This window comes from Mesoplodon mirus, assembly GCF_964341445.2.
Source record: "Mesoplodon mirus genome assembly, chromosome: 4".
In the NCBI taxonomy this organism is placed as follows: Eukaryota; Metazoa; Chordata; class Mammalia; order Artiodactyla; family Ziphiidae; genus Mesoplodon; species Mesoplodon mirus.
In genome coordinates, this window is record NC_138979.1 from 59988884 (window position 1) to 60131515 (window position 142632).

At 51.3% G+C, this 142632-nt stretch overlaps 1 protein-coding gene across 8 annotated transcripts; it reads right to left on the reverse strand.

Moving 5' to 3' along the window:
• Positions 1-64435: 64435 nt before the first annotated feature.
• TLE3 (TLE family member 3, transcriptional corepressor) lies at positions 64436-111732 on the reverse strand. 8 transcript variants are annotated; one of them, XM_082616695.1, is made up of 20 exons: positions 110666-111732; positions 110027-110127; positions 109460-109523; positions 108436-108480; positions 90080-90142; positions 88419-88493; positions 80624-80828; positions 79018-79034; positions 75282-75401; positions 74321-74371; positions 73519-73671; positions 72972-73104; positions 72220-72404; positions 71280-71356; positions 70235-70484; positions 69608-69855; positions 68600-68747; positions 67643-67793; positions 66190-66266; positions 64436-65102 (listed from the first exon to the last, which is right to left on the reverse strand). In XM_082616695.1, the coding sequence occupies exons 1-20, from the start codon at positions 110687-110689 to the stop codon at positions 64995-64997; spliced, it is 2295 nt and encodes a 764-aa protein (XP_082472821.1). In that variant the 5' UTR covers positions 110690-111732; the 3' UTR covers positions 64436-64994. The 8 variants fall into 8 exon arrangements, with proteins under 8 accessions (XP_082472821.1, XP_082472819.1, XP_082472820.1 ...); XM_082616693.1 differs by having other exon boundaries at positions 72205-72404; XM_082616694.1 differs by having other exon boundaries at positions 72963-73104.
• Between the last annotated feature and the right edge of the window lie 30900 nt (positions 111733-142632).

Consider the following 142632-nt stretch of genomic DNA (forward strand, 5'->3'; position numbering starts at 1 on the left):
ATTAAAATTTCACTGGGCATCCTGTATTTTATCTGGCAGCCCTACCCCCAAACCATGTCTGGTGAACGTCTACTCATCCTTCCAGACACAAATCAAGCATCGCTTCCTCTAGGAAGCCCTCCCTGATCCCCGATTAATGCAGCTGCCCCCATTAGTGCTCTCATAGCTCCCTGGGCTGGATGACCTCTACCCGGCTCTGATCACACTTTTCACAATGTTTTGTAATTAGTAACACACATGCCCACCCCTCCCACTATCTTTCGAGTCCCCTGGGGTGGTAGGGAGGGGATTTCATCTAGTACACCCGTCTCCAAACCTGCCCTTCACTATCTCCTCCATCCTCAGTGAGGACTGTACTCAGATGAGGAACTCCTTCCTGTCCCCAACAGACAAGGGATGGCAGGCAGGAGGTGGGGCCTGGGACAGAGAGGCTACTTGCCACCCAACACATCCATTCTCCCTCTTCCTTAGTAACAAATCCCTGCCTGGGGCAGCACTGCACCCAGCTTTAAGACATTTCCCAGCCTCCCTTGCAGCTAGGTAAAGCCCTGGATTAAGTGATGACCAATATGTGTTGTGAATTCCAGGAGAGCTGGGAGGTGCTGACTTTTCCTTTCCTCTTTTTTTTCCTGAACTTTTGAATTTTATTTTATTTATTTTTTATACAGCAGGTTCTTATTAATGATCTATTTTATACATATTAGTGTATGTATGTCAATCCCAATCTCCTTTCCTCTCTTCTGCTGCCTGGAATGAAGATGTGCTGACTGGAGCTCCAACAGCCATCTTGGAGCACACAGTGACCTTGAAGAATGCTGGAGCAGAAGGATAGGAGGAACCTTGCCTCGATGACTTTGTGGAGTCACCGTTCCAGCCCTTTACTATATACTGTCAAGAACTGTGAAGGGTCTGAAATTTTACCCTACTTGCAAGCTAACCAGTTAGACTGTCACGGTTTCATGGGTGCTGGCAGAAGACACTAGACTCCCAGGTCAGAGAAAAAGTACAGCAGGCAGCATAAGCTTCCCATCCCTGTCAGTTTGCTTTGGTTCCCATGGGGCAGTGTTGAGCAGGCCAGATAGATACTATAAACGCAGTGGGTTTGGGTCACAGCTGAGGAACCCCAAGCTTGGGAACGCCAATCCTTTACAACGGGGCCACTGGCAATCCTGCCCCACCTTTGCCCTGTGCGAGACAGTATCTTTACTATCCTGGACAGCAAAGAAATCTACCCTTTGACGCAGAGAATGGCACTGTATCTATCTTCCAAACCCAAGCACTATAAAACATCCTTGAAAACATACTCTGAGAAGAAAAGCTGCCCATGGCTCTGTTTATAAGATACCTGAATACACAGGAGGCCTATGAAACACTGTCTCCCAGCTTATATCTCCAAGTTTCTTTTAGGTAAGAGAGAACCCCTGTGTGTTTAAGCACCATTATTCAGCTGTTACATGCAGCTGAACCAGATTCTAAGTGATACCGTAAGAAATCTTATCCTGTGTTCCTTTTACCTCCTAAATGTGTGTTCTCTGTGCAAGGGGGCACTTAGAAGAAAAGACCCCGCCCCAAGCTTCGTCCTCAGAACTAGAATATTTAACAAGTCTGATTTAAAAACCAACTGCACTGGGGCTTCCCTGGTGGCGCAGTGGTTGAGAATCTGCCTGCCAATGCAGGGGACACGGGTTCGAGCCCTGGTCTGGGAAGATCCCACATGCCGCGGAGCAGCTGGGCCCGTGAGCCACAACTACTGAGCCTGCGCATCTGGAGCCTGTGCTCCGCAACAGGAGAGGCCGCAACAGTGAGAGGCCCGCGCACCGCGATGAAGAGTGGCCCCTGCTCACCGCAACCAGAGAAAGCCCTCGCATAGAAACAAAGACCCAACGCAGCCAAATAAATAAATAAAATGAATTTATAAAAAAAAAAGATTAAAAAAAAAACTGCACTCATTATGCAATGATTATGTTTTTTTCCTCCAAGTTCAATCATCAAAGACCTAGAATGACCAAGATGGTCTTGGGGCAGAAATAGGACACCAGGCTATGACCGTGGTCCAGAGTGGTTGGCAACACTTCCATGGGTGTGGATAACCTACTCATGAGTGAATATATGGTTCCTGGTGGGCTTTAAGGAAACAATAGGAATAATTCAAGAAAGTCCCATTGCCACTCTGTTGACCACCCCCTCCATAGTATCACTACTGTGTGACCTGCCTGGCACTCCCCTCTTTTTGGCAATAGCACCCTCACTTCTTTGGGGAGGTCTCCCTCCTCCTCACCCACCCACCAGTGAGGTTGTGGAAGAGACCACCTACCAGAGCACCCACCTGGCCACAGTGCAGGAGCAGACATGGGACTCAAGCTGGGCCAAGAGAGCCCTTCCTGGGGCTCTTTCAACTGGAACAAGGCTGGAAAGCTATGGATGGGGGTTATGGGCAGTCAGGGTGCTCAGTGTTGCAGAGAAAACCAACAGAGAGACTAACACTGACATGAGATATAAGGAGGGTCCTATTAGTGATGGTGGTCTGGTGCCTGGGATCCCACTGTCCTGCTCCTTCCTTAGGTCAATCCTCCAAGTCAGTGAAGCCCCTCTTTTGCCTGGATAGTGTGAAATGGATTGCCATGAACTGTAACTTGGAATCCAAACAACCACCTTTCCAGTTGGGTCTGGGGACCTTAGACAGAGACCAATGGGCCTCCTATGTGTCCACTCTGTGTCAGCCTTTGAGGAAAGGCAAAGAAACACCCAACCAGCCCGCCCACCTGGACCATCCGCGTACAACGCCATGGAGACCCCACCAGTGGAGGGTGCGCCCCGGACCGCAGGGTTAAAAGAAGATCAAAGAGCACCCGGCCCGTCTCCATCCCACGGTATGGATTGAACCAGCAGAGGGAAGCAGGAAGCGAGGCCTCAGCTGACCTTTGGTACCTGCTGGTGTGTGAACAATCTCCACCCGAGCCCCACCAAAGCCGCCCCGGGAAGGCAGGTACCGCCTGCCCTCTGCTCGTTATTAGAATTCATTTCCATATGTTCCTTTCGTCTTCTCTCCAGGATAATTGTTCTTCTGGGGCTCAGGGCCTGGGAGGGCAGGAGGTGTGCACTCCTGTTTATCAACTCACTAAATGCTTGCTTTAAATTAAAACCCATACCACATGCTGGCTCACACAGGAATAATATGAAGACCGGCTGTTTGCCTGCCTTCTGCTCTCAATGCCAGTGTGATTTACACCTGCTCTTCCTTCTCATCTGGGAACCCCCATTCTGGAAACACCCAGCAGTAGCCTAGGTCCTACAGCTCCCAGTCCTTTTTTTCCCTCCTCAGCTGAAGAGAACACACAGACTGGATGCTGCCTTTGTACCCTCTACTCTGGCAGCCAACCCTGTTCAAACAGTGGGTCTGTTTTTATCAGTCAACAAGCTATTATTGTACCCTCTCTGTGCCAGACTCAGTGCTAAACCCTTCACATACATTGTCCCATTTAATCTGATCTAATCTTCCTAACAAGCCTGAGAGAGGTGTGATCACCCTTTTCCCAGAGGAGCAAGCAAGAGGTGTGGAGCAGAAAGCAGAATGACCCGCACAAGGTCGTGCAGCTGGCAGTCAGTGGAACCAGCATTCCTGCCCATGACTGTCCCATTTTAAAGCCACATCCACTTTACCATCAATCTGGGCTCCATTATCCAACTGCTCCCCACCTGACCTGTGGCTAGTAGGGCCAGATCACAGCTGTTCTGTATGCACATTGGACCCAGCCTTCTATGCGGACCACACTGGTAGCCATTCACCTATGATCAACAGGAAGAAGTATTCTGCTTCTGCCCTAGTCTGAGCTTCAGTTGCCTTCCATGGACTGAAATGTGCCCATTAATCCTTTGGGTTAAGGCATGTGGTCCCTAGACATCCCCCTTTAAAACATGCATCCTCCCAGTGTATCAGTTATCTATTGCTGCCAAACAAACAGGCCCAAAACTTAGTGGCTTCAAACAACCACCCTTCTGTTTGCTCACTATTCTGTGGGTCAGCAATTTGGGCTGGGCTTTTCTGGGCAGGTCTTCTGCTGGTTTCATCTGGCATCACTCACACAGCTGCACTCATCTGGCAGCTGTCTGGGGCTGGACAATTTAAGATGACCTTGAAGTGGTGGCTGGCCCTGACTGCTGCCTGGCGCTCTAACCAGGTGACAGTGGAAGCTGCAGGACCCCTTGAGGCCTAAGCTCAGAAATCCCATGAAATCACTTCCATTGTATTTGGTTGGTCAAAGCAAGTCACAGGGGTGAAGAAACAGATTCCCCCTCTTGATAGGGTAAAAGGACACACATATAGAGATGGGAGAAATCTGTGGCCATTTGTTTGCAGTCGGCCACACTTGGTAAGGTTAGTGAATTAAGGTGCCTCTAAGCCAGGTTTTCTCCACCTTGGTACTACTGATGGATTGGGACGGATAATTCAGATGATTCTTTTCTATGGGGCTGTCTTGTGCATTGTAGGCTATTTAGCAGCATCTCTGGCCTCTGCCCACTAGATGCCAAGAGCACCACCTCCACCCCCCACCCAGCTGTGACAACTAAAATGTCTGCAGATGTTGCCTAATGTCTCCTTGGGGACACTGTCCCTGTTTGAGGACTGCTGCTCTAAACCGAGAGCCCCAGAGGAGCTATTCCTTAAGTGCCTCTCAGTGGGTCCCCTTGGGTCCTGTGATGAGCTCTCCTCAGTGTGACCAGCCGAGAGAGAGGGGACTTTGAGAGTGGGAAGCAGAAGGTACGATTTGGGAACCCAGCCCCACCTTTGCCAGCTCTGCTCAGAGTAGGCACTCCCGGTCAGGCCACGGTCAGTCAGTCCTGCCAGCCCACGGCAGGGGGAGGAGCCCTGCCACAGTGGGTCTGACTCCAGGCTGTGTTCTTGGCCCCTGTGTGCTCACGGAGCTGTGGCCTTTCCTCAGGCCACCCCCCTGGCTCACGGAGCAAAGCCAGAGCGAGTCCGGCCAGATGGACTGGTCCTCCCAATGGCCTGGCTCCTGCCAGCTCTCTCCCCAAGGGGAGACCCGTGTGAAGAGGACGGACCACTGGAACCACAGACCAGCAGCCAACCCGGCCCGAGCAGCATCACCGCCTGAGATCCCACAGCTGATCTTCCAGCAAATGCAGCCAACTGTGTGTAGCTTCAAACTGTACCCAGAATCTGACCACCTCGCACTCCTCCCGCTGCTACCACCCTGGTACTTCTTACCTACGTGGTCCTCCCCCTGATCTCCTATTCTACCCTTGCCCCGAGAGCCTAGGCTCCACCCAGCAGCTGTGTGATCCTATTAAAACCCAAGTGCAGGGGGCTTCCCTGGTGGCGCAGTGGTTAAGAGTCCGCCTGCCGATGCAGGGGACACAGGTTCGTGCCCCGGTCCGGGAAGATCCCACATGCCGTGGAGTGGCTGGGCCCGTGAGCCATGGCCACTGAGCCTGCGCGTCCGGAGCCTGTGCTCCGCAACGGGAGAGGCCACAACAGTGAGAGGCCCGTGTACCGCAAAAAAAAAAAAAAAAAAAAAAAACCCCAAAAAAACGACACAAGTGCAATCATGGCACAGCTGTGCTCGTATCTCCCATGGTTCTCGTGTTCTCAGAGTCAAGGCCCAAGTCTTCACTGGGTAGAGCCTACAAGACCCTATGGGATCTGGCCCCTGATGCTCCTCAACCTCGCCTCCCACTGCTCTCTGTCTTGCTCATTCTGCTCTAGCCACATTGTTCCTTACTGTTCCTGGGACGTGCTCCTGCCTCAGGGCCTTTGCACTTGCCCCTCTGTCTAGTGTGCTCTTCCTCCACACATTCACAGGCTTCCTCTTCATATCTTTCAGGTCTTTTCTCTAAGTGATCATTTCGAGGGGGCTTCCTCTGGTCATTCTTTCAAAACTGTCAACCCCATCACTCCTATTCCCTTTCTCTGCTTTATTCTCCCAATAGCACTCATCACATTCTAGCCTTTGACCCATTTTACTTTATCTTGTTTACTGTCTGTTTCCCACACTGGGACAGACCTCTGCCAGAGCAGGGATTTTGGTGTTTCACTCACTGCTGTATCCCCAGTGCCCAGAACAGTGCTGGGCACATAGAAGAGGTTCAATACAATTTTGTTGAATAAGTAATTGACTGAATGATTCAATGGATAAATAAATATGCATGACAGGGAGCCTATAGGATCTGGAAACAGGCTGAGTTCTTCAAGCCCCCCCATGCAGGGTGACTTGGACGACCCCTTTCCAGCCTCAGGTATCTTGCCCCAGCCCCAGCCAGGCCTTCCAGAATCCAGCTTCCTTCTCCACCTCCTCTCACCCTCCCTCAGCCTTTTTCATGCCCTCAGCTAAGGGCCCAGCAGGCCTGGCTGTGATGCCGGTTCAATTCTGCCTGCCTTGAAGCAGAGGGCCAAAGTGGGGTTCTATGTGGGGCTCTGAGCCACCTGATACTGGCAAGGGAGGAGACAGGAGCAACCAGGCCGGGGTGAGGGGGTGGGATTGCAAAGGTAAGGGCAGAAGGACACACACCCCCTTGGCCCCAGCCGCATTTTTACACGCGCAACTTCACGCATCTACACCCCAGCCAGCATCAGCCCTCCTTCCCCCTGCAGTGTCTCCTACTCCTTAAGTAAAATGAGAAGCCGCTCAGGGTGCCAACCAGGTGACCCTGAACAGGGCGTAAAGAGCCACCGCAGGGCCGCCTCATCCTCTCAGCTCTTTCTGGAATGGGATTCATTTTATAGGCAAGGAAACTGACACTCAGAAGGACTCCTTTGCTTTTTGACCTTATGCTCACCTGCCCTGTTTGAGAATGTTCACAAAAGCATGTATTCACTTTTATAATTAAAGAGAACACTCGTTAAATACTACAGATAAAATAAATGGTGGTGGGATAAAAGAATAACCCAGTTTTATAGGTGGAAGAAAAAGAGAGACAGAGAGAAGAGACAAAGGAAGGAAGGAAGGAAGGAAAGAAAGGAGGGAGGGATAAGGGGGGAGGGGGAAAGGGGGGAGGGAGAGACGGAAGGAGGGTAGGGCTTCCATTCCCCTATGAGAGAATGGACACCCTTAGCACCGATCACATGTGAACACCGCAAATATTTCTACTCTCTGATGTGACAGACCAAAAACAATGTGTTGAGGTGAGCATGCTCGCCAATCTCCCTCAACCCCATCCAGTCCGCCAAAGACAAACCCCTCATTCTCTACTCAGTTACTGGCTTCTCCTTCCTCCTGGACAGGGCAGCTTCTTTTGGGGAGGAAGAGGATTAACTTGACCTATAAGTAATACAACATGTTGAGGGAGAGGGACAGGGCAAGAGGAGAAAAGCAGGCCCCTGGAGTGGGGGTAGAGGGGGCTTAGGGACTTTAGGGGAATGAGGAGTTGGATTCCGGTAGAGCCAGGGAAGGGGGTTTATAAGTGAAAAGGAAGTAGGAAGGAAAAGGGAGCTTGATAAGCATTGCTGTGGACTGTGTATTTGAATCCCTTTTATGTCCTTGAAAACTTGAATAATGAATTTTTTGGAATCTATAATATGACACAAATGAACACATCTACAAAACAGAAACAGACTCACAGACATAGAGAAGAGACCTGTGGTTGCCAAGGCGGAAGGGGAGTGGGAGATACAAACTCTTATATATAGGATGGATAAACAACAAGGTCCTACTGTGTAGCACAGGAAACTATATTCAATATCCTGTGACAAACCATAACGTAAAAGAATATATATATATATATATAACTGAGTCACTTTGCTGTACAGCAGAAATTAAACACAACATTGTAAATCAACTACACTTCAATAAAATTTTAAAAAACAAATTAAAAAAAGAATAAATTTTTTAAAAAAATTATCAGGGATTGTTGAACTCTGCCTCCTAAATGTCATGCTCACCAAGGCTCCTAAGGGTCACACAGGTGTTTAAACAGTGCTTTCCAGTTGGCAGAGGCTTTGCATGTGTTATTTCACAGCCACAACCAACCCGGGAAACAAATGATATCATCACCCCCATTTTCGGGTTAGGAACTGGGCCTCAGAGCAGGACAACCAGAATCAGAAGATTGAACGAGAGTAAGAGGTAAAACTAGGCTGTGACACCAAGTCCCCTGTGCCTCCCACAATCTGCACTGCCTCCCTCTAACCAGTATGCTCAGAGCAGCGGTCCTCGGTCCTGGGTGCACCAGAGTCACCGGGAGAGTCTGCAGAAAATGCATGTGTTATGGTCTCACCCCCAAGAGATTCGTAGTCAATAGGTCTGGGGCAGGGCCTGGGAAACAGAATTTTTATCAAGTGAAAAATCTAATGTTGAGCTACAACAATCTTGAACAAGAAGAACAAAGCTGGAGACATCACACTTCCTGATTCCAAATTATATTACAAAGCTATAGTAATCAAAACAGTACGGTACTGGCATAAAAACAGACACGTAGACCAGTGGAACACCAGAGAGCCCAGAAATAAACCCACACACACAGTCAATAGATTTTTGACAAAGTTACCAAGAATACACATGGGGAAAGTATAGTCTCTTCAAAATGTAAAAGGTATAGGGAAAACTGGATATCCACATGCAAAAGAATGGAACTGGGTCCCTATCTTACACCATACACAAAAGTTAACTCAAAAATGGATTAAAGACTTAAATGTAAGGACCGAAACCATAAAACTCCTAGAATAAAATATAGGGGAAAACTCCTTGACATTGGTCTTGACAATGATTTTCTTGGATTTGACACCAAAATCATAGGCAATAAAAGCAAAGTAAACAAGTGTGACTACAGTCAAACTAAAAGGCTTCTGAACAGCACAGGAAACAACAAAAGGAAAAGGCAATCTGCTGAATGGGAAAAAATATTTGCAAACCATATGTCTGATAAGGTGTTAATATGCAAAATATATAAGGAACTCACACAGTTCAAAAACAAAAAATCCCAAATAATTAAATGTTTTAAATGGGCAAAGGACCTGAATAGATATTTTTCCAAACACATACAAATGGCCAACAAGTACATGAAAAGATGCTCAACATCACTAATCATCAGGGAAATGCAAATCAAAACCACAAAGAGATATCACCTCACACTTATTAGAATGGCTATTAGCAAAAAGACAAAAGGTAACAAGTGCCAGTGAGGATGTGAAGAAAAGGGAACCCTTGTGCATGTCAGTGGGAATGTACATTGGTATAGCCATTATGAAAAACAGTATGGAGATTTCTCAAAAAAATTGAAAATAGAACTGCCATATGATCCCACAATCCCACTTCCGGGTATTTATCAAAAAGAAATGAAAACAAGATCTTGAAGAGATATCTGCACTCCCATGTTCACTGAAGCATTATTTACAGTTGCCAAGACATGGAAACAACCTAAGTGTTCATCAAAAGATGGATGGATAAAGAAAATGTGGTGTATATACAGACAACAGAATACTATTCAGCCTTAAAAAAAGAAGGAAGGGACTTCCCTGGAAGTCCAGTGGTTAAGACTCCGCACTTCCACTGCAGGGGTGAAGGTTCAATCCCTGGTAGGGGAGCTAAGATCCTGCATGCCTCACGACGCAGCCAAAAAAAAGGGAAACCTTGCCATTTGAGACAACATGACTGGACCTAAAGGACATTATATTAAGTAAAATAAGCCACTTATATGTGGAATCTAAAAAAAAAAAAGTTGACCTCATGTTAACAGAGAGTAGAATGATGATTACCAGAGCAACCTCTCAGGATGGGGAAAAAGGGGAGATGGTAATCAAAAGGTACAAACTTCCAGTTATAAGATGAATACATTCTGAAGACCTAATGTACAGCATGTTGACTATAGTTAATAATAATATACTTTATATTTGAAATGTGCTAAGAGACTAGATCCCAAATGTTCTCCCCACACACACACAAATGGTCACTAAGTAAGGTGGTAGGTATGTTAATTAACTTGATTGTGGTAATCATTTCACAATGTATACATATATCAAAACACCACATTGTACACCTTAAAAATTAATAAAAGTTAAACATATACATTTTGTCAACCATACCTCAATAAAGCTGGGGGAAAAGAATCCAATGTTGTTTGGGGCCTAGACCAACCTTCAAGAAATACTGAGATAAGTTGTGTGGACAATGTGGCTCTACAGTGGGCTGAGTCATTCTCCTGACCATGGAGGGTGGCCTCACACCAGAAAGGGTCAGTATGGAGGCCTCCCAAGGCAGGCAGGGCTGGTGGCTGAGCCAAGGCGATGGGTCGTTCATTGTGCCCACCACACCTCCTGTCCAGGGAGCTTGGGACAAATGGGTGGGCCCTAGGATACCTGGACCATTTGAACAAGAGTGTTGGGCTTGTGGTTTGAGGAGGGATAGAGATAGCCAGGATCTTGCTGGGATGTATCAGGAACACAGTGATGACCAGCATGTGGGCCTGGGGACTAGGAAGGTGAGGGAGCACAGCTAAGTTCCAGGAGACATGAGGGCCATGCCTTTGGGACTGGAAGCTGCTACCACCAGAGAGTCCTTTATGGTCCCACCATCCACTTTTTTTTTTATTATTTATTATTTATTTATTTTTATTTTTAGTTGCATTGGGTCTTTGCTGCTGCGCGTGGACTTTCTCTACTTGCAGTGAGTGGGGGCTACTCTTTGTTGTGGTGCGCAGGGTTCTCATTGCGGTGGCTTCTCTTGTTGCAGAGCACAGGCTCCAAGCACACGGGCCTTAGCAGTTGTGGCGCGTGGGCTCAGTAGCTGTGGCTTGTGGGCTCCAGAGCACAGGCTCAGTAGTTGTGGCACACGGGCCCAGCTGCTCCACAGCATGTGGGATCCTCCCGGACCAGGGCTTGAACCCATGTCTCCTGCATTGGCAGGCGGGTTCCTAACCACTGCGCCACCAGGGAAGCCCGACCACCATCCACTTATACAGTCATGGTTTTCTTTTGATTCTTGCCAAGAATTTAGACAAGTTCCTTTTAACAATTGCCCCTGCTTTTTCTGCAAGGCACTAACCACAAAGTTATTAACAAACTGTGTAATCAGTTGCTGTGTTGAAAGTGCAGGTTTGCTCACCATCTATTCCTACCTCCTGCTCCAAGGGATCCTTCCTAGAGAACAAACACCTACATGCACAGACTCCCTTGCAGCTAGAGTTCCACACTGATTTGGGTTCTACCAATCGATGGATTCATCTGAAACTCAAATTCAGAACTGAGCCAAGAGGGGAGAGAGGCAAACATGAGGCTCCCATTTTGTTTCAGAGGCACTGGGGTTCTAGAACATGCGACTGCGGCAGCAACTGCCCCGATACGGCCTGAATGGGACATTCTCAGAGGCCTGGGTCTTAAGAGTCACTCCTGGGAGCTCAGCCTAATGCACATTTCTCCAGACCTTTCAGCAGTTCTAAAGGTCATTAAAAATTTTTTTAATAAAATAAATAATAAAAATACATAAATAAAAAATTTTAATTTATAAATAAATTTTTAATAAATTTAAAAAGGTTTTAATTAAAAAAGAATAAAGGCTATTTAATACTCTGCAATAAGTCCTTTTCTGCCTAAATAGTCAGAGAGGATTCATTTCTTGGCAGCTGACTCTTGATTGATTCTGTCATTCAATGCCATAGCTGTCTTATCCACCATTTAATCCTCAGTCTCTATCTGGAGCCTGGAACATAGTAGGTGCTCAGGAAATATTCATGCTGTACTGACTAGATGAATGCATTTCCAGGCTATCTTACGGCTGCTCAGAGAAGTCCAGAGAAAAGGGCTGTGTCTACTGGGGGTCCAACTTTCCAGCCAGAGACAGCCCTCAGGGGCTGGAGGGGACAGCTTGACAGCCAGCCCTTTCCACCTGCTGGATTTGCCCCTTACTCACCAAGCATCAGCCTCCTTGTGAGAGCTGAAGGGTAAGAAGAAAGGAGAGGAACCAGTTCCCTCTCCGTCCCTGGTCCCTGCCCCTCCTGCCACCCACGAGTGACGACTGGAAATCTCTGATTTCACCTCACCTGAAGTCTTCTTTTCACAGGGAGTCCTTCAAGGCCCCCAGTCACTTCACAACAAAACAAACCCAGTCAGGATGCAAATCAGTTCTATTGATTTGCAATTAGAAGAATCAATTAAGAAAAACATTACAACAGTTTCTAATCCCTGCCATTAAAAAAAAAAAATCACTCCACTTGAAAGGTTCTGAGTGGTCACATCCTTCCCTGGGCTTCAGAACTGGTCTGTCTCCCACTGTACTCAGAGACAGAGCCTGGGAAGCCACAGGTTTCCCTCTGGAGCACCCCAGGCCCGCTTCTACTGATCATTTAGAACAGGAGTCCCCAACCCCCTGTTAGGAACCGGGCCGCACAGCAGGAGGTGAGTGGAGGGCGAGCCCCAGTAAAGCTTCATCTGCTGCTTCCCATCGCTCCCCATCACCTGCATTATCACCTGAACCATCCCCATTCCCACCCCCGTCCGTGGAAAAACTGTCTTCCATGAAACGGGTCCCTGGTGCCAAAAAGGTTGGGGTCCGCTGATTTAGAAGGATAATAAAAGCCTGACTCACTAGCTCTTGCTCTCACCTGGTCCTCAGGCAGGTCCCTCCATGCTTGCAAGATGGCTGCTACAGCTCCAAGCGGCGAGAGGTGTCCTGTACAGTTCTTGGGGTCTCAGAACACTCTGGGCCGTGTCCAGACGCAGGAAGCAAGAAGTCCCTTCTCCGCACAGCTTTTTACGAGCAAGGGATCCATTCCCAGAAGCCCCCACAGAGCCTCTGCCTTCTGTCCAGAACTACATCACGGGGCCCCTTCTTGCCCACCACCGGCGGTGGACTTGAACAAAGCTCTCTTTACTCTTTGGGCCAGAGAGGGACCCACACCACCCCTTAGAGCAGATGCTCCCACTTGTCTCTGCCAGCAAGGAGGGAGCAGAAGGGATGGGTACCGGATAGGCCACTGGCGGGTGGGCCCCTGGCCTCCGTGCTGCGGTGTGGGAGAGCGTGTGACTGTGCTCATTTCCCCGGCGCCAAAAGTTGCTGAGGGACGCCCCAGATCACACCCACAGGCAGGCCAGAGTCGGCTCTTGGCCTGTGATTGGATCTCCTGCTCTTTCCCGACTGCGCATGGCACTTCCGGGGCTATAAAGGGCAGGGACGGGAAATATGGCTCCCACGCTGCCGCCCGCGGAGTGGTGGGAGGGGGCCAGGACTCCCTAAGCAGGGAGGGTTACCCCAGAAACGAACACTCTCCTCCCAGACGCCCCAAACCTGTGAGAAATCCTTTCTGAGAAGTACTAGAAATTATTACTGTCTTAATGAAACTCGGCCTACCATCCTTGCATCGATACCCCACCCACCATAGATCCATGCCCCGCCCACCTTGCGTCCAGGTCCCGGCTGCCCTCCCCGGGAATCCTTCCCTGCTTTGGCTGCAGCAAGCAGGACAGTGTATACTGTCCCCTGGTATATTAACACCCGCCAAGCAGTCATTAACAGAGTCACAATCAATTTCTCCAGAATAATTGCTATTGCACAGGGAACTTAATGGAATCTCAGGGTCATTTTTCATTTAAAAAAAAAAAAAAAGATGGGGGGTGGGTGTAAAGCAGAAGAAAGGAAAGCAGGCCCTCGGCCAGCACAGGGCTGCTCTAGTCACCCCGCCTCTGCCCGTGGCGATCTCCAAGAGCCTGTGATGGGAGCACATGGTATCCTAGCTGGTTAATCACCCAGCAGAATGGAGACTGAGGCTTATTAGGCAAATGAAGCATGATGGATGTTTTATTTCAACAGTGGAATTGGGAGAAGAAGGGAGGCTGGGAGGGTCTTGCCGCAACAGCTGGATAAAGCTAGTCAGGAGGGGCCAGGTTCTGGTGTCTGGGCAAGGGGAGGGGGCACTGTGGACCCCAGCACGTGGGAAGAGCAGAGTCAGGGAGGGGTAAGCAGCAGGAATTCTAAGCCCGACTCACAGCAGTAACGGGTTTCCTGTATTGAACAGGAAACCTTCAAATGATACTTTGTGCCCAGCATATACCTGTCCAGGGAGGTAAGACTTAAACCAGATCAGGGACAGCACACGCTGAACAACGCCCCTTGCTTCCCAAGGAAACCCCCGCGGGGCTATTTCCTCCTAGGAGGGAGCCCTGCCTTGCTGGGGTGCCTTTCTCTTCAGGAGGAGGGACAGCTGTGGGCTTGGGTGAGCTGGGGGAGTGGCCCAGCCAGACTCCCCCTGCTGCAGCCTGGAGGACCATGGTGACTGAAGGCTCTGGGAGGGGAGCCCTCAGCATCATCTTGCTGAGGCCTGTACTGGGCGCTGGGGGTTTGCTCACAGATGGCTGGAGGAGCCTGTTTCCCAAGGGCTCAGAGAGGCTGGCAGGAAGTCCCCTGGGAGGGAAGCTGGTCAGTTCCAGCTGTTCTTAAGCACCAATCAGGCCCTGTGTCACCTCACTGAATATGCCCCAATCCCCTGCCAAGTACCATGGCCGTCTGAGAATTGTCATTATCCTCACTGCACAGATGAGGAAACCAAGGCTCAGAAAGGTCAAGGGACTTGCTCAGAGTCCCTTGGCAAGTGAGTTTGGGCAGAGGCAAACATAGGCCCATGACTCTAACTTCGGCACAGACGGCAGGGCAGCTTAGCAGGCTCCTGGGGGATGGTTCTTGTTGAGTTCATCTTTTTCCTCCTTGTCTCCTTTGGGAGATGCTGGTCCGTCCAAGAGAAGAATCTCGTGTCTTCTGCTCTTGCATGCATTTGTTCATTCAATAGACTTGAACTGGCCAAGTCCTAAGTGCCTGGTGTGTGCACTTAAATTTGAACCAGACACAGGCCCTCTGGGGCCTCGGGGGTCTGACAGCCTAGGAGGGCTGCAGAGGGGACCAGTGTGGGATCTGCAATCAGAGATTTGAGTCTTGGCTCTGCCACTGATGAGCCCTGGCATCCAGGACAGATTCTTTAACGCCTCAAAGCCTCTCTATCTGTACAATGGAAATAAAGTTCATCTACTTTCCAAGGTTATTGGAAGAATTGAAAAAGAGCTCAGATCCACAATCCCTTCTCCGAATTCCTTAGGGCCAGATGTATTTCAGGATCCAGAACATTTTTTTTTTTTGGAATTTAGGAAGGGAAGATGGTGGAAATACCACCTATTTCATATCACTCCAATGATCTGGGACAGGGCCCTGTAATCAAATGCATTAACATTTCTGCAGGAAAACTAATGAATATTCACAGTCCATGGGTAAATAAAGACTAAAAATAGTCGCCAAATGAATTTTCAAAAAGCTTTTGGGGTTCAGAGTGTTTGGGAACTCAGGATTGTGCATAAAGGATCTGGATAGTAATGATAGCAATAGTTACTACTTACTGAGCATTTGCTGACTGGCGTGGATTAACTCACTGAAGCCTCACAGCAAGCCCATGAGATCAGGAGCCATGATTATCCCTGTTTTGTAGTCAAGGCTGAGAGACCAGAGAGGTTGATTCACTTGCTTATAAGCACACAGATGCTAAAGGGTAGAGCCAAATTGGACCCAGGCAGTCAGGCTTCTGCATCTGTGCCTTTGCTCAGGTTAGAAATTGAGAAAGGTGGTGGGGCTGCTGGAGGGCCTCAGACAGCACCTAAGCCATCTTCCTGATGTGACAGACAGGCACAGAGGGGAACAGTGAATTCCAAGGTCTCCTGCCCTCTTTCTATCAGGGCTGGGAATAGAGCCATGTTTCCAGACTACTTATCCAGTGTGCTACACACACACACACACACACACTCTCTCTCTCTCTCTCTCTCTCTCTCTCTCTCTCTCTCTCTTTGATCCCATCCTTCCAGCCTCCACTTCCCCAGCACCCACCCAAAACGTGCTTGCCCAGACTGAGGTGTCAGGTAAGAGAGCAGGACATCCATGGCACCCGGCCTCCTTTCTGCCTCTTCGCTCCTCCTGTGTGACGCCCCTCCCCCCACTATCCCCTGGGGCACCCACCTGCTTTTCCCCAGGGATCTAAAGCGGGTGGTAGCTGTGAGGGGATGTCCCCGGACAGCAGAGGCCTCCCTGGCTCCTGACCCACACAGCCTCACTTCCGCCTGACCGCACATACACAGAGTGACGTACGGGAGGCCCAGAGACCAGACCTGGACTCACACAGGCCTGAGTTTAAATTCTAGCTCCTTCTGTCACTAGGCTGGTGAATGATGTCAGTCTCCTGAGGCCTCGAAAGAGGAACTGGTACTCCGCGGGGGATGGGGCACATTCGTGAGTTAACAAGGTGAGCTGGAGCCTGAGTGACCAGCTTGCCTCCCCAGGAGACTCCCTGCCAGCCTCTCAGAGCCCTCAGAAACGGGCTCCTCCAGCCATCTGTAAGCAAACCCCCCACACCCAGCACAGGCCTCTGCAAGCTGCTGCTCAGGGCTCCCCTCTCAAAGCCTTCAGTCACCGCTGTCCCCCAGGCTGCAGGGGACGGGGGGAGAATGGCCGCAGCCCAAGTGCCCCCCAGCTCACTGCCGCCCACAGCTGTCCCTCCTCCCAAAGAGAATGGCACCCCAGCAAGGCAGGGCTCCCTCCTGGGGAGGAAACAGCCCCATGGGGTTTTCTGTGGGGAATGAAGGGGGTCGTTCAACGTGTGCTGTCCCCAGTCTGGTTTAAGTCCTACCACCTGGGACACGTATGCGGTGGGCTCAGGACTAGTTCCCCCAGTCCACGAGCTCTTATCCCAGGGCCTCTTGGGCAATGGCCCAATGGTGCTCTTCAGAAAGCTGTGAGGCTGGGCCTGGGGACCACCCATCACCCTCTCAAATGTGATGGGGAGGGCTCAGGGCTGCCAGCCCGGGAGCCGTGGTCCCAGCCTTCTGTCTGCCGAGAGGAAATCGTTCTCTCTGGCAGGATGGTTGATGGATCACGGTCCAGATTTGTGAGTCAGGAACATGAGTGTGAACTCCAGTTCCACCACTTCCTAGCTGCGTAACCTTGTTCATTTCTCTCAACCTCTGTTTCTTCATCTGTAAAATGGGGATGATATTTCTCTTACTTCAAAGGGCTGCTATGAGGATTAAACAAGATCGCTGATCCAACAGCAAAGATGTATTGAGCCCCTGTTATGTGTCAGACACGCTGATGAATGCTTTGGGTGGAGGGTTCAGCAAACAGACACGGCTCTGGCCTCCCCTGGAGCTTGTAGTCTGGTGGGTGAGCAGACAGGGTACAGTATAACAAAATATGATGAAAAGAACTTGGCTTCATAAGTAAGAGTTCTTATTATCTACCTTTGGGGGGTGTGGCTGTGCTTAGCTAACATTAATTAATTAATTTAATTAATTAATTAATTATTTTTGGCTTTGTTGGGTCTTCATTGCTGTGTGCAGGCTTTCTCTAGTTGCGGTGAGCGGTGGCTACTCTTCATTGCGGTACTAGGTCTTCTCATTGTGGTGGCTTCTCTTGTTGCAGAGCATGGGCTCTAGGCGCGCGGGCTTTAGTAGTTGTGGTGTGCAGGCTCAGTAGTTGTGGCGCACGGGCTTAGCTGCTCCGTGGCATGTGGGATCCTCCCAGACCAGGGCTTGAACCCGTGTCCCCTGCATCGACAGGCGGATTCTTAACCACTGCGCCACCAGGGAAGTCCCTTAATTTATTAAAGCATTGCTATGTATCAGTATTTATTATTTATTTGTGGGCTATTATGAGAGTTAAATGAGATTTTATATATAAATACGTAATATAACCATATATATTGTATATGCATAATCTCAATGAACCCTCATAAAAATCTTATGCAGTAGGTATTTTCTCCATTTCTCAGGTAAGGAAACTAAGGTTTACAGAGGTAGAGAGACTTGCCCAAGGTCACACAGCATGTAAAGGGTGGAACAGAGACTCCGGCCCAAGTCAGTGTGCCTCAAAACTCCTGTTCTTTTTTTTTTTTTTTTTTTTTTTTTTTTATTATTATTATTTTTTTATTTTATTTTTTATTTTTTTTTATAACAAATTTAATCAGTTATACATATACATATGTTTCCATAACCCCTCCCTTTTGCGTCTCCCTCCCACCCTCCCTATCCCACCCCTCCAGGCGGTCACAAAGTACCGAGCTGACCTCCCTGTGCTATGCGGCTGCTTCCCACTAGCTATCTACCTCACGTTTGGTAGTGTATATATGTCCATGCCGCTCTTTCACTTTGTCACAGCTTACCCTTCCCCCTCCCCATATCCTCAAGTCCATTCTCTAGTAGGTCTGTGTCTTTATTCCTGTCTTACCCCTATGTTCTTCATGACATTTTTTTTTCTTAAATTCCATATATATGTGTTAGCATACAGTATTTGTCTTTCTCTTTCTGACTTACTTCACTCTGTATGACAGACTCTAGGTCTATCCACCTCATTACAAATAGCTCAATTTCATTCCTTTTTATGGCTGAGTAATATTCCATTGTATATATGTGCCACATCTTCTTTATCCATTCATCCGATGATGGACACTTAGGTTGTTTCCATCTCCGGGCTATTGTAAATAGGGCTGCTATGAACATTTTGGTACATGTCTCTTTTTGAATTATGGTTTTCTCAGGGTATATGCCCAGTAGTGGGATTGCTGGGTCATATGGTAGTTCTATTTGTAGTTTTTTAAGGAACCTCCATACCGTTCTCCATAGCGGCTGTACCAATTCACATTCCCACCAGCAGTGCAAGAGTGTTCCCTTTTTTCCACACCCTCTCCAGCATTTATTGTTTCTAGATTTTTTGATGATGGCCATTCTGACTGGTGTGAGATGATATCTCATTGTAGTTTTGATTTGCATTTCTCTAATGAGTTAAGGATGTTGAGCATCCTTTCATGTGTTTGTTGGCAGTCTGTATATCTTCTGTGGAGAAATGTCTATTTAGGTCTTCTGCCCATTTTTGGATTGGGTTGTTTGTTTTTTTGTTATTGAGCTGCATGAGCTGCTTATAAATTTTGGAGATTAATCCTTTGTCAGTTGCTTCATTTGCAAATATTTTCTCCCATTCTGAGGGTTGTCTTTTGGTCTTGTTTATGGTTTCCTTTGCTGTGCAAAAGCTTTGAAGTTTCATTAGGTCCCATGTGTTTATTTTTGTCTTTATTTCCATTTCTCTAGGAGGTGGGTCTAAAAGGATCTTGCTGTGATTTATGTCATAGAGTGTTCTGCCTATGTGTTCCTCTAAGAGTTTGATAGTGTCTGGCCTTACATTTAGGTCTTTAATCCATTTTGAGCTTATTTTTGTGTATGGTGTTAGGGAGTGATCTAATCTCATACTTTTACATGTCCCTATCCAGTTTTCCCAGCACCACTTATTGAAGAGACTGTCCTTACTCCACTGTACATTCCTGCCTCCTTTATCAAAGATAAGGTGACCATATGTCCGTGGGTTTAACTCTGGGCTTTCTATCCTGTTCCATTGATCTATCTTTCTGTTTTTGTGCCAGTACCATACTGTCTTGATTACTGTAGCTTTGTAGTATAGTCTGAAGTCAGGGAGCCTGATTCCTCCAGCTCCATTTTTCGTTCTCAAGATTGCTTTGGCTATTCGGGGTCTTTTGTGTTTCCATACAAATTGTGAAATTTTTTGTTCTAGTTCTGTGAAAAATGCCAGTGGTAGTTTGATAGGGATTGCATTGAACCTGTAGATTGCTTTGGGTAGTAGAGTCATTTTCACAATGTTGATTCTTCCAATCCAAGAACATGGTACATCTCTCCATCTATTTGTATCATCTTTAATTTCTTTCATCAGTGTCTTATAATTTTCTGCATACAGGTCTTTTGTGTCCTTAGGTAGGTTTATTCCTAGATATTTTATTCTTTTTGTTGCAATGGTAAATGGGAGTGTTTCCTTGATTTCACTTTCAGATTTTTCATCATCAGTATATAGGAATGCCAGAGATTTCTGTGCATTAATTTTGTATCCTGCAACTTTACCAAATTCATTGATTAACTCTAGTAGTTTTCTGGTAGCATCTTTAGGATTCTCTATGTATAGTATCATGTCATCTGCAAACAGTGACAGCTTTACTTCTTCTTTTCCAATTTGGATTCCTTTTATTTCCTTTTCTTCTCTGATTGCTGTGGCTAAAACTTCCAAAACTAGGTTGAATAAGAGTGGTGAAAGTGGGCAACCTTGTCTTGTTCCTGATCTTAGTGGAAATGGTTTCAGTTTTTCACCATTGAGGACGATGCTGGCTGTGGGTTTGTCATATATGGCCTTTATTATGTTGAGGAAAGTTCCCTCTATGCCTACTTTCTGCAGGGTTTTTATCATAAATGGGTGTTGAATTTTGTCGAAAGCTTTCTCTGCATCTATTGAGATGATCATATGGTTTTTCTCCTTCAATTTGTTAATATGGTGTATCACGTTGATTGATTTGCGTATATTGAAGAATCCTTGCATTCCTGGAATAAACCCCACTTGATCATGGTGTATGATCCTTTTAATGTGCTGTTGGATTCTGTTTGCTAGTATTTTGTTGAGGATTTTTGCATCTATGTTCATCAGTGATATTGGCCTGTAGTTTTCTTTCTTTGTGACATCCTTGCCTGGTTTTGGTATCAAGGTGATGGTGGCCTCGTAGAATGAGTTTGGGAGTGTTCCTCCCTCTGCTATATTTTGGAAGAGTTTCAGAAGGATAGGTGTTAGCTCTTCTCTAAATGCTTGATAGAATTCGCCTGTGAAGCCATCTGGTCCTGGGCTTTTGTTTGTTGGAAGATTTTTTATCACAGTTTCAATTTCAGTGCTTGTGATTGGTCTGTTCATATTTTCTATTTCTTCCTGATTCAGTCTTGGCAGGTTGTGCATTTCTAAGAATTTGTCCATTTCTTCCAGGTTGTCCATTTTATTGGCATAGAGTTGCTTATAGTAATCTCTCATGATCTTTTGTATTTCTGTAGTGTCAGTTGTTACTTCTCCTTTTTCATTTCTAATTCTATTGATTTGAGTCTTCTCCCTTTTTTTCTTGATGAGTCTGGCTAATGGTTTATCAATTTTGTTTATCTTCTCAAAGAACCAGCTTTTAGTTTTATTGATCTTTGCTATCGTTTCCTTCATTTCTTTTTCATTTATTTCTGATCTGATTTTTATGATTTCTTTCCTTCTGCTAACTTTGGGATGTTTTTGTTCTTCTTTCTCTAATTGCTTTAGGTGCAAGGTTAGGTTGTTTATTCGAGATGTTTCCTGTTTCTTAAGGTGGGATTGTATTGCTATAAACTTCCCTCTTAGAACTGCTTTTGCTGCATCCCATAGGTTTTGGGTCGTCGTGTCTCCATTGTCATTTGTTTCTAGGTATTTTTTAATTTCCTCTTTGATTTCTTCAGTGATCACTTCGTTATTAAGTAGTGTATTGTTTAGCCTCCATGTGTTTGTATTTTTTACAGCTCTTTTCCTGTAATTGATATCTAGTCTCATAGCATTGTGGTCGGAAAAGATACTTGATACAATTTCAATTTTCTTAAATTTACCAAGGCTTGATTTGTGACCCAAGATATGATCTATCCTGGAGAATGTTCCATGAGCACTTGAGAAAAATGTGTATTCTGTTGTTTTTGGATGGAATGTCCTATAAATATCAATTAAGTCCATCTTGTTTAATGTATCATTTAAAGCTTGTGTTTCCTTATTTATTTTCATTTTGGATGATCTGTCCATTGGTGAAAGTGGGGTGTTAAAGTCCCCTACTATGATTGTGTTACTGTCGATTTCTCCTTTTATGGCTGTTAGTATTTGCCTTATGTATTGAGGTGCTCCTATGTTTGGTGCATAAATATTTATAATTGTTATATCTTCTTCTTGGATCGATCCCTTGATCATTATGTAGTGTCCTTCTTTGTCTCTTCTAGTAGTCCTTATTTTAAAGTCTATTTTGTCTGATATGAGAATTGCTACTCCAGCTTTCTTTTGGTTTCCATTTGCATGGAATATCTTTTTCCATCCCCTTACTTTCAGTCTGTATGTGTCTCTAGGTCTGAAGTGGGTCTCTTGTAGACAGCATATAGATGGGTCTTGTTTTTGTATCCATTCAGCCACTCTGTGTCTTTTGGTGGGAGCATTTAGTCCATTTACATTTAAGGTAATTATCGATATGTATGTTCCTATTCCCATTTTCTTAATTGTTTTGGGTTCATTATTGTAGGTACATTCCTTCTGTTGTGTTTCTTGCCTAGAGAAGTTCCTTTAGCATTTGTTGTAAAGCTGGTTTGGTGGTGCTGAACTCTCTCAGCTTTTGCTTGTCTGTAAACGTTTTAATTTCTCCATCAAATCTGAATGAGATCCTTGCTGGGTAGAGTAATCTTGGTTGCAGGTTTTTCTCCTTCATCACTTTAAGTATGTCCTGCCACTCCCTTCTGGCTTGTAGAGTTTCTGCTGAGAGATCAGCTGTTATCCTGATGGGGATTCCCTTGTGTGTTATTTGTTGTTTTTGCCTTGCTGCTTTTAATATGATTTCTTTGTGTTTAATTTTTGACAGTTTGATTAATATGTGTCTTGGCGTGTTTCTCCTTGGATTTATTCTGTATGGGACTCTCTGTGCCTCCTGGACTTGATTAACTATTTCCTTTCCCATATTAGGGAAGTTTTCAACTATAATCTCTTCAAATATTTTCTCAGTCCCTTTCTTTTTCTCTTCTTCTTCTGGAACCCCTATAATTCGAATGTTGGTGCGTTTAATGTTGTCCCAGAGGTCTCTGAGACTGTCCTCTGTTCTTTGCATTCTTTTTTCTTTATTTTGCTCTGCAGCAGTTATTTCCACTATTTTATCTTCCACCTCACTTATCCGTTCTTCTGCCTCAGTTATTCTGCTATTGATCCCATCTAGAGTATTTTTTATTTCATTTATTGTGTTTTTAATCGATGCTTGATTCATCTTTAGTTCTTCTAGGTCCTTGTTAACTGTTTCTTGCATTTTGTCTATTCTATTTCCAAGATTTTGGATCTGGGAAATAGAATCTTGGATCATCTTTACCATCATTATTCTGAATTCTTTTTCAGGTAGAGTGCCTATTACCTCTTCATTTGTTAGGTCTGGTGGGTTTTTATCTTGCTCCTTCTCCTGCTGTGTGTTTTTCTGTCTTCTCATTTTGCTTATGTTACTGTGTTTGGGGTCTCCTTTTTGCAGGCTGCAGGTTCGTAGTTCCTGTTGTTTTTGGTGTCTGTCCCCAGTGGCTAAGGTTGGTTTAGTGGGTTGTGTAGGCTTCCTGGTGGAGGGGACTAGTGCCTGTGTTCTGGTGGATGAGGCTGGATCTTGTCTTTCTGGTGGGCAGGTCCACGTCTGGTGGTGTGTTTTGGGGTGCCTGTGGACTTTTTATGATTTTAGGCCACCTCTCTGCTAATGGGTGGCGTTGTGTTCCTGTCTTGCTAGTTGTTTGGCTCAGGGTGTCCAGCACTGTAGCCTGCTGGTCGTTGAGTGAAGCTGGGTGCTGGTGTTGAGATGGAGATCTCTGGAAGATTTTCGCCGTTTGATATTATGTGGAGCTGGGAGGTCTCTTGTGGACCAGTGTCCTGAAGTTGGCTCTCCCACCTCAGAGGCACAGCACTGACTCCGGGCTCCTCAATTTGGGATGATTTGTTGTCTATTCATGTATTCCACAGATGCAGGATACATCAAGTTGATTGTGGAGCTTTAATCCGCTGCTTCTGAGGCTGCTGGGAGAGGTTTCCCTTTCTCTTCTTTGTTCTCACAGCTCCTGGGTCTCAGCTTTGGATTTGGCCCCGCCTCTGCGTGTAGGTAGCCGGAGGGCGTCTGCTCTTCGCTCAGATAGGACAGGGTTAAAGGAGCAGCCTCTTCGGGGACTCTGGCTCACTCAGGCCGGGAGGGAGGGAGGGGCACGGAGTGCGGGGCGAGCCTGCAGCGGCAGAGGTCGGCGTGACGTTGCACCAGCCCGAGGCGCGCCGTGCGTTCTCCCAGGGAAGCCGCCCCTGGATCCCGGGACCCCGGCAGTGGCGGGCTGCACAGGCTCCCGGAAGGGCGGTGTGGGCAGTGACCTGCGCTCGCACACAGGCTTCTTGGCGGCGGCAGCAGCAGCCCCAGCGTCCCACGCCCGTCACTGGGCTCCGCGCTTTCAGTCGCGACTCGCGCCCGTCTGTGGAGCCCCTTTAAGCAGCGCTCTTAATCCCCTCTCCTCGCGCACCAGGAAACCAAGAGGGAAGAAAAAGTCTCTTGCCTCTTCGGCAGCTCCAGAGTTTTCACGGACACCCTCCCGGCTAGCTGTGGCACATTAGCCCCCTTCAGGATGAGTTCTCGCCGCCAGCCCCAGTCCTCTCCCTGCGCTCTGACCGAAGCCCGAGCCTCAGCTTCCAGCGCTGCGCGCCCCGGCGGGCGAGCAGACAAGCCTCTCGGGCTGGTGAGTGCCGCTCGGCACCGATCCTCTGTGTGCGGATCTCTCCGCTTTGCCCTAACCAGGTATGTGGGGAGTTTCTTGCCTTTTGGGAGGTCTGGGGTCTTCTGCCAGCGTTCAGTAGGTGTTCTGTAGGAGTTGTTCCACGTGTAGCTGTATTTCTGGTGTGTCCGTGGGGAGGAAGGTGATCTCCGCGTCTTACTCTTCCGCCATCTTACCCGGAAGTCTCCAAAACTCCTGTTCTTATCTGTAGGGATACTACCTCCTCTTAGCTCAGAGGCCATGATGGATGACCATCATGATGATGGGTTCTCTGCAAATTACAGAGCCCTGGACAAATGTAAGGGGTTGTTATAGCTTCATTCCCTGCATCACATCTGATCTCTTGAACACCAGGCAGATGAACCCAGGGTGGGAGCCAGGGAGGTGAGCCACGTGGGGATTCCAGAAGAGGGATTAGCTTCCCTTGCCAGTGAGGGACACCTGACATGTAGAGATGGCATCCTCCCAGTTGGAGCTTCTTTAGGGTTCCTTGAAGCTGCTCAGCCCCAGAAGAGCCATCCCCAGAGAATTCATACTGTCCACAGAACAGCCTTTAGCTGGTCACTCTCTCCATCATTGCAAGGCCAGTTCCAATCCCAGAGAATTCCCTAAACCCTGGATCTGCCACCTGGGAGGAGGTATAAGCTTTAGTGAGAGACACACCTGGCTCTGAATCCCCGCTCAGCATTTCCCAGCTGTGTGACCTCAGGCAAGTCCCCTAACCTCTCTGAGCCTTGGGCTTCCTCGTCTGCCAGGTGGGGGAAAGGTCCTGCCAGCAGGGTTCTTGTCAGGATTGAAGGTGACATCCCCCAAGCACACAGGACAGTGCCTGCCACCGTCAACACTCGGTAGGTGGTAGGAGATAAAGTGCCTTGGTGGGTGGGTGCCACCAGATAGAAGCAGTACCCGTCCTGGCCTATCTGTTACGCACACTTTGGAGAAATGCAGATGCTACTGAATCTAGCCAATTAGGAGGGTTTCCCATAGAAATTTAATTCTTCAATAAAAAAGTGCAAAATGACATAGGTGAAGCATTTTTAAACTGTAAATTAATGATCTATGGTTATAGCCATAATAATAATAATAGCTACCAATTATGGAATATGGAAGGCCAAATCTGGGCCAGGAGCTAAATACACATGGTGCCCAGGTCCCCACCTTCTGACATAGGGACTCATGCATTTTGCAGACAGAGAGCAGGGTTCAGTGAGGTCAGTGGTTTGCCCACCATCCCACAGACACCATGTGGCAAAGCTTCAGCTTCTCACTCCTCACTCCTGTGTCCTTCTCTCTCCAATGACCAGGCATCTTCAAACACACTTACAGCAAAAAACCAAAGAGCAAACTGAGAACAAGAACTGTCTCTCATAGAGTTTAACTGTCTCCAGTCCCAGTTTAAATGGAATTGAGTCTTCCCTCTCCAGACCTGTATCCTCACACCAGTTCTACTTCAGTGCCATGAAAGCCTTATGCGACAAACGTAGCCTCAGGCCCCTCCCTGCAGCCCCTGGAGAATGTCAGTTAAAGACCCTCAGGTCGGGGGCCTCCTGGTGGTGCAGTGGTTAGGAGTCTCCCTGCCAATGCAGAGGACACGGGTTCGAGCCCTAGTCCAGGATGATCCCACATGCTGGGGAGCAACTAAGCCCATGCGCCACAACTACTGAGCCTGTGCTCTAGAGCCCACGAGCCACAGCTGCTGAAGCCCACGTACCTAGAGCCCATGCTCCTCAACAAGAGAAGCCACCGCAATGAGAAGCCCGTGCGCCACAATGAAGAGTAGCCCCCACTCGCTGCAACTAGAGAAAGCCCACACGCAGCAACGAAGACCCAACACAGCCAAAAATAAATAAATGAATGAATAAATTTATTTTTTTAAAAAAAAGACCCTCAGGTTTCTCTCCTGCATCTTTGTGTATTGGAAATCAACAACCCAACTTTGCATCTATTCCCCTCAAGACCTTCCTTGATCTCAGAGAGATCTGTTCTCAGGGAACCCTTTGGAGTCTTCTCCAGTCTCCTCTTGTCCTCATGACTCCTCTGAGGTCAAAAATAGACAAGATGCTGCAGCCTGGGGACCAGCTGCATTCACGAACGCTGGAGCCAGGCTAGAGATTCAGTCTCTGACTTGGTACTTACTGTGTGGCCACGGGAGAGTTACTCAATCTCTCTGTGCTTCTGCTTCCTCATCTATAATATGAGGTTGATAATAATAGCACCTACCTTCTAGGATTTTTGTGAGATTAAACAAATGCAAAGCACTTAGAACAGTGCCTGGCATCTGGGAAGTGCCCAGAAGCACTTAATTATTCCCCACCCCCTAAGTGTTCGTATGTCACCCGTGGCCATAATGATTTCATCCCAATACCAAAGATGAGAGGCAGAAGAGCTCCCTTTTACAAGGCCAGGCACAGTCCGAAACTCTTTAAATGCATCAGCTTCTAAATGTGCCAAGCACAGTGAATGGCCCCTCATAGGTTCTCAGTAAATGTCAGGATCTCTGAGACCCAAGTTACTTTCTCACTCAGTTAACTTAGAGCCCTTCCCATTTTTTTTAAACCATAATTATTAGAAACAAATTACATCCTAGAAGAGAACATAGGCAAAACATTCTCTGACATAAATCATACCTATGTTTTCTTAGGTCAGTCTCCCAAGGCAATAGAAATAAAAGCAAAAATAGACAAATTGGACCTAATCAAAGTTATAAGCTTTTGCACAGCAAAGGAAACCATAGACAAAATGAAAAGACAACTTACAGACTGGGAGAAAATATTTGCAAATGATGTGACTGACAAGGGATTAATTTCCAAAATGCATAAACAGCTCAATAACAAAAAAACAAACAACCCAATAAAAAATGGGCAGCAGACCTAAATAGACATTTCTCCAAAGAAGACATAGAGATGGCCAGTAGGCACATGAAAAGATACTCAACATCGCTAATTATTAGAGAAATGTAAATCAAAACTACAATGAGGTACCACCTCACACCCATCAGAATGGTCATCATTAAAAAGTCTACAGGGACTTCCCTGGTGGTACAGTGGTTAAGACTCCATGCTCCCAATGCAGGGGGCCTGGGTTTGATCCCTGGTCAGGGAACTAGATCCCACATACATGCCGCAACTAAGAGTTCGCATGCCAAAACTGGGGAGCCTGTGAGCTGCAACTAGGGAGCCCATGAGCCACAACTAGGGAGCCCGCCCTGCCATGACTATGGAGCCCACATGCCACAACTAAGACCCAGCGCAACCAAATAAATAAATATATATATATTTTTAAAAGTGTACAAATAACAAATGCTGGAGAGGGTGTGGAGAAAAAGGAACCCTCCTACACTGTTGGTGGGAATGTAAGTTGGTGCAGTCACTATGGAAAACAGTATGGAGATTCCTCAAAAAACTAAAAATCGAACTACCGTATGATCCAGCAATCCCACTCCTAGGTATATATCGAGACAAAACTATAATTCAAAAAGATACATGCACCCCTATGCTCATAGAAGCACTATGGAAACAACCCAAATATCCATTGACAGATGAATGGATAAAAAGATGTGGTGTATAAATACAATGGAATACTACTTAGCCATAAAAAAGAATGAAAGAATGCCATTTGTGGCAACTTGGATGCACCTAGAGGTTATCATACTAAATGAAGGAAATCAAAATGAGAAAGACAAATACCATATGATATCACTTACACGTGGAATCTAAAATATGACACAAATGAACTTATCTACAAAACAGAAACAGACTCAGAGACATAGAGAATGACTTGTGGTTGCTAAGGGGGAGGGTGGCAGAGGGATGGACTGGGAGTTTGGGATTAGCAGATGCAAACTATTATATATATATGTAGAGCTGAATCACTTTGCTGTACACCAGAAACTGACACAACATTGTAAATCAACCAAACTTCAATAAAATAAATTTTTGGTAAAAAAAAGCAAATTACATCTTGATTGCCTTCAACAATGTGTTTCTTAAAGAAAACAAAACATTTTTTCCTTCATATATTTTTAAGTGGACAGAATCATTTTACAAGTCACCCAATGATTGACTCAATGATCTCTCAGGGCTGCCTTTCTTTGGGGACTCCCATTCTCCTAAACCCTGCTGCTCTTAAGTCCAGTATCCAGCCAACTCCCAAATCCTGTTGATTTCCCTTTAAATGTCCCTCCTTCCCAGGTCTTGCTCTTGGCTCATGTCCAGGCTTCCCCTCATCTTGAACGGTGACAAGCCCCTCCAGGGCTCCCCCTTCCCGACTGAGCCCACATGATCAGTCTCTCCTTTCTGGGGATCAGTTCCCTCCACAGAAACCATGGGCGGCTCCTCAGCCTGCCCCACCCGAACCCCATCCTTAGCCCTCTAAGGCCTGCTTTCGGCCACAAACTCATTCTGGGCTGTTTTTCTTGCTTCTGCAACCCAGCTGAAAACTCCCGGAGGCGGCACTGTATTTTAGGTGCCATGTGGACCTTCCGGCTTCTGACACTAACACAGGGCGAGCACACTTCCGGGTGATCAATGGAGTCCAGGCTTGCAAATTCAGTTCAGCTGGCTCTGTTTTTAGTTTGAGAAATATTCTTGGACCTGATTTGCCAGTCTGAGTAACTAGGTGTGGTACCTTTTAAACATGATTAATAGGTCTGCGCTAATTATCCTTTGCACCTAGGCAAAATTTTACGGATGAGACTGACAGAGAAGGAGGCGTGAAGGGCTGTGCCTGAGGCCGCAGGGTGAGTGGGTTGTCAGGATGGGGCTGGAACCCGGGAAGCTGGGGTCCTAGGCAGGAGTCTTGCCCCCAGAAGAGGGCATAGGGCAGAGAGAGGTGGCATTCGGGCTGCAGGGCTGGGACACAGGGAAGCGGTTCCACCTGGGGAGATGGAGCCACTGTCTTGCCTGTCTCCTCCCCAACTCCCAGAATACACAATCTACCGAAACCTCTTATTAAAAGTACTCTGGAGGTGATAAAAGTGTCACCAAAGATTTGCTCATTTTCTAAACTGTCATTAAAACAAAATTTATTGTCAGGGGAAATACAGGCAGTGGAGGAGGGAGGGTGGGCAGGGAGAGAGGGAGGATGATTTAAAATCGGTCCCTTAATAAATTAAAGACGTTCGCTCACAAGAGGGGGGCTTGGAGAGGGAAACTGCTAGAAGGTCATTGCTTTCTCCATGCCAGCTGGCCGGGTCCTCACAGGCTGTCCCACACCCTGCAGTCGCATCATCCCGACCTATATTCCATCCCTCTTCTAACCCATCCGAATGGCCAAATCATCCCTCCATCAGGCCCGCCCCATCCCTCCCCCTCCCCCAGGACTTCCAGCCCCCCACCAGGGCTTCCTCAGCCCCATGTCTGAACAGTAACTGGAAGCCAAATCTACATGGAAGGTTACATGGCTGTTTCTCACCCCCACTGGACTGTAAGGTCTTTGAAGGCAGGAGACCTGCCTCTATAACTGTTGCTTGATTCTGAACCTTCATGATGTCCTCGTGGTGGGGGGGAGACAGGAGTGTGACCTAATTCCCTTAGAATTAGGACCTGTCAGCTGAGAAAGGGAACATAGAACCCAAAGAGTTCAAACCCTCATTATACAGACCAGGAGCCTGAGGCTCAGAGGGTAGATGGAACTCACCCAAGGTCAAACAGAGGAGCCACGAGAACTCATGTCTCTGGCTTCTAGCTCAGGGACCCAGCAGCCACCTCAAGAGCTCAGACTCTGGTTAGTAGGCTGCCTGAGTCCAACTGTGGCCCCTCTCCCCTCGCTAACTGTGTGACCTTGAACAAGTTACTGAACTCTGGTGTCCCAGGTACCTGTCTGGGTTGTTATCGGGATCAGCTGGGAGAATGTAAGTGTTTTACTCAGTGAGATTGGTATTTATCATCTTCCTTGTCACCGTCATCCTCATGATGGCCAGAGGGCAGTGCAGTTCAAAGCTGTCAGGCCTTCTGCCTTTTGCTTGGGCCCATATCACCTGCTCAACAAGTACCCCTGCATCCACTGTGCCAGGATTGGGGCGTACAGCCCCAGCCCTGAAGATGCTTCAGCCTGGTGGGGTGACCACAGCTCTGAACACGGAGGTCACTGGGGCTGCTCAGAGATGTCCCAGCCCTTGCTCCTTTGGGGCGGGTGGCAGACTTGCGTTGCCCCACCCGCTGAAGTTAAGTGATCATGTGTCTTGCTTTGGTCAAGCAGGACCAGCTCAGAAGAAGGCCTCTGGGGAAAGGAAGAGGGTGTGGCTGGCAAGTGTGGGAGCGAGGGTGTGGGGTGTGCAGCAGGTGCTGACCCACTGAGAAAGGGAAGTGAGAGCAGGTCAGGGCCAAGTTGCAGGCTAGGCCCTTCGGGATGGGTTTTCGGGTCTGAGCCAGGCCAGGAGGTGCCAGGCCCCGGTACCCCTTCCCCATCTCCCCCAGTGCAGGCACTCCGCCCTTGTCTAGAGTGAGGTTCAGTCTGAGTGTGCCGCAGACCAGCTCCGGGAGCCTGGCACGCTGCCAGCCTGAACGTCCACTCCCCTCTGCCCATGGTCACACTGTGTCCTCTGTGACGGGCTCTCCAAACTGAGGACCAGGTGCCAGCATTCACAGGAGCGAATTTGGAAAAAGTAGCAAGTACAGGATGAATCAAAGTAGCACATTTCAGAACACGGGGATGCCTCTCTGTGCACATGCCCTGAGGCCTGGGTGGGGAGAGGGGAGGAGATGACCGAGAAGAGGATTTTACATCCAGAAAGAGGGATGGGAATAGAGAATTTACTGCATGGCAGGCAAAAGACATCCAGAGGAATCCCTGGGGCTGGTGATCCCCGTGGGCTTCTTGTAGGAAGAGGAGCCTGGGCTGGGCTTTGAAGGCACGGCGCGCACAGGAGGAGGGGAGAAAGGAAAGCGGGGGGCGGGGTGCAGGAGGGGCCTGGGCACGTGGGGGTCATGGCCACTGAAGGCCTAACTGAGACTCTATGGGGCCTGAGGAACCAGGACCCTGCAGGCCTCCCAGCCTGGGGAGCCCCCTCCAGCCTCCGTGAGGGGGTTGCTTCCCAGCCTCTGCAGGAGGAGTCCTTTTCCTCCAAAGATCACATCTGAGGAGAAGGGAGGAGAAGGCCTGGCGGGCTGGGCCCTTCATCTAGAAAGCGGGCCAGCCTCCATGTGGAGGAAAAGAGGGCAGGCCAAGGGGCCAAGCCACTGGCCCAAGCTGTGCCAGCCCCACAGGGGAGTCCTGCCCCAGTCCAAGACACTTAGTGGTGGTCCCGCTACTCCCAGGCTCTCCCTCGCTCTCTGTTCCGGTCTCTGTTCGCCGCTGACACTCTCTGCATGCCTCACTGCCTCACTGCCTCACTTGGTGCTATGGCTCTGTCTTTGTTTTGCTTTCTATTGTTGTTTTCATCTCTATTTCTGACTGTTTCTCTCTGTCTCTCTCTCTGTTTCTCTCTCTTTATGTGTCTCTGTTTCTCTCTCCTTCCGCTCTATCTGTGCAGCTCTGTCCTGCCTGTCTCTCTGTGTCTTGCTCTCTCCCTTCTGTCTCTCTCTTCATTGCTACCCCTCCTCTCACCCTCTCTTTCAGGCCCCCCTGCCCTGCTCTGCATGTCTCTGTCCATCTCTCTGTCTCTGGTCCGCTCTCTGTCCCACAGCTCTACCTGAAAGACACTGGGATTCCAGGCTACAGAGGTTTTTTGAGGCTGGGCAGGCCTCCTGCAGACTTCAGCCTGTGGAGAGCTGGTTCCTCTTGCTTTAATCAAGGGGTGATCTGACTTTGGCTTCTTTTACCTCCTTTGCCTTTGATCTTTATCTTTCTTTGAAACCCTGTGCTGTTAGAAACCTATTCAGATGTCCTCATCCTTCCTGAGTAGCAGCCAAGACAACACTGGGCCAGGGGATCTGGCTGGGTTATTCCCCAGAAATCACAAGGCAAAGATCTTTCAAGAGCTTGGGTTGCAGCTGGATGCCTCCACCAGATTTAATGAGAGGTATCTCAGGAATCCTGCAATCCTGACATACTGGAAGGCCGTGTGGTAGAGGGGGACAGGATGATAGAGGGGGACAGGGTGGTACCGTAGGGACAAAGTAGCACAGGGAACAGAGTGGTACAGTGGGGACATAGGTAATATAGGGGGACAGCGTGGGACTGCATGATTCAGGGGAACAGGGTGGCACAGGAGTGACAGAGTGGTACAGGGGAACACTGTGGGATCAGAAGATAGACCTCCCTGAGCTCTGCCATTGCTGAGTGCCTTTGGACAGATCATAACTCTGAGTTTCTATTCTCTCTTCTAGAGTTTCCATAGCTCTCCTCTCTTGGGGATTACACTGGATATGAGAATTCTATGCAGCAATATGTGTAAAATGCCCAGTGGATTACCTGGTACATAGCAAGTGCTATATTCAGTTTCTTCTGCCTTCCTCTCCCTGCGCTGTGATTTCATTAATGGCCAGGCTCACGGGAGCCACAGGACATCCCCGCCACAAAGACAGGGCCTCACTCACTGCCCTGCCAAAGAGGTGAGCCAGCTGGGCACAAGGATATTTACACAGGCTCGTCCCTATGCCCCTGCCCTGTGCATGACGACCTCTGGACTCTTCTTGCAGCATCTCCAGGGCTCTCAAATCTCCAGGTTTATTCACCAGAGGCATCAGGGCCACGGCAGACCCAGCAGAAGTAAGTGACAAGCACAAAAGCAACAACCAGAATAATAAAGCAATCAACTCACGTAGTGTCCTAGAGCCTCTCCCCTGACATCCCTGTGCTCGATTCCCATGAGACCCTCGAGATGAGAAAGTCCCAGATGAGGGGCCAGACCCACTCAGGTGACCTAGCAGGTCAGGGCCAGAGCCGGGTCTGAACCCTGGTCTGCTGATGCGCAGACCAGCCATGGTGCATACACCAGGCAGCCCCACGCACAATCCTCAGAGACTGGGACTCAGCTGGTAGGGCTGGGGCCTGGGAATCTGCCTATCCGTAGGCTCTGGGGAACTGTGATACAGGTGGGCTCCTCCAGTCTGAGAAACACCCCTCCTCAACATTTGCATGGAAGGCAGTGAGTCTAGCTCAGGTATCTCCTCAAAGCGGCAGAAGCTTGGTTCATGGTTACTCACCCTGTCCCTTACTGGGGGCAGTTTAGGATCAAGGCCTTATTAGACAAGCTGGAGGGAGATGAGCTGGGCCTGGAAACGTGGATGCTGTATCTGATGCTGGGGTGCCCCCTGAATTCACTCTCTGGGGTTCCTTGCCGGGTGATGAAATAAATTGAGAGTCACTAGTTGTCAACCCTGGGTGCACACTGGAGTCACCTGGGGGCTCTTAAAAATACGATGCCTTGGAGCTGGCCCGTAGAGATGGCAAGGTGATTCTTCTAGGGTGTCGCCTGGGCGTATGGGATTTGTTAAAAGCTCCCCAGAGGATTCTAACATGCCGCCAAGTTTGAGAATCACTGAAGCAGGCCACGGGGGTCAGCTCTACGATGTCTGAGTGTAGAGCAGTTGTGACACAAGAAGTATTGTCTGCATGTGGGTGTGAGTCTGTTTGTGAATGTGAGGCTGTGTGTGTGCCGGTGTGTGTCTATGTTTGTGCTTACGTAAATCCACGTGTCTGGGTGTGTGTGTGTCTATGTATGTGTGTCTGTGTGCATGTCTGTGTCGATGTGTGCCTCGTGTGTGTGTTTACATCCATGTGTGTCCAGACAGAGAGACCAAGTGGGCAGCTCCTGGGGGGGACAGAAAGGGCTGTAGAAGTGAGGCAGGGCCCCCAGGGATACAAGTTTCCTCCCTTTACAGACAGGACCCAGGGTGGGTAAATGGCTACTCCAGGTCACAAGGCCCAGGCCTCCTCAATGCCACACCCGCACCCCAAGGCTGAAAAGAGAAGGAACCTCTGAGCTGGTTTGTGGCTCCAGGTCTTGTTGGCTGAAGCAGACTTCTGCTTTGCTTCTTTACCTGCTACAAAATGCTAGGCCCAACGCAACTTAGCCTGTTCTGCTGGCTTGAGAGGCTGGGCCAGCTTTTCTGACTCTAGGCTCCCTGAAGCTCCTCCCCAGCCAGTGACCCCTGCTCCCCACTGCCCACACTGGGCAGGACTCCCAGGCCAGCCAGGGCCTTCTGCCCTCTGGGAATTTCATCACGCGCAGGATTCGAGCATGTGGAGGAACAAGCATAGCCCTCTGAGACCCAGGTGACCTCTCAATATCTTGGGGCTGAGATCCAGAGCTCACCCCATGGTACCTGGAGAGAGACCCTGGTTGCTGAAAGTGCTCCAGGCCGGAGCCTGGGGGCACTGCCTCTTCCCAGCTGTGCCATTCGGGCACAGGTGAGTGCTGCTTTCCTCATCTGGCAAGCGGGCCTGCAGGACCCACCAAGCCTTGCGGTGCAGGGTGGCCGGAAGCATAGACGGGAATGCAGGTGAAAGTACTCAGCAAAAGATAGCATCGGCGCCCAGGCCAGATGATTCCCGTGCACAGCCTAAGGAGGGTTCAACCACTCCTGTTCCCAGATGTCTTCCCCACTCGCCACTGGTACCTGCTGTTGCCATCATGAGATCCCTAACTTCTGTGTTGAGGGTATTCAGAAGGTTTCTGCTGCGAGGCGAGGTTGGGGAAGTGACACACCCCACGGGCCGTCCTTCATACCGGTGTGACCAGCAGCTGGCTCTGTGGCAGGAGGTGGCACATAGAGGGAAGTGGTTCCTGCTAGGACAGGGACCTGGTGGCCTCTGGACCAATGGCCAAGGGAGGGGGCGGCTGGTCTCCCTGAGGCTTTCAGGGCAACAGGAGTGGGATGCGGGCTTGAGTGCCCTCAGGACCTGGGAGTGACCAGTGAGGAAGGAAATCTCCGGTCGGGGGTGGGGGGCAGCAGGGACTCAGTGAGTCCAGGGCTGGCTTGACCTACTGCAGCGCTCTCAGTGGAGAGGATCCGGGATCTGGAGCCTGACAGATTGGGGCACATTTCTTAACCTCTTTGAATATCATGTTGTCATTAGTAAAAGGGAAATAAGGAACAATTCTATTTTGGAGTCATTTAAGGATTAAAATAATATATGTAAAAGCAGACCCGTTATTTTTCATTACTTACAATTTTGTTGGGGCCTTCGCACAGGCAGACTGTATATTTCCCCCCATATCTGGGTAGTCACTCCCTCCTTGCTGCGTTTTCTCCTCCAGACTGGAAAGCAGTGCAGCAGACGGGACATGGGGTTGGTGGTCAGAAGACCTAGATTCTAATTCTGCCCTTGCACTTACTGGCTGAAGGACCTTGAACAAGTCCTCTGGCCACTCAGAGCCTCACCTGTAAAATGAGGGTAATGAATGGGATAATAATCACTAACTCATTTAAGTTGCTGTGAGAATGACATAAAACAATATATTCACAATAGTGCCTGTCTGTCCAGCACTTACCAATGTGCCAGGCCTTGTCAAGTACTTCACAAGCATTATTTTGATGGCCCCTCACTACAATCTTATAATTCTCTCTATTGCTATAGATGAGAAAACTGAGGCTCAGAGAGGTTAAGCAATATGGCCAAAGGTCACACAGCTTGCAAATGAGGGAGCTTGAATTTGAACCCAGGCAGCCGCTACTTCATTACTTTACAGGGCACGGGATCTAAGCACATCCAAGATGGAAGAAGCCTTAAAGCACACATGGCCCAACCACCTGTTTACTGCTAAGGAATCGCCCCTTCACCTTGACCTGTGTCATAACTTCCCTGTTGAGTCCCTGTATCTGACAGGTTTTCACCAGCCTTATGGCATCCACAAAGCAAGTTAATGTTCTCTTCAGAGAAGGGCACTGAAACCCAGAGAAACCAAGTGACCCGCCTAGGGTCACATGGCATGCCTGAGGCCAAGCTGGGGCTCCAGCCACTTCTGCAGGCTCTTGGCTGCAATGCCTTATGCCATGTGTTCTCGGTGGGGTTGGGGACTTTTGATGCTGGGTGAGGGGTGATTAGTGTTCCTGAGACTTCTCTGCCTTTCTAAAAGCATCCAGGTATGATCCTTGACACTTTGTGGTCTAAGTTCCGATGAGACGTCGGCAGTACTTCCCCCTCCTCTTTCAAGACCTGGTCCGATGTGGGGCTCTGCATAGAATGGCAGCATTCCTGCTGTGCCCATCCCAGTGCCAGGCACAGCCTGGATGGTACAGGGCATGGCACACACTGCTGATTGCCTGCTCAATATTCGCTCAGATTTGTGTTCAGATATTGGCATGCCCAGCCCCAAGTGACATATCAGTCATGGTAATCCTTTTCTTCTGCCAGTGATTGGCTGCTCAGTGGCCAAATGACCCAGTTCCAACCAACACAAGGGGAGGGAACCTCTGAGGAAAATTTCCCTCCCCGAATAAAGAGGAACATGAGAAAGGAGACCTTTTGCTCTCCCTCTCACACCTCCACCTTCCTTTCTGCTGACAATGTTCTTGGGTGAATATATGATGCCTGGAACCATGGCAACTCTTTTGTGACCATGAGGCGACATCCGCTGAAGATGGTGGAGCAGGAAGATAGAGAGAACCTGGACCCGCGCTGACTCTGTTGCGTTGCTACAATATCCTTGGAACCACCCATCTTGTTGAATAAGATTATACATGTACGTATTGATGATACCATTACCTGATATCTTGTTACTTGCAGCCAGGATCATCCTAACTGATAAAAGGGATAACAATAATAATAATGATGATGATGATGATAATAATAGGATCTTCTTTATGAAGTAGACACTCTGACTGAGATCTGTTTTATATGTAAGGAAGCTGAGGTTTAGAGAAAATACTGAATTTTCCCACTTTATATATCCACCACTAGCAAGTAGAAGAAACAGGATCCATCTGATTCCCACACCTGGGCACCAAAACACCTCACAGTCCTGCCTCAGTGAGAGTTGGGTTCCACTGAAAGGACATCAGAGAAAAAGGTGATTTCTACTCCTCTCCTAGAGCGATCTCTAAATTACCCCATTTCCAAGTATTCAGTGAGCACCCATGTTAGAATGTGTCCTATAGGACCAATGATGTGTTTTGGAGTTGAAAAGAATAGAGATAATGGGATTAGGCCTGTGAAGAATGAAACCAGTCCTGCCCTTCAAAGGCTTGTGTTGTCTTTAAAGATCTGGGATGGTCACCCCAGAAGCAGTGAATGACCCCAGAAAGAACACATCTTCTGCTTCTTCCAGTCTGGGTCCTTCAAGGCCAGTTCAAGTGTGCCTTCCTCCAGGCAGCCTGCTCTGACTGTTCCAAGCAGACCTGGCCCTCTCACAGGCTACGTTTGCCCAATTCTTATCATGAGCAAAGTTTTTAAAGCTAATTATGTGCACATGTACCCTTCCTGCCAACTGAGTGTGAGCAACTGGTGGGCAAGACTGTCTTACACACAGGCGCCCATCCCGTGCCCAGCACAGTCCTGAGTGCCCAGGAGGAGTTAAGGAAATGCTTCCTGGTTTGACATGACATCATTCAGTGCCAACCACACGCTCTGTAAGGACAGCTCCCCCAGGTCAGTTTCAACCCCATTGCCGCAAACCCACCCCATGCTCAGCATAAGTCTTTGTCCACCAAAGGGAGCTTCTTCCACCAAAATTTGGGGTATCCATTATGGGGCACGCCAAGAAGTGCAGTGGTCGTGTGACCCTCAGGGGGAACCCACAACATCAAATAGTTTGAAAAAGACTGCCTGGAAGAACTGGGACTTGACCTTGCCTGGGAGGGCGGGGAAGAGCGTTGAAGGGAGCCCAGCATGAACAAAGGCACAGAGGTGGCCCCATACCCGTGGGTAAAAGGGACAGTCGGGGTTGGCTCCAGAGAGCCACCAGGCACCACAGAAATGGCGGCTTTCTTCCGCACTCCTACCAGGTGACACCACCTTGACCCAGGCCTGAGGAATGTTCTGGAAGCTGGCGATGCCTTTTCCCCCTGGCCTTACTCGATCCTGGAACATAATGGCCTGTGTTTGAAGAGCTTGGGGGTTTCGGATTCCTTAGGGCAGCCAAGGAATCAACAGCTTCTGGGGGCTGCCCTGAACCAGCCCCTCTCCACGGGTATTTTTAGTCACTTTTAATTTGGTGCCTCTGAGCACTTTTGATTTCACAATGATTAGTTGGAGCTTGTGTGTGCCCGCTGCTTTTCTTTTTCCGGCCGCCTGTTTCCCACAAGGGGACTGGGTGTTGTTTTGACTTTTATGTGCTACAATAAAAACTTTCATTGTAGCAAAATGTTTGCTCGTCAAAATTAGCTTGGTTAATTCCAAAGAATTGTTTCATCTTGGCTCCACAGGCACCAGGGATCTTTTTTACAAGACGAATTGGCCACCAGCCAGCTATCTCCGGGACAATTCCTCTGTAGTGTTCTTCCCCCTGGAATTTACCTTTAAAGAGGAAAGACCTTTGCTTGCCTTTGCTTTCCAACGGCTCCAGCGAACGTGCTACCGAGTTCATGTGCTCAGCACCAGGGCAGGGAAAGCAGGCGAAGAGTGTGGGTTGGGTGATGTTGATTTTAACATGACAGACATGAAAGAAAGCCCGCCCACCCAGAGATAGACTCTCATGGGTGCAATCAAGGCATGAAGGCATACACAAACACACACACACATACACACACTCAGATATATGCCAGGCCCAAACCTACACCTGGAGATATTACACTGCCAGGCACACATCAACACACACTCACAAACGTACAGACACACCAGGCACGACACTGCACAGAAGCAAGCGGGCCCGGGGCACACGGGAAGATAGAGATGCAAAGGGACACACAGACCCCACTCAGTGGGTCCAGATGGGGAACTCCTGAGCCGCCCTCCCCTCCGGCCTGCAGGGGTTAGCAGGCAGGCTGCGCCCAGAGACCTACCTGTATCAGTGAGGGAGCTAGTAGGTGCCACCACTACAGAGCATCCTTACCCTGGGGCCAGGGCTCAAGGCCCTCCTTGCACTGGAGGAGACGAACCCCTAAGCCAGATAAAGCCAGCTCTCTTGAGCCGAGAACGCAGGCCAAGCCGACTCCCTCTGGCAGCTCTCCCACCTGCCTCTCCCCTTCTCCCACTGAGATCTGCTAGCCAAGGAGGTGGAGGTCTGTGAGGTCAGCTGCCCATCGTTAGGTGGGAGTCTGCTCAAATCGTCAGGAAAACAAACCTGTGAGAGGCAACGGGAGGGGCGAACGCGCACCCTGAGCTAGAGCGCGGGCCAGGAGTAGGGTGGACGGGAAGGGGGTTCTGGAGGACTCTCTGCAAATGGACCGTTTCGCCTTGGCTGGCCTTGGGATGGGTCCTCAGAGCTGGCCTCAAACCATGCGGGTTAGTAAATGACACTGAGCGCCTCCTACTGGCCTTCCAGCAGCCCCTTCCCCCCCTCTTCTCTCGACACTGAGTGGGTTTACCGTCAAACGGTTCTGGGAAAAAGGCAAAGTTACTATTATCTGGGCACCCCTATGTGGCAGGCCCGTGCGTGGCATTTCAAACACTTGAACTCATTTACTCTTTCAACAGTCCTGCGAGGTTGGCATCTTTATCCCCATTTTGCAGACAGTTGAGGTAATGATGGTGGCGCTCAGTGTGGGCCCAAGGACAGTTGCGCTCTCTCTCCTGCATCAGGTGGATAGACAATGAGGCTCAGAGAGGTTCAGGGGCTTTCCCAAGGCCACCCAGCTGGTACTGAGGGAGCAGGATTTGAGCTCAGGACTGACTCCAAAGCCAGTCTGGGGACAGGCATTTAGGACCCGCTGCCCTGGACACAGAATGGCATGATCAGGGCCCCAGATGGCAAGCTCTGGCTGCAGTGTGGGTGGCAGATTGGAGGGGAGATCCATTCGGCTGTGGCGTGACCTGGGCTAAGAGCCTGACCTAGGGACACTGCGGCAGCAGGGGGGAAAGGAGGGGTGGGGTGGGGCGGCACGTAGTTGGTAAGTTGGCTGAGCTGTGTCCCGCATGGCTGAGACACAAAGGGTGCCCAGACAGGAACAGCTGCCACTGCAAACAGAGTCCCTGAGAATGTAGCTCTGTCATTCTCCCCTGCCTGCCTGCGCCACCCCCACCACCCCTGCCTAATTCACTCCTTGGAGAAATGGCACAGCTGACATCTTAAGGGGAAATTGGCCTTCAGGCCATGTATTCTTTCTGTAAATTTTTATCAGCTGCCCATCCTGTTCCAGGCCCTGGTCCAGGCACTGGGGCTACAGCAGAGAACAAAACAGAGCTTCTGCCATCCAGAGCTTGCAGGGGAGACAGACAACCGTGAACAAAACAGCAACACCCAGCGATGAGGAAGATGATGAGGAAGCAGCATGAGCCGCTGGGGTGATGGGTGGTGAGGGGAGGGTGGGACCAAGGGAGCAGAGATTGGAGGGCTGAGCTGAGCAACTGTCTGGGAAGAGCAATTCCAGGACCTGCAATCAGAGCGGATGGAAGCCCCGAGGCCGGAGCAGGCTTGGCGGCATTAGGAAGTCAGCATGGCAGAGCTGAGCCAGCAAAGAGAAGAATGGGTAAAATGAGGCTGGAGAAGCAGCCAGAGGCCAGGTCTCGTAGGGCTTTGTGGGACATGGTCAGGGCTCTTGAGTTTAGCCTTCATCTGTAAGCACCAGGGGCCACTGGGCAAGCGGCTGACAGCATCCTGCGAGGGATCTGGCCTTCTCGGCAGCTGCTGGTGCTCTTCAATCTAGAGTTTCTCCAGCCAGAACTTTTGGTTCCCTGGCTTAGAGATTAAGTGCTCCTTCTCAGTTCCCATTAGGGAAGGGGCTTGCAGAAGCTGCTGGAAAACTCTTGCTACACTGTTGGGTGCCAGTCAGGGCTGAAGACCTGGACAGGGGCCTGGCCCCAGGACCTAGCTGGGTAGGGAGACAAGAGCAAGACCTACGATGGAGTCCTCTGGCTTCCCCTGGCCAGCTGTGTGGCCTTGAGTCAATCATTTGCTCTCTCTGAGCCCCAGGTTCCCCCACTGTCAAACAGAGAGATGTTCCACCACAAAGCCGTGCAGATCAAATAAGCAAAGGAAGTCAAAGGGCATCGTAAAATATAAGAATTCCGCACATCTGGAAGTTTTTACTTAAAATTGTTTCTCGCCTGTAGGGGGACGGGATGTTGAGAGCCAAGGAAGGGAAGGAGAAGGCTTCTCTAGGAGGGGCTTGGGCCCCCCTCCCTGCCCCCTCCTCCCCATTCTCCCCACTGTCTGGTTGGGCCTCCTCTGGAGTCTCTCATCCTGAAAAACTAAGAGGCTTCACCTAGACCCTGAGGCCCAGCCCACTGGCACTGATTTCTCACCCAGGATTTCTTTTTATTTTATTTAATTAATTATTTTTTTTTAAAGATGTTTTTGATGTGGACCTTTTTTTTTTAAAGTCTTTATTGAATTTGCTACAATATTGTCTTTGTTCTATGTTTTGGTTTTTTTGGGGGGCCGCGAGGCATGTGGGATCCCAGCCCCCCATCAGGGATCAAACCCGTGCCCCCTGCAGTGGAAGCACAGATCTTTAACCACTGGATCGCCAGGGAAGTCCCTCACCCAGGATTTCTGCTCAGGCATGTGCTGCTTGCTCTCTCCGGCACGGAAGCCACAGCCTGAACAACAAACCCACAGCGTTCTCCAAGTGGCACCTGGAAGAGACCCCAGGAGCAGGCCCCGCCCGTGGCTGGGATTCAGAGACCGGAGGATCTGCTGACAGGACTCACCAGGGTTCCCCCCAGAGCCCGCCTCTACCCCAATTTCAGCTTTGGTCCATCTCTCTCTCTGCATTCATTAATTACTTTTTTAAAAGTCAAATGATTTTTTAAATTGAAGTTGCTAATTCTTCTCACTTTTCCATCCTAAGGATGTGTATGTATGGGTAAATGAGAGAACATGAAGGAACTGGCTGATGGAACACCTAATTTGGATCATCAAGGAATTCTAAGGACCTGAAATTTATTAACCTCCCATAAGACAAAAAGACTATTGGTCAGTGAGGCAGGGTGTGGGGACCATCACAGCTGGGGACACAGGGCAGGGCCCACAGAGCAGGCCTCTGCTTCAGCGGCTGAGCTGGGTGGGGGGCAGGGGCCCACGAGGCTCTGGTGCCCCCTGAGGGCCCCCACCTGGTACCCTTCAACCTTCTGCCTCCACCAGCCCCTCCTGACCTTCAGCTGGTGCATTCTCGCTTCATCAGGGCTCCACCAGCCTGTCCCAGAAGCTGCTGGCCCCTAAGAGGCAGCAAGGTTCAGGTGAAGGCAGGGTAGCACAGTCAGCCAACCTTCGGCGCCTGTCGGGTGAGCAGAAACGCTGCCCTCGCAGGGCTGCTGAGAGAAGTCAGGAGGCTGATATGCAAAATTCCCATCCAGGGACGAGTCCTCACCTTCCCATCTCCACCCAGCCTGCATCCCTGGACCATGCACTGGGCACTAGGGATGCGAGATGAATGACACATGATCCCTACCTCCATGAAGGTCACTGTCCCCCTCTGAAAACTGACCATTTGGGTTCTGGTGGCTGGAGCAAGAACTGGACCACATCAGGGAGGGAACCGTGACAGAGAGAGGCTGGTGTCCCCGACCCCTGAAGGACTCAGGGCTCTTTACTCATAGCCAGGAGGTCCTCTAGGGCCCTGTGGAGGCCGCTTGGAGGCCTGGAGACCAGAAGAGCAGCTGCCTCCATATATTCTCCTCTTTGTCATCATTTATTGAGCATGTAATATGTGCAAGATGGTGTGCCAAATGCTGTATATGTATTAACTCATTTCATCCTCCCAATAGCTCTATGGGATGAGTGTTATTGTTTATTCTACAGGGGAGGCAGTTGAAGCACAGAGAGGTTAAGTAACCTGTCTGAGGTCACACCGCTGATCGGTGATGCAACCAGACTGGACACAGGCGTCAGGTCCAGAGGCTGCACTCAACCACCCACCGTAGTATAACGACTCCTCTAACAGGCATGATGTATATAGCACAGGTCATCATGAAGCAAATGTTAGTGTTAGGAATCCTCCTGAAAGCTTATTGCCCTACTTTACATTTGAGAAGTGAGGCCACTGAAGTGATGATAATTAATTTTCATTGATTAATTAGTAGGAGCCAGGAACTGTTCTAAGCACTTTGCATGTTTTCACTAACTTGGTCTCATACTGTCATGACCCCGATTTTACAAAAAGGAGGAAACTGAGGCGTGGAGAGGCTAAGCACCTTACCCAGGGTCCCCCAGCTGATCACTGGCAAAGCCACAGCCTGAACTCGGGCGGTCTGGCTGTAGAGTCCACATTCTTGACCACTCTACTACGCTGCCCAGGGTGTGCAAAGTTAGTAACTAGAAGAGCCCAGGCTCAGAGCCAGGTCTGTAGGCCATCTGTCCCAAGCGTCGGCCACTCCCACCTGCTTTGCCCTGGCTGTGATGCCCTTTCCAGGTTAAGATCCTAAGCAGGATCCCAGGCCTCTGGTTCACTGCCTGCCAAAGCAGGGGTCCTTTCTTTCTGGGCCCTCCTTCCTCCAAAAAGGCTAGAAGGAAGCTCTCTTGTCCTCCAGGGCTCTCCAGCTGCCTCGCTCACCTGGGCTTGGCCTGAGCCGGAGTTCACCTGCCCTCCAAGCCTTCCGGCCAGACTGAGCCCCTACTAGACCCCTGAGGAGCCATACCTCTGGCTAAGGAGCCATCTATGTTTCATTGTGGGGAGCCTCTGGCCCCTTTTCATGGGTGCTCATACTGTAGTCGGTGCTCTTCCTTGGGCTGGTTGTGCACTCCGCCTTCCTGAAATCAAGGGCCCTTGTCTTCTGGGCCTGATTTGCCTTCGCTTCTGGGCCACCTTTCCCCAGACTCACGTCTACTTCCCTTCACCCACCAGTTTCTCCTAAAGGGGCACCATCGTGGCGCCCTGGCCTCCCCACCCCCTGAGCGAGGCTGCTGGTGGCACCCAGCTGGCCAGGACAGGCTGTGTGGGATGGCAGCTGTCACAACTGCACAGCTGGGCCCAGGTCGGGTGGACCCAGAACAGCACAGCAGCCGATCGGAGCCCTGCTGGCCAAGGGCCAGGAGAGATGAGCTTCCCAGAATCCTCCAGAAGCAGCACAGAGGAGGGGCCAGACAAGCTGCACACTTGGAGTCTCACTCAGACCCTGCTCTATGACCTTGGCCACCTACCAATTAATCTGTGTCCCAACTCCACTGACTATAAAACAGGGGCACAGGTAACACCTTGAGGGTAGCCGTGAGGATGAAACCCTGCCACTTGGCAGAAGTGAAGGGATTCTCAGAGGTCCCTTTTAGCTCCAGCAGGTAACGATTCCATGAAAACCAGGCAGGTAGTCAGGCTGCATGTCAGGCAGGTCAGGCTGTATAATGCCAGCATCGCATCTCCTCAAAAACCAACAGACTTCTGCTGGTCACTCAGCATGTGTCATGTGAGACACTCAAAGAGGACTCTCTATCTCCATCCCCAAACCTCTTCCTTCATGCAGGAGCCAGGGTGCTGAAACGCCACCACTGCAGGCACCTCTGGGACTTACACACTGCTCTCTCCAGGCATCTCTTTTTAAAAGAAAAGGTTTCGAGCTGAGTGTCTTCTCTAACAAAAGGCAGCCCCACAGCATCATGGCCCCTGGATGGGCGGGAGGCACAGGCCTGAAAGCCAGGATGAGGCACAAAAGAGTGGCCAAGCTCAGGCCTGGAAGACGAACCTCACCAACTCCCATGGGTGGCTGGGGCCAGCTTGGCATGGCCATACACCTCGGCACCTAGTAAGGGTTTGTCATCCTCACAGGGGCAATGCTTGGCTGTTCACAAAGCACATTTTTACGTACTCTCTTCTGAAACTTCACAACCTGCAGAAGTAGGTCTATTTAGACCCATGTCACAGATGAGGAAACCAAGGACCGGAGATATGGACTCCTCCAATATCACCAGCAGCATATCAGGGGCAGATCCAGGGTAGACTCAGTTCTGGCTCCAAGCCCAGAGCTCTGCCAACTGCACTGCCACCTGAAGCACCAGCAAGAAGCCGTGGTCAACAGCCCAACCCTAGCGCCCTTGCATCCCCCATGTGGAAAGCTTAAGGGGGTTCAAAGACTCTAGGCCAGCAAGCATTTGGCTAAGTCACAGTACTTAGGATTCTGACAGGTCCCATAAAAGCCCTCATCCCTGGGGGAAGTCTTTGGTGCCAAAAGGGAAGGAGATAAGTCCCCGGGGGTGGGGACTAAGGGAGGACAGGCTGGGCCCTCACAGAGCAGAGCCCACCCACAGCACCGGAGCAAGCAGCAGAGCCTCCAGAGGGTAGGTCCCAGGCTGGGATGGCAGGTGGTCCGTCACGCACTTTGACTGCAGAGGGAGGTCTGTGCAGGCCCTGCTTAGAAGCATCTTCAGAGCAGCTGATGGCTGAGCAGCAGCAGCTCCTAAGAGTCGCCTGCATTATGGAGGTGTCTTAGTCTCCAGGAGCCCCATAGCTTAGGGATCTATATGGTCTTCCTAATGAGACAGGAGAATCCCTTCCCTTCATCTCGGAGGGATCACCAGCGAGGTCCAGGTGAGCAAGCCCAGCACCAGACAGTGGGCATGGAGAGGGGGCCGCCACGCTGCAGGGTCGGGGGTGTACTCACTCGTGTGTGCACGTGTGAGGGAGTGTGTCTGCAGGGGTGATGAGTGGAGAAAGTGCAGCTGTCAGTGGGGGCCCTGAGGTGTGTCAAGGGTCCGGGCCTGTGGCTGTTTCTGAAAGACAGAAACTGTGTGTGCGTCTTGCTCACCCCACCCACCACTCCCCCCATGCCTATCACAGTGCACCATCACCCAGCTGTGTGGCCCCAGGCAAGGTACTTAACCTCTCTGTGCTTCAGATTCCTCTTCTGTAAAATGGAGCTGGCACTGGGCTTGCGGGAAGGATTTGATGTGACGGCGAAAGGACCTGGTATGCTCTCTGTGCTTGGCGTCCCTTGTGCCCCCAGAGCATCCGAAAACATGAAGGCTGGCACCTGAGGTCCTCCTGGCTCACCGGCCATCGGGAGAAGGAACTTTTGATCCTAGAAACCGGAACCATCATCAAAAGACATGAAAGGAGCTGGAAAACGTGACCCCTGGGGAATGTTGTTTACGGAGCACACTTCAGGAAAGTAATCATTGTTTTCTCTGAGAAGCAGTTCTCTAAAGGGCCCTTGAAATACCTTACCAAGAAATACTCCAAGAAGAACAATCCCTGTGACTTGCTTTGAGGGATGCCTCCGACATGGAGACTCATAAACCTCGTTCATCCAGATCCAAAGGTGAAGGTGGATCCAAGGCCAAGGACTGGGCCGGCTCCTTTTGTAGAGCTCAGCTTTAAAGCACAGGGTTTAAGGCACCTAAGCAGCTCTTTGTGAATGAATTTTATTATCTTGGTGTAGAAATGTGCCATACTCAGTCACAAAAGAAGAAAAAATTGAGCACAGAAGCACAGTGCTGAGCACATACCAAGTCTCCACAAATGGCAGCTACAGTCACTTTTATTATTATTTATGTACTATAAATATTATTTGTGTGTAAATACATAGATATACATAATGTTTATTTTAATAGTATTATTAATATATATTATCATGCAGGCAAAAAATGAATGATGCTACCGGAAGAGTGGAAGAAGCAATCAGGTGACCCCCAAATTCATCACTTTGGACAAGAGAACAGGGGCTCAGAGGGGAAATTTGGCAAGGCCAGACCTGCCAAAGTTATGCAGAAAGTCAGGGATGGGGCTGGGATAAGCTCCCTACCTCCTGACTGCCAGGGGCCTGTCACACTCTAGCCCTGCCCCCGTCCCCACTTCGGGTCAGAGCCCTCTGTGGCCCAGCAGGGGGACCAGTACCCCCCTACCCTGACCTACTCGGTCTCTGGGCTGGTGACTCCTGGCAGTGTCGCCCTGGCTCAGGGAGGCCCACTCGTATCAGCTCAGCGCTGGGAGCCAGGAGACCCCAGGGCCACATCAGCTGCTCACCCACCCTGCTGCGAGGGACCCTGAGGCCACCCAGCAGAATCAGCAGAACACCCTGGGAAGTCTCCCTTCACCCTTCACTCTCACTTACACATGGGGGTCTCGACTCACCTACGGCCTCGGCCTCCAACTCAGAAGGGGCAGTAGCCCACAGGGCCATGTGAGCCTGGGAGGTCACAAGTCCCAACAGACCCCACCAGGGTCTTGGTGGCTGCTTTCCCGGATGAGGCCTGGTCCCAGCACTCCCTTTCCCTGGCTGAACACTACCATGTTGGGATGAGAAAAAACTTTGAAGTTCTGGAGCCAGTTTTGCTTTTCTCTTGGGCACCAGGGGCTAGGGAAAGTGTAGAGGGATGTTTAGAAGCTATCCATTTTATTTGCATACTTACAGGGGGGCCAACAGACTCAGACATAGCTGGGTTTGAAACAAGGCGACCCACTTACTAGCTGCTTGAGCTCGGGAGGTTCTTCAAGTTCTCGGAGCCTCAGTTGCCTCCTCTGTGCAATGGGGTAATAAGGCGCTATCTCCTGCAGTTGCTGGTAAAGGCGAGTGAGGCCAGGCGTGTAACAAAACACCACAGACGTCAACGCACTGTGATGGGGGAGCGGGTCCGAAGATGTAACTGTTTGTCCCTAAGAGTCTGAAAGAATCTTCTCCAAAATTTAAGCGGGGGTGGGAGTGGGGGTGGGTATCACTGAGGGGCAGGATCTCAGCTATTCCAATTCCTTTTCTTCTTTTCCTTTTCTTTTGACCTGAGTTTCCCAAATATTCCACAATGCTCCTGAATTGCGTCACTTGAAAACGATAACAGAGTGAAAAATCAACCCGGCCGCCCGCTGCGATGCGTGGCCGCTTCCGTACTGGGGGTGGGGGCGGGGATGGGGTGGGGAGGGAGCCCCGTGGGGGCAGGGCTAGGTACCCTCCCCCGGCGGGCGGGCCCAGCGCGCCTGCTCGCTGGGGTGGCGCCTGGCTCAGACAATGCGAACACACAGTCATTCATTATAACTCAATTACAGTGATTAAAGCTGGTGGCATGCAGAGGCGGGAGGGAGTGTTGCCAACAAAATTTACACTCCGTGTCATCAGCGAGAGATAACAGCAGCTGACGCGGCCGCTCGCCTCCCCTGCCATCTGCTCGGCGCGGGGGCCGCCCGAGGGGCGAGGTGCTGCCGGAGGACCACGCAGCGGCGGAGAGCTGCTGACTCGGGCTGCCCCCGGCCGGGCTGGGGCCGGGACAGGGCAAAGATCGCTGGGGAAGCTGCCCCTCCCTGCGGACAGGTTGGCCCAGAAACACGATGTCTGGAACGGGGGTTTGGGGAGGCAATGGCGCCGGCTCTTCTGGGTTTGTGCCCACCGTGGCGGAGGGTGGGACGGGAAGATCTGGGTTTTGCCCCCATGCTCCAGATGACGAAACTGAGGCACAGACCCATGAGAGACGGCACACAGTAAACCTAAACTCACACCTGCTCTAGCTCTCCTAGGGACGATGCAGAGAGGGAGGCTGGGAGGTCGGGGGCCACTCTAGACTGCGGGGAGTTGGAGGGGCCAGGCGGAGGCCTGAGACCCAGAATGAGTCAGAATGAGTCAACGGTGGTGACAGGAGGGCCTATGGGGGCAATGTGGGGGACACCAGCCACAGGGCAGGGCTGCTGGGGGAGTGTGGTGGGGCGTGAGGTGGCCATCAGTCAGCAGGCAGCGGGTCAGACCCCCGTGGGCTCTGGGCAGGGTGACTCAGAGGGACTAGGGGGATGAGACAGGCAGAAGACCATGGCCTGGGTCTGTGACACCACGAGGCAGAGGGATGGGGAGGACGCTGCCTTTCAAGGGGCAGCAATGTCACCCCAGAACACCAGGCCTCCAGCTTTGTCAGCCACAGGAAATAGGAACCTGTCTATTGGACCAGCAGATGAGTTGGTCCCCTATCTGGAAAAGTCTCCATTCTGAGACCCTGTTGACTTGGGGTGGGGTGGGGGAAAGGAGGTGCTTCGGGCTCTCTTCTGCTGGTTATTCTGTTACTTGTTTACCCAGAGCATTTTTCCAGCGGTGCCAGCCTCTAAGGCCACAGTCACCATGGTAGCATAATGCTACAGCTAGAGCTCGTTTCCTAGTGCCCAAATCCCACCACAAGTCTCATTTGCTAAACTGTCAGCGGCCCCTTGGTTCCCCCAGGATACATCTGACCGCCCAGGTGTTCTCCTTTGAGCCTCATCTTTCCCCTTTGCCCCAGGGCCTTTGTACATGCCGGTCCACAGACTGAAGCTCTGCCCCTCCTCCTTTGGCCCTCCTCATCCCACTTGTCCTTCAGAGCCCAGCTTAGGCATTTCCTTCTCTAGGAAGCCATCCCGACCTCAAGGTCAGCTGGGTGGCCCTCCTCTGGGCTCTCATACCTGCATGCTAGTCCCCTTGGAGCACCGACCAAAGAATATGGGGGTCATCTGGGGACAGGTCTGTTTCCCACCTCCAACCATGGTAGCAACTTGGGGGCAATGGCTAGGGCCTGTGCATCACAGAAGTCTCAGCGCTGACTGGACAGATGTGTGAATGTGGGTGGGTGGACCAGACAGAAGCCAACAAAATGGCTACCTCATGCAGACTGGCTCAGGAGAGCACGGAACCCAGCCCACAGGTCAGGGCAGAGATCAGTGTTAGAGTGAAGAACGAGGGCGGGAAAGTGAAGGGATAGGAACCACCCCCCTTCCCCAGCCTCTCCCACATCCACCAGGACCCCTCATTCCATGCCTGGCAAGCCCACTCTGTGCTCCACCTTTGGCTCCCAGGCAGGTCAGACCAGGCAGGGCTGATGGCCTAGAGTCAGGCTCGGAGCTGCGGACTGCTGAGGCCTTCTCTCTCCTGCACATCCCACGTCAGGCCACCTAGACACTGGACTGTCAGCAACTGGGGACACCTGGAGACATGGTACAAGAGTGAAGTCCAGGCAGGACCACACCACCTAGCCCGAGAAGCACAGTGCCTGGAATTCCCCAAGTAGCACCGAAAGAGGAAGCTGAGGAGAGGTGTTGAAGGCCAGGGACGAGATGGGAGAGTCTGCAATGCAAAAGGCACTCAGAGTCAGGAAACCTGGGTTTTTGTTTCAGTCTTGACTCAGGACTGCGTGAGGTTATTCATTTGTTCATTCTGCAAGCCGAGCTACAGACACAGTCCAATGCTAATGGTGGTCCTGCCTCCATGAAACTTCCATTCCAAGTCACTTGTGCTCTCTGGGCCTCAGTTTTCCCATCTGTCATGAGGGTAATGGCCTTGACCTGGTCTCCCAAAGTTGGTATGGGGGAGGATTTTTTTAAGTAAGACGAAGACTCATTGAAAATCATTGCCATCTATATCCAATCTCCTGGGATAAACCATAATGGAAAAGAATATTAAAAAGAATGCATCTATGTATATAACTGGCTCAATTTGCTGTGCAGCAGAAATTAGCACAACTTTGTAAATCAACTATACTTCAATTTAAAAAAAAAAAGAAGAAAGAAAAAGAAAATCACTGCCCACAGAGCAGGAAAGTTTTTCCCTTTCCAATTCCCAGTGATTCTGATTAGGTCAAGAAGCAAGCTCCATTTGGATGCTGATGGGTCCTCAATGCCTCTCAGTCAGGAGGACTTGAGGCCTAGTTAGATTTGTTGATATTGCATTTACTAGTGTGAAGACTTTTTTAAAAGATGAGTGATGGGCTTCCCTGGTGGCGCAGTGGTTGAGAGTCCGCCTGCCGATGCAGGGGACACGGGTTCGTGCCCCGGTCCGGGAAGATCCCACGTGCCGCAGAGCGGCTGGGCCTGTGAGCCGTGGCCGCTGAGCCTGCGCGTCCGGAGCCTGTGCTCCGCAACGGGAGAGGCCACAACAGTGAGAGGCCCGCATATCGCAAAAAAAGAAAAGAAAAAAGATGAGTGATAACCCACTGAGAATAAAGATATACAGTTTCCCTTTTAAATGCTTATATTTAAGCTTAAAAAGTGAAATAATTTAAAGAAAAACTATTAAGTAACTCAGAGGCTGGTGGGTTTTAGTAAACCAGGGCACATATCACCAGATGATAATTTACAAATGACCACAATTCCTTGATCCTTGGGTCCAGGGGCTGCTGCATCACCAGGGTAGCTCTGCTCATGTTGGGGGCAGGGCCCAGAGGCCTGACAGCTGTAGCTCCTAGAACTGGGCCAGCAGCGTCAGAGGAGGGTACCACACCCTGATAAAAAGGTGATGGTGAGCCAATTGGTAACATCGGTCCTTGGGGCTTCCCAGGGACTAGAGAGTATGTCCCTAAACAAGCTTGAACGCAAATTACTTTCATTGACAGACAAGCTGATCTACAGCGCACTTGGCATTAGTTTCCAAACAGTGCTCTGCAGAGAGGGGCAGCGTCTCTGTGCAGTGCTTTACAAAGTGACTCAGGCCTGGGGGCTCCCTCCCTTCTCCCTTCCTCACTCACTCTTTGTGCCTGCCCTCCTACAGCACCCCCCCCCAGGGGAGGGGTCCTCCTAGGAGTAGCCTCCAGCCACAGCACAAGGGATCTGTAAAACCTTTAGCCACCCAGGAGCAAAGTAGCTCAGCACTACAGAGGGGCAGGCAAATCAGGGACCAGTGTGTCTAAAATGTCTTTCCTTCTCTCAACCCACGACTCCTATTCATCCTTAAATACCTAGGACAAATGTGATCTCCTTTGAAAAGCCTTCATGTATTCCTCCCCTTCTGACCCTCCTAAGAGTTGCACGATCCTTCTGACCCCCATAATATGCTGTCCATACCACTATTTATTAGTAACACTGTTTTATAATTGTTCTAATTGTTCAAGTTTATTTTTCCCCCTAATGAATACACTGCTTGAAGCATGGACCATTCATTTCTATACCTCATGTCCCTAGCTTCTGACACTGGGTATGGGTAGCATAGATATAGAGCATCTGTGTATATCTATCGAATCAGTGGGTGGGTGGATGGGTGCATTGGCTTGGCTTAAAGTTCTGAGCTAGTTTTCCATTCACTCTACTTCTCTATTTAAGGAGAGGAAAATTTTTGTTGAAGGCATCATTCTTTCAGGCATTCAGTAACTATTTACTAAGCACCTATCATGTGACAGTTACTTTGTTAGGGGCCAGGAGTACAGAGTGAACCAAATTGGATCTGTGCTCTCAGGAAGTTCACAGGTTGGAGAGTGAGGCAAGCAGCAAATGGGTAACAAGGGAAGGATTTCAACGACATCATCACTTATATGTAAAACCACTCAGAATTTAATCAATTTTGAAAGGAAATTCAGATAGAAGATCAATGAGGTTAAGTAAAAACCTGCAACCCTGAATTTGAATTAAAAGTATCAGAAGATGTATAGCACAGGGAACTATACTCAATATCCTGTAATAACCTATAATGGAAAAGAATCTGAAAAAGAATATACGTATTATATATATATAGCTGAATCACTTTGCTGTACACTTGAAACTGGCACAGCTTCAATAAAAAAAGAGGTATCAGTAGACTTCATGATGTATTTTATCTTTAACAACTATATAAAAACACGTACCTCCTAGCTCTGCTGCTGAAAGGATCTAAAAGCAATGACCAATCCATTAGCATCAAGCAAGCACCCTTAGCCCCCAGATTATGGCCTCTTAAATACTACTTCCCACTAAAAGGAACTAGGGGTCCTTGGGGAAATGGCTGACTCCAGATTTAGGACAGAAAGTGTACAAGATGAGAACATTGTCTTGTACCAGAAAGCAATGAAGCTATCAAAGACTACCAGAGTCATATCAAAAAGACTCAGAAGGCATCTTCAAGAAGTTTCCTAAAATAGGATGATTTGAGAAGCAATAAGAATAACTCCACTTGACTGAAACATATCAAATATATATAAATCCACATGGTTAGAGTGATACTTTAAAAGAAGAAAATCTTTGAGGTTGCTAAGGAACTAACTTATTACTTTGAAAACTGAAAAATAAAGCAAATAAGTATTTATCCTGCATTTAAACTCTACCTCAAGATAACCAAATGGTTCATGAGGGGCAGTTTCTCTTTATAGAAGTACCCAAGCAAATAGATGAAAAAGGAGTGATAGAATTTAAGTATCACCATTTTGCAGCCTCCTAATGAATTCATGCATCTAGACAGTGATCAACCATGACTGCTAACATTCAAAAGGAGAAACATATACATAGTTATGTGCTTCTGAATGGATCAATGAAATAGTCTTGCCCACCCCCCACCCCGCCCCAAATCAAGCCGGGATCTCATCAAGCTCCAAGATCTAACTACAATTTAGCAATCAACAAAATTCAGACTGTGAGAAGCTGTGAGGACAAATAATTTTGTTTCTTCAATAAATAAATGTGTGTGTATGTGTGTGTGTGTCAGAGAGAGAGAGGGAGACTGAGATATGAAGAAGGAACCTAAAAGACGTTTATCAATTACAGTCGCTTTGTACTTTATTTGGGATCCTAATTCAAATATACACATTTTTTAAAAAAATCACGAGACAATTGAGGACATTCAAATACAAAGTGGGTATTTTATGACTTTTAACATTGCTGTTAATTTTTTGGGTGGGTTACTAGTATTATGCTTATATTTTTAAAATAGATTTCACTTTTTGGAGATATTGAAATATTTACTAATTAAATGATGAGATGTCTGGGGTTTGCTGCATAATACTCCAGTGGTGGTAGCCAGGTGGAAATAGGAGGGGTGTAGATAAAACAAGGTTAACCCTGAGCTGACAACTGTTGAAACTGGATGGTGAGTACACGGAGATTCATGATACTGTTCTCTCTACTTTTGTTTGTTTCCCATGTTTCCTAATAAAAAGCTAAACAAATTTAATCCATGATGTCTATGCATGAGATTGTTGCCCATGAAATCTACAGATCATTAGAATCACAAAATATCTAAGCTGGAGAGGACCCAGGGATTGCTCACCCAGCCTTCAAGCATGACTCCATAGATAAGAAGACCAAGACCTGGAGAGGTACGGTGACATAGATAAGATGACATGGTGAGCTTTGCTCCTCTGCCACTGGGTATGTGCACCTGTCCCCCACTTCCCCCCGCCATGCCCAAAGCTCCCCTCTTAGTCACCAGAAATTATGATGATTCCTTATCAAGTCCTGATTTTTCTAGCTCTTTTCTTTATTTAATCTTCAATTATGAAATATTTCAACCATACAGAAGATAATATGATACTACTAAAGCTACCACACAGATTTAAAAAATGTGAACATTTTAAGATTTTCTTCAGTTTTTTTAAAGGTAACAGAACGTGACAGGTAGAACCCCCACTTTCTTCTCCCTTCCCTCCTCACAGATACAATTATCCTGGTGGCATGCTGTGTTCTTTCCACTTGTGTTTTTATAGTTTGATGTGCATACTCAAATTTATAATTGTTTTGTGTGGATTTATATTTGACATAAATAGTATCATATCATATATTTCCTTTTGCAATTTGCTCTTTTCACACAACATTGTGTTTTTGAGGTTTATCCAAGTTGATACATGAAGATCTAGCTCATGCATTTTAAAGCCTCTATACAATTTCATTATACAAAAACATATAGATTTTTCTTTATGTGTTCCTCCAATAATACATTATTGCATTATTGGTTATTTACAGTTATTTTTTGCTGCTTCAAACAATGGGGCAATGAAAAATGTCTGTATGTATCTTTGTGTGTTTGTATAAGAGTTTCTCTAGTGTATATACTTGGAAGTAGAATTACCAGGTCATAGGGTTATGTTGCTTCTATTTTACTATTGCCAAATGCTCAACAAAGGGGGTGGGTGACCCAGTCATGCTCCTACAAGCAGGGTTTGATGATACTAGTCATTCCCCATCCTCCTGGAAGCTGCATGTTATTAAACTCAAAAGGTTGCCAATCCAACGGGAATGAGTTGTTCTGTTCTGCTTTTGTTTTTTGAATTTGCATTTTCCTGATGACTAGTGAGAATGGGGCATTTTCACCCGTTTCCTGGCCATTTGTGCTTCCTCTCCTGTGAATCACCTGTTTCTGCATTCTGCCCGTTTTTCTGTGTTGCTTACTTCCACGTACTGACTTGGAAGAATTCATTACATATTCCAGATACCACTTCTGTGTCCGTTATAGGTGATGCATTTATTTGTTTCATGCTTTTTTATGGCATCTCTCATCGTACAGGTGTTTTAAATTTTAATGTAGTCAAATTGACCTCTTTTATTTTTTTCATTATAGCTCTCCCTGTGTCTTGTTCAATGATCCTTTCCCTACTCAAAGTCCTAAGGTTGCTCCCTAATATTTTATCCTAAAAGTTTAAGGATTTTAATCCTGCTGGAATTTATTTTTGTATGTTGTGTGAGGTAGAGATCAATTTTCCCCTCCATAAAGATGGTCTATTGCTCCAGAACTATTGCTAATAATGCTTTTCTTCAATGATACATGATGGCACCTAGGTCATAGTCAGAGTTCATCTCTATGGAGATTTATTTATGCACTCTGTTCTGTTCCACTGGTCCACTTGTCTATACAGGCACCAAGAGCACACCTTCCTGCTGACTGTGGCTTTACAATAAGTCTTGATATCTGGAGGACAAGTTCTCCTTTCTTACTCCTCTTCAAAATTATATTTGCTATTATCGGTACTTTACTCTTCAGATAAATGTGAGTATTAGCTTTTAAAATTACATAGAAAGCATCCTTTTTGGGTTTTGTTTAACATTGCATTACTGTATAGATTGCTGAGAAAGACAGCTTTTAAAATGAAACTGAATTTTCTCATCAGTGAATATGGTATAGCTTAATGAGACAGGTTGGGACCTGGGCCCCTTTGCTGCAAGTGCTTGCACCTGGACACACCTCTCCTCAAGCAACAAAATACAAAGAAACTGTACGGAACTAAAAATAACTGTATGCATGATGCAGTTGGGGCAAATTCTGGACTCAAATGATACAAAGAGACCAAAAAAACCCAACTGCCAGTTTTTTGTTTTTGTTTTTGTTTTTTTTTTCGGTACACGGGCCTCTCACTGTTGTGGCCTCTCCCGTTGCGGAGCACAGGCTCCGGACGCGCAGGCTCAGCGGCCACGGCTCACAGGCCCAGCCGCTGCATGGCATGTGGGATCTTCCCGGACCGGGGCACGAACCAGTGTCCCCTGCATCAGCAGGCGGACTCTCAACCACTGCGCCACCAGGGAAGTCCCCAACTGCCACTTTTGAAGAGCCTGGAGCAAAAACAGGGCGTAGGGAGCAAAAGCAGGGTGCTGCACATGCCCCCTGCACACACCACCACCTAAGGGGTGGGCAAAACACCTAAGCCGCCCCTCTGACCCGACCCCTGGACACACCCCTACCCTCACCCCATATAAGAAGCAAGGTTGCCCACCCCCACTTGGGGAATGAGCAAGCAAGGGAAACTGTTGTTTGTTCTCCCTGCCCCCTGCTGCAGCAGGAGGGGCCCCAATAAAGCCTTGCCTGAATTTCTTGTCTGGCCTCTAGTCAATTTCTATTGATTGGGGAAGGCCGAGAATCCTGGTTGGTAACATTATGATCTGCATATACGTACATCTTTTTTTTTTTTTTGGCTGCATTGGGTCTTAGTTGCGGCATGCGGGATCTTCACTGAGGCATATGGGATCTTTCGTTGCTGCACACGGGCTTTCTCTAGTTGTGGCTCTCGGGCTCCAGAGCGCGTGGCCTCTGTAGTTTGCGGCACATGGGCTCAGTAGTTGTGGCGTGAGGGCTTAGCTGCCCCGCGTGGGATCTTAGTTCCCCGAACAGGGATCGAACCCGTGTCCCCTGCACTGGAAGGCGGATTTTTACCACTGGACCATCAGGGAAGTCCCCTGCATAAGCCTTTTTAAAAATTATTTCCTTCTATTAACATTTAATATTTTTCTTCATGAAAGTCTTATGTAGCTTTACTTAGATTCATTCATAGGTCATTTTTGTTGCTATTGTAAATGGGTTTTATTTCTTTAAATTACATTTTGTAATTGATTACTGCTTATGAATACGAATGCTATTGATGAATAAATATTGATTTCAGATCTAGCAACTTGATTAAACTCTCTTGTTTTAATTGTATATTTTCTAAGTATATAGTCATATTATTTGCAAATAATCATGATGTTCTTTCATTTCAGTCATCATATTTGTTATTTTTTATTCTTTTATTTTGTCCTATTGCATTGGCTAGAGCCTTCAGCACTATGTTGAACAGAAGCAGTAATAATGAGCATTCTTGTTTTGTTGCTGACTTTGAAATTATGCTTCTAAAACTTAACCTTTATCTATTATTGGGTTGCTGCTGGTCTGATTTAGCTATCCATTGCCAGATTAAAGATATTTTCTTTTATTCCTACTTTGGTACTTTAAGGAAAGTCATGAATGGGTGTTGAATTTTACAAAATGCCTTACCTGTTTCTTTTGATTGATAAAACTAAGACTTCCAGCTGTACTGAAAAATAAGCTGTGTTCTTCAATAATTGGTTGTAGGGTTCTATGTCTCAATTATGTTGTTCAAATCTTCTATATCCATATCAATTTCTCTCAGCTTGGATCTACCAATTTCTGTTAGTGGCTATGTTAAAATCTCCCATTCCTCCTTATAAAATTCTGTCCATTTTTCATTTATGTAGTTTTTATGTAGTTTTTTAGCTTGGGAGCTCCCACTCTACATTTAAAGTTTTTTATTTATGACATTAAAGGATTCCCCTTTCTTTCAAGGTAGGCTATCAAAATTGCTTTACTTTTTTTTTTTTTTTTTTTTTTGGCTGTGCTGTGTGGCATGCAGGATCTTACTTCCCCAACCAGGGACTGAACCCAGGCCCTGGCAGTGAAAGCACCGAGTGCTAACCACTGGACCACCAGGGAATTCCCTGTTTTACTTTAATTTTATCCAACATGTCTGTCCACATGGCTAAAGGGAACCCTAATTAGCCTGCTGTTAGATTTGCCAGAATTGGACATGCCAGACGTGCTTTTTTCAAGCCTTGTCACCTATTGTCAGCAAACACTTGCATCTGTGATATTCACAAGAGACAAGACCACAGCTCCATCTCACTCTCGCTTCTGGCCTCAGCAGAGAGGGAGCCCCCAGGGGCCTGCTTCTGAGCCATCAGCCCTGCCCTGTCTGATCTGCCTGGGAGGGGAGTTCAGAGTCAGGGTCACGGTGAGCACACTGTGGAGTTTTCTGGGCATTGACAGATGTGCCCTAATAGATGTGAGGAAGGCCTAAGCTGGGCAGTGGACACTTCTGTCCTCCTTTGACTTACCTTCCTATGGTCTTCATCTTGAGATTGCTGATCTCCTCTTCTATCTGTGAGATCAATTCTTTCCAAGCTTCTGAGCCAATCCTAATGATGCAGCTGGTCCACCACCCACCCACTCATTCATCCATCTACTCATTCATTTATCCAGCCAGCCAGCAGCAATATCGTACAAACACTACAAATTGTGTGATCTTGGAACTTCAGTTACATCATCTATAAAATGAATATAATAATAGCATTGACTTCATAGGACACTTACGAGTTTAGAATTAGACAATGCTTATGAAGCACTGGCAGACACATACTAAGTACTCTATTAATAATAGCTATTATCTTCATCACACACTCATTGACTCATTCAACTAACATTTCCTGATCACGTACTGTGTATTAAGTACCAGAGATACGAGAAACAGTCCCTGCTCTTGGAGCTCACTGCCTGGTGGGAGGGCCAGGTGGACATCAGGAGAGAGGATGATATCATTAAACTAATAGCCACAATAGACCATGCATAGTATGTGCCACAGAGAGCTGGCAGAGGATGCTCCAACGGCACAGAGGAGACACAGCCAGTTTAGACTAGAGAAGCTGGGGCTCAGGAAAGGGCTTCCTAGAAGTGAAACTGAAACTGAGTCCTAAAGAATGAGCAGGGGTTTGAAGATGGATGTAGGGCATTCCTGGCTGGAAGAGAAACACATACGAAACCTCAAATCAGAGCGTGGCTTCTCAGGGCATCGGAGGCATGTGTGACTCGTGTGTAAGGTCAAACAGGAGAAAAGGTGAGACATGACTCTAGAGATGCATGGCTGGGCCTGGGGACAAGTTAAAAGTTCAGACACTGTGCTTGCCCAGGGCCACCGAGGGGCTCGGAACAGGGGAGTGGCGAGGACAGATGTGCAATTTATAAAGGTCCCGCGTGAGTGTATCAGCCAGGTAAGGGACCCAGATCACGTCCAGTGATCCAGTGCACAGAACCCCAAGTCTTTGGATGTTAAATGAGGTGGGGACCTAGAGCCTGGGACCCCTCACGGGCAGTCTTGAACTGCAGCTCACCCCCTTTATTTCCTCCTCGTCCTCCTGCCCCTCCTGGCTCAGGCCGGAACTCTGGCCTCTGCAGCTCCCTCCTCCTGAGTTTCACCAGCCTGCTTGACCTGAATCTGAGCCTGGCTTCTGTGTGGGAGGAGACTGGCCAGGGAGAGGCAGCAGGAACTGGGACTTTAACAAGCTGGACTGGAGCTAGAACAAGGCAGAGGGGAGAGCTAGGTGGGGTGGGGGAGGGGCACAGGGAAGGAGATGCCCTCTGACCCCAGGCCTTAGCACATGCTGTTCCTTCTGTCCGGAACACTCTCCTCCCCACCTCCCTTGGGCATGGTACCTCTGCATTCTTCAAGCCTCAGTTCAGCTCACTCCTTCCAAGAACCCCTTGCTCTGACTCCACGCCCTGGGTAATGTCTCAGCTATGTGAAGTGGCATCTTCTGGTTTGTGCCTTCACATATCTCATGGAGTGGCAGTTGTCAGTTTATGTGACTGTTTCTCCCAGCTGGCTGAGAGCTCTGTGGGGAGGGCAGGCATTGTGTCTTACTGATCTTTGCATCCCAGCACCCAGGACCATGCCTGGCACACGTTAGGTTCTCACTATAGAAACGTTGGTTGGATGGATGGGTGGATAGATGGATGGCTGAAGAAATGAGTAGATGAGTGAGTGGGTGGGTGATGGATGGATGGATGGATGGAAGCATGGGCAAGATGGGTGGGTGAGTTCTAGAATGTTCTCAAGGCGGGATGACTTGACTTCCATGACTACTGTGGGCCATCTCCCTTCCATGAGGAATTTCCTCACCAGTCCTCTTGAAGAAGAGGCAGGAGCCTCATCCCCTGGATACTAATCCTCCAAACAGTATCATTCAGTCCTGCCCACCAGGCAGCTCCTTCACTAAGGGTGGGTTACTGAGTTTAGGGGAGGGGGAGGTATGAGTCACAATCTCAGCTCAGGCTGTGTCTCATGGTGGGTTACTTACCCTTTCTGGGCCTTAACTGTCCTATCTATCAAACCAAGGTCTCAGGATAGATGTCTCTTCAAATACAAAAGGTCCAATTTTGGTGTAACATTTAAAAATACTTCATGAGTACGGTACATTTTATAGAGTACGGTACATTTTATAGAGTACACTTTATTTTCTATTGTTGTCATAAACAAATCAAATGATGCATAACCATGTAAATAAAAAAAGGTTCATCAGGTTTGTTTGCTATACTTTATGTTAAAAATAGCTCAAACACTGTGTTCTCGAAAAAAAATTTACGCTCCAGCATCGCGGGAGAGCCCGTGGGCAGTTCGTAACATTTAAGGGTCTTGCCAATAACACTTACAGCTCCAGCATCCAGATCTCTGTATCTGTTCCTTCCCGTAGACCCTGTAAGTTAGGACAGTCACTGCCCCTGCTGGGGTCTGGGCTGCCTAGGGGTAGGGAACAGGGATGGCAGTGACTCAGAGAGAGGCCTGAGGGTGACCTGGTCTTAGGATAGTCACTGCCCCAGCTTGGTCTGGCCTGGACTCTTGTACGTAACCTGATGTGACCCAAAACCGTGAAAGCTGGCTTCTGACAACCACGCCCTCTCCATGTGTTTCAAACAGATCTCCTTGTTTTGAGCAAAGGCAGCACAACAGAACTGAAGAACTGCAGAAACCAGTCCCTTCTCTGGGCTTCAGTGCTGAGCACTGGGACAGCCCACTCGCCCTGAGAAATGGGATAATCTCAAGCCAGTGAAAGCTCATCCTTTATTCACTAGTACTGCCCTGAGCCTATGAAGTCCTGGGTGCTGCCCTCCAGGGAAACTAGTCTAGCTGTGCAAACAGGTGTGTGAAATGCTGCAATTAGTATGAGCCTGGATTTTTGCAGCAATAGTTAGGGGGTGACTTTGAAAAGGACTAAAAAAATGCTATCAAGGCTTTCTACCATCCTGTGGAAGAGGAGGTATGGGCAAGCTCGGGGGATTAAGGATGGAAGTCAGATTGTTTACAATACTTGGGTCTCTCCCCAAAGACTCCAAGAGGCCTCACAAACCTCAGAGTGCAAAGGAATCACCTGCAGAGCAGTAAGACGCAGCTTTGGCTTCAGGAGGAGGGGGAGCTGAGGTTCTGCGCGGTGGGAAGTGTGGGAATGGGAGGGCAGCGGTGGGTGGGGGAGAGAGGAAGGGAGGAAGCAGGCGCAGTGTGAGGCTCAGCGTGGAGAGGCTTGGTGAGCTCCTTTCAGGACAGTGGCCGTGATGACGGGAAGGGGTCAAGGCACCAGCAGCTGGTGCCCAGGGATGTGTCCCCAACCGCACGTTCGCAGGTCAAATGTCTCTCCCCACCCTCGACTGTGAGCTTCTAGCGCTCGGCCTGCAACTTGGACATGTCTCCATCCTCGACTGTGCCCAGGAAATCTTGGTAGAACAGCCTTTCTGAGGTAGGTCGCCTCCCCTTCTCAGAAATGGACCTGACATTGGCCTTCACTCCCAGCAGCACAAGACTGGAGGTGAGCATTATGAGAGACGTTTTCCTCTTCTACCTGCTGGGGCATGCAAGCCTCAACTCCAACCCTATCTCGGCACCGATGGGCAACCCACTGGGCAAACACAGAATTTTCTGGCCAGGGCCTGCCCTCTGGCCCCTCTGGCCCTCCACTGTGACGATCAGACCCGGACAAACAAGGAAAGTGTGGTTCAAAGGGGTGATGCTTTTACTCAAGTTTGTGCAACCAGTACAAGACAGAGCTGTCAGCCAAACTGTAGCCCCAGATGGGCATTCTTGCTACCTGCTGGAAGCTTCTCCGCTGGAAGTCTGAGAGGACAACCGGCTCCAGATAAATGACCCGTGTGTGTGCAGTCCAGCTGTCCTTTCTAGGCTTAGAATAGACTGCTTTATCCTGATCGTCACTCCTTTTTTCAAATGTTCAACTCCCTTTCTTGTATGAAGTAACAGTAGGCAATTGTTTGTGCTGATTTACAATGACTGACAAAACACGGAGTTGGAAACCATGTTAGTCCCTAGTTCTAGAGAGATTTTGCCCATGGCTGCATGACAGCCAAGAGCCTGGGAACCATCCCAGGCCAGCCCTGCCGCCCTGAGGGCACTGCCCTGCATTTCCTATCCTGCCCCTTCTGTCAATAAATCCCTCCTCCTTCAGAAACGCACCCTTAGTGAATGAGAGAGCGGGGTCAGCCCACAACATCTGAATTTAAGCTTAAAAAAGACGGTGGAGGTTTTCAGGGTCCTGATGTGACGTCACAGACACTTTGCAATTCCGCTGGAAGTTCATCACACTTCATTTTTTTCCCAAAAAGTTTTGCAGTGACAGCTGTATGGGACTTTGGTGTTACCTGTGGGCTTCCCCTCAGGGGAAGTTAAGCACTCCCCTTAACTGTCCTGTGCGATCACTTTTTAGGGGGGGGGCAGCATGGCAGTGCTTTGAAGAGAGAAGAGCTCACGTTTATGGATGACAAAGGAAGCTGCCCAGGATCCAGGACACGGGGGTGACAGCGCGCCCCACTCTCTTCTTGTGGTGGGGGGGAGGCAATTAAAACGCAACAATCAAACCAACCTTTAAATAGTAACTTTTAAAAATATAAAAACAGCTCATTACAATGACTTTTCATTTTCTCTTTTCTTCAGGAATCAACTTGTCTTCCACCCTCGCCCTCCCTTGTGGGGAGAGCCTTAACAAGAGGTGGCAGCTGAGCATCTGAGACCCAGAGAGAGAGGAGGGAGAGAGGGAGAGAGAAAGAGAGAGAGAGACAGACTCAGGATATGCCTCCCCAACCCGTCTCTGCAGCCTCCCATGCCAGGTCGGGGGAGGGGCTCACCCAGAAACAAGAGGGGCGGCGGGGGGGGGGTAGGGCGTGGTTCACCAGAGCCCCTCCTTCCTTCTCACCAGACAGAATCACACATTATAAAATAATCCATAAAAATGCAGTATAAAAATTATCTTCCATATGCTACATCCATGGAGAGCCCACCACCAGGACTCACGACGGCCTTTAGCTTTTCCTTAGAAGAAAAAATAAGACCAAAAGGAAAAAAGGAAAAAAAAAAAAAAACCGAAAGACCAAAAACCCACCAAAATCCTAATACCTCAGAACATTTTGGTACCAAAAAGTGGCACCTGCAGGAGATGATATTCTACCTGTAAGCTGTCTGGGCTCCTACAAGAGATGGGAAGCTACAAGAAGTCAGCCCAGTGTGCCCCCAGCCCAACCCCAAGTCCCCTCTCCCCAGGCAGGGGGGAGATAAACCTCAGACTCACAGCTCTGCAGGTTAAATACACACTTTCCCTCTAAGGAGAGAGGAGGAGGTCAGAGGCAGGAAAGGGGAGAGAAGGCATTTTATGAAAGGACATCACTTCTAATTCCTTTTATTCAAATTAAAAAAAAAAAAAAAAAAAAAGCACCCACATCAGTTGCTATTTTTTCTCTGGTAGCTCCCTGAGCTGAGTTGCTATGCTTTCCTCTAACTTTGTGTCCTTTTTAGGTTGTGTCCGAAGATTAAGAAGGGCCGGAGACAGAGTGGCTTTGAACTTCCATTTCTCATCACGATAACCAAATGTGCACCAAAGAGAGATGGAGGTCGGGGTGGGAGGGAGGGAGGGAGAGAGGAAGGGAGAGAGAGAGACAGACAGGGGGTCAGACACCTGAAAGGGGAGCATGGAGCTCAGGAGACTACAGAAAAACCCACCATTTCTGCTGCCGTCAGCCCGGGCTGGCACCCATCTCAAGCTCTGTCAGTCCGTCAGTCTGTCTGGAGCTTGGTCCTGACACGCCCCAAACGATTCCCAGGTCCACATGGAGATACACTTGTCCAGGGGGGTACCTGACAGCCAACCTGGTGGCCAGCCTTAGTGCCTCTCCTCCACCCTAGGAGTTTTCTCCCGCTTCTACTCCCTCTCCATTCTGCACCCGGCTCCCTGCTTTCCCTTCCCGATGGGAACTTTTGTTTTTTTTGTTTTTTTTTTTTAAAAAAAAAAAAAGAAAAAAGCCACCACCACGAGTGGATTACAAATACAGCAGGCGAAATACACGGCTGGCGTTGCCGGTGGGAAGGGGCCTCCTCCCCCCAGCTGACCAGTCCGAGATAGGAGTCTGTTATTTACACTTTTCACAAACCTTGTGCGCTGCACAGTCAGGGACGTGAACCCCCCCCTCCCCTGGCACAAACATGTGGGCCACGCTCCAGTGTCCCCGAGCCAGGGCAGGGGAACACATCAAAAACAAAAGGGGAAGGAAAGATTCATGAGGGCGTCTGTGGGGAGCCGGAGCCACGAGCCCCCGAATAAATCTATGTGTAACATCTGCCAGGATCGTTAAGGGGAGGAGAGGAGAAATCCATCAGAGTCCGTGAGTCCCATCAATCCACGCCTGGGAGTCCCGACTGTGACGGGGGCACCTTCTCAGCCGCCGGAGCACAGCGCTGGCCCGCTCGCCGCCCATCCTCCACGTCCACAGAGCCCCTCGCCGGGGTCTCCCTGGCACAGCTGAGTCTGTTTCTCCCAGAGTTTGACAGCCCTGTTACAGTCCTTGTTTAGTAGATGACCTCATAAACCGTGGCCTTCTTGTCACCAGAGCCTGTTACAATGTATTTGTCATCCGCCGAAATGTCACAACTCAAGACAGATGAGGATTCCTTAGACTGGAGAAGGAGAGGCAAGAGAGGGCGGCGAGAGAAAGGATAGAAATTCACTTTGTGGGTACTGGACGCCCTTTCAGTGCTCTCTGAATTCAACCGCCCTCTGCCCGCCCTGGAGCCCACACTGCAAGGCCTTCAAACACAGCGCTTCCCGTTAGAGGGGCCCCTTCCACCTGCTTCCCCACAAGGAAAAGCTCGTTAACAGGGCCCAACGTGATCTTTACAGCCTCTGAGGAGCAAAACAGGGCACTTGAACCTCGTGAGCTTTGATCCTGAGTTTACAAACAGGAAGAAGCTTTTCTGAGCTGGGAGCAGGTGTCAACAGGCCAGACCCTCAGCCTGGTGAGCTAAGAAACAGGATTTGCACCTGAGTTTTGAAGCATGCAGTACAACTGGAGACTTGAAAGTTACGTGTGTGACACACTAGATGCCAGACTTCTAGCCTGAATCCAGAAAGTGGCTTGTTGGCTCTGAGAGCAAAAGTGTGACTGTGTGTGTGTGTGTATGTGTGGCATGTCTCTGTATGTGTGTGCGTCTGTGTGTGTGGCAGCGTGTGAGTGAGTGACCAAGTGAGGGGGTGCAGCATCAGGCCGCAGGTCTTGAAAACTCACAGAAAGCCTCTTCCTTCTCTCCCATTTCCTTCTGGATCTTTCTCCTGCCCCACCTCTCTCCCTACTTGAAAGTGTTGAGATGAAATACGAACTTACTTGAGTATCAGACAACACTGCTCAGAAAAAAAACTGCCCAGTTTGCTCAAATGCCCAGCACACCTCCTGCGAGGGCTCAGCGTGCAGGCCAAAGCCAAGAGCATGTTTTCACTTCTCCTTGCTCTAGAAATCCTACAAGAGCCCCTGCTTAAAAGCCCTCACCCTGAGGGGTCAGATGCCATTAGCAGCAGAGTGTACGGCCCACTGATGTGCCCAAGTCCAAGCCCTTGCCTCTGGAGAACCCATCCTGGACCCCTGGCAGATAGGGGCTGGAAGAGGCCGGGGCAAGTTCTGCTTTACCTCCCCCACCCCTGCCCCCATCGCCGCGGACGGGCCCTGACTCTGGGCAGAATCAGGAGGGGTGCTTGGATGGCGGGTGGTACCTGGAATATGCTGGCTCCATACGGTGTCCTCCAGGCGTTGAGAAGGTTATCTTTCCCAGTGCTCACAAACCACTTGCCTGCAGGCGGGAGGCAAAGGAAACATCAGGTTGTGGGCTGCTGCCCTCTAAAGTGAGACCCGCCCCATACATGGCCGGCTGCCATGGAAACACAGTGTGAACCGCTAACCAGTGCTGGGCCAACTCTTCACTTGTGAGAGACATTTTGTAACCGAGACACAGTAACACAAACATCAACACCCAGAGAATGCCTTCCTCTGCAATCAAGGGGAGGGGTGGGCAGGCTGGGACGGAGAAAGGGAGGATCTGCAGTTAATCACAGGGATTACACTGCCCAAAAGATTCTTTTTTTTTTTTTTTTTTTTTTTTTTTTTTTCTTTTTGCGGTATGCGGGCCTCTCACTGTTGTGGCCTCCCCCGTTGCGGAGCACAGGCTCCGGATGCGCAGGCCCAGCGGCCATGGCTCACGGGCCCAGCCGCTCCGCGGCATATGGGATCCTCCCAGACCGGGGCACGAACCCGCATCCCCTGCATCGGCAGGCGGACTCTCAACCACTGCGCCACCAGGGAGGCCCCAAAAGATTCTTTTTAAAGCCACTGAGGTCGACTGATCCATCTCGATTCTACTACTGGAAGACAGCAGGAAGTACTAGGAATGACAAAGCTCTGAGTGGCTGAAGACCCAGCTGAAGGCGGGGATCGCTGCAGCTGCGCTGCCAGGGCTCCGCCTGCGTTAATGCCCCAGGGTTCCCAAAGCCACGTGGGGTGCCTGCAATTCCTGGTCCACAGAAAGACCCGTCGGGGTTTAGAGAGGACGGGACGCATCAGAGCTGCACAGCCACAACTACTGAGTCCGCGTGCCACAACGACTGAAGCCCGTGTGCCTAGAGCCCATGCTCCCCAACAAGAGAAGCCACCGCAGTGAGAAGCCCGCCCACCGCAACAAAAAGTAGCCCCCATTCGCTGCAACTAGAGAAAGCCTGCGCGCAGCAACGAAGACCCAATGCAGCCAAAAAGAAATAACTGAATTTTTAAAAAAGTAAAATAAATTTATATATATATATATATATATATATATATATATATATAAAAGTGGGCCGGCAGATATTCCAATCCAGAGTTATGGCCACCAAAGCCTGGGGTCTGAACCGTCACCTGGAAGCACTGCTGGCAGGGCTGTGAGTACTGTTCCTTTGCCCCAAGCCAGCAAGGTCTGGCTCTGGCCTGGTCTCACAAGTGCTTGGTACCCTGTGGCAGTATCTGCATCCGAGGATGCAGGGGGGGATGCCAGATGGGGGCGGGTACTGGTCAGGGTCGGGGGGCCTGGTTCTGGGACCGTGCTCACTTTGGGGCGCTGGCCCTTCTCTAAGCTTTGGGCCGCATCTATGCACAGAGGGCAGGCCAGGCCTCCCGGGGCTCCCACTCCCCCAGGCTCACCGCAGTAGGCGAATTTGAGGGACAGCACGCAGCTCTCGTGCAGGTGCAGCTGGTACTTGTCGGGCTTGGTGTGGTGTAGCACCTCCACGTTGCTGCTCTCCATGCCCACGGCCAGCCACTCCCCGGTGGGGCAGTAACCCAGCGAGAAGATCTGTGGGGGAGGGGCATAAGGAGATCAGCATCCTCCGGAGCCACAGGGGTGGGGGTTCCTCAAAGGCCCTGCTCTGGGACCCTGAAAACTCAGCGTCCCACCACTCCTTCCCCCAGCACCTCCCCACCTGCCATTTGCAAAGCCAAGCCCGATAACCCAGGGGAATGGGATCTCATGTTCCATCCCCATTTGATAGGTGACGAAGTTGAGGCCCAGAGAGGTTGCTGACTCTAGAAAGTAAGTGGCGGAGCAAACTCAGAGGTGGCACAGACATTTCACCTTCACAGTTATCCTCTCTGCCTCAGTGACTTCTGCCTTTCCTTAAGAAACATATGAGTAAATAAAACACTAACGTATTGAATAGCAAGATGAAAATATTAAAACAAGTAATAAAATGACAACAAAAAACACTAATACCTGGCACTTATAGAAGGCTGTCTATGAGCCAGGCTTACAGCTAAGGCTTTTAGAGGGACCATTTCGGGTGCTCCCACCGCACCCATGAGGTAGCTATGACTATTCCCATCCCACGTAAGAAAACCAAGGCCAAAGTGCTCAACAGTAGAGGAGCTGGGAATCAAATCCAAGCCGTTGGGTCAAGTGTGTCCAACTCCAAAGCCTTGTCGATTCTGTTTCATTGCCACTTCCTCCAGGAAGCCTTCCCAGATGGCTCAGGTTGGTCTCAGGTCCCTTTGCAACAACCAGGTGTGAGGGCCCCTTTGTCCCCTGACTCAGCCACTGGGACCTGGGGAGGGAAGGCCCCACGCTGCTCCAATGGAGGGAAGGGGGGGGTCTCGGGGGCACACCTGGGAGGTGAAGTCATGCTGCTGCAGCTGCCGGCCCTCCCGCAGGTCCCAGGAGCGCACGGTGTTGTCCAGGCCTCCGGTCCACAGCTTGGTGCCGTCGTGGGAGATGTCTATGCAGCTGGCCCCATCCGTGTGGCCCTGGAACTGCCTAGGAAGGCCAGGCAGGGATGGGGGTGAACTCCGGGGAAGAACCGATGCCAAGCGGACAGCCATCCCAGGGGGCAGGCCAGCTCTGCCCGAGCAGAACAGGAAACTGAGGTCCATCGTCCCCTGGGGAGCTTGCAGCAGAGCCAGGCCTGGGCCCCTCTCCTATTCTGCTCAAGGGTCTTGGGCAGGGGCAGTTCTGGGAGAGCAGGTACGTTAACAGGGGAACCCCCCCTTAGCCCGACACCCCATGCCTCCTCAATTTGCATGCTTGATCCATCCTTGTCACCCCGCATGAACCACGTGGCTGAGGCCATAAACCAGCTGCATGGTGCTATGACTAACGCAGACAGCCACACTGCACTGAGGGCCAATGCTGGGCCCGGCGCTGGGGTCCGACTCTAAGGAAGGGGCTTCACCCCGCCCGTTGCATGCAGGGGAAACCGAGGCACGGAGGTTAAGTGACTTGCACAAGGTCACACGGAGGCAAGATTGAAACCCTGCAGCTTTGCTCCCGAGGCCCCACACTTAACCACCAAGAGGTACTTGCTCCTCCACTCTGGTCTCAACGCCTCTCCTTCTCCTGCCCTCTGTGTGTATCCACTCATCTGAGTCCCACACTCCCAGGCCTGCTCCAGCTCCCCTTCTCCCCAGAGCCTTGTGCAAGCTCCTGGGCCAAGGAGCCCTCCATCCTCTACCCATGCCGGGCATCTGGCACAAGCTGTTTTCTCACCTGGGTGCCCTCGCCCACGCTGTTCCGGCTGGCCCACAGCACCTCGGACAGGCCAGTCGCAGCAAAGATACCAGGCACGGCCAGCGAGGCCTTCCCGAGGACAAGGACTCCCGCCCCATCCCGTGCCTAACCTGACCAGGGTCTGGTTGTGCAGGTCCCACACGGCAATGTTCCCGTCGCTACAGCAGGAGAAGCAGACTTTGGCGTCGGGGCTGATAGCCAGGGCGTAGCAGGCCGGAGCCGAGGATGTCAGTTCGGCCTTGATGCGGGGCGTGGGTGAAGCCAGGTCCCAAATGGTGAGCGTGCTGGCCTCGCCGCCCACGATGAGCGTGCGCCCGTCGGGGAGCAGCTTGCAGGAGCGGATGTAGTTATCCCTGTTCTGGAGGGGGAAGGGGCAGTGTTCAGCCCCACCCACCTGCCCTCCTGGGGACCAGGAGGGTCCACAACACTGAGCGCCCTGGCCGCTTCTGCCCACTTCCTGCCCTTACTGAAGGCAGCTGCCAGTCCGACCCCACTCCTCACTCACTCCTCGTTCACCCCCCTTTCAAACTTTCACTCACTTCTTCACAAACCCCTGGAGGTCAGCATCACCTCCCCTTACAGACGATGAAAGTGGGGCTCAGGGAGGTTTGCCAGCTTGCCCAAAGTCGCCCAGCCAATACAGGGCTGCACCTGGCCGGGGGGATGGGGCTCTCCCCCTGGCTGCCCCACTCTCCTAGACCAGGTGGAAGGGATGCCCGCAGCCCTGGGATCCTCACCAGGCAGTCCAGCTGGGAGATGGGGCTCTTGCTGCCCGGCTGGCTGATGTCCCAGATCTTCACACAGCCCTTGCCACCTGTGTAGACGTGCCGCGTGGGGTTGCTGATCGTCACCGCACACACCACCTCCCCGTGGCTGAGTGTGTTGATCTGCCGGGCGTGCCTGGGGATGCCGGGGCCTGCCAGGGCATCGTGGGGGAAGGGCACGGGCTGCATCTGCCCATCAGCACTCACATGGAAAGAGTAGGCTCTGGGAGGGGAGAACCACACTTCTGCCATCTCCAATCCTCTAACAGTTTGCACAGCTCCCACCCAGTTTGACTGACACCCGCCCCTGCCTGGCCTCCCTGCCTCCAGCTGTCCCCTCTCCCCAGATCTGAGGGCAACTGGTAACCCTAACCTCCTCGGCCTGGCTCCACCGGGCCGGAAACTGCTGCAGAGTCTGACCTTGGCTTCTGCCCCCACTTACAGATCCTTGCTCCAAACCAGGCTGCTGACCCCAAACTGGCCGTGGGACACCCTTCCCCGCCATCTACAGAATCCTGAACACGCTGACTCCAGAAAGGACCCAGCTTGAACGCCACCCCTCCTCTAGGAGCCGGTGGCATTAGGGAGAAAAACCTGTTTGCGACCCTCCAAATGAGTCACAGGGTGCACATCAGAGCCAGGGGTGAGCCTGTGTGGTTGGCCTGCTGTTTTAGGTGCCAGCTGTGGGCAGAACCCACAGGAGCCCCCCAAGGCCAGGGCAGCTCCACGGCACTTGGTTGGGAGACTGCAGTGTCCGAAGTGTTCCTGCCCTCTCAGAGCCCAGGGACCACATCCTCCACCCCAGCCCTGTCTCGTTCCCCTTTCAGAGGGAGCCTGGGGGCCGTTCAGGAGTGCGGCATGGCCAGGCAGCTTTGCTGGGGTTGCAACCTGGCCTATGGGTACCCCGAGAGGGGCAGACACCTTTCCTCAGGGGAGGTCCACCAGGGCAGGGGATGGGCGGGTGGGTGGTGTGCTCTCCCCTGCCCTCCCCAAGAAGCAAAAAATAGCCAAAGCTTACGGTTTTCCACCAGGAATGGAGGCAAGGCTGGAGGGCAGGCCCGTGGCCCGCATCGGGGGGTGAGGGTCAAACCCAACCTGTAAGGCAAGGCCAGGCCAGCCCTTAGTGAGGGGTGCCGCCATATGTCCCCCCACTATACATCCCCCCCCCCAACGGCTTCCTCTTTCACCACCTCCTGTCCCACCCGCACGGCGCTGCCTCTTCAGAACCCGAGACAGCTGGGCAGAGCACAGCCCCTTGTTCCAGAGAGAGCACGGGCCCAGGAGGGCCAAGTGCCTTGTCCAGGACAACGGCAGGAACAGGATGATGGTCCAGACCCCGAACTCTGAACCAGTTATCTTCCACTCCCACCCGCAGCTCATTCTCCCTGCTCTGCAAGGCCGAGCGGGCCCCTCCTCACTTTGTTCCCTCCCCTGGTGTCCCAGTGGGCTTGTCATGTGGAGAGGAGGCCAACCTGGGTTCAGGAGATCAAGAGAGAAACCGTCTCCTGGAAGAGGACCCACCTCTCCAGTCTGAACTGCTCTCAGTAAACGGCAGACAAATCTTGGTATAATGGGCTGCCCCATTTGCCAAGTCCCTGCCTCGTGGAAATCGCCCGACTCACCGTGGGATTCCCACCCCCACAGAGCCCAGAAAGAGAGGTGTCAGCCCCGCTTCCCAGATGGAAAGGGGCAGCCCAGGGAGGCTGTGTTGTGTGAGGTCACATGGCGACTGACGGGCAGGCGGGGTGGGACCCAGGTCTGCTGACCCCCAAGTGTGTTCCACTCTTACTCCTAATAAACACTCTGCCCCAAAGGCAGCTAGCTGCCTGGTCACTGGGCCCGGAAGGTCCCCTTTGGTGTGCAGGAAGGGCCACCCTCACCCCCTCCAACTCCCCCGCTCCTTACCCAGTCCCCCCAAAAAAGGAGCCAAAAGGTCTACGTACAGCTCCAAAGCTCACCATTGGCGATCGGCCATAGGCGGCAGCGGCGGCGGCGGCAGCCGCGCTCATCTGGGGTGGGATGTTGTGGAGGCCGGCGTAGGCGCTGGGGCTGGTGAGGGAGCCGTTCATCTCATGGTGGCTCATCATGGCAAAGGGTGCAGCGTAGGAGCTGGTGATGGAGATGGGCGTGCGCAGGGCCGAGGCTGCAAGGAGGCGGGCGTCAGCTGGGAGAGGCCACCAAGGGCAGTGGGCCCCACGCCTCCATCAGGGGCAAAGCTCAGGCCACCAGGCTGCCTCCCCACCCAGCAGCAATCCTTCCTGTGTTCTAAAGCTGCCTACTCCAGGCAGTCCTCCGGGACTGAACCCACCTACCAGAGAACCCCATCTTCACAGCCTAAGAAGGTTCGAGCTGAGAGATGTGACCATCGCTTTCTATAGAGCAGGACTCGGAGGCCCAGAGGAGGGAGTTGTTCAGAGCCTCACAGAACCAACAGCAGAGGCAGACAGATCATTGGTGTCCTGATCTGTCTGAAGCTCCTTCCACACATCTAGTGCACGATGGCTCCAGTAATCCTTGACATCGGTGTTGAAGCACCAGGCACTCACCTCCTTCTCAAACCTGACCAAGTCCCCCAGAGACGGGCCCTGGGAGAGCCCTGACTCTGACCCCCCTCCCTGGCCCCCATCTGTGAGGCCCTAGCCCTGGCCTGGGGCAGACCCCCTCCCCTCAAACATGGTCAGCCCAGCCCCATCGTGCCTACCCATTATACCTATCGGGTCCATGCCTGGAGGTTTGCCCGGCATCGACCGGAGTCCCGGGGTCGTGCTGGTGCCCGGAGTTGGGGCATCGTTCCTTGGGGTTGGTGTGTTGGACTTGAGCCCAGGGGTGGAGGATTTGTCATTCTGAAGAGGGTAGATGCAGAGACCAAGGGAAGCCATGAAGATTCCTTTCTCCCAAGAGCTGGGCACCACATGAAGCCCAGTGCTGGACCCAGCTCTGAATCTTCTGCCCCACAGCTCCTCAATTCTTGCCCAATCTTGTTTGGCAGGGACTGTGGTAATTGTTCCCATTTAATAGATGCAGCAACCAAGGCTTAGAAACGTTAACTAATAATAAGCACAGGGCTCAGCCTGTAAGTGGTAAAGCCAGGATTTGAACCCAGGCCAAGCCCCAATCCATGTGCTTTCTACTCCAGCCCTCTGCCTTCCACTTAGCACCACTCCAGATCCAGACCCTTTTCCAGAACCTTTTCCCTCTGCCCCCACGTTCCCCACCCTCTCCCAGCCTCTGCGGCACCAGGGGCAGACCCCACATACATGACCAAGGTCTTTGGTCTTGGAGGAGGGCGTGCTGCTGGAGGAGGCCACCGAGGCGGGGCTGGTGGGAGCGTCCTTCTTCAGGCCACGGGCCTTGTCCAGCCCGTTTTCAGGAGGGGAGTGTGCCGGGCTGACCCGGGGCGTCGCTGGGTCCTAAAAACACAAGTGATGTGGGGATGTGCTGAGCAGTGACGAGCCTGGAGTCTTCTCTGCTCTGGGGACGGGAAGGGAGTAGGCACGGGGCATGGGAAAAGAGCCTGGTCCCAAGTGGGGACAATGAGTTTTTAATGACCTAGTCTGACCCCTTCATCCCACAGATGGGGGGAGACTGAGGCCTGGGTGGGTGGAGGTGACCTGCCCAAGATCAAATACAAGTTCAGGATTCCAAGCTGGGCAGCTGGGTCTCGGCCCTGGGTAGATCCTTTCCAGCTCCCCCTCCCTTGCTAAGCCTGACCCAGGGGGCTCGCAACCCCAAGATTCCAGGGGTGGTGGGGAGAACAGAGCTGACCTGGAGGACCATGGGGACCGGGAGCCAGCCCTCCCCTGGGATCTTCAGGGGTCTCTCTCTGGAGACCCATCCTAGGAACCCAGCAGTGTGCACGAATGCCCAGCCACCAGGCAGTCAAGCCCTGACCTCCTCCTCCTGACCAGCTGGATGCCCCAACCCCAAAGGCCTCGTCACCCAGCTGGGGCTGCTGGTAATGGAGCAACAGCTGAGACACGACAGCTCCCACCCAGGACAGGAGCAATCGCCAACCACCCTGCAAGGGACAGCCGCCCTGCGACCTGGGCCGGCCCTTACCTCATTGGAAACGTCCACCACCAGATCGTCACTCTTGTCCCCGTCACTGTCCTGCATGGAGAGAGGAGCCAGTGAGAGGCTACGCCCACCCCAGACTGAGCCCAGACCACGCCCCTGCTTCCACCAGCCAGGATCTGAACCCGGGGCAAACCCCAAAGTCCACGCTCTCCCCACTCAGCCCCACCAAAGCTGACCTCTTCTCCCTGCTGTTTGCTAGCCCAGAGCCCAGCCCCAGGGTCACTCTGCTCCCACACCCACAGGCAGCCTCACCAACACCTGCCCAGTTATAATATTTCTAAGCCTGCTTTAACGTGTCGCTCTGGAGCCAGACACCTCTCTCCAGCTGGCCTGAGATCCATCACCATTTGCAAGTGAGTGCACTGGTCTCGTTCCATCATTCCCATCACTGTGTGGGAGGGGTGATTAGCCTTGTCTCCCAGAAACGCAGCTGAGGCTTTGGCTGTGCAACATGTCCAAAGCCCCAGAACGGCCAAGTAGCTGAACACGGAGGGCCGGGCCCAAGGGCACTGGGTCCCACACCGCATCGCCCCCTGCCCTCTGCCCCAGCTCTCAGCCCTGCTCAGCCTGGCACAGAGCAGACACCATGACCACCTGTAGGGTCGAAGTGTGGGGATGCCAGGGACGGCCCCCAGAGCACACCGGAGGTTCTGAGGGGGCCGTGATGGCAGCACGGGGTTTTTGGCCCATCGGGGGAGGTGCCCCTAGCTCTCCCCAGGCCTCACGGAGGCCAGGATGACTTCCCTGTCCACTGCCTCCTGGCCATGGTCCTCAGGCTCACAGGACATCGGTCTGTGGACGCTTCCCCTGCCCGGGCCGCCTGCCCTCCTCGGTGCGGCAGCGTCTCCTGCCCCCACCTCTTCCTGACTCTCCCACGACTCAGGCCCCAGCCCAGTCCACCCAATCCAAACCCCGGCGGAACCCGCTACGCTCTCAGACGTACGTATCGGCTCAAACTGTCCTTCTCCTCCGCTTTCCGCTTCTTGGCTTCCATGCTGTAGTCTGCGGAGCCCCGGTGCTTCTCACTGGCCCGTAGGCTTTCCGAGGGCGACACCGAGTTATTCTGGAAGCAAGGAGAGTGAGTATGAACATTTCATGCACATATTGACATAGCTAAGTGACTCAGAAGGTCAGCTGAGGTGTCATGTGTGTCCTGCAGGTCTCAGCTCCATCGGAGGTTCCCCAGGGACGCCTTCCCAACTCCCCAGACTCGGTTCCCCTGGGAGTGACCCCGGGAGCACGACAATTCTCTTTTGTAGCTGCTATTAGATAATTAACTCAGCACGGGCCATCTGCCTCTGGCCTATGAGACTATATGCCTCATGAGGGTGGGGGTCACGCCTGTGTCCTCCACTGCCCATCTGTGCCTGCCATATATATTTGCTCAAAGAATGGATAAGCTGAATCTGCACTGGGTCTCGAAAGATGCATCTGAGCCGACAAACTGGGGCCAAGTGCGATACTTCATCTGCTGAACCCGACAGGAGCGGGGAGACTGATCGGGACGGGGATCGCCGGGGTGCCAACAGGCCTCCTAAGTGGAGGTGGACAATGGGGCATTTTGTGCGAACACCCTTCAACTACAGCATGGCCTCCTACAACTTTAGAGAAACGCCAGGGTTATAAGGAAACAGAAAATGCAATGTCATGAAGCCTTTCCCCTCTTAAGACAGGAAAAGGTATAGAGGACAGGTAGACTCCCCTGCTTTGTAATGACGGGACAGGAGGGGCCCCAAGACAATGGGCAACGTGCCCAAGGTCCCCCAGCAGCAGGCAACATGAAGGAAACCCAAGTTTTATAGGCCTGGAAGAGACTTAACAAGTTCTCCCTTCAACTACAAAGCAAGTGAGGACGAGAAGAGTTTGGAATTTCAGGCCTGGGAAGAGGGAAGGCGGGCCAACAGGCGAGGCAGGAGAAGCACCCGCCAGCGGGCCCGGGGACGGAGCAGTGCTGGAAGGGGAGAGCTGCCCACGGAGGAGGACCCTGGCTGGTGGTGTGACAGGTAACCAGGAACGGCAGGCATCACGTGGCCACCAGCACCAGGCTGGGAGCAGGGAGGGAGGAGCTACGGGCAGGGGTACCTGCCAGCAAACCTCTGTGCCAAGAGAAAAACGTCACAACCCCGTCTAGGGGGCTGCCGAGGTTTGCCCCTTCCTAAGAGACCACGCAACACCGTCCCCGCTTCGCTCAGCACCCTCTTCAGGGCACCTGCCCTGGATCAGGCCTGGGGCCGGATGCCAGGTGTGGAGGAACAAGACACAGTCCCTGCCCTCCAGGAGCTCACAATCCAGCCGGAGGGAAGGCAAAGTCCACTTCATCCCCATCCCCAGGGGTGTGTGACGAGGCCACGTGGGGACCCAGAGGGACGTCTGCTCAGAGGAGAAAGGCATCAAGAGGCAGGTGGAAAGTCTCCCCACTTCCCCAGAGGCCGGGGACGGTGTTCTGGGGGGGTGGGGGTGGGGGTGGTGCGGGAACCAGACACAGAACTTTATTTCCTCCCCAAAGCCGGTTTCTGGGCAGCCCTTCCCTGCCAAGCTTCTGCCTGAAGCAAATTAAAATGGCAGAGTTATCAAGCCTTGAAGAAAATATGGAGGTTATAATGGAAGTGCAGCTCAACCTTCCCCCGCAGCCGGGCAGGCGCGGCGGCGATACACGCACAGCCGTGATTCAATTAGCCGGGGCGAGCGCCGGCAGAAAAATCGCCGTCATTTCATTTCAGTTCCTCTGACGGTGGCCACCCCGTGCTAAGCAGAAGCACTCCCAGCCCCTCTGCTCTCGGGTGGGCAGGCGGGGAGGAAAGGGGGGCGCGCGGCTGCTCGTGTTTCTCCCCGCGACCAGGGCCACGGCTCAGAGAACAGCGGGCTCTTTCTTCTCCTGCAGTCAGGCTGAAAACCCTCGCTGCTACCGGAGGAGAGTCCTGTCAGGCGTTTAGCGGCATCGATCCAGCCCGCCTCTGGCTGGCAGGCAGCCAAAAAACTAAGTATTTTTTATTGCTTCAGCTAGGCAAGGAAATATGAATGAAGCTACCTCTAATTGGACTCCAGACTAACCCCTCTGGGACAGCTTCCAGCCCATCCAGCCGGCCCCCCTCCCACTCCGACACGGCCCTGTCTTTCCTGCCGGGGCCTCATCTGTTGACAACCTGGTTTCCAAAGGGCTGATTACGTTTGTCTACACTCCCTCCGACACCACGGCCGCGTGCACACACGTGAGCCCCTACTGCCTCTCCCCGGGACGCCCCACACCCCCTCCCGGCCCAGGACAGCGTCCCGATTCATTTCCACGGAATTCTCCAGTGGCCCAAGGATGGCCCCTCTGCCCTGAGTCTGGATATCAGCGAGCACTGCAGAGCGAAGAGCCCAGCTCTTAGGGGTTCCCCGTGGGTTCCTTTTAGCAGAAAGCGTTCACAGACTGGGGCACAAAGCCAGAGCCAAGAGCGACGAGGATAGCATGAGAATGTGTGAAGGCAGGGAAGGGGCCAAGCATCCACTTCTCTCTGCGGCAGGTCCCTGTTAAGCAGGTAACCTCTGGGATCCTGGGTCCTGTTCTGAGCAGGGGGTCTTCCTAGCTAAGCGGAGAGGCTGGCTGGGCAGGAATATTGCCATGTTACAGATAGAGAAACCGAGGCTCAGAGAGGCCAAGAGGACTACCCAACGTCCCATGAATCTGGGACCAGACTGAGCCTTGAGGTGTCCAGCCCAGCCCTCCAACAAGGCCACCTACTGGGATCAACACTAAAGCAATCAAAATGGATTTACAGTTTCAGCTGTTCCTTTCTTATGCACCTAGCCATTCCTGGGCCCAAATGACCTGGATTTCTGAGCACACAGGCAAGTCGAGAGGGGGACGTGAGCACTACTGCTAATGGGAGGTTTAAAGTCAGCCCGGGTAGAGGGCTGGGAAGGGGAGGTGGGTCGGGATGGAGGAGCCGCCCAAGGAAGCTGCTGTCTAGGTGGTTAGTTAACTGCCTGACCTTCCAAGTCCCACTTAACACGAGGTAATAACCAAAGCCATCCTAACAGATTAGATGGCCCCAGATACAAGGACGGCGATGAGGAATAAAATAGCTGTGTTAATCGCTGGAGGATTTTTTTTATCCAGACTCCACTGTGCTTATTCAGAAGGCTTATTCACTTGAAACAGAACCTCTGAGCCTCAGTGTGATCAGAAAGATTTACAACAAATCTCAGAGCTGACAGACACGCAGGCAGCCTGCCCTTAATGCTCGCTTGCTAGCACTTTCTCAAACCGAGTTAAAGCCTAGAACAGGGAGAAAGCTCAGGTGTTGGGAGGAAATAAGGAGAATATAGGATCATACAGGGGTCAGCCAACTGGGGGGCAGGGAGGCACTCTGGCCCCAAACGAGGCGGGGACCAGGGTCCCGAGCTCTGGGTTCAGCCCTGTGACTCCACAACCCCCCTTGGAGGGCCCAGGGCTGGCTGGCTGACCTCTCCAGTAATCACCTCTCATACAAAAGGCGGTTGCTTAGAGCTCACTTAGCCCAGCTCTTCACTTAACAAATGATGGCCCTGAAACCTGGAGAGACGAAGGCTTCCCCGAGTGCAGGTCACTCAACAGGGGACAACACCCTCCTCCCAGGAGCCCACACAGGGTTAGGGCTGACCCTCCCCCAGCACCCAAACCCCCCCCACACAGGTTCCAGAGTGCTGGCACTTACCGTGCTGGATTCTCTCTCTTTGGGGACAGAAGGCCAGGACAGGAGGAGGGTCAGGTCCCCCAAGACAAAGAAACAAAAAAGAAAGCAAGGTCAGTATCGTCCGGTTGGCTTTTATGCTTTGCTAGTTCACGGGTTTTAAAACGGACAGCGGCTGGCTCTCTGAGTCACCGCGGGTCAGCCAAGGTAGGGCCATTAGGTGATGTCTCTCAGTTTGGAAATTAACCGCCCCAATTCCAATGCTTCACCTGGCCACCAGGCCCCGGTGGGGCAGCGGCGGGGATCTGTGGCCTAGCTCTCCCTGACATGCCGAGAAGGGCACCAAGATTACTGGTCAGCAGTTTTTAAAGCTGTAAACTTGGGAAGGATCGTGCTATGCAAAATATCCATAGGATCTGGGAGTTGAGAACATTGATGTTATTTAAAAAAAAAAAAAAAAAAAAAAAAAGGAGTTATCAGAGTGGTATTTTGGTGGTGTTGTTTTTTAATTAACACTCTTCTCTGTCTCTTTACCAAGACGCCCCTGGAAGCTGAGGCCTCTGATTATTTGCCCAGCCAAGCACTAGCTCCCTGATCCTCCTGTCTGTTGTGGGGAGGCCCTCTTCCTCTGCCAGGAGGACCATCCTACTGCAGGGGCCAAAAAACTTAGTCTCTGGTTCCCACGACCTGCTACTACCGCCCCATGGCCCCGGCCCAGGCAGGATGGTTAACACTCCAAGCTCCCTGTGCCCAGGGCCGACTCATAAGGCATTGGCCATGTGCCCCAGTAAATATCTAAGGGCAAATCAAACCATCATGTGGTGCACCTTAAACAGGATAGTATGTGTCGATTATATCTCAAAAAAGCTAGAAAAATAATATCTAAGGGCAGACCACACAAGGTGGCAATCTTTGCAAAGGGTCTGCTAGGAAGCCAGGCCCTCTCCTTTGCCGATCAAAATAGGCCCTTCCAAGGCCCTTCTCGGCGCAGCTGGTCTTCGCGGGATAGGTTGGGTTAAGTAAGGGTAGAGGACGTTCTCATTCCCAGTCTTCCCAATCATCTCCCTGCAGCAGTGTCACCACCACCTCTACTTAAAGACAGTCCCCTAATGAGTCTTTACTTGAGCGCCAACTGGGTATCTTTTCCAAAGAACGTGGTCTCTGTCCTCAGAGGACTAATGATCCTGGTGAGGATAAAACACTTTCCAGGGTAGGAAACAGAAGAACGGTAACAAAGGGCTCCGTCTTGGGGCCCCCAACTCTTGAACTCTTATGGGAATTTGAAAAGAGACCCTCAGCTTGGCCAGGAGGGCATCCTGAAGGGGTGGGACTGGGGCTGGCCCTTGGACGGTGGGCAGGGTGTGACGAGGAAGATGAGAAGGTATTCCAGGAAGAAAGGACAAGATGTCTTCCAGGGAAAAGAAGAGCGGGTACACATCAGGGATTGGGGGGTGGCCTGGGGGATGGGGCTCCGGTTTCCGTGTACCAGGAACTTAATAGACGGCTCCAGGCCTTTTGCTAACTCCTGGTCCTAGGGTGACAGCATTTGCTGTGTCTGTTCACAGAGGGGCCTCCCAAACCTCTGCCCCCGGCCCTGCACTCTGCCCTCCACCCCCGCCCCGGGCCGCACCTCTGTGGTCCAGTTCATGGTGGTTCTTCTCGTCCTTCACCGACAGGTGGGCCTGGCTGCCCAGGGCACCGAGCGCCAGCAGCCCTGAGCTGCTCCCCGTCACTGGGGGAATCCCTGGAGGCTGGAGGCCTGACGGGTGGGGCGGCAGCTGCACCGGGGGGCCGTGCGTGGCGTGGGAGAGGTGCTGCGCCTGGAGCTGTTGCTGCTGCAATGAAGTTGGTGGTGAGTGCGGCTGAGCGGGGAGGGCCGGGGGAACGTGCCCCCCAAACCTCTGCCCCCACCCAGCTCAGGCCACGCATGCTGTCATGCTGGAGGAAGTCTGGTAATGGACTGCAATTGAGACACAAGACTTATGATGGCAAACACTCCGTCTCCTCTCCAACCCCAGTCTCAGGACAGAACTTCTCAATGCATGTTTCCAAGCCCAAGATAAATACGGCATGCATTTAAAAGCCAGTCATCGGGGTTCTCTCTCCGTTGAGGGCGACCCACTTTTAAGCTCCTAGCGGCCACAGTTTTGCTCATGCTTACATGCCTGCAAACGTCAGCAGCCAGCGTTTCCCACCCTGAGCCCGTACCCTGGGGAAGGCTCCCTAATTCTGAGGAACTCCACGCCTGTCTTACAAAGCGGGGGCAGGACACAGCAGAGGAGTCCCGAGATCAAGAGGAGTTTGGGGCCAGTGGAATGAGAGCCAACGTCCCCGGACATCAGAGTGGAAAACAGGGTAAGAGAAAGAGTGGGGGCTTTGGAATCAAGACAGACCAGGATTCAAATCCCAGCTCTGGCACTTACTAGCTGGGTGACCTCAGGCAGGTTACTCACTAAGTGATCTCATAACAATAGCTAAACGTTTCCCAGAGGCCTTCCCGTGGCTCCCTCCCCTTCCAAAATCTAGTCGTGCATTAAGTCACTTATTATCAATAGCAAGGATAGCAATCCCTAATTAAGGATTCCGCTCAGCACTAGCCTCAGAGTCTTCTTTTCCCCCTTCCCCTTGTGCTCCCCCAGCAGCCAAGACAAAGCGCCCTTTATCATTCCCAAGATTGCGTCAAGAACCACGGGCACTGTGGCGCGAGCTACACCACGGCTGAATATTTCATAGGGACTGAAATATTTCTTAGGAATGGCTGGGCTCTTGGGTACACATACATCTTTCTTCTCAACGAGCACAACAGGAGGGGACAGAAATTTACTGAATGCCTGAATCAATGCCTGGGCCCTTTCCAAATATTTTCTCTGACCCTTCCAACTACCTGGCAGAAGGGTTCTGCCCATTTTACAGATGGCAAACTGGCACTTAGGGGCTGGAGTGGGCAGCAACTAGCCAAGTCTCACCACTAGTGTGGTATCTGGACTCAAATCTGTCAACCACCGACGTCAGCCGAAGAATGTCCCTAAAGAGACCCTCCTCCCCAAAGCAAGAAGAGTTGGTGGGGGTGACAAAGAGCTCGCCTGTCAGTGTGAACTGTGGCTCTCGGGCCACTGATGAACAGACAACAAAACACAATGAAGGCCCACAGATCTGGACAGACGCGAGGCTCCAAAAGGCAATGAGTGTGTTTGAGGTCAGGGATTAAGAGCCCCACTCTTCCCCAACTAAGCCGCCAGCCGCCAACCTGGTGCACCCCCAGATTAATGGCACCCCCAGTCACACCACGCTCCTGGCCCCAGAGAGCTCATTTCTCAGTTTGGGGAGAAAGGCTGGGACCCACGGCCATTGCTCCAGACCTAGGACATCTCTTGGTGGGCAGTTTACGGAAGCTGCCGGTGGGCACTGGTCCAGGTTGCAGCCTGATCCCAGATCTGCCTCGAGACACCAGAGCAGAAACGAAGCCGAAGGGCCCCCCGGAAGCCCTCCCCATCATCCGGGTCAGAACAGGTTCCTCCTTTCTGAGAGTTATGACAGCTCAGACTCTGGAGCCAGACAGACTAAGGAAGATGTCCCACTCTTTTATCAGTTATAAGACCTTAGACAACAGTGGACCTCTCTCAGCCTCAAGTTTCCTCATCTGCAAAGTGGGGATCAGAATGCAGCCCATCTCTTCAGGTTGTACAAGGATCACGTGCGTTACTACATGTGAAGGCAAAGTAGGTGTTCAACAAACATGAGCAAAAACTATGAGTGGACCACAAATAGAACTGCATCTTTCATCTTTCTCTGATCTTGGCAACTTGTGAGCTCCAGGAAGGGACCTTGTTTTATCCACCCCAGCACCTCGGGTGGGGCCTGGCGTGTTTGCCCAATACACAGTTGCTGGGTAAATAAATGAAAATGTTGGAAAAGGGTTTACACAGAGAGGCTGGGAAGTCAGTCAGCAGAGTGGCTCTGCCCAAAAGCCATCCACCTTCCCAGATCCAAGCCTCCTCTTGGTTGGGACGCGGAGCATCAGTGGTGCATCCTGCTTCCCAAAACATGAACCAGTGAACCAGCATCAGAAACGTGGAACAAAGGCTGTAGTTGCCGTGACTGTTTGGAAGACAGTGGCTTTCAAAGCTGCTGAGCTTCCCAGACGGAGAGGTTGGTTTTCAGCCGTGGCCCGTCAAGCAGGAGTGTCTCTTCTTTGCAACAGAGGAAAGGCAGCTTCCATGTACTTCTCATCTTCAAATACAAGAGCACCCCCTGCACAGCCAGAAATTCCCCTGAGGTCTGCTCTGGGGGGTTGGAAGGCACAGTCGGGAGCGGCCCAGCAGGCTCCAGGAAGCAGGGACACAGAGCCGACCTCCTCCCAGGCTTCTCTCCTGGGGTGAGGACAGATGCCAGGGCTTGTCGGGCCAAGGGTCTGCTAACAACAGTCCTGGTTGTGATAAAGAGGGAGATAAAGTCTTTGCCGCAGCGGGGCAGGGGGAGCCGGCTGGCAGTGATCCACCTGTCTCTCCGTCCCCGTGTTGCAGACAGGGCACAGCCATCCTCAGGCTGCATTTCTATCCCTGTGACATATCTATGACTTCAGAGGACGATGTGCAGAAACACAGTGACATCCAAGTGGGAGGGTGACAGCGTTTTCAACTGCGGACAAATGGGATCAAGTCCACCATCCGCGGAGGGCACTGGGCTCACCACTCTGCAGCAGCCTGTCCCTGGCTTCCACCATTCCCTCCAAGACCAGGATTTCTCCGCCCACCATAGGAAAGGAAGTCAACAACCCACCCCCCAACCCCAAAAGAGGGGTGAGGCTTCTGGAAGCAAGCCCGCTCGTGAGCACGCCCTCCTCCCACCTTTAACATTTCATGCTGGAACAGCAACCTGTCAAAGAACATGTCCCGTGGGGCAGACGTGTGTCCCTGTCCTCACGTGCGCCAAATGCCCAGTTCCCGGGCTCCGAAGGTATGGCCACTTACACGGGAGGCTGTCAGGGAGGCCCGCGCTGGCCGAGTCTGTGTAACTGGATTATGCACATCACGCTTCATGCCTCTGCAACCTGATTTAATGCTTCGCTTCTCAGGTTCATGATTTGGGTTAAACCTAGTGAAGTTGTCTAAGCATTTCCAGGGCTGAGACCCACCAAGGACACCCAGACAGAGTCCTAACTGCATAAGATGCAGACGCCCTGCCCTCCCAGGAGAGGGAGGGCAGCCCCGGCCTCTACTTCCTGCCCACGGAGGTGGCCCCCCAGCTCCAGGCTGAATTGTGCCTTCATGCTCTGTTATAGTTTGGAGAGCTCACAACAACCCCGTTATCCCCATTTCAGAGACGGGAACAGGCTCAGGGGGAGGTGAAGGAACTCTGCTAAGCCAAAGTAACCAGAGCCAGGACGCAAACCCAGCATGACTTCTCTCTACCATGGCCCCCTGGCTGAGAGAAACAGATGCGTTCATTCTAAGGCACACTCTCTGCACCATCCTTCTCCCAGTCAACTGAACCCAGCTCATCAGCATCCTGGAGGGAATGCGAGAACCTCAGGACTGGCTTCAAAATACCCAGTGTGGTTTGTAACAAGCTAAAACCTCCCCCTTCCTCACCCCGCTCACTCAATTAAAAAGAAAATAAGTAAGCACCAACAAGGACCTACTGTACAGCACAGGGAACTCTGCTCAATATTCTGTAATAGCCTAAATGGGAAAAGAATTTGAAGAAGAATGGATACATGTATAAGTACAACTGAATCACTTTGCTGTATGCCTGAAATTAACACAACGTTGTTAATCAACTATACTCTAATATAAAATAAAAAATGGAAAAAAAAAAAAAGCAATCAAGCCAACACATATCTTCCACTAATGATTTCCAAGGGAATGCAGGCCAAATTGTCAGTGGGGCCAGTGAGGTACATGCCCCTCCACCTGCCAGGTTCAGTGACCTTGGACTAGCACGGAGCAAAGTAAAACATGAGTTCTGAAAATGGTGGGTAACATCAGCTCACAGGATCTTTAATCTGCTTGGGGAGGCCTTGTGCAAGCTGCTGACCAAGGGACAATATTTCACCCCTCACGCTCAGGAATCTTTTGACCCTCCAACGATCCCCCAATAACTTGGATCCAAGAAAAAAGGGTGTGTAACAGGTCTGCAGTAATTGGGTCCTGGCAGGCCCTGGCGAACAGACACACACCTTCAGGCCTGCCTTCCCCAGACGGTCACTTGAGTTCCCAGTGGCCGTGTGTGTGGTGGGCGGACTGGGCCAGCAAGCCTGGGCTTCCGTCAGCCCCTCTGTCCTCTGTCCCCTCTCCCCTCACACCAAGCTGACGCTGAATTCTGGCCTCTCTCACCTGAAGGGGAGGCCCTGGAAATACTCTAATTCATGTGATAAACACACACCACTAGCTGCAGGTATGCCCACGCCAGAGGTGTCTACCTGACCTCTCATCTCTCTCTGAAATGAGCCAAGATGTGAACCCAGAATCCTTCCACCCCACGCCCAAGAGAGCCCCAGATGACTGACTGAAGAGGGCAGGTCAAAGGAAACTTGCCCAGCCCTTCTCCATCTTTTCACAAATGGGGAAAACAGGCCAGAGGCATGAAGTGACTTGCCCGAAGCCCCCCTAACTCCCAGACCAGGGGGCTGGGCTACTTCTCCCCCAAGAGGGGCCAATCGGACAGTACCATGTGGGTAGCCACAAGGCTTCTGGGCCCTTCCCTTCACTGCCCTTTCCTGCTGGGGCAGGACTCCTGCCCTTTGGCCATCAGCCCTCCCGGCCCCCCGCCACCCTCCTCCCATCACTCTCCCGAGTCAGCCCAGCCACACGCCCGCTGTCCCTCTCCTTCTTCCTTCACAGGATGCCCCAGCTCAGCAAGCCATCCTCAGCCGTCCGTAATTCCTGCCTTGTGAGGCTCTGTCAGGCGCGGTGATTAGATGGCTGCCTTCTTAATGACAGGGAGACGGCCACATTCATTCAGAGCCGGAGAAGCAATTACCTCGAAAATGGGGGTCACAGGCCCTACTCGTTGGCTTTAATTGAATTCCAATATCTGCCTCGAGCTGCCTTGACCTAACGTGTAGCTTCCTAAATACTCCTTGAAGGAAGTGGAGCTAATCCAAGCAGTGCTTCTTCCCCCAATTCCACTCTTTTCTTAGAACTTAAAAAAAATTTTTTTCATAAGAGGATTTTAATTCCAAAGCGGGGTGCGGGGGGGAGACAGTGGGGGAGAAGGGACTCCACTGTGGCCACAGAGGGATGGGAAGGCTGGGCCTGGAAAGCGGATAGGGACGAGGATCTGAGAGAGGAGAAATATCAGAGGATGCACTTCCCACCCCGAGCCCTTATCTGCCACTCTCAGCAAAGCCACCACACTGTGAACTGGCCACTGAGGAGGACACAGGCGCCCCACCAGGGCTGGACTGGATGGGAGGGTAGTGGGGGGAAGAGCCCTAAGCTGAAAGCCAGCCCGGGGCCTCTGGCCTGCTCCTGGACCGTGTGTGACCGTCTGTGAAATCACTCCCCGTCTCTGTAAAGCAAGGGCATCGGCTGGATCAGTGGTTCTCTACCACGGGCCATTTCATGCACTGCCCCTGCCCCCTGCCGGGACACCTGGTAATGTCTGGAGACGTTTTGGGGTGTCACAACTGTGTGCGGGAGGGTGCCACTGGCATCCAGTGGGTGGAGGCCAGGGCTGCTTTGCTCCTCACGAAGTATCTGGCCTCAAAGTTCACGAGTCTTGAGGCTGAAGAACCCTGGGCTCAGATGGTTTCCAAGGAGACTTCACACTGCACCGTACGATGATTTCCCTGCTGGGGCTCTGCCTCCCAAGCTCACTGGCTAAAAGCAGTGACCAGTCAGTCCTGCTCCCCTTTCTGGCCTCCTCTCTGCTTCCCCCACACAGTACGTGAGCTCCCCCACCCTCAACACCGTCAGGATTCAGACGAGGCTAATGCTCCCCTGGCCATCCCCCAGCAGCACTCCGCAGCTGCCAGGGGACTCAGACCAGAACAGAAGGACAGAACCCAGTAACCATCACGGGTCCCAGTAATGTGCTGGAGGATCAGGATGCACCAGCATCACTCTGTCACTCCAAGCCCTCCCTCCCGGCATTCCTGGCCCAAAGAGATGAGCTGGTCCACCCCCTCCTGTAACAGACGCAGAAACTAAGGCCCGAGGAAGAGATGGGACTGCCTGAGGTCACGTGGGGAAGAGGCTTAACTAGAACACAGGTCTCCAGGTTTCTGCCCCAGAATGAAGAGCCCAGAGTCGTCATTCATCCACCAAGCAGAACATTCTAGGCCTTCAGTTCCACCTTGAAATAATGACCGTACTTAAGAACAAGAGGAGGAATGAGGACCAATCAGAGAGCTAGAGGGACCTCGGCCAACCAGTCCACTGCTTCCCAAGCCTGACTACCCTTCCAAATGATCTAGAAAACTTCAAAAACACAGCTTTCCGGGTCCACCCCAAACCTATGGAAGAGAACTCTGGGGTGAGAGCCCTAGAATTTATTGTTCAGAAGCTCCATTGGGGACCTGGACTCGGCCATCTGTGGATGCGAAGCAGTGATCTCACCCACCCTGTTCATTTTAGGGACCAAAGGTGGACAGGTGCATCCTGAGGCTAAGAGCCTTGCCCAAAGTCCCCTTAAAAAGCCTGTTTCTCCTCAGATGCTTGTCTTAAATATCCTTTAGCAGCCTCATACCAAAGCAGCAAGCAGGAGAAAGATGCTGTGTGAATCCCAGAAATGCACTAAAGATGTAAGCCAGGTAGGAACACTAAAGGGGAGAGATGTGGCTTCCTCCTTTCACTGAGGGGCCAGACCAGAAGTGGGCCTCACGAAGCACTCTGCATTATCTTTTCCTGTTCCCGGGTGAGACGGGACTTCTAGAACACCAGGGAGACCTAGCCAGGGGCCCTAGCCGGACTTGACATGGGCCCATGATGAAGACTCCGCCAGGCAGCTCAGCGCATGGGACAGCAAGGCCCAGACCCAAATGCCACAGCACGTTTCACATCACAGTACAGCAGAGACAGTTCTGATCCCAGGTGGCCAAAGAAGGGTAGACCTTTGCCAGTGAGGGGACGGGCCCCTGGGGAGGTGGGAGAAATCAGGTTGGCCTCCAAGGTGATCCCAGAGTCCACCCCCCCTTCAATGTTGGAGACACCAAAAGCCGGGAAAGGATGGGGCTGATGAATTTCGAGGTGGATCGGGGCGTGTCGGGCACCCCTTTAACTTGGGGAGTGAGAGGCAACCGGGGAGCCACAAGGGGAGATCTCTAGGTGGGTCCAAGCCCATGAGATGCTGGGAGAAGCCGGAGCCCTGGGGCTGCCATTCTTTGAGGCCAGCTAAGGTCAGGGTCCATCTCTGGTTATGGTAAATGAGAGGAATAAAAGGGCTATACACACGGTGAGAGGCAGACTGGGGAGTCCACGTACCCCGATGATGGCATTGAGCTCCGTCATGGTGACCTGCTTGGCTCGCTCCACCGCCTGCGCCACCTGCTGCTGGTGCTGGAGGGAGCGGGTGTGGGTTAGAGGCGGCCGCCTTCCCCGACCGACCACGGAGGCACAGGGGGTAGGGGACAGGCGGCGACACGGGAGGCAGAGGAGGTCCACTGACCAAAGCAGGACACAGGGAGGACGGGGGACCCTTTAAACCCTTCTCAACGCGTGCCTATTACGTCTGTAATCCACACTCCCCAGAGTTTGAAGTTAAAATATAAAAGAGCCAGAAGAGGGCTATTTGTGGACCATCTCCCTCCGCCACGCAGACAAAAACACTTCCTTCCAGGCATCTGAGACAAAAAAACTTCCTTCCAGGCATAAAGCCCCAAACTAATGTCCAGGCTGGATATTAGAAGAGGCTCCCGAATGATTCTTCATTTTCTAAATGCGGTGACAACAGTGCAGTGACGTAGGAGGGTGTCCCGTTAGGAGAGGCAGCTGGAGCAGTGAGTGCTGTGAGGCGTCAGGCTGTTTGCAACTTACACCCAAAGGGTTCAGAGGAAAAGTATGTGTATCTACAGATACTCAACCTGTATCTATCTAAATAGAAAACGAGCAACAAAAAAAATGGCACAACGTTATAAGCCAGGAATTGGGTGATAATGTGTCGATGTAGGTTCACCAGTTACTCTGGTGTGGGATGTTGACGGTGGGGAAGGCTAGGGGACATCTCTGTACCTTCCACTCAGGTTTGCTGTGAACCTCAAACTATAAAAAATAGTCTATTTAAAAAAAATTTTTTTTTTTTAGTGCATTCATTCCCTTCAGCCTTGAGGTGAAACCCGCTTCATAGGCAGCTGTCTCCCCTAATGGGTTGCAAACTCCTAGGACATCACTATATCCTGTTTTTACATGAATTCAATCATGTATGGGTCACTACTGCAACTCAGAGATCCAGGAATCCCGGAGGGAGCGAGGGTGGTCTAAGCCACTGAGAGGGGCCTGGAGGGCAGGCCTGCCCCAGGCTGGAGTGAGCTCTGCTGGATGGAAAGGGGCTCCTCTCGGGCAGCCCACCCATCTGCCCTGCACCACGGGGCCTCCTTGGAGATGCTTTTCTCCTACTGCCCACTGGTCCAGCCCTGCCTCAGGCGGGAGTCTCTTGCAAAAGTGTGCTTAGAAAATGACGTGACTGACTTGGTCATGCCTCTGATGAGGACACTCTGTCCTGGGGGCCGGGGTCCCCTTTGGGTAGTGGTTCTCCTAGCAGGGTCTGGCCCCCGGTGCTAACTGGCCAGGCTTCCTTGCTCTTAGATGTCTCCAGGTGTGGAAGCTGGGGCACGGGGAAGCAGAGGCTGGGAATGCTGGTTGGGATGGGGTAGGGGCCGGGGGCAGGGGGGGCACAGCAGTACCCACTGCCCACTGTTAGCCCCTCCACAGGCCAGGACCCTCCTCTCGGGGCTCAGGCAAGGGCAGAGAACAGGTTCCACTGAAGGAGCAAGTGGCCCCTCTGATGTGCCAGAGGAGCTTCTGTAAAGCCCCAGGTTGCCAACTTCAGTCCACATGAACGGACAGGGGCTGGGGCTCCGGTGAGACCTAGGCAGCCACTGGGCTGCTCTGCAAGAAACGGAGGGCACGGTAAAAGAAGGGCTTACCTCTTGTGACAGGAAAGGCATGATCTGTGCTAAAATCGTGTTCAGTCTCTTCGCAATCTCTGTCTGCAAAGGAAAAGAGAGCGCGTGAGGCTCAGGCCAATAAATCAAGTCGCCAAAATGTCAGACGGTGGAAGGACAAGCTCCCCCCGAAACCGCAGACCCCCGACGGGCTCCATCCTTCCACCCTCGGTGGGCCTCCTGCCAGGAGGCCTCGCTAAATCCACAGCGTGAAGCAATCTCTTCCAACTCCCTCCAACCGGGCTGCCTACATTTTAGGGAGCTCCAATTTCCTATCAGAGGTGGTCTCTGTGTTTGGTTCAGAGTATCCAGTTCGCCTCCTCTGGATGGAAGCCCTAATCAAAACAACGCAAAACTAAACAAGAACAACCTCCACACCGCCCACTGCGGTGAAACCCATCGCAAACGAGAGTGAAATGCAGTGTGGTGAGAAGGAATTGCTATGCCCAGTGGCCCCAAGGGCAACAGCAAGTCAGGCTCTCAGGCTCCCAGACAAATCAGGAGGTGATGGAAGACGCCCGGCTGCATGGGCCAAAGTGTTCCCTGGGGCCAGCCTCACACCCGGCGGTATGTGCCTTAAAGGGTCTCCCTCGCCCTCCACTTTTCACTGCTGCCTCTCCCCCACCAGACCGACCCCTCACCCTCATATGTGCTTCCCAGCCTGAAATCCCACCGTTGACGCTTCCTTTTGGGGGGCATAAAGCACTGCCTTCTCTAAGATGATGCTCGGGATGTAACTGATTGGATCCCTAGCCCTTCATCTAAGTTGACCACAGAAAGGCAGATCAATTCTCTGCCCCACCGCTAACCCTCCAGAAAAGATCACATTCAGAAAAACATCAACTGATTTTGCCACCCGTGTTCTATGTGAAACCACCTCAGACGAAGAATGGTTTAAAAAAAAAAAAGAAAAAGAAAAAAACAGTGGGGCTAAATGGTTAACTGAATCCAGACAGGAAGGCCGAGGACCACTGACAGACAAGTCTCAGAATTGCTTCTCTTATCTCCTTCTGAATCCCAAGGCCACCAGGACTGAGGTCCCAGAGCTGGCTTCAAGGCTCTCATCAGCACATAGCAATCTTTCAGAGACAAAACCATGACAACAGCCTTTAAAAATCTGTGATCATCTGCATGTCAAATGACTCTGGATGAGAAATCCTTGTGCACTTAAAATAAAAGCAATGTTGTCTGAAGGCTTACAAACAGACCCTGGCCCTCAGGAGAATTCCTGGGGCCAGCACCCCCTCCTCCCCCCAGCCCCCAGCCACTGATGAGGATGCCCCTGGCTTGTGAAGAGACAGGCCATGGACCAGGAATCTGATGGGCTTTTTTTGTGGTCCCATGTCCTGGGGCTGCTGGCTGCAGTGCAGGCTCCAACTCAGACCGCCTGTCCAGGGCATCAGGGGCTCCTGGGTGGGGATCAGAGATCACCAGTCTCTCCTGGAACACTCTAGATTCTCAGGAATAGGGCCAGTCTTGCCCACTGTGGGCATCTGGGGTAAAACAAGTCTTTGGTGCGAAAGACTGTCCCCCACATCCTAGACCAACTGAGTGCCAATAATGGTCCCCACATTTCTAAACTTCCGGGGTGGAAAGGGTATATCATCCTGGCTAAGCCCCATGGGACTGACTCACAGCCACATATGCACATTCAGGGTATATTCCAGCAAGGTCACTGTACAACAGTTTGTCATACAAACTGGGTTTGTCAGCAACAGTGCTATTGACATTTGGGGCCAGATAATTCTTTGTTGCATGGGGCTGTTCTGGGCATTGTAATGTTTTTAGCAGCATCCCTGGCCTCCGCCCACTGGATGCCCGTCATTCATACTGTAAGGAAACTGGGACGATTACTAATTATTGTATAAATTATTAATCTAGGTAAGTGGGAAGAGTTCTACTCCAAAACAAGGTCCTTTCTCACTTATGTTCATTTTTCTTCCCCCAAATTGATTGATAGTGGGCAAGGGGGATAAAATATAAGAGTCAGGGTTGCACACGTCAGGAGTTCTAGAAACAATCAAATCAGTCCAAACCTGTAAGAGCAACATAATCACTCAACGGTCACATGTTTATGCGCCAAATAAGAATAGAAAGTTTTATTTAAAACAAAAAGCAAAGAGAAATAAACAAAATAAACCATCCTCACTGCTAGGGAGCTCACTGGTCCAAGGCTTCTTACCTCAAATGACTGGCATAGCAGAGCCTGGTACATAGTAGGCGCTCAGTAAATGTTGAGCCAAAAGAATCTCGCTGGCCTCCCCGCATTTATTTTTCGAGACTTCAGATTGCAGTGGCCCCTGGCCGGGGATCTGGGCCTGCCCCACTGTGGGGGGCATCTGGGGGAGGGGCAGTGGTGGACGGAGTGGTGACCTACAACCAGGAGGTAGGGTGGACAGCAGCACAAGTCCTTCATCGACAGGGTGAGGCAGTGGCCAAGCCAGACCAGCCACAAGCCGCCCACTGGGCTCTGGCTGCTGCCCCCTCTACAGCCAGGAAGGCAGGTGCAGGCTCTGAACCTTCCCCATCACTTTGGCCTGCTCAGCAACTACAGCTCTCACTGTTTTGGGGGTGGGTGGTTATAAAGGAGTCCCAGCTGTTGCTTACTTCCTCTAGCAAACAGGTCAAGTGTCAAGATCTTGGTAGATAAAGGAACAAAACGAAAAGTAGCTGACCTTCCCTCTACCCACATCTTTTAGCAAATGTGCAGCCACGGGCTGCCCCCAGGTGGGACCTTCCCCTGCAGGGCCTGGTCCAGAGCCCAGCATCCTCTGGTTATGAGGAAAAATCTGCCGGGATTTCATGTAGCTCTGCCTGGTTCAAGACTGGTTCAAGCCTGGCATCCGGGCTACTAGGTGACCACGGCTGGGTCGCTCAGAAGCCCTGTGGGGGGCTCAGACCAAGTCCCCTCTCATCTCACCCTTCCACCCACAGGGAGCAGTTCTTGCCTCCCAACCCCACACATCTACCAAGGGCCAGCAGAACAGCTCCACACAGATGTGCAATATTCCGGAGGCCTGGGCTATCGGCCTTCAGGCTCTCTCCTGGGGCCCAGACTTAATGAAAAGCGGCCTCCCCGAGTGGCAGGAAGGACTCTGGCCGCCACGAGTTAGGACTGTACAGTGTTGGGGGAGGGCAGAGGGAAGGGGGTGGTGTCACACTTGGTCCCTGTCCTCGTGTCTGGGTTTTTTTTTCTGGGAGGAAGCGGGGGTGGAGAAAGCATGCAATCCCATCCCTCCCAGCTGGGACCATCCCCTGCCGGGGAGCAGCTCTCCCCTCCTGGTCTCCCCACCACGTGCAAGCAGGAATTGAGTCTCGGTCTTCTCTACATAGACCATCCAACCCTGAGAACGGGCTCAGCGCACGCTGGTGCGTCAAAGAATGAACAGGAAAACTGTTCCCTAAACGCTTTTTCTTTTCATGTTTATTTTTTTGAGGGTGGTGACGGCAGGAGTGGAAGCTCCTGCAAATAGAAAGTTGACCGGACAGAACCACTCTTAACAACAACGATAATCATAATGGCTAACATCCGCCGACCCAGCTGTTCCAAGCATTTTGCATGTGTGAGTTCACAAGAACCCTACAGGGAAGGCACTTCTTATAAATCTCCAGTTTTCAGATGGGGAAACTGACGCTTGGCAATTAAGCAACATCACTAAACGACTTCCTACCAAGAAGCCAAATTTTGACATTTTGAGGGAGCTCAGAGAAGTATTTTTGAAAGAAAAACTACTGTCAGGGTTAATAATTGACAGCATTTCCGATTAGGGCAGCTGTTAAAACAGCATTTGATCCAACTCAAACAAGCTCTAAACATCACTTCCAAGAAAGGAAAGAAAAAAAAGAATCAAGACGTGTGACTTTAACAATCGGGACAGGTCACAAATCACAAATCGGAGCTAGATCCTACGTTGGAAAGCTCCTTTTGGCCTTCGGGGCACCCTGTTATCAATAAGGCAGCTGGGGCTCACGGGGTGGACCTTCATCCTTCCTCCATCCTGGTCCCAAAAGGCCACTGCCTTTGAGTCAGAGCCTCGAAGGAGAACCTGGGAGGTGGCGGGTGCCAGGCAGCGGGAGGACGGCTTCCTTTGGAAAAAGGTGTTTGGGGAGCCTGGTGCTGCCTTTGAAAGTTTCTTTTCAAGTGTGGTTCAAAGAAGGCAGCTTTGCTGGTGGAAAAACATCGTTCCTCAGAAGGAACTAATCTACTCAACGCAGACAGAGCAGCCGCTCAGAGAGAGAAGCGTGCACAGAGATCCTGCGAAATCCGGAATCTGCGCTCTCAACTAGGCACAGGAGGTACCTCTGCCCTGTGTCCCCGTCCAGACTGTTAGGCAATAAATGACGGAACACAAGATGGGGGGGGGGGCGAGCGTAGCTTCCCAAAGAGCAGTCTGCTCCACGCGCCTTAGTGACTCCCATTCACGCGATCATCTCATTAGAGCAGAACCTCTAACCATCCTGCTGTAAACGGAGGGCGCCAGAGCTTTCTCAAAGTACACTCACTGCTCCAGCCACACCCTTGCATTCACGTTTTGCTGCTGTTCCCATCCGTTGGGCCTTTGACCCACGACACACGGAATGAAGGGAGGTGGAATCTGCCCTTGGTCCACACCCCAAGCAACCTTTTGCTCCTGACCGGCAGCACCCAGCCAGGCTTCAGCTTTTTTTTTTTTTAATTTAACTGCCTGCTCAAGTCACAGCTGACAGCCACTTCCAGGAGACCGTCTCTCCGGTATTTAAACTGCCAGGTCGTCTGGACCGATCAGCTCTTGAAAATGCACACTTCAGTCTAACCTCAGCCCAATAAAAACAAGGAGAGGGAGGAACCTGGCCGCTTTAAAGAGCATGTTCTGACCCCGGAGCCACACAGAAATGACCTGGCGTTGCCTCCCAGCTCGGCCTCCAATCTAGCTGCATGGCTTTGGGCAAATCCCTTCCCTCCTCTGGGCTTCAATTCTGTTGTCTGCAAAACAGAGGGATGAACTGAATAAATTATAAGATCCAGGAGCCATCTTTCAGAGTTTGAGAATGCTAAACATTCCGGAGTTGCTCTGTGACGCATCGATTCCTCCAGAAAGCTCAGTAAAACAGAGCAGAACGTGAGTTTAAAAAGATGAGCAGAGAAGAGGCAAGCCAACTCGAGACATGGATGGATGCCGGGTAGTGGGCTAGGCTGGGGCTGGCTGGGCTTGGCCCCCAGGACCAGTCTTCATGGCACAAACCATTCGAATGTGTCCATCAGCCGTACTGCACATAACAGTCACGGAGCAGACAAGAGCAGTGATGTCCTATCTGTAAGTGTCAAGCAGCTCCTGTCCGGGTTCTTTCCGTGATTCACAAGGAGCTGAAGACAGCCAGGCAAGGGCTCTTCAACGTGTCTCATTTAGTGGGAAGTAACAGCAATTAGGCAGCCAAAGGGCTGCTCCTAGGTTCCCGGATTCACTTCTAAAACAAGGATTTCTTCACGGGACAACCAGCGTCTTGGGAAGAACAGCGTGGTGTGATTCTGGAGCCCCTTTTCTGGACGTGTGCGAGAAAAACGAGCTGAGGAAAAGATACCTATGTGAGACGTGAGTTACACCCCAAGTCATGTGGAAATGGTGCTTTCCCCCCAGCTCTGTGTCTGACAGGCCATGTGACCTCTGGACTGGTGGCTGGGCCTCGGGTTACTCCTCTTGAAGCATGTGTGTCTGGGGTGGACACTTGGTCTGCTCTGGGGTTCTTGAATTTGGATCGGGTTTTACCCGGTTCTCTGACTCAGGTCCTGGGGGGTTCAAAGTGAGTCTGCCTGTCTTGAATTAACATCACAGGGGCCCAGGGAGAGGGTGGGGGCCATGCAGAAGCAGGAAGCGGTAGCAGCCAGGTGCCACCGTCACCCCGCAATCAAATACTGGGAGATCCCAGAACAATGCATCTGAGCAATTTTACCTTGAAGTATCCCACTGCATTTCCTAGGCAATCCTAAATTGCCAGGCCCTCAATTATTGGACTAAGAGATGAAATTCCTTGCCAAGCAGTTTCTCCTCGGACCAAGCTCAGAGAGCTCTGAAATAAAGCAAGTGGGTGTTTTATCACCAGAGAGAAGGAAGTCCAGGGACAGGGAGGTGTGAGGCCTCCAGCAAAAGCCAGTGTCGGGTTCCCAGGCCCTGCTCCATCCCCGCCAGGCACTGGCTCTAGGGGAGAGCAGCTCCACGATGTCTTTTAAGAAGGGGGGAGTAAATGACCCACTTAGCAGCCCGGGAGATAATGAGCCCTGCTCCTGCTGGGGCTGGGGAGGTTTACATCACAGATCACTCAACGATAGGTGAGCCTCCTTAAAGGCCCTTTTAGCATTGACATATTGATCAAATTATATATAACTACAACGCCATTAAATATTTATGCTTCCGAGGAAGCCTGCTGAATTCTTTATGCCGGGAGGGCTCGGAACAAAAAAAGGCCCAGCCCTGGTGTGACCCTGAGGATCTGTCTCCCGGGGGAAGGAAGGGGACGCTGGCTGGGGCCAGCCTGTGACACTGGTCCCCGTGCCCTTCACACAGAGTAAAGATGGCAGAGAGGATTTAACACACTTGCCCTTACCCAGCGAGGACAGATGAAAAGCAAGGGAGTCTGGGGGCCCCGAGTTGTGACATGACCTTCCCACGTGCTCCCCTGAAAGGAATCCCGCCTTCCTTTTCTGTGCCCACCAGAAATCTTGGACATTTTCTGCCAAGAGTCTAGGGAGTGAGGGAATTGGGAATGGTGACGCTGAGTGAGGAAGCGGGGGAGTGGCGTGGGTGGGAGAACAGAGGAAGCATCTAGGCCACTGACCCTGGGAAGAGTTGGCCACGCCAAGTCTGGAGACCTGCATTTCCGCCCCAGGACCTCAGCTTCCATTGCATGAAGGAGGCAGATTTGGGTCCAAGTTAATAATCAGAGCTCTCAAAAACAAATTAGGTGCTGTGTGCAAGTGAGGACCCTGTCCTGGGGAGCATTCAATGACAACCCTACAGGGACACGGGCGTGGACACCACTCCATGGGAGGGACCTGGAAAGGTGACAGCCAAGTCCCTCCCTGGCTCTAAGACTCAGAGACTTTCATTTCTCAGACTCTCAGTTTCCATCCACCTGGCTTCCTGTTAACAAGATCCAATAATCTTTAAATATTTGTTCACTTTAATTTCTTGGCTCCCAAACACATTAAACTCTGCTTGCCTCCCACCCCCACTCCAGGGAATGGCCCTCAAAGAGCTTGCTTGTGTAGATGGAACAGGGAAAGCCTTTTCAGATTACAGCTTCTCCCAACACTGCCCATTCATCCCAGGCGCGGCAGACCCCACCAACCCCCCCCATCCCTCCCTCCCTCCCCTCAGATAACCCCCGGCCCCCTCCCCCACCTTCCCAGACTCCACAGGCCAACTCCCGCCAGGAGGGAAAATTCTCAATTCATCCCTGTGGCGTTGCCATGGCAACCCCCAGCCACCTAATCCCCCTTGGAACATTATGCAAATCTCCCTTTGCCCCTCAACAGGCTGTAAAAGTCACATTACCCTTGCAGAGGCAGTTTGTTAAATTTTGGGAGTCTCCCTGTAAGGTCAGCGGTATGACTTTTTAAGGACAGGGGCTCTCTGGGAAACCTGGGTGGTGGGAAGGGGAAAATGAGGTGTCGGGGAAGGACACCCCACCCCACCACTGAGTTCACAACCCAACAGCATGGCCCCTCCTTAGATTAAAAGGGTCAGAGGGGCCTCTCTTCCCCAGACAAGGATGGCAGAAATGGTGGCATCTCATAGGCCATAAAAATCAAGATCAGTTATTTAGAAACTTGCTTAAACGATCTGCTCCCTCTCAGACTGGCCCCCTCCCAAACCACCAGCACATTCAACATCTCATTTCACAGATGGAGAAAATGAGGCCCAGAGAGGGCCCAGCTGCCCCAGGTCACACAAGCAAGACAATGGCTCGGGAGCCAGAATTCCTCCCCCTCATCAAGGGTTCTAAACCAGGGCAGATTTTGCTCCCCCAGGGACACTGGCAGTGTCTGGAGACATTTTTGGGTGTCACAACTGAAGTGGTGCTACTGGAAATTAGGAGGTAAAGGCAAGTGATGCTGCTCAATATCCCGGGAAGCCCAGGACAGCCCCGCCACAGAGAATTATCTGGCCTCCAAATGACAACGGTGCCCAGGTTGAGAAACCTCAGTCACTGACACTCACGTTTCACTGAATTCTTAAAAAGCTTTGCCTGAGGACTTCCCAACACTGGAATCAAAGCCTTGATGTACAGGTGGGTCTGAGGGTGGGCCAGCGTGGAGACCACAGGAGACCACACCTTCATGTGGCCTCTGGATAAAGATTACTGGTCCAAGTGAAACAAGCTGAGTTTCCAGTTCTGAACCCGCCCCTGGTCCACAGTGAGACTGCAATCGGGTCACTTAACCTCTTGAAACGTCAGTGTTCCTACTGTTAGGTGGGGCTCCTGGTGTCCACACTGTAGGGCTGGCATGTGGAGCCAACAAGTCACAAAGGAGAAAGGGCTCTGGGAAGAGTTACAACATGTGCAACACCAAGGAGCTGGTCCTCGCTCTCTGAGGCCTTGGCAACTTTGGGGGCTGTTCTGTTGTGAGAATCCCCTGTTGAGGTCTCCCCACACACAAGGGAGGTACTGTGCTAAGCAGTTAATATGCATCACTTCACGTTATCCTCAAAACACGCTCTATAACTGCACAGTCCAATACATGAAGCCACCGGCCATGCGTGGCTAGCTAACGTTAATCAAAGTTCAGTTTGAAACTCAGTTCCTTGGTCACAGTAGCCACATTCCAAGGCTCAACAGCCCCATGTGGCTGGTGGCTACCGTACTGGACAATAAGACAGACACTTCCACAACTGCAGAAAGTTCTATCAGGCAGTACCACTCCAACAGGTAGGCATTCTCATCATTCCCATTACAAATTACAGTTCGCAGAGAGAAATGGCCTGTCCCAAGTCACACAGCCAGTAGATCCTAATCTAGGACTCAAAACTAAGTTTGTATGACTTCCAAGCCTGTCTCCTAGCCACCAGGACAGGCCATCTCCCTGGGCTCTGCACGTAACTTCCCAGGATACCCCTTCGAGAACCAACTGACTTCTGATAGACAAACTCTGATTCCACTGGCACCTTCATGAAAAAGGGTTTATCAAAGACCCACCACCTGGAGGCCTGGGAAATGCCCAACGTTCCTACAGCACCAGAGGGGGATTAAGACAGGGACCTAGTCAGGGGGATAGCGAGGGAGAGCCAGGTGGAGATCCCTTGAGAAGTGGGGTGAGAACCAGGTAAGAGATTAGAGAGAAACTGGAAAAGGCTAAGAGAGAAGACCATCCATGCACACACCCCACCACCACCACCTTAAGGAGTTCCTGCAGGCCAGGCTCCCTGGTGCCACACACAAGTGCCAGGTGACACAGAGACCAGCGTCAAGCCAACAGTGGGAGAACTGGGGCAGGGGGAGGGCAGCTCTTTGGGGGCTCTAATGCTTCTCCTCGTTTCGGGCTGGCTTTATGGGGATACCGTTTCTCTGGGATAAAGTGTGAGGTCCTGGGAGATGGGGCCATCAACCTCAACTCCTCAGGAGTCTTGCCCTAGGACTTCTGCTCTTAGGCAAAGCAAGATGAGCACTGGACTGCAGCACCCTCCACGGGTAAGGGATCTCTGAGGAAGGGCCCCCTTCTCTTCTCAGAGTAAGGGTTTAAGGAGAGGCTAAAGCACCCACTGACTGATCAGCCCTGGCCCGCTCCCTACCTCCAACTGCCCGATCTCATGGGTACTCTCTTCCCATTCCAGACCATTTGGTATCACCTGCAGCTTCTCCCAGGCCCATGAGTCTGCCCAACCTCTTCCCGGGCAGGAAGTCTGATAGTCCCCGTACCCCGCTCGCACCTCAGCTGGAGGATTGCCTCCCATCCCTTGCCCCCCAGACACACTAAACTGCCCCGCTCCACCCTAGCAGATATCACCACTGGTTCACAAAGCACGTTCCCGCCAGGATGCTCAGTTTCAGACCAGGAGCAGGATGGATCTGTTGAGGGCCCTCCCTTGAGAAGTGTTTGGGGACTGGGTAGGGGCCCTTCCTCTTCCAGCCCTTTGTCACATAGTCCTCACCTATTGGCTGGGTGGTGTAGGAGTCTAAAACCGAAACCTCCCCAGCCAACCAGGCAGGAAGAGTCCCCTGCCCTGCCCCCAGGTTGCAGAACTGGTGGAAAGAACTCTTTCTGCGTTTGAGGGAAGATGTAGCCTCCCAGTACAAACTAAAAAGTTCTCATTCGGAATTAAGGAGAAAAAAAAAGTCGAAGAGCTGTGAACAATGGTTATCAAGGATTTAAAAGGGCAATGAGATAAGGCCCCAACACTTGGAACTCCAGGCCCAAACAGATAGCTAAGGCATGACAGGCATCGTTTACTAATTTACCTCCAAGCCATTAACCCTTGCTTCCTGCTACTCAGGTGCTCCTGTAAGCCAAATTCAGCATGCTTTCCCTGGTGCTTCCCCATTCCTTATCCCCCCCCCCCATATCTCTGCTTTATCATCTTTCCCCAATTATCTCGTTCCTCACCCCCCTCCCTTTCTGCCCCTCTCACATTTCAACTGTCCTGTCATGTGAGACGGGGGGGGGGGGGGGGGGGGGGAAACGGTTAAGCCTATCAAAGGCACATTATAATACAGGTTTATGACACATATTTCTTCCTACCAGCAGGACTTTCGCAACCACAGGCCTCTCTCAGAAACCTGAGAAAGCCTGGTATCCTTCCCAGAAGGTCCGTGACGCTATACAGGGTAAGGAAGACCCCCAAACTGGAACATACAGTCCCGGAGTCCCCCACCAAATGTACACCGTGCACCCAGTACGGGCTCAGGGGCCTCTCTGAATGCAGAATGGTCTCGTCCCTCAGGGCGCTCAGAGCCTCCACACGGCTCTGCTCTCCTCCCCTCCCAAACCCAGCCCCAGTTTAAGAACACAGCCCCGCGGGCTTCCCTGGTGGCGCAGTGGTTGAGAGTCCACCTGCCAACGCGGGTTCGTGCCCCTGTCCGGGAAGACCCCATATGCCGCAGAGTGGCTGGGCCCGTGAGCCATGGCCGCTGAGCCTGCGCGTCCGGAGCCTGTGCTCCGCAACGGGAGAGGCCACAACAATGAGAGGCCCGCGTACAGCAAAAAAAAATAATTAAAAAAAAATAAAAATAAAGAAAAGAACACAGCCCTGTGGCACCCTGAAGTATACAGGTCATCTTCACACGCCAGGCCTTTCGTGCCAGGCTCTGATGCTTTTCTCCTGGTGTGTGTGTGTCCTGGACCCAAATGCCTGTGAGTTTAGGTTTCTAAGATGCAAATGTCTGATCTGCTCTGCAAACAATCAAGTGCTACAGAAATACGAAAGGCTCTATTATTATCATCTACAATATTTGGTAGATCAAATTTTCACTCTATCCTTGATAAAGGCTTTCCCTTGGGATTATCTGGGGATGGCGGCAGCTGCCCCACACCCCGCCTGTGTCACTCATGTGGCGGGTGAATGAAACCGGGTGCCTCTGAGAAGACAGGGCAATGGGCACAGCCAGACTCAACCCCAAAGGGGCTTCCCTGCAATCTCAGCCCCACTCCTGGGAACTTGGTTCTTCCTTCACCCTTCAAAGGACGCAACTGGTCAGGGGAAGTTTTGGTGACAGCGAGTGAAGGGAGCCTCTTCCTAAAAGGTTGTTGAACCTTCAAAGTCGTGACATCACTGGGGTGAAGGGGAGGGAGGTCTTTGTTCTCAGGCAGAATCTTCAGGGCTGAGGAAATGGGTCCCCTGGCTCATCCCAAGCTGGGATGAACCTCCCCTGAAGAAGGCAAGTCCCTGACCTCCCCATCCTCACGATTTCCAGAGGGGCCTCTGCAGAAGAACGGCCTCCTGGAATCCGATTTGAGGGACTTCGAGGTCCCTGATCTGACTCCCCAAAGGCTGACCCCTCCCCCGTCAGATGGCCTCTGCCTGCACATCCACGGTGACAAGGTGATAGTTTGGAAGCCTGCTCGCTCCACCCACATGCTCACCGTGCAACATCCCTAGCAAACAAAAGAACTCAACATCACCGCTGGGGAGAATTGCAACTCCCCCATAATCTCCTCCAGAAGACCCTCGGGGGCGGCACCAACCCTTACTTCTGTGGCAGCAGGAGATTCCCCCCCTTCCCTAAGTTTCTCCTTAGCCTCAACCTGAGAAGGAACATTTATTTTGAAAGGCAAGAGAAAAGCAAAAGCCAAGGGAGAAAAGCAAAGAGAGAAGGGGAGAGAAAGCATCTTGGCTGTGATCTTGAAAACAAGATATTGTCCCTTTAAGCATATAAAAACAAGGCCCTTGAGTGCGCAGTTCTCACTCTGGTACACAATTATGGGTGCTTTCAGCTGTCTAGCACTAGTTCAAGTGCTCTCTTAAACCAGACTGTCAATGGCATGTTGAAAGCTATTTTGCTGGCTGCTATCATTAATAGCAAAGTGGAGAGCTGGGCTGATGAGAATTAAATATGGGGGAGGGGGCGGGTCATAACCAGTCATTACAGAATTACCAATATGAGCAAGACGACAATGCCACTTTGGGGAGTAAAGTTCAAACCAGCAGATGACGGTGGGGAAGCAGGCCACAGACTGCAGGAAGCGGCCCCCCGCCCCGGCCCGGCAGATGGACTTGGGCCAGCCCTGGAGAACCATCTGGGGACCGAAGAGCCACAGAGCGGCGAGTGTGAGAGCAGAGAGGCCTTGGAGATCACTTGGCTGCAACATGTCACCACCTCACCTCCTGCCCCAAGTGGAGTCCCCCCCTCCCCGCCCCGTTCCCAAGACTTGTGGACTTGTGGCTTCCGGGACACACCTGGCTGCCTTTCCAAGCACTGTTGCTGCCACCCCCGGAGGAGCCTCCCCTGGCGGCTCCTGCCTAACGAATGCGGCCCTCCCTTTAAGACGCAGCTCAAGTAACAGCCCTTCGGTGTAGTCTTCTCTGACCCGACTCCCCTTTCCCAGGAAGGATGAGCCCTTCTGTCCCTGGGGGCTCCTCCTGTGACACTGGCCCCGTTAGCACTTACTTCACTGCATTGCAATGACTTATTTAGATGCCCGACTCCCCCGTGGAGGGAAGGGTGTCTGTGGAACAAGCCCCAGACCACACCCGGCACATCCTAGGCCCCTAATAATCGTTTGGGGGATCAGTCCAACCCCCTCATTTGACTGATGGAGAAACTGGATGGTGAGCGGTAGGAAGCAGCAGGAGGAAGCCTGCAGAGCCGGGCGGCCAGCCGGCAACGAACAACCCCCATCTCACTCACACCCTCTGACAGCCCAGTAGTTCTGAGCAAAGGAAAAGCAACCTGTTTACTTAGCACCCATTCTGTGCTAAGTGCACGTAGGAGTCCTGAGCAGAGGGGCTTGCCCCCCAGCTATGGGGGTGTAGGAGGACCTCCTGCATGCAGATGGCAGCCGGGCACCCCACTGAGGTCTAGCCTGGATCATCTTTTTGCCCCTGGCATCCCAGGATTGTGTACAAACGGGATGGAAAAACATTTCCCCCCCTGCGCAGGAAGGAAAAGGGAATTCATCCCTTGGCTGACTCATTCCTACAACAAAAAAGGAAACAAAGGGCCTCTGACCTAGGCTAGACCCTTCCTGTCTGAGCTGGGGAAGGAGGAAGCCACAGACAGAAAGAAGAGCTCCGTGCCCTCCAGGAGCTCCTGGTCCAGCAGGATTCATGGAGAGTCTTCAGTAAGGAGCCAGGTCCCCATCCAGGACCAGTTTCCTTGGTTGGAGGGTAAACACAGGGACCATGTGCCCATCTCCCAGGTCATTTCAGTGATCAAATGGATGAGAAGGAAAAGAGCCAGGAAAGCACACAGACCCTCACTCTGACAACTCCATCAGCAAGAAGGAAGAGGGGGTCCCGAGAAGGCTGGTGTGAGATGCAGTCTTGGGGGCCTGGGAGGCAGGCTCCTCCTAGGTGGACAGGACAGGGTGATGGGAGCTTGGAGCTTGGTGGACCCCAAAGTGGAGCAAGGCAGGCACCCCAGGCGAGCATGACTAGAGGAGAGACTGTTCCGGAGAAAAGCGACAAGGCAAGAAAGTCAGAAGGAAATCAGGGCGTAGAGCAGTTCCTGGATGCCAGCATTCTGACCAAAATAAATGATACTCAAAAGTTTTTTCTTAGCTCGACTCAGATGCCACACAAATAGGCACTGCCCTAGTATGAAGACCCACGTCCCCTTCAATTTGAGTGTTCCACCTTCTCCTCACCAAGACAGGCTTGATTCCTGGGCAGGATTTTGGTAACCTCACCACCTGCTGGCCCTCTCTGGCCACCCACACCTTCACAGCGGCCACAAAACTTCAAGATGTTATCCCTAGAGGTCTTCCAGCCCAAGCCCCTTTTTATGTAGGTATGAGGACCCAGAGAAGGGCAATGACAAATGAAGATGTCCCATCTCCCTCTTCAGCCATGTTCATGGCCACCCCCATCCTTAGATGAAAGAGTCACAGGTTTTATCACTTTACCTTACCTGTGACCCTCACCTCCAGGATTGCTAGTTACGCGTTGTGTTTATTACTAGGCACACTGAATCATTAGTTGTGCAAATAGCTATCGGTTCAGAAGAGGACCCTGGGCGGGCAAAGATGATTCATCTGATATGGTTATACAACCAGAAATGGGGGACTTTGGTGTTGCCAGGTTTGTGGCCTTAGCCTCCTGAGATAACACAGAAAGAAGCAACCATAATTAAAGACACAGAGTGCCATTAGTTAGTAAATAAGCGCTCTTCATTTCTTGAGTTTTGCTAAGAGACCTGGGGGTCAGGAGGAAAAGTGGCAGCGGCAGTTCCTCTGCTAACATGGGACTGGATACCTCGGCTCCCCTCCCTGGGCCTCAGTTTCCTCATCTGTGACATGAAAGGTCTGCAGGAGATGCCAAAGGGCTCTCCCAGTTAGAACAGAAAGTTAGAAGAAGTGTTGCTTGGTGACAGGAAAGTGGGGGCATGACACTGTCCCCAAATCAAAAGGCCTCTGGTGCTCTTCCAAAAACCTTAGCGCTCACCAGCAGGGGCGTGAAAAGACAGCCTGCCCCAGCTTCTCAGAGCATCAGTGCCTCAAACCCAATGCACTACGATTGCTCTGGAGTGCTTGTTTCTACGCTGGTGATTTGTGGCTGACACTGGAGAGCTTCAGCCTCTGCAGGAACAAGATGGAAACTGACGAGCTGGCCAGCCATCATCGCCTCCCCGGCCTTGCTGAATCACCCTTGACATCCTGCCTGGAAGCAGAGGCTTGGAGGAGGTGGGTGACCTCTTGAAATCTCGGGCCAGGCCCACGATGCTGTAACCTCTGCTTTGCCACAATTAGGGAGGGAGGGGAGGAGAAACCATTTACTGCTTCTCTGGGATCTGAAAGCTTGGAAAAGGAACGGAGAGGGAGACAGAGAAACAGCTAGGAGAGGAGCCAGCCACAGTGAGTTTAACCCCTCGGTAAAATAAAAATGGGCTGGACGCACCTCATCAGCTGCCCTCTGTCAATACTCAGGCCCATCTGGTAGAACCTGAGGTTCCCAACTAATAGGCATTTCCCATAGAGCCAGCAAAAGGCTTTTGAAAAAAATATGTGGGGGTGCTGGTAAGAGGTGTGTGTGTGAGAGAGAGAGAGAGAGAGAGAGAGAGAGAGAGAGAGAGAGAAAGAAAGAGAGAGCGGGAGCGCGCAGGCTGAGGACTGCCACAGTCCCCAAGGTGCTAGCTCTGGAGAGCATCCATTATATAAAAGTACAGACAGTCCCCGCCCCCCCACCCCCACCCCCAGCTTCAAGATGAAGAATCCAGCCTGTTTGTTCCAGGCAGATGTAATCACACGAACAGTCAAGTCTAGAGGGCAGGACATTGCATGAATAATTCAAGCACTCCAGTCACTTGATTGTGTGTGCAGATAAAACACCAGTCAACCGCTAAACAGGTCAGCTGATAAACTTGTTTGCTCAGGCCTAACCACCATCCGCCAAATGCACCCAAGACCCACACTACAATTAGTGGCCGGTTTTCTTCTGCAGAACCCTTGCACGCCTAGGGAGTGGCCAGCCTCAGGAGGTCAGGGCTGCATTTCTCAGTGCAGGGTTTCTTCACCTCCTCGCCTCTCTGTTCCTACACAGCCACCGGGCGATTTCACCCAACTCAGAGATTGCCATAAAACCGGCAAAGGCCCTGAACTCAGAGCACGGAACACTCCTGCTGGGAAGCAAGTGGGAGCTGAGGCTGGAAGGCAAAGGTGAGTGGCAAACAGGGTAAAGTACTGTTTAGAAGCCAGAGGCCCAGATTTGAGTCCTAGGTCTGCCCTCCTCGCCTCCCTGAAGCCTCAGTTTCCTCTCCTACAGAAAGAGGGCAAAGAATACATCTATCTGCCTCTGGCAGCTGACAGGATTAAATGAGACCATGTCGCCAAACCTTAGGCATTCTCCCCCTAAGAACCTGCTTTGGGGACTGGCCAGAAGTCCCAGATGCACACAGCTGCTCCTTATGCAAACCCCACCACTGAACGTGCTAGGAAGGTGAATAACTCTTCCCGGGTTCAGAGTGTCCCCAAGACTCCAGGAACAGCTTCGCTCCACCAGCCAAGGTGGATCCTTTGTGCCAAAGAACCATCCACTCACAGACACGGGGAACACCACCCATGCAGACCTCAACATGCAACGACATATTACACCTTAATTACGAAGCTCTTAGAAGAACGGCTGCTATAACTTTTAAACCTGGGTGCAATTACCCTGTTTAAACACACCCAAGATACCAAGCGCTGAGGACAAAAAAAGAGGGGGTGGAGAAAGGGAGGAGGTTGCATCCTGCGTAACAGCCCAAGGCCCTTGAACACCTGGGACCCCGGTTGCACTGCACACATTCTTACTGGATCAGTCAGACCCAGTCAGTTCCACCTGAAGTTGGGCAGTCTCTAGCCCAGACTCCCAAGGAGAAACATCTTTACTTACAAAGTGGTGTCTGTTTACAATTCCCGTGGGTCAAGAAGTAAAAACCTGGTAGCCTTCATGTGCCTCCCCAGATTCCTCAACAAACTCAGGTCCCTTTCTGGCTGCCCTTCACCCAACACTGGGGTTCCCTCCAGGAGGGGAAAGGAAACTAGATTCCAAAGACTCTCTGCGAAGCCACTGGAGTGGGCAGACAGGAATCTACAAGCATTCCAGAGGTCACCTGCCCTTCTCACCTGCCCTGGGCCCTGCCCCCTTAAAGAGCGAAATTTAAACCTTGTAAACCACTGTTCATTTAGAGCAGAAAATCCATTCAAAGCACAGTCACCAAAGACTAGAATGAGTCAACAGTCTTCTGGGATTTCAAGAACACCAATTGTTAAAGAGAACAACCGGCCTGCGCCATTTCTCCTTGCCAAGTCAATGTTAATCGCTGGCCAAGCCAAATTATAGGCGGCCTCTCCTCGGAACCCAAATACACAAACAGGCCTCTCCCACAGCCCAGCCCAGCACCCAGGATGAGTTACTGATATGCACCAAGATAAAGGTGTTTGTATTTGCCTGGTTTGAGGTATACTGTTATTAGAAGAGTGACAGTACGGGGTAGTTTACATATCCATCACACACTACCACACTAGCTAAACTGGTTTGACTTCAGGATTTCAAAGCTGAGCTCAACCCCCAGCCATCTCAGAAGTCCTGGTTAGGCTGCCCCAGGCTTGTTACTTCACCTCTCGGCTTCATCTTCCTTCTCTGAAAAATGGGAAAGACTGTGGCCGCCTTCACATTAAGATGGAGATGAAAAAATTGCCTCATATACATAAGGCATTGGGTTGTATTTCATTCTGGCTTTATATTTTGAAGCGGTTGGTGGCTTGTTCCCTTAAATTTTGACAGCTCAGCCTGGCTTTTAAGACTCTTGAAGTTTAATCTCATCAAGGCAGAACATCATATTTCTGTACACACACACACACACATACACACACACACAAACCCTCCTGCCTTTCCTCTTGAAAATTTTACATTAAAACAGGTAGCAGCCAGCTATCTCTGGGTTTCAGGAGTTTGTAAAGTAGATCCTGAAGGGACAAGTTTTCTTTTGCTCCTTCCTCCTCCACCAAGATCCAACACCAGGACAAACTTCACAAGCTCGGACGCTAGAAGCTCAACATGTCCAAGAAATCAGCCAAGCCTCAAACCCTGAATGTCAAGGGCTGGATCCGTTCACTCTTCAAGGAGGAGGAGGAGGAACAGAAGAACGAGGCTCATTTGGAGGAACCATTGTAAAAAATCTGTGTATTAGGTAAAAATTTTAAAACTAGTCATATATGTTAAAGCACTTACCTGCTTGTGCATTTCAATGTTCAATCCATAGGACATCTCGTAGTACTACAAGTAAAAAGAACTGCCGTTAATGCACGACACCGAAGCCTGTTTGTGTTCCACAATCAGCTTTGGGGAAGGTTTTGGCCAAATGGTACTTTTATGATACATCTGCTAAAGGAGTTTAAGTCAAAGCCCAAAGCCAGCTATAAAGGGGTTGCAGAGCTGAAGACCGGCTCATGAGTGCTGTTCTCATTGCAACAGAACATCCTATGTGCAAAGTATTATGAAGAGCGGGGCCCTCCCTCCCACCAGCCCTGCCTGTGCCATATATCCTGTTTATACAAGGTTCTCGTTCAACAAGGAATCATGTGTACACTGGGACCCTCTCGTCCTTTGAGAGTTATTTAGCAATGTGTCGAAGGCCTCTTATGTGGAAAGCAGTGGAGGGAGCCTCACTTAAGGACCTCCGGTGCCTTCCTCACCAACAGAAGATTTAAACTTGCTGGAACAGACACTGGGGAAAGGGCGGACGTCTACACACTGAGGTTCTCAGTTGGGGGGTCCCTGAGTGTACAGTGGAGGCAAAAGCCTCTAAAAGGCTCCTCCACTGTCAGAAACCCCGGGGAAGAAAGGGGGTAGGCGGAGGGGCCTTACGTCCCACTCTGGCTAGATCCCAGGGCTGCAAAGCAATGAAGTTTTCGAACACTCCCAGGAGATCTCTAAGAGAGATTTTTATCCAACCCTGACATAGGCTGATCCAATCCTATCTTACTAGCCAAGATAAGACAACCAGCCCTCTGGGGAACCTTCAAAACACAAATTAATGGGGCACAAAGGAAGTGCACAAGTGCCTGGCCTGGGGTTTGGGTTTCTCTTTCTGCCCCTCCTCTCACCCACCCTCCTCCAAGTGGCCGGGCTAAGGGAGGCTGGTGAAGGGTCAGAGGTTACACTCGGATTACACCCGCTCCGGGGCTGCCCAGCGGAGGCCGGTCAGGGGACCCGGCTCCAGGCTCCCCAGGCCCACGCCGCCCCGGCCTCTCACCATCACATAATGGCGCTGCATTTCCGTCTTCTCGTTCGCCAGCTTGTCGTATTCCACTTTGAGGCTGCGAGGGCAGAAGGAGCCGGCTCAGACTTGGCGCCTGCACAGCCTCCTCCGAGGCCCCAACCCAAGGGCCTCTGGGAGTCACTTTCCTGACACCGCCCCCGGGGGGACCCCCTTATCCCGCAGCCTCGGGCGGAGGGGAGCTTGGATCCCCGACACGCGGAGATAGAGTGAAACAACTTGAAACTTCCCGCGGCCGAGAGAGTGGACTTATCCGGGCCGCGGGGGGGCGGGACCCAGACGCTAGCTCGCGACCCCCAGAACCCGGAGCGAGCCGGCTCGCGCCCCGACCCCTCACCCTGGGGGCGGCGCAGGGAGCCGGGAGGCTGCCGGCAGCAAAGGGTTAAGGCGCCGCGCTCGGAAAGGGGAAACAAAAGGAGGAGGCCCGGACTGCCCAGCCGCCCCGGGGTCGGGAGCCCGCTCGATCCCCTAGGGGTGGTGGCAGGAGCTGCGGCGGAGACGCCCCCGCCCCGCCAGCCCCGGGGCGGCCCCCACCGGCCTTACCTGTGATATTGAGCTTGCAGGAACTGGAATTCGTCTTTGATCCTGTCACAAGACTCAGCCACCGTGAATTTAAATCCCGGCTGCCCGGGTTGATGGGGAGCCTGAAGCCGGCGAGGACAAGACAGCGGAGGGGCGGGGGCGTCAGACCCGGCTCCAAGCTGCCCAGACCCCTCACTGGCTTTCCCCGTTTTCCCCCCGCACCTCCCCCCCCCCATAGGGGCCGCCCTCACAGCCCAGAACCTTTCCAGCAAGTTTCTCAGCTCCCCGACGGGGGGGGGGAAGGGGGGGCTAACCTCTCCCTATTGGCCGCGGGGCTCCCATCCCTTTCACGAAGGAGCTCCCATTCCCTTTTGGGGCGGGGGAGACACAACGAGTGAGTTGTGAGACTTAGGCGAGGGGGCGGGGGACAGCGTGAAAACAGTTCCCCAGGACCACTGGCAGCCCCCCACGCCATTAGGGCGGAATTAACCTCCTCTCGTAACGGCGCCCCCCCATCCCATCCCCTTTGTGTGAGCGCGCGCGCGCACACACACGCACACACTATAAAGGTAGCAACAAGCAAAATGGAGGTGCCAGATAAACTGCCTCGTTTACCCTGCCATGATAGATGCTTAAATAAACCGAATTGCAATTACTCACCGGATGTCTGCCTTGCGGATACATGGCAGGGAGGGGTCGTGATTCCGAGAGCGTGGAAGCGCCGAGAGCCCGGGCAGGCGAGATGAGGGGGAGGGGGGAGCCAAGCCCGAGCGGGGGGCGGCCGGGAAACCGAGAGCTCGCCCCCGGCCCCCCCAGCCCGCTCTCACACCGAAATCCCAGAGTCGGGCGCCCGCCCCAAACGGAGACAAAGAGCCGCGGAGCAGGCGGCAAAGTCGTCGGCGGGCGCCGAGGCCGGGCGGCGGGCGCGGGCTTTGTGCACCTAGGGCTCGGCGGGCTGTGGCCGGCCGCCTTCCCCCCGCTGCGTGGAGCGCGTCACAGCCGGGGGCTGAGCGGACATCGTCGTCTACCCGGCGGGTCCGGCGCGGGGTCCCGAGGTTAGGGGGCCCCTCCTGGGGCAAGCGCGGGCGCCCTCCGGTTCACTCAGCGCGTCGCGCCAGGAGGGAGGCGCGCCGGGGCAGCCCCAGCATCCGGGGCGCGCGGGTCCGATCCCAGGGGCGGCTCTCGGCGAGAAGAGGAAGGAGGCAGGCACCGCGGTGGCGGCTTGGGGCCGCAGGAGCGCCGGAGGGTGAGGGCGGGAGCCCGGCGCGGGCGCTTCGACGCCCCCCCTCGGAGAGGAGAGCCTGCTGTTCTGTCTGCTACTGCCGCCGCCGCTGCAAGCCCTTCCCAGGGCCGAGGAGGAAACTCCGGGCTCAGTAGGTGGGAATCAACCACCGTGGCATCCTAACTCCAGCAGGCACAGGAAGCCGCATCAAAGAGGTCCTCGCTGCTCCCTGCTCGAGCGCCGAGTCCCCAGCGAGGAGCGCTCGGTGCCGCCACCGCCGCCTCGGAGCGCGCAGGCAGGAGAGCGCTGGAGGGGAGAAGCAGCCCGAGACCGGGGAGCTCTGTGGCTTCCTTCCTTCCCCTCCGCTCGGCTCTCCTCTCGCGCCCCGACAATCCCCCCCAAACACACACACACACACTCGCACCAAAAAAAGTGCCCCGGACCTGCGGATACCACACACAGACAGGCAAGGGAGACGAGCACGAGGTCTGAACTGCCGCGAGAGCAGTTCCAAATAGGGACTGAAAAGTAACAAAATAATGTGGCAGCTTCGCCCAGCGCTGGCCAATGGGAGCGCGGGGCCCCCACGTGGGGCTGCCGGACTCGGCCTGCGACTGGGCGCCGCCGGGCGCGACGTCACAATGCCCTCTTGTGTCTAAAACTATGCATGAAAAGTAGCAATCAGGCCCTACCCGCTGGTGACTTTCGCATGGAAGTGAAAAACAGCGCTCCTCAGATCAGGAATTAACCGAAAGACATATAATAAATAGATATATATTATAGTCCTGAACTGCTAGGGTTTTTTTCCCCTCCTCTCTTTTTTTTTCCCACGATCTACTAGCAAATAATTAGTTGGCGGGAGGGGGAAAGAGGGAAGACAGGAATAATAACAAAAGAAAAAAAGACAAGCTGTACAGTCCTCAAAACCTGTGGCTGGTAGTAACGTATCAGTTTATTCTGCAGTGGCGGCAAACGATACCTCCCTCTAATCCCATTAGGTCTGCAAAGCAGCCCAATTAGATACTATAAAACAAACAAAATCACTTTGTCACTTTAATGTTTTCACAAGATTTCGGACTGATAAAATGGTGGTCCCAAAGTTGCCTCCCACCTTAAAAAATTTGCTCTGAACTGAGGGTGTCCCTTTCTTTACGCCTTCTCCGGCCCACCCCCGACCCCACGGCCCCCAGCTTTTCTTCTTTGTTCATTTGTCCTTCTTTTCAGAAAGCCAAATAAACAGCGTCTTTGATGTGCGGCGGCTACCCCCGAGAAGTCAGAGGCTCTTGCTTGGCGGGCACCGCAGACGGAAGAGCCCGACTCCCGCGGACACCCTGCTCAGTCCACGCTGTCCCCACACGGGGCTCCTTCCCGGTGGAGACGGATACGCCCTCGCCGCGGCTGCTCACTGAGAGCCGGGGACAGGGAAGCGAAGTCGGGAATGCGGTGGCGGCCTGGCCTCACCGCGGCCCGGGAGTTCCGAGTTCCGACCCGGTTTCTTCAGCCTGCCCTCGGCAGTGTCACCGCGTCGGCGGAAACCTGCGGAGCGGCGCGTGTGCGAGTCTGTGGGCGTCTCGGCCGCCAGCCTCGACGCCCCGCGAGGCGAAGACGCTCATCCGCCCCCGCGCACTCCTCTCCCACCCCCGCCGCCGCGCCTCCGGGACTCCCCGCGCGGTCAAACAGGCCACTCGACAACGGGGGCCAGTTTGCCCGCACACCGATAGCCTCCATCTCTGGTGCTCGGGGTTACGTCAGGGCAGACGGGCCTGGGGGACGCGGCCCTCAAGAGGCTGGGAAGCTGGAAGGGTAGCGTCCCAGAGCCCACGGGCACCGCCGGGTGGGCGGGCCCAGGTGGGCCCCCGGACCCTCCCCTCCAGCATCTCCGCGAACCCGCACGCACCCCGGGGCCGTCGGCGGTCCCCGGATCTATATTTTCTCCTCATTAGGAGCTGGAGTTCGCTTTTGCATCTTAATGAGGAGCTGAGAGCGAGCGGGCGCTCGGAGGCCGGTGCGATGGGAGTTACACGTGAACACCCGCCTCGGAGTTGAACCTCCCCGCGTCCGTTCCGGCCGCCAGCCCCGAACCGTGCTCCTCTCTTCATTTATTTATTTTCCTAAATAAAAACATAAATCGTGTGCGGCACGCACCGAAGGGCGGGGGAGGAGAAGCCCGGCTCGACAGATGCGAGCATCTGGCCGCAGCATTCATTAGACACAAAATGGCTTCGCTTTGGAGCTTCCTTTCCCCCTCCCCCTTCTCTGCCCTCCCCTCTACGTCACGGGTGGGCGCACCCGCTTCCCACCCGCCCCGCCCCTTTCTCGCCCCTGCGCCCACGTGGGGGCCGTCGACCCCTCCCCCGATCAAGGCCCGGAAGGCCAATCAGAGACGGCTGATGGGACTCTCTGTTACCGATTGGTGAAGCTGCCGAGCGCTGTCAGTCCGAGACCAAGGCTGTCAGTCAAAACCACGCGGGGTGGGGGAGCGCTGACAAATGCCGAGGCTTCTGAGCCTCCCGCTTGCAAATAGTGCTTGGAATGGCTGCTTAATTAGCTTTGAATGGCTTTTCCTTCCAGCTCAAACAATCTGTCACTACCATGTGGTATAAAGGAGCCATGCATAAAAAAGTAAGCAGAGGCTAAATATCAATTTGATTTTGTGTATCAAAGGAATATTTTATTTTTCTCCCTAGTAATGAAACGTATCAATTTAAATAATAAAAGGTAAAAACACACACACACACCAAAGAAAAGAAAAAAAGAAAAGAAAAAAAGAAAGAAAAAGGAAAAAAGCCAAACTCCACGGTTCTCCGACTCCTGTGCAAGCCTGAAACAGGTAATTTCTACGGCCCACGTTCAGGAGGAAGCCTGAAGCTTACCCCCACCCTCCCCCCACTTTTAAACTTGCATTAAGTGTTCTGTTGTTGTAGTCCAGAAGTCTAGAAAGAGTGATGGGGGAGGGGTGGCAATGTAAAAGGAGGTGGGGACGGGGAAGGGGGCAAACTTTAAAGGGAGCTCTTTGAAGCTGCTAATCAAAGTGGAGGGGGGGGATTTAAGACCCCCATAAACTGGGGCTCCCGCAGCAGGTCTCGATTTGGGAGCTGAGAGGAGAGCGGGGGAGAGCGAGTGTGCGTCCCGCCCGGATTTATTAAACACAATGCCTTCAAGATGCCCGGGACGCGGCCCCTGTTCCGGCCTTCCCCCTCTCCGCTCTCACTCGAGACCGGCTCCGACGGCGCCCGCCCGCAGTCGACCGACGAGCCCGGGCCCTAGGTCAGGTCTACGCAGACCGTGGCCAGAAGAGACGTCTCGGGTTTGGCGTCGCTCCTGCCCCCACGTCCACTCTCCTAGGGACCCCATGAGCAGAGCAGACTCACGTTGAATTCACCTGTGAGCCACAGTCCTACGGCCAGAGCCAGGCCTGAAACCTTGGAGGAGCCCGCGGGGCGTGTGATCGACCTTGTTTTGCAGGGAGCCGCCTCCACTGCAGGGCCCGACTGGACTACTCCGCCACCCAGTCCGAAATGATAACGGCGCCCAAGCACTTTCTGTGTACATGGCAGGACACTGCTACCCAGGCGAGAACTCTCTTCATCCTCACCTCACTCCTGAAGGAAGCGGCCTGGCTGGTAGTCCATTTTATAGGGTAAAAAAGAGAAGCCGAGAAAGTTCAGTAACTTGCCCCAAGCTGGCCAGAGGTGTCAGGATTAGAGTCCAGGCCAGCGGGTTCAACAGCCAACCTCAGCGCCCCCTTTGCTAGCGCGAGCTGGACCGGCGCGAGCTTTTGCAAAAGGAAAGGCATTCATTCATTCATATTCACTCATTCATTGTGAGGGTCTGGCGATGAGGTCAGAGGCGCAGCTCCCCAGCCTCTGGCTTCCACTCGCTCTGGACCCAGCATCACTCCCAGCTCTGCTGGGCTGTCTGGGCCTCCTGCCTGAAGAGGAGCGGAGAGGTAAGCAACCAGGCCAGCACCCCTTTCAGCTCACCACCGCTCTACCCCCCACCTTGCCACCCCACAAATTAGGAAAAACAAGGAGAAAAATAATTTTTTTATGCTTGAGAGAGAAAAGAAAAAACATGTATACAACACCCCGTCCAAAGCGCTTGACAATTATTTTTAAAGAAGGAGGGGAGTGAAGAGAGAGTTCAAACGTCTCTGTCTCCAGTTCTAATTGGAAACGTTTCAACTGTTTATGTTACAAGAAGTGTCAGGGTCATTTGCTACCGGAGAGCTGACTTTTCATTGGCTGCTTAATTGAGTACCTCGGAGTCCACCCCACGTGGGAGAGGAATTCCTGGCATAAAAAAAAAAAAAAAAAAAAAAGTCACCCGGTGAGACAGAAAGTCCGGCCTGGATTTGCAGAGCGGAGGTTCCCCAGCCCCTCATTTGAGGTGCAGGGTGGTTGGTGGGTAGCTGTTTGCCAGCTCCAAGAGCTGCTTTTCTGGTTTTTAAAAAATAATTGTCAAACACTTTAGATAAAGTGTTAATATATGTTTTCTCCCTTTCCCAGCAATCAAAGGGTCTGACTGTCAAAGGTCAGCCACTGGGCTGTGGCCTCCTATTTGAGGAAGAGCTCAGTACCTTGGGTGGGTTTCAGATCACTCCCTATCATCCCTCCCCCCACCCCCACCCCCCATCCTCCACTGGCTTTGATTTTCTAAAGGTCTGTTGTTGGGAGTGCCTAAAGGGAAGAGAAATCTTTCTCTCCCCTCTCCCCTTTTGTTGATTCTGTAAGGCTCCTCTGATGGTTGGCCCTTGACTCCATTGCTAGGGCAGTTCTGTCCCCCCACCTTCAACACCCCTACCCCCCCCCACCCGCGCCCAGTCATCCCCAGCCTTCTTCCACAAGTGAGCACCTCACCACAGAGTGAAAGGAAAGGGATTTTTTATTTATTTAACATACTCTTACATAGTGCTTAACTCTGTCCCAGACACTGTTCTAAGCACTTGACAAATATTAACACACTTAATCCTCTCACAGTGAATGAAGTGGGTACTATCAGTATCACCCCTATTTTACAGAGGGGGCAATTGACATGCAGTGGTACAATGACTTGCCCAGAGTCACTTCAGTGGCTGATGGACTTGAACCCAGGCAATCTGGCTCCAGAGTCTTCAGCCCCCACACTCCACTGTGCAAGCTCGGCTTTCCTGGGAATGGAGATCAGGGCTGCAGGACAGACCACAGGAAACTGGAGGGGCCCCAGGAAGACCCAGAAGGAGCTCATCCTGCAACCACCTCTTTTCAGGGAAGGGAACTGAGTTCTGAGAGGCTGGGGAACTTCCCAGGGTCTCCTTACCCCTCTTCCACTTCTCTGGCTGCTCCCAGCTATGTGACCTTGGGGGACTTATTTAATCTTGCTAAGCCTCCATTTCCTCATCTGTAAAGTGGAGGTAACAATCCTGTCCACCTCAGAGGATTGTTTTGAGGACTGATGGAGATAATGCATGCAATGTACTTAGTCCAGAACCTGGCACATTAAGTGATCAATAACAGTTAGCCGTGTTGGTCATGATGATGATGATGATGCAGAACCATCAGATGATTCAACTCCTTGCACATTTTGTGGGTGCCTGCAGAGATGAGGAAGGTCTAATGTCCCAGCCCTTGCAGGGAATAATCCAGGCAGTAGCCAAGCTGGAGCCCCTCCTGAGGTCATCAGGCCTTCCCCTCCCTCTCTGGAATTCCCATTCTTTTTTTTTTTTTACATCTTTATTGGAGTATAATTGCTTAACAATGGTGTGTTAGTTTCTGCTTTATAACAAAATGAATCAGTTATACATATACATATGTTCCCATATCCCCTCCCTCTTGCGTCTCCCTCCCACCCTCCCTATCCCACCCTTCCAGCCTTCCCATTCTTTATCGTGGTCCTCAGATGACCTTGGACATCCATACTGCCCAAGGACCCTTGTGGTGTGTGTAGGAGGGGAAGGGCAGAAGGGAGGGGGCAATTCAAGGCTAAGCCTTGGAGGGCTTGGAGGGGTGAGGGGTTCTGGAGGCAGAGAAGTCCGACTAAACAGCAGTGGAGTCCATAGCATTTCTGAGAAGACAAGCCACAACAATGAAGTATATGAGTATAAAGTAGTCTGGCTCTGAGGGAGAACAGGAATTGCGAAGGGGGCGTTCTCTGAGGGCTCCCTGGAAGGGTGGAGCTTGAGCTCAGTCAAGAAGGATGGACAGAAGTGCCAGTGGGTAAAGGAGACCAGGCTGAACAAAGACTTGTAACAGAAACCTTTCCCCCTCAGCCTGCGCCAGGGTGCTTTCTGCTTCCTTGGATCCTTTCTGTGTTTTGCCACCTGACAACGTGCTTTGGCTCCCTTCCTTAAGACCCCTGCCCTCATCCCAACTTCTATTTCAGACTCCAGTGAAATCTGTCTCTAAAGTCTCCTAAGGTCAGGAGAGAGGAATCCACTCATTAGTACTGTGTGGCAGCCCCAGCCTGGGCATCAGGAGGCCTGAGGATCTGCAAGATCCCCCTGAAACTCTCGGGGTCTTGGTTTCCAGATCTGTAGAATGGGAACAGTGACACTTGATTGCTTACCTGGCAAGAATTTACAGAAAGCCTACTCTGTGTAAGACCTCTTTGGAGGTACCAAAATCTAAGGGAAGCCTTTGCCTTTGGAACATACACAAGGCAGGACAACCCCTAATTCCAGGCTGTATGTAGGCCCTAAGAACCAAACAGAGTCTATGCAGGGAAGCAGTATTGGGTAGAAGGGTGGAGGTTGACAGTCAGGGAAACTGCCTATAGAGGGTGGCCCTCGGTGTGGCTAAGTGGAGAGGAAGGGGAGAGTTCCAGACAGGGGCAAAGGTGCCCAGCCTGGACGTTCTAGAGAATGCTGGGGATGGTTTGCTTGGCTGGTGGCCCAACTGGCAGAGGAGGCCACCACCTCTCTCCGGAAAGCTAAGGAAGCCGGGCAGTAATTTAATGAGCCCCTCATGTCTACCTGGGACTTTGTGCTGAGTAGGCATGGAATGTGTTTGTTCACCTGTCTTTAGCAGAAGCTTAAGTCTGGAAACATTCTCCCAGCATTCCATCCAAAGCCGAGCTCCACCGCATCCCGCTGTTCCCAAGGTGCACTTTGCTGACCTCCACTGACTAAGGGCGCAGGGTTTCTATGCCTCATGCCGGAACCGGGTAAATATTTATCGAAGTGATTGGGCGTCCTAATTAAGAGATTTGTGCCATTTCTTTCTTTCCTTTTTAAGGATTCAAAGAGGAGGCTTAGGAGATTAAGAAATATTTTGCTGGTATTAATGCATCCAACTTCACAAGGGTGAGGCCCATGCCGCAAGAATTATCCAGGCAGCAAGCAGAGGGGAGTGCTCTGGGTCAGGCCGGATGATTAAGGGGGGACTGTCACCAAGCACACTTGGTCTTTGATGGCGGGTGCGGGGTGGGCGAGGAGAGAGGAGAGGATCTGTATTTGCCTCACAGCTTTGATTTTCACTTCCAAATCTGCTCTCAGCTTTATATCCTTTTAGTAAATGAATTGATAAAAGTCTGTTTGTCACATACAGGCAATAACAGTGAAGCGTTTGTTTATCCAGTGTGCTCACGTATCCGAGTGGTTCTCAACCAGGAGGGATTTTGTTCCTAAGGGGATGTTGGCACTATCTGGGGACATTTTTGGTTGTCACAATTGTGGGTTGTGGTGCTACTGGCATCTAGTGAGTACGGGCCAAGGATGCCTCTAAACGTCCTACGGTGCACGGAACAACCCCACAGCAAAGAATGATCCAGTCCCAGATGTGCATAGCACTGAGGTCCAGGAGCCCTGACAAACCTGTCTCACCTAACCTTAACAAGCAGGGGATCTCTCTCTGTTCTTATTTTGCATGAGCAAACTGGGATACAAAAAGGTACCACTCGTCTAGGATGTGAAGAAGTGGTTGTTGAACTCAGACCCTCTATCTTCAAACACGGGATCACGGTCTTTAGACCCCTTTTCTTCTCTTTTCTCTATTCTCAGAGAATAGAGCTCTACCAGAAGGTAATTAGAACCAACCAGCTCTGGCATCCTCCCTTGTGTAGACTTTAAGCCATTTTAAAGGTTGCCCTACAAATTGGCAATTATGTAGTTGTTCAAATAAATTCTCTCTATGAAGGGCTGGCTCTAGACAAGGTCCTGGGATTTCCTGGTAGCTCCTCCAAGTGAGGACATTAAGCCTGGCCCCTCTGGGCATCTGTATTATACTGGGAAATAGTCAGGAAAGTAGCTGTTGGCCCAGCTCTGAAAGACATCCAGGTGGAAGGCTAAATAGGATGAGGTTATGTGGAGTTCAGTGGGGGAGGTGTGGCCCAGGAATGGCATATGTACACTTTGCCTTCTTTGGAGGTGTCTTTGCTGGAATGAAGGTCCTGCAGGAGGGAGCCTGGGGCAACTTGAGAAGGGTGGGCTGGAGCAAGGCTGGGGGTACAGAGGGAAGAGAGTGACGGAGACTGTGAAGGTCCAGGCTGCAGGTGGACCTGGAATTCTGGGAGCATGGAGAGATGGGGGCAGTAGAAGAGGGAGGGGCTTCTGATGTAAGAAAGAAGGAAATAAGGCTGATATACCATTTCAGATTTTCATGCTGGAGTAGAATTGCAAAAAAGACTCATTTTGGAAGTCTGGTGGACCAACTTGTTGTTTGACCACTAACCCACTGCAGAACATCTTAGGAGGAGGCAAGGTAAAAACAAAACGAAAGCCATGTGTTCAGCTTACAGCACTATCATATCTATGGACTCGTAAGCAACACACAACATGTAGAGCAGGGAAATATCTCCATCTGATAGATGAAAAAACTGACAATCAAGGAGAGAAAGTGGTTTGTACACCACCGCACAAGTTGATAATGGTGAGTTTGACCAGAATTAGGCCTTCTGATGTTGGAATAACCCAGTCAGGTTTTTAAACTGTGCTCTAAGGCGGTCCTGGGATCTGCAGAAGTTGATGGGGTGGGAAGGAGATGGGGAAGTGGAGAGGGTGGAGACAGGGAGGCCCTCCCCCACTTCCGTTGGAAGCGCTCCAATTTTTTATCTGTTTAATACATTAGGTTCTACAAAATACTTTGGGGAAATAAAGAAGAGGTTCTGGAGCTAAATAAGAAGTTTTAGAATCACTAAACTACATAATATCTGTCCAGACGTTCTCGGCTGTGACTACAGAATTTTCTCCCGCTTAGTGAGAAGGGCTCCAGAAGCCCCATGCGCTGGGAGGGGCACTGCCGTTGCCTCATAGCAGAAGGCCTTGCATTGTCTTCACACCTAGGGAGTCCTTAGTGCTAATCTGGCTTCCCATTTGTGCTTGTGAAATGGCCTAGGAGGAAAGGGAGACTCTGGGAGGCTGAGGGCCACTCTTAAACCCTCAGAGTGGGTTGGATGGCTCAAAGGGGAGAGCTGTAGATAATTCTGGGCCACCTCCCTCCCCACCACCCACACCTGCCCTTTTATAGAGGACAGAAGGGAAACCCAGGGAGACCCAGTGATCTGCTCAAGTCACTCAGCTCAGGAGTGGGAGACCTGGGGTTCCACCCCAGCCCTGTCCAGCTGCAGAGTCGGTGCTCATGAGCATTGAACTGCTCTACGCAGTACCACCCTGCCTCATCAACCCACCATTCCTTTGTGCTTGGAAAGTCACAGTGAACTAATGCTCCACTGTCTGCTAAGCAAGGCCCTGGCACTTTCTGATACATCATCTTATGTGTTACCTTGGCCCCCAGCACTCATCATGCATTCCAACTTCCTTACTAGGCACCTTCCTATACTGCAGAGGCTGACAGCTAAACATCACACTTCTAGACTCCTTCATTGCAAGGGCCCTGAACAAAAATACAGTTCAACAATTAGATGCTCTCAAGCAAGATAGGAAAGCAGCAGTACGGCAGAGACCATCTCTGGCTACCCCAATCGTTTCTGAATGGTGATATGTTTGTAAAGACGGTGTTTTTTTCTGCACCCCTGTTCCAGTATCTAATCACTAGCTTCATAAGTGTCAAGGGTAAGTTGTGATGGGTAGTGCAGCTTTCTAAGCTCTGACTCTTGGTAACAGCAGGTATTCGTCAAGTCAGAGATGCTAGAGGTGGCCGTCTATTTCCCCATCCTCTTGACTGTGCCAGGCAGCCCTCCCACCAAGGCTCCTAGAGGAAAGCATGGGGGAAAAGCCTTCATGACATTGGATTTGGCAGTGATTTATTGGATGTGACACCAAAAGCACAAGCAATAAACACAAAAATAGGCAAATGGGACTATATCAAACTTAAAACTTCTGTGTGTCAAAGGAGGCAATCAACAGAGCCAAAGGCAGCCTACAGAGTGACAGAAAAGATTTGCAAATCATATATCTGATGAGGGGATAATATCCAGATTATATAAAGAACTCCCACAGGTAAACAACAAAAAAATAGATAACTGGATTTAAAAATGGGCAAAGGGGGCTTCCCTGGTGGTGCAGTGGTTGAGAGTTCGCCTGCCAATGCAGGGGACATGGGTTCGTGCCCTGGTCCGGGCAGATCCCACATGCCGCGGAGCTGCTAGGCCCGTAAGCCGTGGCCGCTGAGCCTGCGTTTCTGGAGCTTGTGCTCCACAGCGGGAGAGGCCACAACAGTGAGAGGCCCGCGTACCGCAACAAAAAAAAAAAAAAAGAAAAAGAAAAACGGGCAAAGGACTTGAATAGGCATTTTTCCAAAGAAGATATACAGATGGCCAACAAGCACAGGAAAAGATGTTCAACATCACTAGTCATTAGAGAAGTGCAAACCAAAACCACAATGATATATCACCTCAACCTCATTGGGATGACCATTATATTAAAAAAAGAAAATAACAAGTGTTAGTTATGATGTGGTAAAATTTGAACCCTTGTGCACTGTTGGGAGTGTTAAATGGTGTAGCCACTATTGGAAATAGTATGGAGGCTCTTCAAAAAGTTAAAAATAGAATTACCATAGGATCCAGCAGTTCCACTTCTGGGTATACGCACACCTGTATTCATTGCAGCATTATTCACAATAGCCAAGAGGTGAAGCAACCCAAGTGTCTATCTATGGATGAATGGATAAACAGAATGTGATATATACATACAATGGAATATTACTCAATTTTAAGAAAGAAAGAAATTCTGTCAATGTGCTACAATATGGGTAAAACTTGAGGACATTATGCTGAACGAAACAAGCCAGTCACGAAAAGACAAACACTGTATGATCCCACTTACTTAATGTATACAAAGTAGTCAGATTCATAGAAACAGAAAGTAAAATGGTGGTTGCCAGGAGCTGGGGGGAGGGGAAATGGGTACTGAGTTTCAGTTTTGCAAGATGAAAAAAATTCTAGAGATCTGTTGCACAACAATGGGCATTTAGTTAACCCTGTTGAACTGTACACTTAAAAATAGTTAAGATGGTAAATTTTATGTCATGTGCTTTTTACCATAATTGAAAAAAAAAAAAAAAAAAGAGGCAGCCCCTCTGGCAGACAAGTTCTGTGGAGTTCTAGGTATGATTCCCAGAGGCCCAGCCCCAGCCCTCTGCTCTAGCCCTTCCAGTGGTATCTCAGATACCAATTCCTTCCACTGAATGCTGTCTGTGTCACATCGCTAAAGTGGCTTCTGTTTCCCGCACCCGACTCCTGGCTGGTACCCTCCTACGTCTTCCGGCCAACCTCCTGACTGTGCCAACCTCAGCCTGACTTGGGCTTTGGGGTGTTTTGTCTTTCCTTGCTGTTTAACTGTTTCACAAGAATAATGATATTGAAAATAACAATGACTCAGGGCCATCAAGCCTGAGCATAAACAGATGAATTCATGCAATCTAGTGGAGGGTACATTCTTCTATTCAGAGCCCAAGTGCTCTTGGAAGACAGATGTGGGTTGATATTCTGATTCTTCTGCTTTCCTTTTTTTTTTTTTTGCTGTGGAACCTTGGGCAAAACACTTGTTTTTGCTAAGCCTCAGTTTCCTCATCTGTAGAATGGGGGTATTAATGGTGCCTTCCTGACAGGGTGGTTGTGAGAATTAAGTGGGATAACGTGGGCTGGCAGCAAGCTTTCAATGACTGTTAGTGATTCCGAATGAATGAGGGCACGTCAGCTGTTTTGTCTCAGTGTGTTCAGACCCCTTAGCCTCTTTATCTGAATCCAAACTTAGATGCTTTTCTGCTAGAGCTAGACCCTCTGCTCCCGGAACTTAAATATGTCTCACATTAGTGGGAGACATGAAAAGAGGGGAAGCTGGGGACTCAGAGGCCCAAATGCTGGAGGTCAATGTTACTCAGAAGGCCCCGGGAGTCCTTGTAAAGGGAAAATGCAAGTGGGGGGTGGGTTTTCAGTGGGTAACAGATGTGTGTGTGGGGGTGGGTGAGATGGGACTGGGGACTTGCTCCTCCAGAGCTAGCAAGGGCCTGACATGGACGCAGCCCCTGCCTGCAGCCTCCCACCCTACAAAGGCCAAATCCAGACAGACACTGGGAACCAGAGCCAGGCGGCCTCCACAGTTGGCAGTGCAGGGAGCCCCTTTTAGCCAATGAGGAGCATGCCCTCTCCAACCCAATTAACTGCAGCTTCATAACGCCTAACTAAGACAAGAATGAGGCCAGACCCAGACAGAGGAAGACAAAGCCTCCACAACCGTGACTAGGGGATCGGGCTGGAGAGAGTCTTTAGAAGCCCCGTGTTATGCTGTTGGTTGGGACCTGCAGAATTGAAGGCTAGAGCAGATTTGGCTGAGGGGGAGCTGTGAACAGAGTCCCCCCCTGCAGATGGTAAATAAACAGGACTGACTTTGGAAAGGGCTCTCAAAAAGGAGCCGAGGGAGATTGGAAGAACAGGTAACTCAGAGCTGGATGGTTGATGGCCTTGGAGGCCAGGCTAAGTGACCTGACCTTTATTTGGGGGATGCTAAAATCATCGACTACTAGGTGTCAGGCCCACACTAAGCTGTTTACACAATCGTCTCCTCAAACTGTGTAACCATCGGGTCATGGTTGCAGGGGTGGGCTACGGCCCAGACTCCCCCAAGGACGGAGGCTCCAGGCCCCAGCTGCAGGGAGTATTGGGAGCTCCCAGAACTGCCCTCAGCAGAGGAAAGCCCCCTTGTCCAAGGTCACACTCCTGCCCCACCTGGGAAAGCCAGAATCCAATGACGGGTGGGCTGTGGGAATGTAAAAGCCCAGAGCCCTAGCCTCAGTTTGGGTAGCTCTGAAAGGCCACCCAGATGCAGAGCATCCCTGCAGGTTGGCTGAGACCTCTGTGTGACAGGGTCACGGCCCTCTGCCTTCTCGCTCGGTCCCTTCCTGCTGCCCTCGCTGCTCGTATGGACCCTGAGAACACCCCTCAGTAAAACCCCTGCATTTGAACATTCTCCACTTTACAGTTGTTGGATGTAGCAAGTAAAAATGCAGGATACCCACTGAAATTTGAATTTTGGTTAAACAAATAATTTTTTTAAATATAAGTATATCCCCAATATTACACAGGACATACGCTAAACAAAAACCCTTCGTTTATCTGAAATTCAAATTTAACTGGGCGTCCTGTGTTTGATCTGGCAACCCTGCTCCATCTCAGTCCTTTCTTGGGCGAATCTGACCTATAACAAAGCCCATGAAGTGGTACTCTCATTGCCCCTTTTTAGAAACAAAACGAAGCCTGAAAGGAATTACAGTCACACATGTAACCCTGGTTATTACCCTAGGGTGACCACGAAAGCAGTGCACTTGGGAGCTGGAGCCACTGGATTGGGCTGGGGGTGCAGAAACTCCTCAGCCCTTTTCAAAGCACCACCTCTAACTGGGCCTGCAGCTCTGGAGGAGATGGTTCCTCCCCGGGTTTTCCAGCGAGCCTTCCCGGGGCAGAGCTGAACAACCCGGGAAGAACATTTTAATCAGCCACCCTGTCTCAGCCTCTCTTGGCCTTTGCTTTCATTGTCAGAATCTGTGTCAATAGCTGGAAATCCAGGCAGCAGCACAAGTAGGCTCTGCTCTTTCCTAAGCAGAAATCTCACAAAGGGCAGGGCTCCCCTCTTTACAAGGAAAACAAACAGGTCTCTAGGCTCCCAGGGCGTGGGGGTGGGCTTGGGGGAGGGGCTGTGGGCAGGCAGCTGGCTCAGCCCGGCCCATGCTTCCCAGTTCCATCTGGCAGATCCTGCGGCCTGGCCTGCGGCTGGGGGTGGGTTTGGGGAGGGGGGGGCTCGGCAGGCTTCTCCTCTCCTCTAGAGAGCGCGGCTGGCTCAAGCCTCTGAATCGCTCAGCTGGGCCACTGGGCTCAGCAATTCCACTCCATCCCTCTCGAGGAGCCAGTGTGACCTCAAAACACTCCCATGGCTCCCTTAGGTGATGTAGATCACACCTCTGGCCTTTGCTCTTGGGTTCCTTCTACCTGAATGCCCTTTCTTCTCTGTTTGAGCTCATGGAATCCCACCCACTCTTTAAGGCCTTTTCTTTACTGTTTCCCCCCCACACTGCTGAACCCCCTTGGTCAGAATGAGTCACTCCCCCTGCCCTATGGTTGGGCAAGTGTGGGTCTCTGCCCCTAGGCTGTGAGCATCACCTGACCTTTGTACAGTGATGTCCAGTGTATAAGGTCATTTTCACATTCTTGCTCCCTTGCAGCTCTCTTGGATAGAGATCACAGTCCCCATTCTAAAGATGATGCAATAGAAGCCTGGAAGGTTTCCTGGTGTGCCCATGGCCAGGGAGCTAATAATTGCAGAACAGGACTCAACTACCCAGATCTTCTTGGTCACATGTCAGTGCTATTTACATTAAAGGCTGGAGTTATGAACTTATATGCTAACAACACTTAGCTCCATGGGTTAGGCACATAGTAGTAGCTCATTAAATGCTGAATTAAATGCCACGAATCAGAGAGTTTGCAAAAATATCAGGGAGGCGGTCATTTGGAGATGTCTAACAGCTTTCAATAATGCTGAGAAAAATCCCTTCCTCTGCTCTCTCTCCCCACTGCCATGCCTGCCAGGCTCCCAGTAGAGTGTGGGGTTGCTAGGGCAGGAGTTCCACTTCCTGTTCTGCCCCCTTCCTCTTTAACTGGAATGCTGGGGCCAGTGACGGGGAGGTCAGCCTCCGGGGCGTGCAGTAGGAAGCTACCATGTTGTGCCACTGATGGTAACACCAAGAGGAACTGGGATTGGGGCCCATGCAGGCCGGGGAAGGGGGTGTGTGGAGGTACTTTCCACTCCTGGGGTGGCCCCAGCCATCACCAGCCTACCTGGGAAAAAGCAGGTCTGGAATCTCCCACCTCCCATGGACTACTTGCACCGCTGCCCCTGAGGACAGGGTCTGGGGAAGGGCTTCCGCCCCAAATCTTTCCTGTGAACAGCTCTCTCAGGGAATCATGATGGTGCCACCTCCCAAGTACATCCTCCACTGCCATCTCTGCCTCTTCCGGGCTTAGGTGGAGTCGGGGGCAAAGGAGGAGAGAAGGTGTACCAGGCAGAAGAGCAGGACTTGTGTACCAAGTCCTGGAGGCTCAAGAAAGAGTAGATGCAGGTGGTCTGGCTCAGCTGAGAAGGCCGCGGGCAAGGGTGCAGAGGCAGAAGAGATAGGATGCTGGCAGCCTGGGGTGCTATGCCAGGGAGTTTGGGAATCCTCCTGAGGATGGAAGGAAGCTACAGGATGACCATTACTGGGGAGGGCCATGATTAGGTTGGCAGTTTAGAATGATCCCCCTAGAAGTCACACAAGGATGGGTGGGGGGAGGGGGAAAGCAAGATAGGCAGTGACGGCAACAGTCTAGCCCTGGGGTGATTTTTCTGGGGCCACTCCAAGTAGTGGGAAGAGTTGGACTGAGGGGTCTGGCAGCACAGGGTGTGAATCCTTGGGAAGTGGCTCATCCAAGCTCACACACCAGCTGGCTGTGTGACTTTGGGCAAGTCACTTAACCTCTCAGAGTCTCAATTTGTTCTTCTGTAAGGATGCCTGTCTCCCAGGGAGATCCTAAAGTTGAAAAAAAAAGGCGATAAAAATTAAGAGGGTCTGGGGGCAGGAGAGACATGAACTGTACTTAAGCCTCCAACTAGGGGAGGTTCAAGATGAAAATGGCAGTCTAAAATTGCCCGGTTCAGAGCAAGGACTCTGGCACTGACGCTGCTGGGTGTGAATACTGGCTCCATTACTTAGTAGTATGCAATTGGGGTCTAGCCACTTCATTTCTCTGAGCCTCCTCTTTAGCACCTGTAAAATGGGCATAATAATGTCTGCCTGACAAGGTTCTGGGGCAGGATCACGTGAGATGATTCCCAGCACCCAGAACACTGCAAGTGTTCCAAAGATGGGAATGGTTGTCACTATCATCATTATTATCATCATCCTTAAAGGAATAGGATCAAAAATATTTTTTCTTTTGATTTTCGTTATCGACATGTTGTATATACAGTAATTATTTTAATAATGAAAAAAATTAACTCATCAAGAAAATGAGAAGACAAGCCACAGACTAGGAGAAATCGTTTGCAAGAGACATATCTGATAAAGGAATGTTATCCAAAATATACAAAGAATTCTTAAAACTCAACAATATGGGCTTCCCTGGTGGCGCAGTGGTTGAGAGTCCGCCTGCCGATGCAGGGAACACAGACAGGTTCATGCCCCGGTCCGCGAAGATCCCACATGCCGCGGAGCGGAGCCTGCACGTCCGGAGCCTGTGCTCCACAGCAGGAGAGGCCACAACAGTGAGAGGCCCACGTACTGCAAAAAAAAAAAAAAAAAAACAACAAAACTCAACAATAAGAAAATTAACAAACCAATTAAAAAATAGACAAAAGGTCTGAACAGACATTTCACCAAAGAAGATATTCAAATGGCAATAAGCATATAAAAAGATGCTCCACATCATATGTCACTAGGGAAATGCAAATGAAAACGACAATAAGACCACTATATACCTATTAAGAATGGCCAAATTACAAACACTGATGACACCAAATGCTGGTGAGGATGAGAAGGAATAGGAACTCTCATTCATTGCTGGTGGGAATGCAAAATGGTACAGCCACTATGGAAAACAGTTTAGTTTGGAAAACTAAACATATTCTTACCGTACAACCCAGCAGTTGCACTCCATGTTATTTACCCAAAGGAGACGAAAACTTATGTCCATACAAAAACCTTCACGTAGATGTTTGTAGCAGCCTTATTCATAATTGCCAAAACTTGGAAGCAACCAAGATGTCCTTCAGCAAGTGAAAGGATAAAGAAACTGTGGTACATCCAGACAATGGGATATTTTTCAGCACTAAAAAGAAACGAGCTATCAAACCAGGAAAAGGCATGGAGGAAACTTACATGCTTATTACTAAGTGAAAGAAGCCAATCTGAAAAGGCTACGTACTATATGATTCCAACTACATGACATTCTAGGAAAGGCAAAAAAGGACACAGTAAAAAGATCACTGGTTGCCAGGGGGAGGTAAGGATGAATAGGTTGTGCACAGAGGACTTTTAGGGCAGATTCAGACTGGGAAAATTAGGATGGCCTAGGTGCAGGGTGCCTGGCACAGGGTGATGGGTGGAGTGGGAAGTGAAGGTCCCCTGTCCTCAAGGCCCCATCACTCAATCCTACCCTTTCCAAGCCTCCTCCCCCTGCTTCCTGTGAGTGGCTGATCCTCCTGGGTGCCTGAAGCTGGGGAGGCTCTCTGCCTACATGTCAGCACTTGGTCCCCCTCTGCCTTGCTCTAGCCTTCTCTAAAATGGGAATGGAGAGATGCTCCATAATCCAAGAGCTCTTGAGGCCAGGCCTTTCGAGGGGCACAAGTGGGGTCTCTACCTTACCTTTCCACCCTGTGCCCCCACCCCCAGCCTGGCTGCCCCGCTGGATCTCCTCATGCAGAAGGGATGTTGAACCCACAGCTTGTATGTGATCTGGGTCCTGTCAGTGACACGAAGACAAAGGCACTTCCAGGGGCATCCCATCCATGGCTACAGAGAGCCTGCCCCTCTTACGAGATGAAAAGCTCCTGTGAGGAGCTAATTAATTACCTCTCGCTTTGTTACTTCACATCAGGGACTCTGGGCCCAGGGAGAGCTCTGAGGGGCACGGGAACATGATACAGAGACCTGTGGTCACAATCTACACATGCCACTTGATGGCTAAAGGTCACACCCCCTCCAGGGCCAGCCACCTCCTTGGGTCCCATGGCTGGGCTCCCCTTCTTTAACCAGCCGAGTACCTGCCCGCCTGCCTGAGGCCACCCACGCCAGTCATGGGCTAGAGCCAGCTCCCCCTGGCTTGTGATGGCCCACATCTTGCCGTGAGAAGAGTATTTACACCATGGAAATCGGCAAACGCTGCCAGTCAACTGCACCCTCCAGTTGTTGTTTTTATTATTCTTAGCCGGTTGTTAGAACTTTACCAGCACGCACCACACATACTGCTTTTGCCAGGAACAAGCTCCCCTCCTCGTTCATACCTCAGTGCAAATGGGGCTTCCTCAGAGAGGCCTTCTCAGCTCCCCAACTAGAGTGTGGGTCACATAGTAGGGGCTCTTTAAGGATGTGGGGCGGAGCATGGGACCAGCTAAGTCAGGACAGCTGTGAGAAGGGAAGGACCTGCCGTGTAGGCTCTCTCTGTCCACTCTGGTTAGGAATGATGTCTTCGTTCTGCACCTCGCCTCCCAGGAACAGATGATTTTCGTTTTTCTGCCTTGATAGCCTTAAATTGCCACCTGTCTCTGGGAGGGCTCAGGCATGCATCCTTCCTTCTCCCTGATGAGAGTTTCTCCCCAAGCCTCCAAGCCTGCCTTTCTGGTTTTAGCAAAGCCCTCGAAGGTTGCAACTCACATCCTTACCTTTGCAAGGCCCCTCGGCTTTTCCAAACCCTCTCCTTCTCTACGCCATCCTTCCTATGCTCTCCCAGGGCCTCCACACTGCCCTCGGATTCCCTCTGCCCTTCCACTTACACATCTTGCTTCCAGGCTCTGTCCTACAGTTAATCAATTACATTTTAGCGAGAATTAGAGGTAAGGCAGCTGGGAGCAACAGAAAGGCACTGGCTTCCTTTCACTTGTCATCTTCCAGGGCTCAGCCCAGACCTCAGAGGAGTCTTCTCTGAACAACCTCCTCTTTAGTCTTGATCATAGCACCCTGCTTATTTTCTTCATAGCCCTGATCACAGGCTGTGATCTTTATTCATTTACTCACCTTTCTCTGGCTCGTTGTCTAAGAAGTGTTACCTCTAGGAGAGCAGGGACCGAGTTTGTCTTCCTCTCTCTCTCGCATCCCTGGGGCCTGGCCCACCCGTGCTCAGTACACATTTCTCGGTGCTCAGTACACATTTCTTTTTTAAAAATTAATTAATTAATTAATTAATTAATTTTTGGCTGTGTTGGGTCTTCGTTTCTGTGTGAGGGCTTTCTCTAGTTGCGGCGAGCGGGGGCCACTCTTCATCGCGGTGCGCGGGCCTCTCACTGTCGCGGCCTCTCTTGCTGCGGAGCACAAGCTCCAGACGTGCAGGCTCAGTAGTTGTGGCTCATGGGCCTAGTTGCTCCGCAGCATGTGGGATCCTCCCAGACCAGGGCTCGAACCCATGTCCCCTGCATTGGCTGGCAGATTCTCAACCACTGCGCCACCAGGGAAGCCCCTCAGTACACATTTCTTGACTGCACAAATGATTTCTCATTCATATTCAAATCTATGCTCTGCCCTGCCCAGCTGGGTCACCTAGACGACTCCCTTGTTCTTTGTGACTCAGTGTTCTCATCTGTAAGTGGGGAGAACAGTACCTGCCTTTCTGGATTTCGGGTTTGTTGTAAGGATCAAATGCGGTGCTGACTGGGAGTTCTGAACACCTGCAATGTGCTATTGAGCTGCAAGGGCTTATTATTAAGTCACAATGGCTGTCCAAATTCATCTGCCTTCCCAGTCTCACCTCCCTTGTGTGGTGAAAGGGTTAAAGGAATTCCAGGAGGCATCAAACAGGTGAAGAGAAAAATAACTGTCTAACTAATGATAATAGTAATTAATAACTAATTAATAATAATAAAAGTAATAATAACTGACTAAATACTATATGTCAGATGCTGTTCTCAACTGTTTATAGGAATTAACTGATATAACTTAAGAACAACCTTATGGGGTAAATCCTTTCACTATCCCTATTTTACAGATGAAGAAACTGAGTCAGTAATTGGTTTTGAATTGGAGAGGTTCAGTAATTGGTCCAGATAGTGGAGATGGGTGAGACTTTTAATTTTTGGTGAGACTTCTCCAAAATCTCTTCGATCTAATAAGTTGACAGTTTTAATTTCAGGACAGTTTACTGGATCGCTAACACCAAGAGTTTGTGTTTGAGCATGGCTTTGCCCCTGTGGCAGACACTGGGGTTCCAGAGCTGAATGGGGCCAACCCCTGCCTTCAGGGAACCCACTAGAAAGGAGCTGGCAGAGTGCAGGTCCTGCTTCTGAGGGGGCTTCCTTCAGAGATCCAACTGCCCCCAGGGCATTGCCAGTCAGGGAATGACTGGAGGGGACAGCCGTGGTAACTTGGGACCGACGGAACACCTGAAGTTTGAGAACCGCAGAAAATCAGCACCAGAAGGGCCCCCAGAGTCAACAGTTACTGATGACTTGCCCTACGCCGGGCTCGGGGCTCCACGATGCAGGCTGTGTGGTGCCACCCTCAAGGGCCATGTATGTGGGGTGGGGTAGGGATCGTGCAGGTCACTTCGTAAGGCACACCTTTAGGGCAGGACCCACCTGGGTCAGGAAACCCAGGCGGTGCAGAGCCAGGCCCAGGACCAGGGACTGCTCACTCCCACCCTGACCCCCTCAACACTACTGTTGGCCTCAGGATCCTCAGATCCTGGCCAGGGGCCCCTCAGGGGAGGCCTGGCTCTCCCTTCCTCCAGAGTCTCAGGTTGCTGGCAGGGACAGCTGCCTGCGGTGATGAAAAAGGCCTCCCAGCCTGAGGCTGACCCAGGTCACACACTTAGTTTAAGGCGGCTGGGGTCTGCTGGGGTCTGCACATTGGAGGCTCGAGGGACCCGCCCCGTGTCCTCCACCCCCCCCACCCCCCCGCCTCCCTTTATCGCCTTGTTAAAAGATTTTTACCCTCCATTTGGAACCTGGAATTTCGTTATTCCGCCTGTGAAGCTTAGGGGTAATAGGCTGCCCCTGGAAGGCAGCCTTTCAACTTCAAAGCCCCTGGCAGACTGTTAATTAGTCCTCTCTGGCCTGCCTGCCCTGGTGATGGAGGTTAAGTGTTCTTGGGCCATGAGGGAAACCCAGAGGAGGCTGAGGGACTTCCCTGAGGGGTGTGGGGCTGAGCAAAAGTCTGAGAAGGAAAAGGAGGAGCCCTGTCTTCCAGAATCTTCTGCTAGTGGATTCCAAGTTCTTGGGCTCCTCCTGCCCTGTTAGAACAGCAGCATAACTGAGGGCAGGGGCAGGGCCAGAGCTCCTAGCTGGAATGTGGCCCCAAAAGGCTTCAGAGCCAGACAGCCCTGAGTTGGAACCCCAGCCCCACCAACAGCAGACCTTGGGTCATTAATGCCTCTAAGCCTCTGTTTTCTTCTCTGTGAAATGGGGATAATAATAAAGCCCTGGGTGGGACTGAGTGAGTTATCCGTTGAAGTGAGGGTGGCGCTCACTATGGGAGTGAATGAGTGAATGAATGTGGATATTGGTGGGGTGGGGTGGGGGAAGATTAGAGGTCCAGAGAGATGGGTTGGGGGGTCTAGAAGGGAGGGAGGGGCTCTTTTCCTTCCTTTGCCCCTCCTTTTCCTTACTCCATGGCCGAGGGCTCTGCCCAGAGGGCAGTTGCTATCCCTGGCCTCGCATGGCTGGTCATAGAGGAAGTCGATTTCGTCCACCTTTGTGGGGACCCTTGACATTCACATCAATGGAGAACTCCACCTAGGAGTTGCCAGGTGAGGATGCTCCCGTCTGCTTGGCCTCCCCAACCTGGCTGCTGTGAGGGCCAGACCAGGCAACTGGTACCACAGCCCTGGCTTTAGGGTCTCCCAGACCTGAGCTCAAATAGCCGTTCCACTCTGCTGGACAAAGATTCCAGCTAAAGTGGGGAAATCATCCCCACCTCTCAGGACAGTTGAGTGAAGTTCAGGAGGCTGTACGTGAGTACCAAGCAGCTCAGTGCTGGATAAGTGATAGCCAGAGTCATCACTCACAGTGTGGGACCGGGGGCGTGAAGCATGAATGCACTGACAGGTGGTGGCCTCACGGGACAGGGAGCGGGGCTGCCCCAGCCACCTGGTCACCTGCTCCCTCCTCTCCATGGTTGGGCACAGGGCAAGACAGGAGGGCTGAGAGATGTGTGCAGTCTGGAAACACCATTCCTTAGCATTTTGGTGCCAGGGACCCCTGTGCACCCCTTGCTCACCCTACTTAGAGCTGCTATGGAAGTTACTTAAGGATGGTTTTATCCTTCCTGCTCTCTCTCCAAACCCATCAAAATCGGGGACTATGTCTGGGGTGTGTCTGGGCCCCCAGAGCTGTTGTTGGTGACGATGTTAAGAGATGCGGTTTGGCATGTGAGGGCTCAGAAGGCCATCATCTCATGAGGACTCAGAAGCACTGATCCTGCTTCCTGCCTGGGGTCAGAAGGTGAAAGCGTATTGAAAGAGGACCAGGAAAGACACCCATGGGAGAAGCTGCTATAACCTGGCTGACGCTGCCACCACTTGCTCAGCCCTCTTGATGTGGAGGAGGGGCGCAGGGGAGGAGGAACACAGAGGGGCTGCCAAACAGGTAACAACTGTGGCTGGAAAAGGCATGCCCCTCCCTTGGTCAGAATCCCCACTGGCTCCCCAGGGCCTGTGCCAGGAGCCCCTGGTCTGGTAGCTGTGGAGGTGGTTTTGTGGGTGATCTGTAGGTTCTTTCCATTCCTTCAAAATGCTTGATGGGGGTGAATGGTCCCTTTTCCTGCGGCATGGCCCTATGGGTTAACCTGAAATGACGCATCAGATTCACTCCCTCACCTGCTGGCTTGCTCATCACTCAACCTCTAATGAATACTACTCTCTTCCATGGTGCTGACCATCGGGGGGACGGGGGTTGGATATGAAATCCCTGTCCCCAGGGGTTCGCAGCCTTCCCAGGGAGATAGACAAGCAAACAGACATGCCCATGCAGTGTGATCCGAGCTCAGCACCTAACCTAGATGTGGGGTCAGGCAACTCTGCTTGGAGGAAGCATTAAGGTTTGAGAAACCAGAAGATAGGAAGGTGGGAAAGAGTGAGAGGTTTCCATGTAGAGGAACAGCATACTCAGAAGTCCAAGGGGGAAATACGCAGGTCTGAAGAACCACAAGTCATTTGGCAAAGCCCAGCCGAGAGGTAAGGGGCCAGGAAGTCAACGACTTTGCATGCTGGACTTTTTCCTGAGGGCAATGGGGAGCCATGGAAGGGTCTAGAGCACCAGAGTGAGATGTTCAGAAACATTTTCTTTTTCCTTTTGCGATAGTAATCTCAACTGAGCCAACATTGGTTATACTGTGGGAAAACACATGGGTTATTTGTTAACAGGTGGGGTGTACTCAGTAGAGCAGGCCTGCTAAAGATGGGATCCTTTGAGAAAACGCAACAAAAGGTCTTTGGTGGTGACTTCCGTGACTTCAGGCCAGCAGGGTCAAGTCTAACCTCACCCCACCACCCTGCTCTTGCTTCCACTGCTTCAGACAGACCCTCGCTCCAGCTGTGACACGTGTGTGTTGTGGTGCCTGTGACTTGGCCCTGGGGTCACCCTGCCTGTTTGTGCCGCAGCCTCCTCCTCCGTACCACGCCATCTCTCCAAAATCCAGTCCTGCCACCTCCTCTAGGACGCCTGCCCTGGCATCTGCCAGGCCCTGGGACTATTTTGCTCTTTCCACTTTGGAAGGATTGTAGTAGGGTTTTCTAAGGCAATGTGACTCCTCCTGTTGGGCTGGGTGGTAGAATCACCTGCGCCAAAGCTGAATCTCCGCAGCTGGAGTATAAGCAATCCGAGGGCAGGGATGATGGCTCGTTCCTCTCTGGATCCCCCAATCATCTAGCTCTGTGCCTGGCAAGCAGCCCATCCCTGTTAAAATGTCTGTTCAGTGGAATCATGTTGAATTGTGTGCATCCCAGACTTGTCCAGAAGTGTTGGGGGGTAAGTGTAGGACCCCCACCAAGTTTCTGCAGGTCCATTTTCCGCATGCCTGGTAGTTGTGGTTTCCCCTTTCGGAGCCTTCTTGTCTTGTCCAGGTACAATAAGCCACCCATTCGCTGGGCTCCCATAGTCCTTTGCGCCTACCTCTGTTATGCTCCTTATTATAGTATTGGGTCAAAGTCATTTTTCAAAGTGTCCACTCTCCCCACCTTCCTGTCCCCACACCCAGCCCAGTGCCGAATGCACAGCAGGAGATCAATAAGTGTTTGTCGAATGAAAAAAAAAAATGCCCTGGCAAGAGTACAAGATCACTCCTTAGGCATATTAAATGGGAACACAATCACCAATTGAATTTGTTTCCTTCAAAAGAGCCATATATCCTGGAAGCTCCATTCCAGACACCCAGATGGCAAGGCCTAGGAGAATTCAGAGTTATTCCTATTGAAACTGTTTCCTCCAGAAGGTCCAGAGTTCAAAAGGGAGGCATTTGCCATGAACAATTGGGCCAGTGTGAGAGGATGTGGGTGGCACATTTCCAAGGCCTCGGTGGGGCTTTGAGCAGTTACCAATGCAAATATAAGAGAAAGACTTTCCCCCGGGGGCAAATGTGATCACCCAGAAATGGAGCCTTTGGCAACAAGGAGAAGGAGAAAAAACCAGGTCAACCGCTGCTGCGCGGGGCTGTGGAGAGGCCGATGGACTTGGAGCCAGGAGGCCTAGGTTCTCAGTTGGGACCTGGGTTTCAGATCAAGGTTTCTGATAATCTAGCCCCAACCTTATTCCCCCGGGACAGTTTCCAAGCCAAGCATGAGATGCAGGACACATCAAAGGAATTTTTCTGATTTGTGAAGTGTTCCTGTTAACTCAGGCTTTGGAATGAGGCCCCCTTTCTTATTCTTTGAGGAGGTGCCCCTGTTGAATGTGGGACTATCTCTGCAAAACTCTGCTCCCGTGCAGTTCACCTCAGCCTTCTCCATGTACCTCTTACTCTCCAGCCTCACTGCCTCTGTTCTTGCCTCTCCTCCTCCCAGAGTGTCATCTCTTCACATTGCAGCATCCCCCAAACTGGGTTTGATGGTTGCCTTTTCTTTGAAGGCTTTCTCTGATCGCCACAGCTTACAGGGATCCAGAGAGAGAACTGGTTCTAAGAGATTACAGAGGGTTCTGCTGGGATGTCGCTCCAATTAGCATGTATTGACAACCTATTTAGTAGTTAACGTTGGCTGACCACTGACCACGAGCGAGGCACTGTGCTAAGCTCTCTACAAGCAGGATCACTCTTCGCTCTCCCAACAGCCCTAGGAGGGAGATCATTCTGGTACCATGTTTTAAATCTACCTTTGTGGTAGTCATCAGTGCTGTCATCATACACTTCTGGCTCTCCTTCTGAGCACCAAGAAGAATTTCACTTCCTGAGCCCCTCGTGGTAGGGTGAGACCATGGGAACAGTCTGAGCAATGCCATGTGAGAGGAAGGGACCCATCATTCCAGGTTGGAGAACATTTCATTTTCCCTCCTGTCTGGTGATAGGCCAGCAACATTTGAGAAGGTGATGGTTTCATCAGCTTGCTTTTTGTTGAGTGAGGACAGTGAGCAAGACCCTCAGGCGGACCCAGGATGGCATGTAGCATGAGTAAAAACTAAATGTGGGGCTTCCCTGTTGGTGCAGTGGTTGAGAATCTGCCTGCTAATGCAGGGGACACGGGTTCGAGCCCTGGTCTGGGAGGATCCCACATGCTGCGGAGCAACTAGGCCCGTGAGCCACAACTGCTGAGCCTGCGTGTCTGGAGCCTGTGCTCCACAACAAGAGAGGCCGCGATAGTGAGAGGCCCGCGCACCGCGATGAAGAGCGGCCCCCGCTTGCCACAACTAGAGAAAGCCCTCGCGCAGAAACGAAGACCCAACACAGCAAAAATAAATAAATTAATTAATTAAAAATAAGGGATGATATTAAAAAAAAAAACTAAATGTGGATTGTTTTAAGCCACTGAGATTTTGGACTTGCTTGCTACTGCTGCATAACCTAGCCCGTGCTGACCAAGACGCTGTTCTACAGATGAAGCAATCAAGCTTGCATGGATGGGGAGGCATGAATGAGCCTGGAGAAGAGGTAGCTGGAGCCCTCACCGTGCCCAGTGCCCTGACTGATTGATTGTGAAAGGCCTGGAGGGCCAGGCAAACAGCTGGACTTGACAGTGTTATCTTTGGAGTGCGAGGGAAGGGTTTGAAAGACAGAGGAACAACACAGCTGTCATACTTGGGCTTCAGAAGGATCATGTGGCAGCTGCTCCTGGCTGAGAGGTCACTCTTTATTTATCCACCTGGAGAGATCAGTCCTGAGCCCATCGAAAGCCAGACTCCCAGCATCTATAAAGACACCCAGGGTAAGTCTGTGGAGTGCCTGCGATCCCCCCGGCACCCAGAGTGGAACGTTCATGCCTCTCCATAAAAAGCCAGCCTGGGTGGAGGAGAGAAGTCCCAGGAGGGCCTTCTTCCCACTGAGGGAGGCCTGTCAACTCCGCTGTCGTTTTAAATGACCATAAAACAGCACGGAAATGAATGCCAACTAACAAGTTTAAAGAATCCTTAAAAAACAAGTGACGCCATTTTTCCCCCCCAACTCACTGCTGAGTAAAAATTTGTCACTTCAGTAAGCGTTTTATTGGTAATTACAGAGTTACTTTATTTGCATATTACAGAGCTGCTAGCGGCCTTGGTGAAAATGTTTAATGTCATTGAGCATCTTGGAAGGAATTACTCAGCCCAGGGAGGGAGAATTCAGTAATTATTTCCTTAAAACTGGAATTTGCTAATAACTTTGCAGTTGATCAATTTGTGCTCCCCAATACAGCAATTAAATAATAAGCAATTAAGTGCCAAAGTGACTCAGGCATAGGACCTACCCGCCCCACAGGGCCTCTGCTTCATTTCCTTTGAAAGGGGAATCGAGTTAAAGTTAACTCTTTGACTCCAGAACCACCAGGGAACACTGAGTCCTCTTGGAGCCAGTTAGAGAGGGCTGGGGCCCAGTCCTCTCCTCACCCTCCGAGTGATATCTGGGAATCCAAAGAGAGGGCTGGGGGCCCCAGTCTGCAGCAAGGGGAGGCTGGCTCTCCTGCCCAGCAGCTGGGATGGGGGGGCAGATGTGAAGCATGGGGATGCTGGAATCAAACGGGTTTGTACATCGGGCCCAGCACTCACCATCCGGGTGTCTTGGACAGATCACTCACCCTCCCTCTGTCTCAGTTTCTCATCAATTAAAGGGGTTCATAATGGTATCTACTTGATTGGAGGTTGTGACAGTTGAATGATACGTGCAGCAGAACAATGTAAACTCAGAACACAGTCCACACGCAGTGCGTGTGAGCTGCCTTGGCTTTGCCCCAGAGCCCAGGGCTCTGTCAGCTCCGTCAGGGAATGGGATTTGAAAGTAAGGTCAAGTGTGGTGGCAGGCCTGGTCTCCCTAAATCCCTCTGCCTTCACTTGTGAGGTGCAATAATGGGGGTGGGGTCGGCACTCACCGTCTAGATGAAATCCTGGTCCCCCATGTGCACACTCAGTAGCCGCGTGACTTCAGGGCACTGGCACAGCCTCTGAGAGCCCCAGGCTCCTGCCTGTAAACCAAGGAGAGCGATACCCATCGGAGTGGCGAGGGCACCAGGTGTCCCATGTTTAACCACATGCTTTAGTCATTTAGCTTCCTGCCAGGCACATTGAGAGAAAAAAAAAAATCAAGTGGACATGGCCTGTCCTTAAAAAGGATCATTACAATTTCAGACTTGCTCTATCTTAATTCCTGATTGATACTTAATCAGCAGTAGCTTGGAACACTTTGGCTTTTAGTCTCTCCCTCTGTTAAGTATTTAATGATCTGAAAACAAACACTGGAGGAGATGCTACCTACAGAGGCTCTTGATCTTTCTGCAACCCAAGGGATCCTTCATGATGGGGCTGAGTTTACTCTCTATTTCATCTGTCTGCAAGATCTGCTCAGGTGTGGTTTTCTATTGAATAATGTAAAATGCTATTCCGTGGAGGGGAGAGGGCAGAAATGTATATTTTTAAAGATTCACCTCTGCACTTCCACATCAGGCCTGTCTCTGCTACCAGGTAGGTTTACAGGAAATATCTAGTGACCTCCTGAGAAGGAAGATTAAATGAGCTAGCAAAGTCCAGCTCCCAGCACAGGACCTGGCACTGAGATCTGTAGTTTCTAGCTCCCATGTCCAGCTCGGCAGTGCCTGACATTACACCTTGTAAGTTTTCTCTTTAGCTTCAGCCATTGGTCCAGGTTAACATGCCTTCCCAGCCCAAGATGCTGAGAGGGTCTCACTGCTATTGGTCATTTACATCTCAGCCAGCCTTTTTTGAGACCATGCTTCAGAGATGTCTTGCATCTCAGGGTTGGGAGGAAGAAGCATGGCCGGGTTCTAACATCAGAGGAGGTAAAACACATGGGAAGTGCCACCTTTTGACTCCTTCCTGGGGCCTTTAGCCCCTGTGGAGGTAGAGTGGTGTGCAGTATGGGGGGCTCTGCCCCATGTGTTGGCAGCTGTTATTTTATTTTATTTTATTCTATTTTATTTTATTTTATTTTATTTCATCTCATTTCATTTGCCTCGCCACGCGGCTTGTAGGATCTTAGTTCCCTGATCAGGGATTGAACCCGCACCCTTGGCAGTGAAAGCGTGGAGTCTTAACCACTGGATCTCCAGGGAATTCCCTGGCAGTGGTAATTTTAAAACATGGCTCTCTTTGACTAACACAACTGGCTATATAGTACTGTACTGTAATAGGTTTATAATACTTTTCACACAAATAATACATAAAAAACAAACAAAAAATAAAGAAAACACTTTTAATCTTACAGTACAGTACCTTGAAAAGTACAGTAGTACAGTATAGCAGCTGACATCCAGGGGCTGGCATCGAGTGAACAGGCAAGAAGCGTTACTGACTGGAGGAGGGAGAGAAGGTGGGAGATGGTAGAGCTGAAGGATTATCAGCAACAGGAGATGGAGGGCAAGCTGCAGTTTCACTCACACCTGACGTTGATGGCACAGGTTCTGGTTCCTTGCTGGATTCAATTCTATCTACCCTCTTGAAAAAACGATCCAGTCATGTCTGGGTAGTAGCTCTTTTTTTCTTGTCATAGATGACACGGCAGCACTGGATTGCATTCTGAACGGCTACTGCAACCTTCGTGTACTGTTCTACGTTCGGGTCCTGTGCCTCAAAAACTAACAGTGCCTCCTCAAATAAAGAAAATCCCCTTGCATTTCCTGCGTCGTGAATCTCTTCGGTTCTTCAGTTACTCCTTCTTCCTCTTGTCTCTCTTTGTCCATTCTCTGGGCCTCCAATTCCTGGCACTTCTTAGCAGTAACAGCTACATCACTGCTGCTTTTATGCCTGCTTCTGGACATCCTGGGCTTGAAATAAAGATACTGTACTACTGTACTCTATACAGTACTGTACAGTAAAGTACACAAAAGCACAACCAGTTGTAGAGGATGCACGCACGTGACAGTGTACACCAGATAATGTGAACTAACTTACGTGATTGGACATGCAAACGCACGTTCACGTCTTTGAAAGTTTGCAGCTTGAACGTGCATATGTAGGGGACTTACTGTACTTGGTTACAGGAGCTAGGGCCAACTAATACAGCAGGTAACTAGTGTATCCTAGTGGGATTCATCTTCCCACCCTGCTCTCCTTGAGCTTCTTTTCCAGTGGGGGAGACAGGCACTAAATAAACAAAGAAGTTAATATCTAATGACAGAAAACTGTAAAGGGTCCTGGGACATGGACCCTTCTTTCCATCCTCTTCTCCTTATTTGGGTTGTGAAAACTCGTTGATAAATGTTCCATCTCTGGGTTTTGCTTGCATGGGGTCCTTAAGAACAAAATGAGATTTTAATAATCAAAGAATCTTTTGTTTTCTTCTCTGCCCTCTGGTTAAAAATAGGCTAGTAAAACAAATGAAACAAATCCTTTCTTTTTATCCTTTATAAAAGTAACCATTCAAAATGTTCATGTGGAGCCATGCATTCTGCAGGATGTGTGGTGAGAGTGATTCTCCCAGCATATCAGGATGTGGTTATTGGATGTGGGAGAAGACAGTGCTCGCTGTTTCATGCGGAAATGGGCTAAATGGCCTCGGGAGCTAAGACAAATCGGCGCGGGCATGTCACTCTGGCTGGCTGGGGCTTGAAGCAAAAACCTTCCCACGAGGCCAGGGAGCCCTTCTCTCCCAGAAACAAGGTTTCAGCAGGGCCCAGCTGCCTAAGGAACCCAGGCAGCGAGGGTGTACTTCAAATCCAAGCCTCTGGATAATTTTTTTTCTGGGTGAAGAATCACAGAGACTCTAATTTGAGAATCTATAGAATCGTAACACCTCATTTAGCCAGTGTCATTAGGGAGAGAGGAGTTCCACATAAGTGAGTTTTCCAGATAATTGAACTTTACTCCCCTAAGACCCCAAGCTTAAAAGAAATTAACCATTTTGACAGAAAGCTTTCTAAAATACGTTCCTCTGCTTTAAGACCCTGGGTACCCAGATATTTAGCCCTTTGTTGGCAACTCTGATGATGCGGACCCTCAGTGCCTGTTTCTGGGTTGGGTTGGGTTATAGTTGCCTCCAGGGCAGGGGTTCTGAGCCCTGGCTGCGTGTTAGAATCATCTGGAGAGCTTAAGAAATCCTGCCACCCAGGTCCAACCTCAGGCCGTTTAATTCAGAGTCTCTGTGAGGTGGAGCCAGGCGTGAGTGTTTATTAAATCTCCCTGAATGATTCCAGTGTGTAGACAAGTTCGAGAACTACTGCTCTAGGATGGGTTGAGTTTCCCCCCGGAATAAAAAATGACATCAAGCACAGCAATCATGAAACAAGTGAGTCAGACACTCAGCTGGTGACCCACATACCTTGTGTCCTTTCATTCCTGCATCTCGGTGGCCTTAGGCCTGCTTTTCCATGCGGAAACTGAGTATCAGGGCCGCAGGAAGTTTTCCACCCTCACTTAGCTAAACAGCAGAGTCCAGAGGCCCAATTCTCTCTCGTCCAAAGCCCTCCTCTGTGAGATGGCTCTCACCAGCCCCGCGGCTGGAGCGCTTTCATCCCCTTTCTTTGGTGGTTCCGTACCCTTCTTCACAGTTGGTTTCAGCAACCCCTTCTCTTGTTGCCCGTGCTTGCCTCTAACCCATGCCACATCTGAACCAGAGCTTCTAGTCTGCCTGGGGCTGGGAATCCAGATCACTCAGGGTCAACTGGCTCTGAGTGGAGGCCTGACAAGAGGGCCCTTTCTGTGCGAAATGTATGTGAGCTCTAGGAC

Bases quoted from the DNA above. Each gene is read 5' to 3' on its own strand.
- TLE3 (XM_082616688.1), bottom strand. From the start codon at position 110,689: ATGTATCCGCAAGGCAGACATCCG. The intron at 108,481-109,459 runs GTGAGAGGCCGG...TTTTACTTGTAG, and splicing joins TGCAGCGCCATTATGTGATG to TACTACGAGATGTCCTATGG. The intron at 71,357-72,204 runs GTACGTAGACCT...CTTGCCTTACAG, and splicing joins CAATGGTGAGCTTTGGAGCT to GTTGGGTTTGACCCTCACCC.